Source organism: Dermacentor andersoni, chromosome 5 (assembly GCF_023375885.2).
Source record: "Dermacentor andersoni chromosome 5, qqDerAnde1_hic_scaffold, whole genome shotgun sequence".
In the NCBI taxonomy this organism is placed as follows: Eukaryota; Metazoa; Arthropoda; class Arachnida; order Ixodida; family Ixodidae; genus Dermacentor; species Dermacentor andersoni.
This window is the reverse complement of record NC_092818.1, coordinates 69,381,001-69,525,179: the sequence shown is the minus strand read 5'-3', so window position 1 is coordinate 69,525,179 and position 144,179 is coordinate 69,381,001. Positions and strand designations below refer to the sequence as shown.

At 46.9% G+C, this 144,179-nt stretch overlaps 1 long non-coding RNA gene across 1 annotated transcript; it reads right to left on the bottom strand.

The window, feature by feature from the left end:
• Nucleotides 1-32,376: 32,376 nt before the first annotated feature.
• Nucleotides 32,377-139,568, bottom strand: LOC129384994 (uncharacterized). The gene is made up of 3 exons (XR_008612526.2): nucleotides 139,447-139,568; nucleotides 137,889-138,098; nucleotides 32,377-34,890 (listed from the first exon to the last, which is right to left on the bottom strand). It is a non-coding gene; the product is annotated as an uncharacterized lncRNA (long non-coding RNA).
• Nucleotides 139,569-144,179: the final 4,611 nt, after the last annotated feature.

The following is a 144,179-nucleotide window of genomic DNA, read 5'->3' as shown; positions in this document are numbered from 1 at the left end:
AAACCTACTATGTTGGTACCACGCAGTAAGATTGACAGGCACATGCCTCCTGTATTTCGGGAGCTGTACCCAAGCACAAAGGTGATCATCGACGCCACAGAGGTGAACTGTCAAGTACCTAGCTCCGTCGTTTCGCAGTCTGGTACGTACTCAACTTACAAGTCGACCAACACGTTTAAGGCCCTCATTGGCGTGGCGCCAACTGGCCTTTTTACGTTCGCATCAGAACTTTTCATGGGGTTGCTCTCCGATCGTGAAATACTGATCAGAAGTGGTTTTCTGAACTTAAGTTTGCTCCAGGCGACACCATCATGGCCGACAAGGGCTTTAAAATCAAGGCTCTACTTCACGAAAAGGGGGTCGGCCTGAATCTGCCACCTTTCTTGACACAAAAGCAATTTGAGCAGGACGATGTGCAGCGGGCACAAGAAATTGCTTCACTCCGCATTCACGTCGAAAGACGAATGCAAAGAATCAAGTGCTACCACATATTTGATAGGGCAATACCACTTTCCCTGGGTCCACTTATTAACCAGGTATGGTCAGTGTGTGCCGTGCTCAACAGTATGCAAAGCCTTTTGATCACCGAAAGTGACTCACTAGGGGGAAAGATTGCTTTATTGCTGCTAACCTTTACAAAAGGATTTGTTTATTGCAAAAGTTTACTTGTCTTTATTGCATAAATGTTTAGCTCTTGATGCGACATTCATGTCCTCACCTGCTGTACGAGGAATGGGAGCGAAATGTCATAATAAAAGTTGTCTAGGACATGAACCATGTCGTTCCACTCTTTTTCGGCAAAACGAACGCGCTGCACTATAATAAAGTTCGGTCCAAAGACAACGAAGTCTGCCCACTGTGTGCGAGTTATCCCCATCTGTCCAATCACCTGCTTGTAGTGTTCATGGCAAACTTTCAGTTCAGGTCAGCAATCTTCATCAAATGCAACGAAGAAGTCTTCGGAAAGGAGAACCTCTTTGGTGGCATGTGTGAGGGAGTAAGGGTATTTCACCTCTACTATCCCCCATGGAAACGGTTCACAAGGGTCAAAGGTTAGAGCGTCAGGCGATGATCCAAGCCATGGCCTTAACGGGTCGAGAAAAAGGCCGCAGTTGAACACTTCGACAGGATGTTCCGCAGTTGTCACGGTATCCTTGTACCTCACGAGGACGTCTTTCGCGTTAGCTATGCCGTACCTGGAAAAGATATTTAGTGAAGCTTCAGGAATCCAAGTGTAGGCCCCAAAAAAAGTGCATTTTCAAAATGTTTTAAGTAAAACCATGCCTAAGCGTACCTGACGGGCTGAACGCGCAACAGGTCATTCGCAGTCGTCAGACTAATCAATCCTTTTTTTGTCCACTTCTTCCGTTGCAGGACCAAACCAAAGCTGGACGCAGTAAGGTGGTGAAGAAGTCCTTGATGCCATGTTAGGCTATTTCATTGCCTCCTAGACGCCCTTTCTAAGCCCTGCGTCTCCACAGGGGTGATGCATAGACCCTGAAATGAATTTCAATTGCACATATTTTATGCGTTAATATGCAGGGACTGAAACAACTGACTGTTCGAGCCTAAATTCATGCAATGTTGCATGAATATAGAATATAATACTAAGTGTACTACCTTAAGAAATGCCGCAGAGGCTCCATCTAAAGTGTCAGGTATTTTGCATTGGGGAACAGTGAAAGCGCCTGTAAGCCGCTCCGACCTTACCCATATTTGTGGCCGAGAGACTTCTAGCTCTTTGGATATGAAAACTGTAAATCCATGAAAAACCATACACTGTTGGTAGTCGAGAAGGCAGCCCTTCAAACGTGTCCCAAATTTTGTTTCAGTGACTACTGAGCTGTCTGCAGCCTCTAGAAAGCTCGCAAACTCCTGCATGCCATTAATTTCTTTCAGTGTACCGGCAAATGCCTTTATGTCTTCCTCCTGTTTCTTCGGGTCTTCGTTAGCAGCAATGCCTTTATACAGGCGAGAGATGCGGGGCAAATCTTGCCCGCCCTCCCCTACTCTCCGCCAGTTTACATGCTGCAGACAAGTTCCGCGAAGCGGATTGGGCCTTGACATTCTCCACTGCTGCGGTAAATCTGTCGAAAAGATATGCTCTGGCGCTTTATTGTATCCTTTGATTTGAAGTAATGCCATTAACTTCAGTACAGCTTGCAAATGGTTACATGCGTGCTTGCCTGCAGCACACTCACAAAGGCCACCAAGTATGTCTCCCTGAAGTGACAACGCTGCCTTGACTGTATATGGTGAGAGGGCTTTTTGTTGGCTTCTGTAGCAGCTGGCCTTCACAATGATGTTATTAGCCCTAAAACGAAGTGAGTACAAATATGCAATAGTCCGGTTAATGCTTGATTGCCTCGAAAAATTCTTTATGAGCTTGGTATCTTTCAGCTGCGATAAGAAGCACACGACCTTTTGTTACCAATCGGGGGGGGGGGATACCCCTTATATACGCAACGGACCGCGGCTCGTTGCGAATACGCAATTTTTTCAGTGTAGGCCTGTGATGTAGCATGGATTTTCAACTGCGCGCTTATGCAATCATATGGACAATCAGATTTACGTCCAACAGGAAGCCGATAGGTCTGCTTCGCTGCAGGGCAGATAAATGACACATCAATGCTCTTGAGGGGGCAAAGTTGATTACCGTAGTCGGACACACGCTGTGACATTTAGAAATGCAAAACATGATACCTGAATTCCATAATGGCACCGCGCCCACCAAACTTTTCGAATCAAATCTGACGCTGGGTTCCTTACCCTTCTTTAGACACTTCATCATTGAACTGCGTTGTGGCGAATGAGAAACAAGCATTTTTAGTGCGGATTTACGAAGCGAAAGCCCGAAATTTTTGAACAGGTGGCAGCGGGACAATCGCCTGTTTTTTTCGGGAGATAAAGTATTTTGCGGTTTTGTAATCAGCAAGCGGCTTTACAGTTCCACGAGCGTAAAACCCTAGTCAGCGATTCTCCTCAACAAAGTGGTTTTTTTTTTCGCTCGAACCTGCGTTCGCACATCGTGTATAAAGCTACAACTACTACAACAACTAACGTTTGCCACAAAAATTCAAGTGATTGCACAAATTGAATGAACAAATTCGGTTAAATTAATCGCCTTTCATTCAGATAGCATACTACATGGGTCCGAACAAGCGCACGGAGTGCAGCAGTTCTTAAGCGCTTCCCAACATGACGAATCCTTGCGCGCACCAATCTATTGGCCTTGCAAGCTTTCTCAGTGCTGTTACAGGCGAGAGGTGAAATGGGTATCATTCTATGAAATTTGTATCATTCAGCCGCAAAAACCTACGTTTTGCAGCAGTAGTTCACAGAGACTGTAGAGGCAACAACGGAGCTCTCTGTCACCAACTTGTACGGCTTTCTTGGGCCCTTCGTAGTCTTCGTCGAAACAAAACTGCTGATTGCCGTCTCCCGGAGTGGCGGGAGGCGCGACAAGTCACTCTCTCAACCGTGTACGGGGTAAACGACATCGCTCATGTCGAAATCATCGTCCAAGTGACACCTGACAACTCCAACTGACAACAGCACCTCGTCATAGAATACAGAACCAACTTTACCTCGTTACGACGGCTATGACGCTCGCCCGCAACATGATGAATTCATTCCGAGGATGCATTTCGCAACCGAAACCAAAACTCGATTTACTCGGCAGGTGGCGTACTTTTGCAAAGGGTCTACTGGCGCGCGCCGGCACGTGAAAACGCCGGAGTCCACGTTGTGGCGCGCCCGCTTCCTTGAAACACTTCGAGATGGCGCTCGCCTCCGCCGCATCGTAGCCCATGCAAGAGGTTGTGTTTTCTACCAGAAAGCCCACCTTCGTGCATAGCATTCGCTGGGAGCGTTTCCTAGTAAATATTAGCGTTACATACGCTGCAGTTCCGGGAAGCGTGGAAAGCAATCAGGGAACTTTGAATGATATCGCGTTACACTCGCGTTCCAAAGAATGGCATGTCGTGTTCGCCGTCGTCAAACGCGGCTCTAGCTAGCCTGCAGACGAAAAAGTGACGTAGCTGTTCCACGCCTGAAGAGGACCTGTGTATCCTGCCAGATATTTCAGAAACGAGGCATATGGCGACAAGTTGAATCGAGTACCGCTATCGAGATCTTGGAGCGGGCGCTTGGCTGCGACATGACACTTCGTAACAGCAGCTCGAGCGAGCGGAGGATCGCTGAGCTATCATCACTCTTGCTATCGTGAGGGGCTTTGCTGCCGTCGCCGCTCACCCGCTCGCTCCAATGGCCGGTAAAACAACTCAGCTGTAATTCTATATGCACCTTTCTGTGTCAACATGTGGCCCAATATTCTAAAGAATGGTGCGCTAGCATAGATATCGTATAAAGGCGACTGATACTCACAGTGTTCATAATCCAACGGCGATACTGCTGCGACAATTCCCAGTGCTTTCACTCGGAATGGTCACATTAGCCTCCATTGGGTAGCGTTCTGAGCGTTTGGGAAATGTTTCCTTCTTTAAGGCAATTTTATCTCAAGAACTTTATTAGACAATATCGTGGTCTAGTTCTTTCATTTCTTCACTAACCGTTTTCTGTGCATTCTATTCAGTACAAAATGAGTTTTCTTTTAAGTTCCATCCAATCCATGGCCTGGTTAGCAAGGTAGATATGCACTGACGGAAGAACCAAACTAAACCAGACGAAAGCGCGACATGAATGCAAAGTAGCTGATGTAACCGTAATAGAACACCACATAACTGTGGTTCACACAGAGAAGTAAAAAACGAAACCTTATAAAATATTTCTTGTAACTTTGTCGAAGGCACAAGGACATGAAAAGAGATGTTCGCACAACCACATAGAATAAAAGATTGCGACGACATGCATCTGGTTGTGGTTGACATTTCATGGCATTGTTATTTAGTTTGGAGTTAGCTAAACCCCAGGGAAGACGTGGAAAAAAATCATACGTTTTGAACATTTTGAATCTTTTTTCCTCCGACCGAGTGGACTGTATGCATTAATTTCCGTGTTCCCAGCTGTGTTTGTCTGCACCGCGCCTCTGCCGTTTATGAAGTCATTGATTGAAGGATGAAATGCTAACTCTGGAACACATCAGCGATAAGGTGGCCTGGACCACTAGTAATTCGAGGACGTTTCAGAAAAAATTGCATTTATAAAGAGGAATGCACAGTCCACGTGACAGCCCAAATGAAGTGTCTTTAGAGCTTGTGGGAGTTTGTCAGGGCTGTAAGGAAGAACGATCACATTTTCTCGCGCTCTGACCACGTCAAGTCAATATCCTGTCGAGTTTTTTGAAAAGGTAATGCGGGAGCAAGCATTTGAGTACGTGGTCAGATTGCAAAATAATGCTTTCTTCCATGTGACAACAGAAAAGCTCAACTTATTGGGATGTCGCGTTGAGGGTAATAGTTATGTATGTTAAAGATGTTAATATCATTACAGTCTGAATAACAACGATCATTCGTTTCTTTGTCACCTTTGATGTCAGAGAGTGCAAAAATTGTAAGCGAAATTTTAAAGTACGGCCCAGAATTTCGACGGTTTTTTATTGATCGCGGCCTCACTGTTTCGTACATGTAAACGCTTGATACAGAAACAACGGCCCTAAGAACATTCTTCAGAACTTTCTAAAAATTAGCTTTGCTGCCCTAGTGTCCAGTTAGATTAGATTACGGGGTTTTACGTGCCAAAACCACTTTCTTATTGTGAGGCACGCCGTAGTGGAGGACTCAGGAAATTTCGGCCACCCGGGGTTCGTTAACGTGCAGCTAAATCTAAGAACACGGTTGTTTTCGCATTTCGCCCCCATCGAAATGCGGCCGCCGTGGCCGGGATTCGATCCCGCGACCTCGAGCTCAGCAGCACAACCCCATAGCCACTGAGCAACCACTGCGGGTAGCTCTAGTGTTCGTTTCTATCGTCAGCTATAACCAGCTAACAGGCATCTATGAAAAAATGCCAAGTTATGCCGGGGCAAAAAAAAGGAAACATTTTTCTCGAGAACACCGAATAATTCCATTGGGTATGCACGCCTGAATTTGAAAGGATCAAAGCAAACTACCGTTTCGTTCACGCCCGCAGGTACTCTGTACTCTTTCTATATTGCGTATTCTTATTTATTTATTTAGGTATTCATTTAATTATTTTTAGTGGAACTGCATGCGCTCGAGGATATAATCGTAGGGGGGGAGGGGGGTACATGCCATGATAACAAAAAAGGTATAAAGCAACACAAAAGAATTCAACGTCAGTGTCAGTAACACTCACATAACACGTGTCAGGCGACGAGAAAGATACCAGATAAGAAGTAGTTGGCGTCGGTCAACACTTTTGCATCATGACTGCGTTTCATGCAATTTTCGCCACACTAAACTGGACGCGGTAACAATTGGATTATATGTTTCTCTATTAAGATATTGAGTGTGGAAAAGATGATGACATATGCACTGGGGTGCGGCACCCGGTTTCTCTAATTTTCGTAGATATTCTTGGATTTGGATCATGTGGGGCCTTTATGTACTGCTAGCGATGAATTTGGAGGTTCTCATGTCCCAACTGGTTCATAAGGGAAAGCGTGAAATGGTCCAAAAAGTCTAGGGTCAATTTCGAAAAGCCTGGTAGGTGAGGTTGAACTTAGAAGAATCGAAAATGTTTGTCAAAAGATCTACTAGGCGCTCTTACTGCTTACACGCATCCTCCTTGATATAGGAATTTGACGTATTTTGTCCTAACATGTAAAAAATATATCATTGGCTGATACGCTCAGCTGCTTCCACATGCATTCACTGTCGAGGAAAATTCTTGGTATGAAAAAAAAAGACCAGTGATATTTGCGAAATACGACTACAAGCGTAAAAAATACTGCTACGGAACAGCCGCCACAGTGTGGCTGTTCAGTAGCATACTAACGAATGATTAGTGCAGGCGACTGGATTCCCGTATATTAGCAGCATATGAAGCCTCCGTTGTTCCTATTTTTTCAGTCATCTATGCAGTTGTGGAGCTACTGTTGTTGCAAGATCGCGAATGTCAGACAAAATTCCCTGTAATTGGCATCGTATGCGCTCGGTTATCCTTACTTGTTATAATTTATTTAGTAGCATAACTGCGAGTCGGCCTAGTTGGAACAGATTCATCTAAAAACTTTTTGTGCGCAAACAAACAGGGACGAAGAATAGGGGCAACACAAGGACGAGCGCTCGTCCTTGTGTTGCCCCTATTCTTCGTCCCTGTTTGTTTGCGCACAAAAAGTTTTATTTAGTAGTGCATAGAAGGGGCTAACGTTCCCTCAGTGGAATGGCTTTCCGGTCATGCTAGGTACCAGACACAACAGCATTTACTGTGACAAACAATTATAGCGTTACCAAGACATAGGATAATGTAATTACACTTTATACTCGTAGTGCTAGCTACTAATACCGCACAAGGTACTACTACAGTGCTAGTAATTACTACACTACAAATGAAAGGCAGTCTTTCATAAAGAAAGCCACCTGTAGTTCCTCGCAGTGTTCCTCAATACCTTTTTTCTAGAAATGCAGCAATGAGACTGTTTGCTGGAAAACTGTTTACTTATTTATCTGATTATTTCGTCAAGAGGCGTTGTAGTTTAATTGGTAGAACCCTCAGGTAGTAAAGCACGGCAGCGAAAGGTCACATAGCTTAGGCAAAACAGGCACAATGCTTCCAACCACTTGTTGTCATCGTCTTTTTCGAAGCAGTGCCTGCTGCTCATTCTTCTCCAGTATAACTGCCTCCCCGGAGAAGAGGAGCCTTCTCGGCGACCAACGCGCAATATAGCATAGGTGTGTCAAAGTGGCTTGAGCCCCTGAACGTGCACGATTTCGCGCCCTCGGCGGCGTTTATCGGAAGGCTGCTGAAGGGGTTCTACCGAATAGTTCACAGGAGACGTTTGACTGACGATGCGGTAGGGACTCTGGTACTTGGAAGCAAGCTTGGGTGAAAGTCTAGGGCCGGTAGCGCGAACACAAAGCCAGACTAGTCAGTCAGGCGCATATGGGGCAGGGGAGGAGCGAATATTCCGAAGGTGCTTCTGTCGCTGCTGATCTTCTGAAGTAAATGTGCGGCTGAGTTTTCGGCAGTCTTCCGCATGTACAGCAGCTTCGGGTAGTAGCCTCCGTTGTGTCAGGGCTATACGGAAGGATGGTGTCCATTGTGCAGAAATGATCACGTCCGGAAAGAAGAAAGAACGGGGAAAATCCCGTAGTTGTCTGTGTGGTGGCACTGTAAGCGTACGTAACGAAGGGTAGAATGCGGTCCCTATTAGTTTGGTCAGATGCGACCTACATGGCTAACATCTTGCCAAGAGTGCGGTGGAAGCACTCAATTGTTTCTGTATGCATCGCCCACGTGATCTTTAATGATGTAACTATTTCACCACAGATCACAGTAATGTTTGTCGGTATATCTTTGTTTTAGTGTAAGTGTTGCAAAAAAAATGTTGCAATAAGTGGCAACTAGAAAATGTAGTGCTGTGGCAAATTGCACTCTTTTGTCAACTATAAAGTCAGTAGCACCATATATCACAGAAAGCACACAGCCTGTATTCGATGCAGCAAGCAATGCGCTGAATATTGTCGAACCGGAAAGCAGCTGTTTGTGAAAACTGTTTCTCTAATTTTGTCCTTATACATTCCCTTACACTGTGTTGCCAAATTGTGACGCTAGCTAACACTTCAATTGCTAGGGGGCCTTGTTCGTCTTTACAATTGAGTCATGCCAGTTACAATACCAATTATATCACAAAAGAAAGACCAGCCAGAAATGAAACATGTCAAACTACAGACGACTACTCTACTGAACAACAGTTGCCTGGCTACCCTTGTATCAAATTACCCACCGAATATCTAACATGATGACAAAAGCTGTAGAGAAAGAAATGAGAACTTCTTTGGAACGCCTTTTCGCACTTTTCTTCATCATAGTTGTATCAATAGAAGCCCGCGTGAGCAAATAAAGAGATCACGTACAAGCACAATTGGATACTCTTGCATGCAATCTGGGCATGGAACATAAACCGCAAATAACTACTGCCATTCCCCAGAATGAGTATCTGCTAACGCAGTAACATCTTTCCAGCGTCACAATCACATTAAAAATGCTTTCACCTAAAACTTTATTGTTCGACATGCCACACAGACAACTGCATTGATTGTGATTCATAGACTGTCATTTGAGTCGAGGTTTCATCACAAACTGCTCTAGCCGCTGCACGACATAGCTATCTACGCACTAAAGTGTGTGGATGGCCACGTAATGCTTACGTTTTATGTGTTACAGAAGGCTACCATGTTTGCATTTTCTAGATCATTGTAGAGAGGGGTCCACTGTTAAAGGGAACATATGAGTAAAGAGCATGTCCGGATTCTCCTCTCTCACTAGAGTACAATCGCCTACGTTTAAAGCAGGTAACTTCTAAATAGTAGCGCTCACTTCTTTCGACAAATCTATGTAGAGCACTGACATTGCTTTCACATTCACTTGCAGCTAGCACACTAGCCAAGTGAGGGTGGCACTGTATATCAGTACAAACTCCAACACTGCAAATGTCTACAAATTTTCTCGGAGCACATTCTCTGATAGCACATGCAACTTTTCTTGTGGTTTATGTATCGAGTTAACTGTGGCAGTGGCAGTCCGTTGCAGAACATCAGCCGGCAGGTTGATTACTCGGCTGCATTCTTACTGAGAGAGGGAAAAGGTAGTGCTTATATGCGCTGTTCCGGTTAATTAGACCAAGACTAAAAAAAATTCAAGAGCTTGTACCGACTGCTTAGTTGATGTAGTCGTGTATACTTACAGCCACAATTTTTTTTTATTTTCAGCTAATCTTGACTCCACGTCAAATGTTTTTCTTTATGGCATGGAGAAATCCAGTGGAATAGGCTCGTTTACCTTCCACCCTAATTATTTGAACATAATAAACATTCGCAACATCGCAATTGCAAAACAATATTATAAGGAACCGTTTAATCCAGCGGAGCTAGAGATATGACGAAGAACAAGCTGTGCGGCTGATGATCATAATTACAGATGAGAAATTTGCACAAGTGATTATAATGTGTAAAAATGGAGAAGAGCAGGTCGTTCATGGCGCTCACACCAATGCCCTCTTGCGATCGCGCGGCATTATTGAGAAACACAGCGTGTGTACGGTTTTAAGCGCGACACATGCACAATTTCTGCGCTATGGCAACGTTTGTCGGAAGAAATTCCAAACAGTGAGACACGGTTATTAACCGGAGATATATCCTCAATGACCATGTTGGGTCCAATAAAACGACTGGCGAATTTTTCGCATAAACAGGGAACGCGCACAGGAGTCGATAGAACTTCGTCATCAAGGCAAAAAGTGACAACACGGTTAGCCGAGTCGTAGCGATGCTTCCGCACATCCTGCGGGATGTCGGTGTTTATACGGGCTCGATGACGGCAGTCTTCGAGGCGAGACAAAAATTGTTCTGTGAAGGGCGACGCTGAGGACACGGAAGCCGTAAGGAACGGGACGTCCAGGACGAAACTAGGTGAGCGGCCATAGACGAGGATAACTGGAGAAAAGCCGGTGGTGTGTTGTACAGCCGTATTGTATGCAAATGTAACAAACGGCACCATTGCATCCCAGTTGGTGTGGTCGGGGCTGATGTACATACCTATCGTATCCGATGAAAGCACGATGGAAACGCTGCGTCAAGCCTCTGGGCGGCTGGTGGTGGCTCGAAGTGGTCTTGTGAACGGTGTTGGAGGTGCGCAGAACTTCGGTAAAAAGAGGCGAGCGGAAGGCGTGGCCGCCGTCACTAAGGAGAACGCACAGAGCTCCGTGACGTAAAAGGATGTTGCATAGAATCACTCCCAGATTGCTTACAGGCAGTCTCCGCATAGCGTGTCAAATGGTCGACAGCCTTAACAATCCAGCCGTTGCCGTTGGAGGTATTGGGTAGAGTGCCGTACAATTCCTTTCCGACGACCTCGAAAGGCGAAGCAGAAGAAGGAAGAGGATGCAAAATACCAGAGGGAGGAGTCGTAGGTCATTTGCGGCGTAGAAAAAGAGCACATGATGCGACGTACCTGGCTACGGCAGGAGAGAGGCTACCCAAGAGCTTCGATTTCGTATTCTTTTGTATAGGTCTTGTCGCCTCCGAGATCACCTGCCGTCGCATCATCGTGAAAAGCGTCAAGCACCTCAAGTTGTAGAGACCGTGGTATGATGGGTACCCATTTGTGTCCATCGACGTTATAATTACAGTGATGCAAAGCGCCGCTGTAATGCTTGAATGGTTTAAGTTGTAGACGGAGTCAGGCGTTCGGAGAAGCAGAGCCTTGCATGCGGTCGAGAATAGTTCGGCAGTATGGCTCGGTACGTTGGTGAGAAATAAGGACACATTTGTGATTAGGTTGCAGCCAGTCGATCGTTAAGACGCACAAGGATGGTGACGTGGGCTCGGGCTGTACAGCAGAGGGATTAGGCGATGCTGAGTCATAACTGCTCCGCATAAGGCAACGAGATAGAACCTCTGCGTCTTAGTGACTCTTGCCAGACCTGTAGATAACATTGAAATCATACTCCTGTGAACGGATCACCCAGAGACCAAGGCGATCTGACACGTTCTTGAGAGACCATAGCCAGCACAGCGCGTTATTGTCGGCAACGACTATGAAGCGACGGCCGTGGAAGTATGGCCGAAATATTTCCACTGCCTAAACAACAGCAAGGCACTCTTGTTCAGTGATGGTGTAATTTTTATCAGCAGCAGTCAGCGTCGGACTGGCGTAAGCAACGACTCGTTTACGCAAAGTGATGTTACATTGCAAGAAAACAGCACCGAGACATGACTGCTAGCGTCAGTGTGATTAATAGTAGCTGCGCTTTGGTCAAAGGGGCACAGTACCGGGCCAGACGTCAAGGCCTGCTTGAGCGTGAAAAAAGCACTTTCACAATTGGCGGACTAAACGAATGGCGTTATATTTCAGTGGAGTTGATGGAGTGGAGACGCAAGCGCAGCGAAGTTGCTTATGTGGTGCTGGAAGTACGAAGACCGTCCGAGAAAACTTCGCAGGTCTTTTGGGCGCAGAGGACAAGGAAACTCAAGCACGGCGGAAAGATTCTCAGGGTCCGGTCGAATGCCATCTTTGCTGACTAAGTGCCCCAGATCTATGATAGTCTATCCTACGAAAAGATATTTTTTTCTTGTTGAGCTGCAGGCCAGTGTTTGCGAGGGCAGGTTAGCACTTTTTCAAGACGCTGCAGATGTTCTGGCACGTGGTTGAAAACACCATTTTGCCGTGGAGATAGCAAAGACAAACATTCCATTTTATTCCGCGCAGGACATTATCTATCAAGCGTTCGAAGGTGGCAGGTGCATTGCAGAATTCAAAGGGCATCACACTAAACAAGTATAGCCCATATGGGGTGGCAAAAGCGGTTTGCCCTTGTCGGACAATGGCAGCAGTATTTACCAGTAGCCGGATCTAAGGTCATTACTAGATAAATAATCGGCTCCTTGTAAAGTATCTAGTGAGTCGTCGATCAGTGGCAAAGGGTTAACATCCTTGCGCGTGATTTTGTTCAGGGCACGGTGATCGACACAAAAATTTTCTCCACCTTCTTCTGCACTAGAACAACTGGAAAGGACTAGGAGCTCAAGGATGGTCATATTATATTGCGTCAAAGCATGTCCGATATATCTTCCTCGATGATTTCGCGCTGCTTATGAGAGACGCTATATGGCCGCCAGTGAACAATGTTGGGGCCGTCGGTGTGCATGCGATTAGTCGCAGCAGCCGTCATAACGAGGGCTGGCGAATTGATGTCGAATAAAGAATGTGGTTTCTCTAATAGTGCGAGCAGTTCGCGAATCTCAACAGGGGTGAGGTAAGGGCTTATGGCTGCCGACAGCTGTGTGGAAGAGGCCGTGAGTGCCAACGGCGTTGACTCAGGTAGCACAGTCGAAATGGCAACAACTGCATCAGGTTGTGTATCAGCAGTGTGAGTAAAACATGATCCACGGGGTTACAGTCGAGGTCCGGTAGTTTGGTTTACCGCGGCGAGGAATGCAGAGCCATGAGAGAAGCGAACAAGGCAAGGATTAATAAGAATTCTTCTAGATAGCGTGGCATTAAGATGCATTAAGACGTGCAAGTCGCTCACGACAAGAGACAGCAGCGGACGCCGCCGACAAGAAATGCCATCCTAAAATACGTTGATGGGAGCACTCGGGAAACACATCAACAACAATGGAATGACGTATTCTGTCAATAAATACTCGAACGTTAGATTGTGCGATGGGACGAAGAACGGCGTTGGTCGCTGCACGAAGCGACGGGCCGCAATAAGGTGCCATCACTTTACGGAGGCGGGAACAAAAGTATGCCCGAATATTCGCAATGGCGGCACTTGTGTCAGTGAGAGCTTCGACGGGCACACCTTCTGCAACCCCGGACAAGTTCGACGGTCGCTCTGGAAGAATTGTAGGCTGTTCGGTGGATGCAGTTTCCCCTCCTAAAACTGAAATCGGAGTTTTTGGAGTGAGCGTTGGAGACGTGACAGGCAGGTTGGAGAGGCGATACGGAACGACGATGTGAAGGCCACCGGCGGCGAGATTCTCGAGAATTCGGAGGCGTGTTGGAAGGGTATGGAGGAGAGGGTGATCGGTGAGATCAAGAGCGCTGGGGAAGTTCTGTGGTAGCCCGTTGCTGGACAGACGCCTGTAGGCTCTTTGGATCTATAACCACGTTGCTCCTCCTGTTGACGCCGTCGACAGAACCGGGAGATATGCCCGCGGTAGACACAGTAGTAGCAAATGCGTCAAGCAGGAATCGGGGTGGAGCGGTAAGGCTGTACACGCACAGGAGACGACAATGCAGTCCCACGGACATAGTAGTCCATTTGTGACATAGTAGCCGCGGTGACCGGACGTAGCGGCGCGACGTCGGAATTAGTTGGCACCTGTCGAGCGCAGGAGCACGTTAGACGCGATGCAGAGGCGATCACTTGATTGATTATTTCGCGTAAGGCAGTCGGAGAAGCGCGACGCCAGGTTCCGGCGCACAGTAAGAGCACCGCCTGTGAAATTCCTCCCGAACATTATCACGTATGATGTGCGCAATTCTAGTGCTGAAGGCAAACGAAGCTCTGTGTTGTCCATGCATAGCCGCAGAGATTGAGTTCCTCGAGGCGTTGGCAAGTGGCTATGACATCTTGGTTGGTGGCACAATTTTGAGTGGCGAGCGCGCAAAAGGCGATGGTGTTTGCGCCTTTAATATTATGCCGTATGTTGCCGGTCTGGGAGATGGGGGCGTTGAAGCGTTTGCACAAAGCTAGCTCATGCTTATTGTAGGATGTGTGCGATTCCCAGGGCAACTGGATGCGCACACCAAGATTATTCTTCGCGACCGCAGTCCGGACAGCAGAAGCGCCGAATATCTGATGAAGCTTCCGCGTGAAAGTGTTCCCGGTGGGAAGATCAGGCTGATGATTCCAAACAATGTTATCGCGACATCGGTGAGATATAAAGGGACATTGCACAACTTCTGTGAGTTATCCCACTTATTGAAGTCGCTTGCCGGGTTGTAGTTTTCGAGCCATTCCTCGAAGTATCCCCCCTCAGACTAACCATGACTGGCGGGTCACAGTGGCGGTTGTGGATGGCCACCACGGCTTCCGAAGACGGTGCTGGGGTGGTAGTAGCGGACGTGCTCGGATTGCCTTCACTAAAGATGGCAATAGGTGGCATGCGACAACCCGAGCGAAGCTCCAGTGAGAAGGGTGAGAGGTCGCGGGGAACGAACACCACCTTCCACCACTTATATGGAACCGTTTAATGCAGCCGAACTCGAGCTTCGACGAAGAACAAGCTTTGCGGCTGATGATGATAATTAGAGATGAGGGACTTCTACAAGTGGTGATGATGTGTAGAGATGAAGAAGAGTGAGCCAATTGTCACGCTCACAATGTCGTTGCTAATCTGCAAAATGTAAGGGTAAACGTAACCTGAGATTCCCGTGAAGTTAGGTAATTGAAAACTCGGTGGAAGCTACCTCACGATCACTGCTGATGGTAACGCGTTTAGCTATAAATCAATATAGCAACATAGCGTAATGCCACTGTCGAAACGAGTTGCATATAAGGTATACACTGCAGCAGAACTCCTATAACAAAAACATTACGCAGCGCCATCTAGCACTGACAACGCGAAATACATGCGTGGACTCCGAAATGCAGGGCATGCCCGGAAGTGCGAACGCTGAGAAATCTGTTATGTAGCAACCAGGCTGCCTTCTCACGCTTCTTGGGTCACGCTGTACCATTTCATGACGGTGCCGACAATTCCGCCCGAGGCCTCTTAGGCGAAAAGCGTGGCACTACGATGCCTGCGAACACTGATAATTGTTTGTTTGCGTCATTTGCCGCAAGCCTATGTGCACATACTGAGCGACATAAGCAAGCTACATCTTCATTGAAGAATAGCACATACCCAGTGATTTCATGGCATAGCTCGCAAAGTGCGTTCAGTGCCCTAAGAATGGTGGTGCATTACATGTGCTTGGATAATATATAATTTATCCATTGAGCCACGAAGGCGTATGCGATTTTACTGGCTCGCCTTATTCTGGAATCGATCAAGCCACATGCATGTTGTGCCGTTTTTGTTATCTTGTGACCTCCGTTCTCTTGATTCTGATGTAGTTTTTCCATTCAATTAAAGGCAGGTTGGGCCCAACTATCCCCACTTGGGAGCGGCCCTCGGGGTCGACCTAAGGGCCGGCGCTTTTCATGACCCTTTTAATAAAGCTCTTCCTACCCGTATCCTTACGCGAGTTCAACAAGGAGACATCATGCGATGGTATTTTGACCATGTTCGATCTAAATAGGTCGCGAAGCTAAGAAGAAAAAGCGCGCCAAAACCTATTGTCAGAGACATATTTTAAGAGCGGACGATTAAAACACGACTGTAGGGGCTCTATTCTAGACAATCCGCCAGTTTCTTCGAGTTGTGGCGTAGGCGCGACTCCTACAAAGTGGCGCTAACCGCCCCGATTTGCTTTCTTAACGAGACCAAAATTTGACGTTTAGCTTAAGAAACTAATATGCACTCTGAATATAAGGTACTTCATTAAACAAAGCAGTTTTTCTCTACAGTACAAGGCAAGTATCTCAAAGCGTACGATCATGCCGTCTAAAATGCTTCTCGCTTCCGTCATATGGTGCGCATAAGCCATCGTCTGAATCATTACCTAGGATGCGTGTCCTACGGGAAACAGAATGAGTCTTGGCGCCAACGCGCTCGAGACAACAGGCGCTACTTCGCAGTGGTGATGAGCGCGTGTTCTAGGCCGCGTTATCACTTTCTCAGGAAACGCAAGTGACTCAGCCTGACTTGCCTGGCTGAGAAGCGGCCGAATATCACCGATAGCCTACTACACGCCGCAGATATCCGCTTCTGCTACGCAAGAGCTGTCGTCTCTTGTTCACTTCGCTGCTTACTCGCTCCGCTTGAGGAAACCTTAAGCGTTGCGTGCGTTTCTTTTTATCAGTTAAAAAGCCGCCGTTGTCATACCTTGTGATTATGAGAAAAGTCAAGATAATTGGGCATAACGCAAATGCAGCAGCGAAAGATAGAAAAGCCACCGAACGTTTGCAATGTTATCCTAATAACATTTCAAAATAATCGTGTTTTTTTAAACAATTATGACCCAAAACACAAATTCCAACACCACCCGAGGGCGATAGAAATGCTATAAGTGCGCGTTATAAACAGAATATTTCCGTGGCCCCAATTGACGGGGAAAATGCAGCGATGCGCATGCGTGTCTACCACCATTGCATATGGACGTTCATTAGAAAAACTCGCGGGACTCGTCGAACCACACTTTACGGAGGAAAATCTCTGCAATGGCGGCCAAGCGCAACGTCACGCAACTTCAAGTGGGTCTTCACGAAAGGGCCTTTCTTGTGACGCTTCTCACGGGATATTGTTTCAGCCGCATCAGCAGGCTAACATTGTTGCTTTCTTGAACCGCGTTCGCGAAATTGTAGATGCACTGCGCGGGTTTCTGCACGCCACCACATACTTTATTATTGGAGCGCTAGCATCGCGGTATGAGAACCAAGGACCAATGAGAAGTTCTAATACGGAAAATTGAATTTTGCAACACTTTCACTTAACCGCACACATTTAAGAACACCTGAGCTCTCGGCAGCGAATCAGAGAGCAGAAAATGGCGGACAATAGCAACCGTGCTACCGTCACCCGTATTGAGAATGGAGCCCTAGCTGAGGAGGGCCAAATACTGCAAAAATAAAACCTATGTGAAAAAAAAATTCAGAGTTGCTTCATCAGAATAGTATCAGACCTCTAAACATCTCGTTTTAAGCATTTTTAGTGAACTAAAACCACAAATTTTAACCTTTTTCTATTTTACCATGTATCAGTTCGTTCATTGTGACCACTGTCGGTGAGTTATTTTTGCTGAAGAGATGGCTGGCCTGCGCAAGGCAACTATTATGTCCTGCGAGATAGCATTGGGATCCTGAAGGCAGCAGTTTCACCCAGGTTCTTTTTTACAGGTCCTAGCATTTTGAAAGTGTGACGTGCACTTTGCTTCAAAGTTGCCTGTGCAGGCACACAGCATTTATTGTCTAAAGAATTGAGTGGAGAGATTTTGTTATCATGCAAGCACACGGTGCTGCATACAATGGGCTGTGCCTGTTCGTGACGATAAGCGCGGACCGCCGCGAAAGGAAACGTCACGCTATGTTCGTTCACTCTCCGTAACACAGGCTGCTCGGCGCACATAGATCGATTGAACAGGCTCTCGGTGACTGCGATGGACGTTAGGTCACAAAAGGGGCGTACCGCTGTAAGAAACAACTTCTTTAACGAAAAAGCGGGCGCTAAGTGTGAATGCTTTAGGGCCCATTTAAGCTCGAGCCGCCCATCGCCGCACCGCATGCAGGCGGTTCGTGAAAAGCAGGCGGTTGTCGCGATCGGTCACAAAATTGCATTTACGCTGAAACTGCATGATGCTGTGAGGTTCGCATGCGCTCTCTGGTTGTCCAAATAGGTAACCAGCAACTGGCAACATGCATCAGCGAGTTGACAGCCTCGTGTGCAGGCTACCAGCAATATTTCGCACCGTGCCAGGATTTTGTTATCACGTTTGCTCTCTTATTAGTTATCTTTTTATTAGTTAGCTCGAGCGGTTCGCATGCGCCGGCATCGGCACTTCGGTTAGGAGACGCGACGTCTATTGAAAGCTGGCAAACATTTGACAGTGCGCAGAGCAACGCAGTTCGAAGTCGGCAGCTATCGCAAACAGCAGACGACACTGTATATTTTTGTCGATGTAGGTTGAAGCTTCCGCGTCATGGTGGAAACGCGACTCTTGCACTGTCACATTCTGTGTTGCATGTGTGGTGTTGACGTGGCGACCAATCTTTGGAACCACTGTGCAGTCATCTTACCTGTGCCACTTTTTATTTGTTTATTGCTACCGCATAGTGGTGCGGCAACATATATGTCACTATGTGCTCGGTTGTGTACGGCGCGATGGCGCACTTTTTGTTGCTGTGCTAGCGAAAGATTGTGTTGTGGACAAGCGACGCGTCACCGCTCCTCGGCTGGACAAAGCACCAGCGCGGAAAAAACGGGAAGCGACCCCATTCCGAGTCGAGTTCTGAGAATCCTGCGTCGCCCTCAGCGTCCCGGCTACCGGACAGGGACCGAGAGTTTGCTCCCACGAACACATATGCAGCTCTCGCCTGCGTCCTTTCTAGAAAATAAACGCAGGCTGTTTTATGTCACCAACCGATGCGCACTCCTTTCACGGATGGGGCCAGACCAGTACGTAACACTGGCGATGAGGCAGGAGCTGCGAAGCGGATAAGTTTTAAAAGGCCATGGCTACAGGACGAATGCACGGCGCTGTCGAGCCTTTCTCGGGCGAATCATGGGAGTCGTGGATCCAGCGTCTCGAATTTTACTTCGTGACGAGCGACGTCAGCGACGAAGCGAAGAAGCGGGCACTTCTAATCACGCTTTGGGGAGCTGACACTTTCGAACACTGTGTGCGCGCTGATAGCGCCGAAGATCCCGGAGCAGTCAGCTTCAATGATTTAGTGACACTTCTCAGGTGGCACCTTAACACCAGGTCATCCGAGCTTTACAGCCGGTACGTGTTTAAAAGACCCAACGAACGGCCAGACGAGCCGATCAGCAGCTATGCGGCGGTCCTCGGCACCTTGACAGCTGACTGCAACTTCGGAGCACTGCCTTCGGCTACAATACCGACGACGTCACTTGACACCCAAGCGACCGCTTCAGCAGCGAACACAACTATGCCGCCCGAAGATGTGATGCTCCGGGAGAGGTTCGTCCACGGCGTCTGGGATGAACATCTTCCGAAGAGACTGTTAGTAGAAGAAGTCTGACATTTCAACGTGCTGGGGACTTAGCCCTGTCAGCGGAAAGTGCGTCAAGGCATCAGCGAGATATCAAGGGAGGAGCAAACTGGGGTGAAATTAACAGGACGTCGCAAATCAAGCGAGGAGGCAAGCATACGTCAGCACGACATTGCTATCCATGCGACGGCTTGCACAACCCTGAAACATGCAATTTCAAGACAGTCGAGTGCCGTTTCTGCTCAAGGCCACGTCGAGCGTGCCTGCACAGCAAAGAAAAAGAAAAACACGGAACCACGCTCCGAGCACTAGCAGCTACGGGTACACAGTGTCTACCAACCACCTGTCAGTAAATCCTGCTGCTAGCTGCACACAGTGAGTGCACGTACACACTGCCCCAAGTGCCTCGTGGACTTGAGAGTGGAGGGAAAGCCAGTCCAGTTTGATGTGCACACAGGTACGGCATGCTCCCTGGTAAGCGAGGACACCGACTACAGAATGTGGAAGAAAAAGACTCCGTGGCTTTCATGCGAGCCCCTCGATTTGCGCACTCCGGGCGCTATAACGTAAAACTATTCCAAACTTTTCTATTCCAATTCTGCAAACAGCCCTCCGCGATTGATGAAAAACATTTTTGGAACACCCACACTTCACCTTTCTGTCACGCGACGTCACGAAAACCGTGATAGCTCCCCATCTGATATGACGTGTACACACTGATTATGCATGATTTGCCTGAACAAAAGAAAAATAGTTATTTCTGATTCGACTGTCTTTTTGCCATTAGCCCTGGGCTATTGGTCAAAAGTTCTGGGGCTGCAACCTACTTCACTTGCCTGTCATGCGACGTCACAAAACCACAAGAACTCACCGCGTCTAAGTGACGTGTGCGCGTTAAAAATGCATTAATATGCCGAACAAAACTGAATTTTCTTCTAAATAGCCGCAGGCTGCCCCGTTCCAACAGGAATAAAAGATGGCTGGCGCCGATCGCTTATGCACTGGCTACTCGCACCTGCCGGAGAGCATGGGTTTATTTGCATGTAATAAACTTTTTGCGTGGCCGTGTAACATTTTCGAACACTATCGGCATGTTTACGACCTCGTTCTGCCAACTCTTCTTTGCTGAGGATCCCTTATAGTCTCATTTTTAAGCATTCGTTGCATGCCGCCGCGATTGTCACCGAGCCACCGTAAGCTAAGTAAGGGAAAGCGGACCAATCGCAGACGCCGGCAGCGCCCTCTTCATCCGGTTATCGATTTTCGGTGCAGTGGTTTGGCCCCATGGAATCCCTCTCCACTTGACCGTGCTCCTCGCCTCTTGTGAGCCAATTATATAAGACAAGCTGCTCAGTGTAGGCAATGTTATTTGTTTTTCAAGTAAAGTGACCTCCTATGAACGATGAGAGCGTTTGATTGGTCTGTTGCGACAACCTTGTGGGTGACTACCTTATGCTTGCGTCGGCGGTTACGCAAATTTGACTTCAGGAGATTGGAATAAAAACATATTGGAATAGTTTTATGTTATAGGGGTCATGGTCAGTAAAGAATAACACGTCCTGGGCTCCGCACAAGTTCGTGTGAGGTTGAAATCAAAAGAACATCTGCTGCCGTTGCTGGTTATGAAGGGCACCGGGTGCAACCTTCTTGGAAGAGATTGGTTTTTAACACTTCACATTCAGGTAAAGGGGATCAACCACGTTGGACAGCCAGCAATAGAAATTACAGAGCTCCTGGGATGACACCCAGATGTCTTCAAGGAATACATTAGAAGCTATACAGGTCCTTTAGTTCACCTGGAACTCGAAGACGGTGTGACCGCAAAGTTTTGCAAGGCTTGTCCGATTTGCGTGGCCCTGCAGGCTCTTAGGGAACGTAAGCTTGATCTTCTACAGCGCCAAGGCATCTACAACCAATGCAGCATACCAAATGGGCAACCGCATTGGTACTTGTACGCAAGACCAACAGTACACTCAGTGAGTTGACTACAGGAGTACTGTTAATGCAGCAGTGAAGAAGGCATCATACCCGCTACCAACTGCAGATGAAGTGTTCGCAAACATACATGGTGGAACCCTCTTCTATATGTTGGATCTTTATCAAGCATATCAAAAACTGAAAGTTGATGAAGAAATAGCAGCACAGCTCACAGTGAACACCACGAATCGAATATTCATGGTGGAATACCTCCCATTCTGAATTTCCGTTGCACCAGCTATCTTCCAGTGCAGGAGGGCGACAAAGATACCTGGAATTCCACGGGTAAGTGTTCACCTTGATGACATCACTGTCAACGGGAATAGTGCAAATGAGCACGCACAGCATCTAAATCAGGTTCTATCGAGGCCAACGGAGAAAGGCTTACGCCTCAAGAAAGAAAAGTGCAGGTTCGTAATTACGTCAGTTGAGTTTCTGGGACATCGAATGGATGGCAATGGTGTTCACAACACCCAGAAAAAGGTTGAGGCTGTACTTCAAGCACCCGAACCATCTGACAAGATATCCCTAAGGGCTTTTCTGGGCCTTATTTCATTCGACGACTTCACTTTGGAGAACAGAGCGATGGTCGTGGCGGAATTGTATCGACTCGTTGAGAAAAACACGCCCTGGAAGTGGAAGAGCAAGCATCAAGCCAATTTCGAGGCGCATAAGGAGATGATCCATACATCTACAGTGCTCGCTCACGACGACGAGACGAAGCCCCTTCTTTTGTCCGTACACGCATCGCCGTACGGCGCTGATGCCGTCCTCGCTCGGGAAGATGCTATTTGCCGAGAGGCGCCCATTGCATTCGGTTCATCAACACTGGGAAGTGCCGAAACGAACTACTTCCAGCTCAACAAAGAAACTGTAGCAGTAATTTACGGCATCAGTGATTTTCATAGGTACATAGCTGGCCGGCATGTGACCATAACAGATCGCCAGGCATTGATTGGAATCGTGAGTGAAACAAAGCGAGTACCCCGGGTCTTTTCATCAAGGATCACGCGATGGTGCCTTAAACTAGCAACGTACGATTACAAGTTGCTGTACAGGCCTGGCCTACTGCACCAAAATGCGGACACCTTAAGCTGACTTCAACTACCGGCACAAGTTGATGAACCAAATCCCACAAGAGACGTGCTCATGTTGGCTACCATGCCCAGCTTCGAGATTTGACTACGTCAACTAGCACGAATGACTCGAGAGGACTCAGTTCTGTCCCGAGTGCTGGAGGCTGTCTCAAATGGTGAAGTTCATAAACTGCCAAAACAACCGTTTTCATCGTGCCGGAAACTGGAGACTCAGCTTTCAGCGCAGGAAGGTTGCCTTGTTAGAGGCTCCCGGATGGTAACTCCAACAAAGGCAATTAATTACCTTCTTCAACTCGTCCCTACAAACCGCCGCATAATTGTGTCCATGAAGGCATGTGCACGAAGGTACTTTCGTTGGCCAGGCATTGACGCAGATATCGAACGGCTCGCTAGAAACAGCGCAACTTGTTGTCAACACCAAAGGGCACAAGCCAGGGTACCAGTGCCCAAATGGGAACGCACAAGAACGCCTTGGGACACAATTCACGCAGACTTCGAGTGTCATGTAGAAGGTAGAATGCTGGCTAATTGTTGTGGACACAAACAGCAACTGGTTGGAAGTGTGCTCCATGCATAATACGCAGTTTGCCACATTGATTAAGGAACTCCGGAACATTTTCGCAGTTTTGGGCTCCCCAAAAAGCTTCTGACTGATAATGGAGCATCCTTCGTTTCGGTAGAAGTTGAGAGCTTCCTAACGAAGAATGGCGTATCGCATGTAACAAGCGCACCGTATCATCCTACAACAAAAAGCCAAGCTTAAAGGATGGCTTTTGAAACAAAACGAGCATTAGCCGAAAACAAGGACGGACCATTTGTGGTTAGGCGGGCCCACTTTTTGCTTAAGCAACACACCACTATCTGCACATTAACGGGTGAAATGTCAGCTGCACTTGTGTTCGGGCGTGAGCTGGATACAGCTCTCACGTGCATTATGACAGACATAAAAGTGATATGTACATATCACAGTTACTTCTTCAGTCAGAGATGCTTGTCAGATATGTTTTCAAGAGAAGAATATTTGCATGAAAACAAATATTATTTCATGTTGCTGAAAAGACACCCCATATAGGCTTGAATTCACGTAATGTTTCCATTTCTTGTTGGTGCTACAAAGAAGCAAATAGAAATCCCTGAAAAAAGAAGCAGTGTTATGCCATTCATGCCTTAAGAAATGGCAGAGGTTTATGGGGCACACAAGGCAGCAATGCCCATGCATAAAGGCCTGGGCGGCCAATCTGCTGCCCCTTCACTATTTACCCGTACCTCTATCAGCATTTACTTATTTATTTATTGAGTACAAGGTGTGAAGCGTGAGCAAAATGAAATATCACTGAATTTGAAAATATGAGCAGCGTGTCATTTGCGAAAACGCAGCATTTAGCGCTAACAATGTGAAAATATTGCAGAAGAAGAAAATGTAAACTGCTCTTAGCGCCAAGTTGACGAACACTTAAGAGCCAGAAAAGCTAAACTAGAAGAATATATGTATACAACGCGTGGCAAACGATATCAGAACATACATCCTAAAAGACAAACATAATGTAGTTGTGTGCAAAAATGTGTAGCAGTGGCAGAAGCATCAGAAAGCAGGTGGGTTCAAATATGTGGAAGGACAAGCCGAAAAGAAAAGAAAAAAGGAAAGGAGTGCAGGGATGTACCCCGATCATTTATACAATTTCTTTAGGCAGCTTTAGGAATGATTCAATGGTGTCGCAAGCAACCACCACAGCAGGAAGTACATTCCATTTCCTAATGGTTCGGGGAAAATATGAATTTCAGTTTTGCAGTAGTAATCTTTAAGCCGCTTAGCACGGCTAGACCGAGTTGATCGACGAGCGATAGGCTCGCTATACGTGTCCTTGTCGATGCCTAATTTTACCATGACAGAGCAGATACATGTACTTTCATCGTTCTTTATATCGCTGTTTTTGCAGGGTAACTAGTTCTGCCGTTTCGAGCAGAGCAGTTGGTGATGCATACCGGCTGAAGGAATCCAATACAGATCTTATCGCCTTTCTCTGAATTTTTTCCACCTTTTTTATGTTAATATTGCTATGTGGATCCCAGGCGATGGACCCATGCGCAAGAATCTGGCGGACGAAAGTTTTGTAAGCTAGTAGCTTTATCTCATTGGGGGTGAATTTTTTTAGCAACGCCTCAAGTAACCAAGCTTCTGCATGGCTTTCTTCTCTATGTATGACACGTGCTCACTCCACTTTAAATCCGAGCTGATAACTACAACCAAATATTTATAGCTTGTCACGCGGTCTAAAATTTGCCCATCGATCGAATACCGATTGTTTAAAGGGTGTCGTTTCCGCGTCACGATCATCGCTACAGTTTGTTTCGCATTGATTTTCATTTGCCATGTGCTGCACTATAATTGCACTGTAGACATCGAGGTATTTAGCAGCGATTGGTCAGCGGGACTACGGATTTCTTTATATAAAACGCAATCGTCAGCAAAGAATTTTATTTTAACTGGCAATTCGTGTGCAATATCATTGACGAAAATAAAGAAAGATAAGGGCCCAAGCACTGATCCCTGTGGGATTCCGGATAGTACAGTTCTTGAACGTGAATGTGTTCCATCTATGTTTACAGTTTGCCGTCTCGAAATAAGGTATGCTTGAATCCAAGAAAGAAGGGACTCATTTTTGAGTATAGGGTTCAATTTTATCATGTGTTTGGTATGTGATACCCGGTCAAATGCTTTCTCGAAATCTAAAAAAAATAATATTAATTTGCCCTTGCTCATCCAGAATAGCTGCGAAATCATGAATTGTTTCCAAGAGGTGAGTAGTGGTTGGAAAGCCTTTTACGAACTCCATGCTGCCTGGGGTCGAGAAAACCATGAAGCGTAAGAAAAAGCTGTTAGAAGTTTAAAGATACAGTGCTCAAAAGTTTGGAACATGTGCAAAGTATATAAATGGGTCGATAGGAAGAAAGCAGCGATGGGTCTCCTCCTTTTGGCACGGGAACAATCTTTCCAAACTTCCACTCATGAGGCAACTCGGATAGATGTAATGACTTAGTGAAAATTACACATAAGAATTTAGAGCACCACTCGGCATACCGGAACAGGAATGTGTTGGGTATCGTATTGAAGCCAGATTTTTTTTTGTATCAATGTTAAGTAAAAGCTTTAGAACACCTTCTTCCGTTATTATAATTTCACTAATAGGTGGAACGCTTTGCAATGTCGAAAATATGGGCTTTTCATCGTTATCAACCGTAAACGCGGAACAGAAAAGTTGTTGAAGGAATCTGCAACTTGTAATTTCTCCGACACTGTTTCACCATTAATGCAAAGGGTTGGCGCGGTTTTTGATTTTGAAGAAAAATGCCGCCAGTATTTTGCAGGGGACGAAAGGAGAAATTGCTTCATAGTGACATTGTGGTAGTAGTCTTTTGCTTTTTTAATGCTTTGGCTTAAATGAGTGCGCAGCGCTGAAAGTTTACGCATGTTACTTTCAGAGGGGTGCTTCCGAAGTTGTTTTCTTGTCTTCTTCGCCTTTCGTTCCAAGCGTACAATTTCTTTTGTTATCCATGGGCGGGTTTTGCGGAGAGTGATTACCTTGGTCGGTACAAAGTTATTCACGCATTCCAACACAAGATTTTTAAAGTATTGCCAAAGATCCTCTACTGAGCATAAAGCAGACGGGAAGAGCGAAACAAAGTTGGAAAAAGATAAGCCCAGGCATATAATATGTGTACATCATCTGCTCGTGAGAAAGCAAGCACTGAGCGCTTTTCATGCTCAACCCTAGCGACATGGCCCAAACACATCGTAACACATACCGTTCTGTGATTTGATATGCCGTTGACGACGCTAAGTCCCGTAACTGAGGAGGCATACTTCTGCTAACTAAAAAAAAAAGATCCAAGATAGATTCTGAGTCATTATGTATGCTTGTAGGTTGTTTTACTAATTGCGTTACTGTCATGATACATTATAAGATCAACAAATGGTTCAGCGATTTGTGCACCTGGCTGGGGACATTCACCGTCCCGTACCACTGATGTAAAATTAAAATCACCGCCCAGTAGTATATTGCAGCCAAGAGCTCTGCATGAGCAGAGAAATTCATTAAGTTGGTCGCTAAAACTGCTGTCTGTGTTAGGAGGGCGGTAAAATCACCGATAATGAAAGTTTTCTTAACTGTATGCACCTTTGCGAGGACGCATTTACCTCCAGGAATGTCTGCCAATCTTTCCATTCGCAAAGATTCTTGGAAAATGATGTTGACCCCACCCCCTCTCGAAATTATATCAATGTACATACAGGCTGTGGTCAAAGTGAATACAGCCATGCTTGCTTTCTCAGAAATGGCGACAATCAAGGATGATTGCCTTGAGACCGTTTGTTGCGGTCAACATCATTTACGCATGCATTCTATTTTCATTCTTTTCCCTAGAAAAAAAGAATCTTGCACAGTCAGTGAGCTATAGCAAAGTAATGTTATTTGATTGCATTGGGCATGGCCCAAATGTCATTCATGTAGTGACAACCTAGCGAGCTAACGCACAGCCACATTAAAAAGAACAAATGCATAGGCAGGTGCACAGTACCTGTACTGATTATCGAGCAACTATAGAGATCTCGATTAAGGGGGAGCAAGCGTTGAGGCCCCCTAGTACTTGGAGCCTAAACGATTGCATCCCCCTGGTTTAAAACTCTCGAATAAGCTTTGTAATGAGTGCTGTGATCTTGCATGCGAAATGGTTGACGTAGTAAGTGGTTTAATATTTGCCTTCCTGAATCAGTAACAGCTTAAACAGGTACACGACAATGAAGTGAAATGCTGGCTCATATGGTGCACAAGACACAAGTAAGGAAGAACATTTGCATGCCTGCTGTAACACCAATTCAAACATGCACTAGCTTGTAGGCAATGAATGCATGTTCATTGTGTCTGTGCAACTTGCACCTACCTCTAATGAAAGCACAGAATGTCTGCATTGTAGACATTTGTTCATTTGCACCATGTGTGGGGCAGCACAAGAAAGTAAGGGAATGTTTGTTGCCATCTTTTATTTTCATGCCAACAGACAGTTTTTTGGGTGGAGCTTTGTAATGAATTCAAGTCAAGTCAAGTCAAGTTTATTTACAACATGTACAAAATACAGTGTTGAAGGCCACCCTGGCAAGAAAGCTGTAAACATACAGCTTGACGAGGCCAGGGGGCCACCACCAGGCAACATCAGCATCGTACACATCTGAAGTACAAACAATAAGCTTTCGTAAGTAGCTTCATTATTACAACACGTGGTATATATCCACTTCATTCCCTGGGCATGAATATATCTTCATACATGCATAATCATTGCGAGCGCATTGAAATTCGGGTGAATAACATTAGCGCCAGGGGAATATGTACTGTTACACTTTAAAAAAGGAACATTAATAAAAGCAATAATAAAAAGGAAGTTAAGCAACATTGAAGAATGTGCACGTGCAACTTACAAGGAATGAAATGAATATACATGTGATGAGCACATTCTGAATAGTTTTACAAAGCAGCTGAACGAAGAAATATGGACACCGGGCGGAACATTACCCGAGGAATGGACTACAGCTCACATAGTCCTTATACCCAAACCAGGAAAACCACGCAGGCTCGATCAATTACGACCGATCTCGCTCGCGTCATGTCTAGGCAAGCTTCTTGAACGAATTGTACTCACTCGAATAGAACAACACATGGAAGAACATGGACTACACCCCAATTGCATGTACTGATTTCGGAAAGGCATGTCAGCACAGGATGTCTTCCTCGTCCTCAAGGAAGAGGTCCTCAACCCACAACCGGGCAGCAACAACAACATACTCCTAGCCCTCGACGTAGAAAAAGCATTTGATAATATAGCACACGAAACCATCCTAGATGGCCTCGCCACCATAGGATGCCGAGAGCGAGTATACCATTATGTCGTGGCTTTTCTCAGCCACCGCAAAGCCCGCATCGGCATAGCAGGTCTACAATCGGACATATATGATCTACCGCAGAAGGGTACTCGGCAAGGATCAATAATATCGCCTTTCCTCTTCAACATCGGACTTAGAACACTTGCTTTACAACTGGAAAACATCCCAAAACTCGGATGTGCCTTCTATGCCGACGATATCACTCTATGGGCAACCAAGGGTTCATACGGCGAAAGAGAAAACACATTACTCACAGCTATCGGATACATCGAGTCATACCTAACCACAGCAGGAATGAGGTGTGCCCCACACAATACGGAGTACCTTCAAGTCCAGCCTAAGCAAACTAAGGAACATCGAGCCCCGCCAATACATCTCGAGATTGCCGGGCAACCTTAAAGCGCGTCCCGACCGCACGCATACAAGGTATGCACGTCCAGGAAAACAACGGCATAAAGCTAGCCTCAGAGAAATTAAATCACGTTATAAGAAGCACCGCATCACTCATCGCCAGAGTAGCGCGCAGCAAAGATGGTTTCACAGAGGACGAAACCTTAAGACTGGTACAAGCCCTCGTCATCAGCCGTGTCACGTACGCACTACCGTATCAAGTGAAGCGCAAAAGCGAGACAGAGCGCATGGACACTCTTATAAGAACGGCGTACAAAACGGCCATACAGCTACCGTCAAGCAGAAGCACAAAGAAATTACTAGCGCTAGGCGTATACAACACCTTTGAGGAGCTAGCAAGTGCCACGCTCATAGCGCAGAGGGAGCGCCTCAACAAGACTTGACAGGGAAGACACCTTCTTTAACGGCTAGGGTACCCGCTGACACCTCAGTACTGCAAAGAAGAAACACAACTCTTGCCTAACCACGTTAGAGAGAACATTGTAGTAGACTCTATCCCCAAGAACATGCACCCCACCCACAATCAAGAAAGAAGAGCAGCGCGTGCCCGCATGTTGCACAAACGCTGTTTCAGAGACCCGGATACGTACTACACGGACGCTAGCCCGTATCCATCGTCGCCACGTTGCGGGCCCAAATACACACTCGCCATTGTCAATCAGGGGGACCTGGTAGCCTCAGCCTCCATCCGCGCCACATGCAGCGCAGCAGCAGAAGCAGCAGCAATCGCTCTCGCACTTCGCGACGCCAAGAGCAAGGGAAGGTCCGCCCGCGTCCTTACGGACTCACAAGCGGCGTGTCGCTTATACATGAATGGAACACTCCCTATACAAGCCATTCGAATCCTGGGTCGCAAACTATAATGGACCCACGGTATCGTCTGGTGTCCCGGGCACGAAGGCCTGCGGGGCAACGAATAGGCAGACTGCGCAGCTCGAGGTCTCACTAGCCGAGCGGCAGACCACACCGTTCTTCAGCCCCCGACAGACCGACGAGCGACCCACGAGTTATTAACGACAGGTCAACAAATACTACAGGACCAACGGCTCGGAAGAACGCAATACGCTCCCCCACACAAAGCTTTCAATAAACTCCAGGCAAGGGACTGGCGCCGCCTGCAAACTAACACATACCCACACTTGTCTCGTCTACACGCAATCTCCCCAGACAGTTATACGTCCCGAACATGTCCCTGGTGTAGCAACCACATAGCGACACTCGCGCACATAACACACGAATGCACCGACCGTCCGGGCGACGCAATTTCGCCACGAGTCACAACACACACACTCACTACGCGGTCTTGGGAGGCGAGACTCTCCGAACTGGACCTGGGAAGCCAACTGGCGACCCTCGACCAGGCCCGGCGAGCCGCGATCGCCAGTGGAGCCCTGTCAGAGGGAACCACCCAAGAATAAACCGTGCAACGGTTTCTGCAATAATAAAGTTCCTCCTCCTCCTCCTCCTCCTCCTCCTATGGAAACCAACTGATTTACAAATTTCAAACAGTCAAACAATTTCAAACAAGAATGTGCACGTGCAACTTACAAGAAATGAAATGAATATACATGTGATCAGTACATTCTGAATAGGTATGAAATCCAACTAATTTACAAATTTCAAGCAGTTAGGTGAAATTTATCAAAGACAAATATATCGCGCAATAGCATGCGTAATAGAACCGTATCTCCACTTACGCACTTCTGCAGCTGATTTATTTGCGCGGGTACATTGTATGTCAGAGTTTGCATAAAGTAATTTGTTCGTTGGTGCCTTATCATCCATTTTTCCGATCCTCGTGTTACACGGGTGCTGGGTCGTTTTACGAGGGCTGACACATTTTTTAGGAATTGTATGGTTTTTTTATCTGCAAATTGTAATTGGTGTAGAAGACGATATGCGTAAAGATCTTTGACGTTAATTATTCTGCTTTCTTGAAATAACGGTTTTGTAGGATGTAAATAGTGAACATTGTGAATCCAGCGAATAGCTTTCTTTTCGAGCAGCAACAGCCTGTTAATGTTACGTTGTGTAGTCGTAGCCCATAATAAGGTGCAATAGTTTATATGCGACCGAAAAAGGGGATGATAAAGCTGGAACATTACACGAGGAGGGAACATATGACGGCATCTAAATAACACAGATAAAGCAGCACCCAATTTCTTCACAATATTCACAATATGATCTGTGTAAATCGGCAATGTGGGCATGTTCTATTAACCAATCACTTCATAAGTAGTCAAATGAATGCAGATAGCGCCAGAAACGCTGTGAAACGGAACGCAGAAATTTGCACTTAAGAAGCCGTAGTGACTCACTCTGTGCTGAACATAAAATAGAAATAATGCGTAGTGGCAAATTAGGTGCACATTCTAATCTTACAAATCCATATATTACAAGTAATCTTTCACTCGTTCTCGTATTGCTCACAGTTGCACGAACCTTACTGCAGCATCCTCTGTGGAATAAAATAATCTTGCAACTCACAGCTACCTTTCCACTCTATTAACATATATAAGCCCTCAGGCTCTCCTGTATTCCTTCACGCATGCTACAACAGCATGGTTGTGCTCAATTACGTCTTTCCATTCCACTGAAATGAAGATGTCATTTATTTGTTACCAAAATATGCTCTAAAGCATAACTGTTTATCACTCTTTGAGCCTCTGAGAAGTAAGGATGGATGTTCAGCCTTGCTGTTGTGGCCTTTGATAGGTTCTAACCCACCGTCATAATTCTAAACAAGCAATGATGAAACTATATAATCAAGCCATACCATTAGTACAATTGAAGTGTTGCTTCCCCAGGGAGTCTCACGGCCACGTCCCCAATTTCGTAAATACTCAGACATGTTGACAACCTAGACATGTTGAAGTTAACTTCACAGCCTGTGTTTTAACACGACAAATAAACCAGATTAACCCAACAGCCCTTATATCATTCTCTTAATCACTTGAAATACTAACTAGCACATGGCATTATAGTCATATTATATTCTGTTTGTATGTTTGGTGAATTGCACAAATCATTTTTGTCGCCCTTATAGGCCAGCTGATGCTGTCCTTCTTTATAACAATGAAGCAACAACCTTACTTGGTGCATTGCTATGAGAACCATAACTAGTTTCACAGTAGCGCTACGCATGTACTTTCAGACCACATCGTAGACATGCTTCTGTACATACTAGAGGATGGCCACAATCAGCATATTTTGAAATCTAGATGAACAGGGTGCGAATTCATGCATATCAAATAAATGTCTGTTCCAGTGAGAGGCTATTTGTGCGTGATATAGTTATGAATTCACTATACTTTGGCAGAAGAACAGAATACACATAACAAAATCAAGTTCTGTCTGAAAAGCTGCTTTTCGCCACTATTATATGCAGCAAAGTAAGACTTCAGAAAGCACAAATATAGCTTGGGCGCATCTTCGTGCGCTGTATAAAAAGTAGAGGTGGGCGAATGGTTCTTTTTTTTTTCAAACAGAAATTGAGCAAGAAGAGTAAGCGTCAAATATTGAATAGTGACACGACGACGTGAGTACTTGTAGTAGCAATATTTATTTCCATATATTTAGGTACTACATCTTAACCAACTAGTGCAAAAGAGAGCTAACCATTGGGGACAAAAGATAAGTTTTAAATGCAAGGCTACTAATTGTTATACTAAAAAACTACTTGAATAGTCTATCAAGAACTTTAGAGCCTCGTTGCAAAGAAGCTTTCCAAGAAATGATGGCTGCTGTATGAAGAGCTTCCAAAAATGCACAATAAATTGCTTCCAAAAACATGAAAGTTGTAGGAAAAATAAACATAATGAAGGCCCAATGTTTTACGGACACATGTAAAAGGACTTGTTGCAAGGAAAACAGCAGAATTGTCACATAAAAGATAAATCTGCTAGATCGAGATGCGTGGTTGGCTTTAGGCAAAAGAAATGCCTATGGGAAAGTTTTGTGCCAATATAGCTAAAAGATACATTCGTTACCGTGCTAGCCTTTGGGAGGCTGCATACGCTTGTTCACATGCAAGTACTTGTCACATATTCGTTGTTAAAAAACTTCCAATTTAAATATTGACACAAAGGTCTCTTCTTATCACAGAAAAAGAATAGAATTGCCATATAGTATCCATAACGTTTAGAACATCAGGGTACTATTTATCACATTACGCAAATACTCATGAAAGACGAAACTGCAAGAAATCGCATAACACTTTGACATAATCCGTAACTGATTATATCAATGAGTTTCATACTTCATGTGGCAAAGTTGCATAGGGCAGATGGGATGGGATATCATTGATTCAGAGATGCGTTATTGTATCTGGGCACAAGGATTATACAACTGATCATTGTGGGAATAAAGAACTAACAGACATTGATTACCAGTATGTCATCATGTCACTTCTATCTGAAAAGTGACTATCATTTCAAGCCAACCTTGCAACTGGCAAACTTGCATTGAGCGTCATGTTCATGTGCCCATATATGTGTACCCTATGGGGAACCAGCGCTGGATAGGCAGCGCGCCGAAAAGAGTGCGTTGCACGCTGCCCTGGCGACGAAGCGCGGCATACTCCAGCCACTCGACCAGGCGACACACGCGTGCGTGGCCGTATTATAGTTCGTATGTTTCCGTTTTTGCGCCGCTTCAAGTGGACAGTTTTCGTAAAGAAGCTAGCGCCATCTAGTGAATAAATGACGAAAGAAGCTGTTTAAGCTTTATATATTTTTCACAGTATGTCGCGGCGAGCACGTGTGTTTCTTTAACGCTTGCGCCGTGTGCCGTTGCCTTGCTTGCGTGGCAGCCTGCCTCGCAAATCTAGCAGCTATGGCTCCGGTCGTGCTGTGCTATGGTTTGCGAAGTATTAGTTGTCCTGAAGACATTCCATATTTCTCTGGCTAGACATAAAAAATTTTGATGTTACTTCGACACCGCAGTCACTGGAGAAGAAAGCTTTATCGTATCAGCTGACTCGTACAAGCAAGGGTTTGAGTGGTCCGCTGCTGGATCCGTAACAACGCTGGCTACATTTAGGACTAATTACATAAATTTACCGGATGCATCTCAGCGTCGAGTCCTCATCCGCATGCACATTTTAAAAAACACATAGGTGACTTAGTCGCGCGTGCGCTGGCAGTATGCGCACAGAACTAGTATTACAAGGCAGCCTCCCTCCCACATAATTCTCTGCAATGAATGGATAAAATTTACTTTTCGTATTGTTCGCTTGGTGCGGTGGCATTGGAATGGGCTCGGTGGTGGTATTGCGAACGAAAAATGGTTGGTACATATGCCGGATGGTACATGCATTGCTCATTTTGTTTCCGACGAAATGCCGACTGCACATTCTGCTGTTTGGTACTGGCTGCCACGGCTGACCGTCTTCACTATCGAATAAACGAAGCACAAATGCGAAATTCGATTTAGAAACCAGCCCGACAGCGCTTGGCAGGGCGACAAGACGGGAACTTACTCCGCTCGCCTGACTGCTTGGATCGAACGCCGCCTCCGTTCTTGTTCGTAGGGTTTAGATGGAAAGAAGAAAAGGATACATCCTCCGTCATCCCCACGTAGTTGCGGCATTTGTATACGCAACAGTATCGTTTTCGCAACAGTTTTCCTTCGACTTTCAGCGCACGCAACGCCACTACCACTAGCAATTTTCGTCCGCCGAAGCGGTTGCGTTGTGCACGTTCTGACCGCCAGGGCGGCGCTGTAGGTGTCGTGAAAACTCCCGCGTTGGTTCCCCATAAACCGTTGCTTTAAGTTATGACCAGTGTCATGTCATTCCTGTAATTGTGATTTTGCACAATACAACTATAAAAGTTTTTATCAGCATCCTTGCACATTTCCTTGTATTTTCACTACAGGCTTTCTTTCACAACACCCTCTTCGCACGCATGATAAATGCTGCAGTCAGTAAAATAGAGCTTTAGATTATTTCCTTAACTGCTTTCATTCAAGCAAGTAGATGCCGAGCAGACGCTGTGCCGCACGTGAACATTCATGGGGGCGTTCATCCTTGCTGCTTATTAAGGTACCTGCAAGGTAAATGGAGGGAAAGTGTAAAGGTGAAGCGAAGCTCCGCTGTCGCATGCACATAAACAAAGCTTATGGTTATGGCGTCAAAACACTTTTTTTCGTCAATCCTCCAACCATGGAGCATGTAGTGACAGGATGAAAAGCAGACACCAAGCAGACGGTGCGGCGCGATGAGCACATCTTGAGGGACACTCAGCCTTCCTATTAGTTAATGTGAGTGCAGCCCAGCAGCTTCCCCGGTGCTGCAAGGAACTACTCAGATGGAGTACAGCTCACAGAACAGATTGTTAGCGTGAACGGTTGGTGTCGTGTTCCAGGGCTTCCGTGAACGAGGAGGCAGACTGAACTTGAAACATGTATTGCATGGCAGCAACTTAACGTGGAAGAATGACAGCGAAGGAATATAAGGAGAAAAAGCACACCACAGCTTGGCAGCCAGCGATCATATGCACATAGTGGGTGAGGGTGAGGTGATCACGATATGAGCCGCGTGACGGAAAAGGAAAGGCTATTACACATGTACACGTGTACAGATATGCGACAGTTGGACAGTGGCAGAGAAGGTACTTTGCTGTGTGGTCACATGACACCTAGCACAACATGAATAATTGCAATACATCGAGCAGTGATACAACTTCTAAGCTGTTCCCTGGCCTCCCCTCTTCATGAAGTGTAAAATGTGCAGAGACAGCTCTGGAAACAAACATGTACAAAGCAAGGGATCTGCTTTGATAAAATACCTATATCGAGATGCATAAGAACATTAGCGACCAGCGATGCTTCTGCAATATTTATTACTTCAGAGCACATGCAATTGACAGAAAAAATCGCAGAAGATTACGACACTCCCTAATGCGAAACTTGAGTGCAGCTCTACACGTGTTGTCATTTCGCTGGCATGGACAATCGGTCTCGTTTGGCATGTTGCAAAAACACTGCCTTGCTAATGTGGAGATCGCGTGAACCAGCGCATGCGTAACGCGTGGACATGATTCACAGAAGCTACCGCCAACAAACCTCAAAGACATTGCATGCTACTCTGGCCCCATCTCGTAGCTACCGTCACCGTACTTCGCTTTTATTCTCACACTTTTGCCATACACTCCTCTGCTTTCTGCCTCATGGTTCTGCTGCACCTTTTTCTCCGCTTTCTTCCTCGTGCCTCTTCGCACATGTCACTTTTTTTTCATCTCCCACTGCATGCTGCGTTCATTCTCATCTTTTGCTGAACTCGTTCGCTTGGTTAAACTGAGCGAAAAAGTGGTCCTCACAGCACGACAAAACCTAAAGGGAATGTGCTCAAAAGTAAACAGAATGACCAGCGAAAGGAATTCCCTGAATGCATGCCCTATACACCACGTTAAAGTATTGATTGAATGCACAATAGGCGTGGTCTACAAGATAACTTTGAGACATGGGGCTGATTACGTTGGCCAAGCAGTCAGGTGCGTAAATGATCGACTGTGCTAATATCGATACAACTGCAGTCTGATAGAAGCACCCGGAGACCTTGCCATACACGGCGCTTCATGCAAGTGCAAGCGTATCTTCCACAGGACGGTGATCTTTCTGAAATGTAGTAACTAAAGAAAAAGAAAAGTCGTGGAACCCTACATCAAGATGACGGAAAAGTCATCTGATGTAGGGTTCCACGACTTTTCTTACTTTTCGACTTTTTGTAGGGTTTGCTGAGTGATGTGTCATCTACATCACTCAGCAAAGAGATTAGCTTAATGACTGACAATAGATGGCGTGGGTAGACTGGGAAGAGCATCCCTGCACATACGAGTAGACTATATGAAGGTCTCATTTTCTGAAAAATAAAACAGTCGTTAATTTGCACTCAGGTGCTCTGCATTGTTTTAACTCAAGTGCTGTCGCTTCGTCACTTTGCACAACAGTGTTATGACGAACCAATTAGCTCACTGGGAAATTTTCTTTAATTGTATGTAATATGCTCTGAGTGCACGTTTACGTGACAGCCTTGTTTGCAATGCACATGTGAAAGAGCACAAAAAAGATAGAATATTAGAGATGATCAAATAGGGATTTTTGGGCCCGACTAGAATAGTGCCAGAAGCAACTTGAATCTAATAATTTTCTAAAAATGAATAGCCATTCTCGCAATAATATAAACTGATGTTTACATCCCAATATTTTTGAAGTTAGCAAGTTTCTGTCATCATGTAGTACCTACAGGATATACATCTAAAGCACAAACTGAGCATTACGAGCAAACAAATACTTTATTCGCATACACAAGGCTCTTCAGAGCATGCAAATGATCACTGTAGAGCCTGTAAAGTGTGGCTACCTGAGTGACCTAGCCTGCTCCTCTATGCAAGTTCTCATGATTTATGGCTATGCCTGTCGTAGTGAAAATTTACTGTACATTTCTGCAATTTAATGTTTATGTGGGCGTGGCTGGCATTTTGAAATACCCCAAAGGTACGAAAGAAAAAATTCACATTTACAAAAAGTGACTACCGAATCGAATAGGGCACTATTCGATGTATAACTACAATGTTGCAAATATTTACACATCCCCATGCAATGTCAACAGCTTCAAATAATGATTTCGACGCCTAAATACACGCTAACGACTACAGCAGCCAACAAAATATGTTATATTGGCAAAAGGGTGTTTAACTGGGCTAGTTGCTTCATTCTTCGAAGATTGTAGCAGCAGAACTTAAGGAACACGGACACAGAAGGAACGACTAGACGAGGACGCAGCTGCACTGTCAACTGATTTCTTTATGGAATTTCCAACTCTTATTTATTTCGTCGCCATATCTCCTCTCTTATCTGTGTGAGGTTGTCTCAAAAAGGTGACTTCCCTTCTTGGCAAGGCAACTGACGGTGTGCTTACTCAATGAACTCCTGTTTAACTTACCTCAAATGCCTTAACAATCTCCCTAGTTAGCATATCGTTGTGGCTTTCCAGGACTTAGACATCATGAAGTGGGGGCGTGCACGTGCTTACTTAGCTATCTTGTCCCTTCTTGTTCATTTCGAACCGTTTGCAGTGTGAGGCAAGATTGCGGTCAGGAGTCCCTGAAAGTGATGATGCATGCTCTCTTGTTCGATCATTAATGCATCTTCCTGTTTGCCCTATGTATTGTTTTCCACAGGACATGGGGATGGTGTACACTACTCCTTCGACGCAATCGCAGTCAAATCGGAATCAACAAGAAAGGACTAGATAGCCAAGTAAACTTGTGCACCCCCGATTTCATGAAATGCATGTCCTGAAAAGGAAGGACGATAGGCTAACTCGGGAGATTCTTGGGGCATTTGAGATAAGCAAAACAATGTGTAAGCACACCGTCAGTGGCCTTGACAAGAAAGGAAGTCACCTTTTTGAGACAGCCTCAGATATATAAGAGAACAGATATCGTGATGAAAAGAATAAGAGAGGGGATTTCAATAAAGAAATCAGTTGACAGGGCAGCTGCGTCCTTATCTAGTCATTCCTTCTGTGTTCGTGTTCCTTAAGCTCTAGTGCTACAATCCTCGAAGAATGAAACAACTAGTCTAGTTAAACGCCCTTTGGACATTCATTTTCAGCACTCTGAGCGTTTCTACGTGTTTCCTACATCTGCTTGACTCATGACAAATATGCCTTCACATTGCCTTTTTTCACTTGCCGGGCCCGCTTATTCTCATGTTGCATCAAAGAGAATGTTTTGGTGGAAGATGTTAGATCGCTGCTCGGGATGTTGTCGCCTTCCCAAGGACATGCAAGAAGAATTAGGAAGATACTGCGAGCTGAAATGTGGAAACCAATTCGCCTACTCACCGACTTCCTCAAGGTGAGATCCTCTTGGAAAAAATCCTACCGTCTTCACTTGGCCAGTGGCAGTTTTAGAACTGAACCTATGTGGAATAAGTGGTTCTTCCCAATGTTGAAGCCAACAATACAAGCCCAAGAAGAGTACGAGAAGTTAAGCAAGAACCTAGTGGTCATAGTAGGACAGGTGCAGCTCTCCCAACCTTCTAAGAAAGTATTGGAACTCCATGCAAAATTTGCATTTCCCCCGAGACTAGACACAGCAGGGAGGCTTGCCATTATCAGACAAGTCGCAGCAAAAGCGAATGAAGCGGACGCTAGCAGAGTTGTGGCTGAAGGAGTAAATACACTGGCTCGTTCAAAAGAATGCCAACACTATGTGGAAAGTTTCGTTAAAGCTGTGAAGGAATTGAAAAAAGAAAACTTCATATTGTGCCTTTCAGACAAACAAGGGGGATTTGTAGTATTCGATGCCAGCAGCTACAATACAAGAGCATTAGAAACCATCAACAAGGACTTTCACAAGGTAGAAAATAAAGACCTAAAGGAAGCAAAAAGAAAGGTCAAGATGCTACTAGGAGAAACAAGTAATGGTAGCCCGCTGTGCAACAAGGTTAAAGCAGCAAAAATCACCACGCTGTCGGTGTTCTTCAGTGGAAAAATCCATAAAAATGATACCCCCTTCCACGTCATTTTATCGGTAGCAAACAGGTGGCAATCGCTGCTTTCGGCACACCTTTTCAGGCAACTTTCCTAAGTTAGGGAATATGATCCGTTCATTATTAGGAACTCTGAAGAACTAACGTCCGAGATAAGAATGTGCGAAATGAATGACTGGTATGGGTTCTCGATTGACATCGAAGACCTGTATTATTCAATACCGCACGTGGATTTGATGAATGTACTGAGATCATCGAGGAGCAAGAAGCCATTCAATTTGAAAACTCGGTAGGAATGTCTGTGGGAACCTTCTTGGAGCTGTTGAGCGCCAATCTCGCTGCCACAATCGCTGTACATGATGGCACCTTGTTTGTCCAAAAAAAGACGGATCTGCATTGGATCAAAAATAGCACCAATCCTGCGACAACAAAACAAGCATGCGACAACAATATTCAAGGATCCATCAAGGAAAGGCACGTCACGCGGATCTATCGATATGTGGACGACTTCTTGATACTGGGCCAAACAGACAATGCAACCGATTACCAACAACTTAAGGGCAGCGTACTGGAGTCCTCTCGATCAACGTGGCCAGAGCTGAACTTCACTTATGAGCGCCAGAACCACAGTTCCCTGCAGTTCCTCGACATTTTACTAGCATTCCAACCGGGACATCTACGCGGGGGGTACAAGCCCAGAGGACAGATAAAATTTCTTCCCTTCATGTCAAGCCATTCCAAGGCTGTAAAAAGGGCAATAGCGAGTGCAGCGTTTAGTTCAGCACTAAATAAATCATGCCAGCATCAAACTGAACAAAGTTTTCAGCAGCAGTTAAGTAGGCTGATAAATGCAGGGTACCCCGTGTAAATGTTATGCAGCATAGCTGAAGGCTTCGTAGAGAAGCTTAAAAGCAAACAAGAAAGCAAAAGCTGGCCTGAAGTTGCGGATGCCAAAAATAATTCTGAAAAAATTCGATATGTGCATGGACTGACCCACAATCTCATCAAGATTGGCAAAAGACACGGCGTCCGAGTAGCGTGCTCAGCACCAAACAAGGGAAAAAGTATGTGCACATGAGTGAACCAGGAAAAAAAAGGAACCACAATGTCAGATCACGCACCAGAACAGATACTGCGATTGCGTCAAAGGAGTAGTGTACACCATCCCCCTGTCCTGTGGAAAACAATACATATGGCGAACAGCAAGGTGCCTTAATGATTGAACAAGAGAGCACGCAGCATCACTTTCAGGGACCCCTGGCAGCAATCTGGCCTTGCATTGCAAACATTGCGAAATGAACAAGAAGGTACACGATATCCAAGTAAGCACGTGCACCCCCAAATTTCATGAACTACAAGTCCTGAAAAAGAACAACAATAGGCTAACTCGGGAGATTCTTGAGGCATTTGAGGGAAGCAACACAGGAGCGTAATGTGTAAGCACACCGTTAGTCGCCTTGACAAGAAAGGAATTCACGCTTTTGAGGCAGCCTTAGACAGATAACAGATATGGTGATGAAGTAAATAAGAGTGGGAATTTCAATTAATAAATCAGTTGACAGTGCAGCTGCGTCCTCGTCTAGTCGTCCATTCTTTGTCCGTGTTCCTTAAGTTCTGCTGCTACAATCCTCAAATCATTTATTGACCATACCAGTTGTTTTGTCATCCTCATCTTTTGTTACGTGCATATGGCCTTTTATCAAAAAATGCAAATTTGTCAAGAATCAGAAGGAAGTATTCAGTTTTTACACATTATATGCTCATCATGCCGTGCCACTGGTGTTTACACAAACAGTGTGTACTCGGACACTAACAACAAGTAGCTGAATTTCTTGCACATGCAAGGCGCTTACATCCCTCAGTATAAGACTGTAAAACTTTGCTTGATATAGAAATACGCCTCAGGATTTCTGCTGTTCACACCAATGTGCACATTACAAAAATGACGAGTGCCCGAAATTTGCGTTCATAAGAACAATGCATAAGCGCGTCCAGATTTTACGAAAGCGCGCATGTACTCATGTAACTTTTAGGCTGTTCCTTATATTGCCCTCACCGATTATAAACACCTTCATAGCACAGAAATAACTTTTCAAAAACACATAATATACGTGAACGAGGCAGAAAGGGCCAGAACCAAAACTCGCCTGCAACGCATGTACACGGTTCACTTCAGGGCATCTGCATAAAACGAACACTTATACGACTAGCACCACTGTGACACATTGCACGTACACATCACAGTACACTTACCTTTCGTAATAGTAAGAACCCTAGCGCTCGAACATTCTGTACGTGTTCGCGGTGACCAATGCGCATCGCAGCCCGCAAAACAGCTCACACGAAGCAAGACACAAACAGTACATTACGAATGACAGTGATAACACGACAATGAAGATCATTGCTACACATCGTGTCATCACTTTGAACAGTGCACAAACTTCAATCTTCGTATCGATAAAGGGCGCACACACCACACCTACGAACACCATATGCTGAGGTGGGCGATCGCAATCTTTTCATTTTGGCGCGCACGGAACTAATGCCAGGCTTAGAACGCAGGTGTGTGCGATGGCCTTCGCGTTTGTAATGCACATGCAAAAGACGTCCTAAAACACACGAAATCGTCGGCTTCATTTCTTCCGACCCTCGCGTAAACACAATACACATCTGCCTGTTTCTTTTGGTGATCGCACGTACTGAAGAGGTAAGGAAGAGTACAGCGGCTTGCTCCGTTCGAGATATAGCTTTGCAGCTGCTGAATAACTCTTGCAATATTCACCATAAAGCACACAAACAACAAACTGCTGCTGCAGCCTAGGGGCCTAGGCCTCGCGCTCCGCGTCGCTATGAACCAGCATCATGTTTGTGCGGTCGCCGCATGGAGGCAAAAGTTCACGACCGCCTCTCGTGACGTCACGTCGGCCATTACTGGCGGACCGCTCGCTTGCAGTGCGACATGCGGCCATGGGCGCCTCGAGCGTAAATCGGCCCTGATGGAACAACAGGCAGCATTTGACGCCACGCAGAATTTTTTTTTTTATTTTCGCACCAATGAAGAGACACGACGGAAGGGGTGAGGCTGACAGTGTGATAAAGGCGGCGATGAAGATCATTCTGCCTCCGCTCAATCGCGGTCATCTACAGCTTCCTCAATTGAACTCTGTGCGCTGAGCAGCCTTTGCTAATTCTTTGAACCTATATTTCAGGGCGCTAGAAGCGGGGCTCGTTAGCCGGCAGTCACGTGGTATTTTCTTTAAATCTCGTGCGCTTTAAAAATGCTGTAAAAATTATTACAGGGCAGTTACTTTAGCATAGATGTAATAATTAGATGTTTCAGAACAAGCGCTACAACTTTTGTATTGGAGATCTTTTGCAATAGTTACATTTAAAAAGTTAACTAAGCAAGCTTTGTTAATTACCGCCTTAGTGGTTTGACAATGTGATTATGAGGCACAGAATAATACTGCGGCAATTTCCTGGACACGTGCAGCGTCTATGTTTCTTTGGTTAATACTTGGCCGAAATTAGCTGAAACACCGACTGTGCGATACATGACTGTGTATTACGACTGTGCGCTGACCATGGTACTTTTCATCAATTGAAACACAAGTTTTGTTGGTGGGCCATTCCACGACAACTGTCCCAACGATGGCATTCGACCAACATGCATTTTTCTCAAAAAAAAACCAAAATAATTGCACGTATTACTTTCATAGCGCTTTCATAGTATACTTTGAGCGGAAAATATTGTTGAACGCTTTCAGTTTTGCGAAACGCTGGAAAATCAGGTGGGAAATATATATTTGGGAACATCCAACCATTTCTCGCAATTTCAGATTACTGCCCCTTCCCTCCCAAGCTAGATAGGGGCTCGTTCAGTGCCTGCGTGCCTATGTAGGCACGTAGGGCGCGATTATGAGGCACGTTGTAGTCGTGCACTCCAGATTAATTTTTACACCGTGGCGTTCTTTACAGCGTCACTAAATCTATATGCAGGAGCGTTATTTATTCGGCCTCCGTCGAAATGTCGCTTCGGCGGACGTCATCGAACCCCGAACGTCGAGCAATGCACGGCCACAAAGCTACTGCGGCGTGCGCAGAAGTGTCGATTTGATGTGTGACCGCTTTTGTAGTGTCACCTAGACGCTACTACGGTGCGCTTTAACGCGGTTCTTTGTCTGCACGCCCTGCATACGCTGTATACTTGAAAATTTGCATGGTGTTAATTTTTCAGACCAGGGGCCCTCACGACGATAACGGAAGAGATAATAGTCTAGAGGAATTTGATATCCCACAAGTAACGCCGAAAGAAGTAAAGAAAGCCTTGGGAGCTATGCAAACTGGAAGGCATCTGGGCAGGATCAGGTAACAGCAGATTTGTTGAAGGATGGTGGGCAGATTGTTCTAGAAAAACTGGCCAACCTGTATACGCAATGCCTCGTGACCTGGACCGTACCGGAATCTTGGAAGAGAGCTAACATAATCCTAATCTATAAGAAAGGGGATGCTAAAGACTTGAAAACTTATAGACCGATCAGCTTACTGTCAGTTGCCTACAAATTATTTACAAAAGTAATCGCAAATAGAATAAGGAACACCTTAGACTTCTGTCAAGCAAAGGGACCAGGCAGGATTCCGTAAAGGTTACTCAAGAATAGACAATATTCCCACTATCAATGAGGTGACAGAGAAGAAATGTGCGGAATATAACCAACCCTTATATATAGCTTTCATTGATTACGACAAAGCGTTTGATTCTGTCGAAACCTCAGCAGTCATGAAGGCATTACGGAATCAGGGTGTAGATGAGCACTGTGTAAAAATACTGAAAGATATCTATAGCGGCTCCACAGCCACCGTAGTCCTTCATAAAGAAAGCAACAAAATCCCGATAAAGAAAGGCGTCAGGCAGTGAGATACGATCTCCCCAATGCTATTCACAGCGTGTTTTCAAGAGGTATTCAGAGACCTGGATTGGGAAGAATTGGGGATAAGAGTTAATGGAGAATACCTTAGTAACTTGCGATTCGCTGATGGTATTGCCTTGCTTAGTAACTCAGGGGATCAATTGCAATGCATTCTCACTGGCCTGGAGAGGCAAAGCAGAAGGGTGGGCATAAAAATTAATCTGCAGAAAACTAAAGTATTGTTTGGCAGTCTCGGAAGAGAACAGCAGTTTAGAATAGGTAGCGAGGCACTGGAAATGGTAAGGGAATACATTTACTTACGGCACGTAGTGACCGCAGATCCGGATCATGAGAATGAAATAATCAGAAGAATAAGAATGAGCTGGGGTGCATTTGGCAGGCATTCGCAGATTATGAACAGCAGCTTGCCATTATCCCTCAAGAGAAAACTGTATAAGAGCTGTCTTAACAGTACTCACGTACGGGGCAGAAACCTAGAGGCTTACGAAAGGGGTTCTCCTTAAATTGAAGCCAACGCAACGAGCTATGGAAAGAAGAATGATGGGTGTAAGGTTAAGAGATCAGAAAAGAGCAGATTGGGTGTGGGAACAAACGCGAGGTAATGACATCTTTGTTGAAATCAAGAAATAGAAATGGCCATGGGCAGGACATGTAATAAGGAGGGAAGATAACCGATGCTCAATAAGGGTTACGTATTGGGTTCCAAGGGAAGGGAAGCGTACCATGGGGCGGCAGAAAGTTAGGTGGGCGGATGAGATGAGGATGTTTGTAGGGACAACATGGCCACAATTAGTACTTGACCGGGGTAGTTGGAGAAGTATGGGAGAGGTCTTTGCCTTGCAGTGGGCGTAACCAGGCTGATGATGATGATGATGAAGTTGATGCATATTTTAGAAATAGCAGGAACGTACCGTACCGCACCTTGAACCTAAATTTAGCCTATTTGCCCGCAACCGCTGTCATGTCTTTTCTAGCACCGTTTCCTTGCCTTCTTCAACCGCCATCAAGCACGCTGACAGAGGTCGCCTGGACTGAGGCCACCTGCTCGCTGATCCTCTGAGCGACAGTAAAGTTTACTCTCTCTCTCTCTCTCTCCTTGCCGTCTCACGTGGACTTTTGCCTATCGAGCTGTAAACTAAGCAGGATGTTAATCAGTTAAATTTGTGATTAGCTGAATTTGTGTTTACATATCTCGTGCTTGTAATGTCTGCCTCCTGAAATAACCCAGCAATTGCCGCCGGTGATCTTTAAACGTAAAGTAATAATTAAAAAATATCACCCCGTATACTATAGTAAGAATACACTTCGAAAAAAAGAACCCAAATTCATATGCTGCTGCCGATACGCACGTCATTTCGTTACGCGGCAAATTTTGTTGGTTCTTTTCAGTCCGGCTAATATGATGTGAGGTTAAGTCGAAGTGGAAACCTAAATATTGCAATGGTGGGACTCTAATTAAAAATTGTTTTCTCGGTGAAAACTCAAAATACTTCTGTTGAAGTGTCCTTGGTGAAAGTTAAGTTTCACTCCACGGACAACCTTTTTGGGTTACTAACGTCTAAACATAGGCTAAAGTAGAATTTTTACCAAATCGAGGCTTTTATTAATAATATCTGGGGTTTTACGTGCCAAAACCACTTTCTGATTATGAGGCACGCCGTAGTGGAGGACTCCGGAAATTTTGACCACCTGGGGTTCTTTAACGTGCACCTAAATCTAAGCACACGGGTGTTTTTCGCATTTCGCCCCCATCGAAATGCGGCCGCCGTGGCCGGGATTCGATCCCGCGACCTCGTGCTCAGCAGCCCAACACCATAGCCACTGAGCAACCACGGCGGGTGAGGCTTTTATTTTAGAGCCTCTGCACAGTACTTCGGCAAAAATAAAATTCTAGGGGTGGCGCTGCGAGCAGCCGTCCCAATCAGACGCAAATTCGCATCGCTCCGACGTATTTGAAGCTTCGGGCCCGAAAGTTTTTGGGCTAGGCACCCAAAGATGGATGGGCCGCCACCTTCATGTTCCTTGGCAGCCCAGGTTAACGCTTTGAACGCTTCCACGTCGACCACTGGTCGAGCAAACCAGTTGGAATCATCGGACACGCCTGCCGCCGGTGCCAACATGGCTTCCGTGTAGCTGCAGCATGACGCCACGGCAACATCGCTTCAGAGCGGCGGCCAGATAACGCGACGGAATCTTCCGAAGTGCTTGACGCGGATGCGAGCATGACGGACGCGGATGACAAATCCAGCCAAGTGGTTGCGGTGATACCTATCTCCAATGCCAAAGGGAAACGCGCCTGGAAAGAGCCGTTCTCACGTAGGATCTTGCAATTTTCTATCTGCGAAATTTGCCGAGAAATCAAGGGCGCCGTTCAGCGCTCACCAGATAGCTCAACACAACAAACGCCTGGCGAGTAAACAGCGCGGTGGACAACTTAGCAGCTCCAGCGCAGCTAAAACGCCTGTAACGAGACTGCTGTTTTCCGAGTGCAGAGCTGTGCGTCAGCTTCCACGGCCACTTTGTCAGCCAGACTAGGTCACTTTGCTGATAATGAGCATACTGAAGAGGCAACATGATTGGCAACATGTCCGGCTAAAGAGCAAAACTACATCCGCAGATCCAGTCAGTGTTAAACACACTGTGATATTTCAGCTCACCTCGCCTGGACTACTAGGCAGTTTGCTAGCACACTCGCGGCACAGAGCCGTTGCCGATGAGCTACAGAACATTCATTTTCACTCATACTTTCAAGTACGCCCTTTTGAACGAAGCATTCAGTTCGCAGTTGACATTTCGCACACTCATGCTAGGGACCGTTTTCTAGGACTTCAGTCTCTCATAATTGCTAGAAGGGAAGTACCAATACAGGCTTATGAAACCATTCGCCCGGGCCAGATCCGTGGCGTCATCTATTGTGCCAATGGGCTTACAAGCGAACAGCTTATGGCCAACCTCAAGTGCTACTCATGCGTGATAGTGAGTGCCAGGCCCATGGGTAAGAGCGCAGCAGCTCTTATCACGCTTGAGAGCTCTAAACTACCAAGCAAAATCCACGTATATAGCACTATCCTACCGGTAACACCTTACCATCCTAAAGCTGCCATATGTGAGACCTGTCACAAAATTGGGCACCAAGAAATTCGTGTCCGGTAGTCGACCAACGTCGATGCTCGGTGTGCGGTCGCCCTGCACATGGCAACCTCCAGATCTGTCCGGCAGACCCCCTATGTCACAACTGTGGAAGTCAACATGTAGCCACAGACCCGAAGTGGCCTGCTCGGCAACTTGCTACGAAAGCCCTGAAGAACGGCATTCTGCGCCGTATCCGACTGTCCCGAAGAAAGGAGCGTCAGCTGCAAGCCGTTCTTCGTCGAGGCAACCAAGCGTTTACGCAGACGGCGCAAAAGAGCCCTGTCAGTAGACAGCCGTCATCCTCCGGGAAATATGTGTTTGCTCCCAAGGACTTCCATCCGATACAAAACCAGCCACTGTCCAAGACAACAGATAGTAGCCGTAAACCTAAGTAGCAAGACCTTCGCAAACAATCCACCAAACCTGACGGCTTCCGTCAAATTAATGCCACTCTATCTTCACAAACAACACCCTTTGAACAACATGTGGCGGTACCCAAGTACGCACGCGTACATAGGGCGTATGCTGAAGCCCTCTGCAATACACGACAAGGTGCAGAAATGCATCCTGATACTGACCGTTCATGCATCGTACGCTAACACAATGACCAGCTTAGGTAAATAGTCGAGCTAGTTACCACCGAGGTTATCAAGCGCATGCTTCAACTCTCGGGTACGCCGCAGATTTCTCCAAGGCACGAGATCGGACTTGGGCACTCATCAGCTTCAGTTTTGCAGTCCTCCGAGTTTAACAATGGCGGGTACTAGTGCGAAACCTCATGAAATTTTTGCTCTGGATTCTACTGTTTGGTTCGTACAATGCAACTGCGGGGGAATCCCGCATAAACGAGCAGAGCTCAAGAGGAGACTGTCCATCACGCCCACGCTTCCGATAACTATCTTACTTCAGGAGACTAGCACTAATAGCCGAAATTGAATAGGGTACAAACCCTATTGCACCCCTTCCACCGAACACCGAAATCCTGGGCCACGATCGCAAAGGGCGCCTGCAGTAGCCAATGGGCAGTATGCGCTCTTGTGCTCTCATGCGTGGCCCACACAGAGCTTGATACTTCCGCGTGGTGCACGCAGACGCACGAGGTAGTAGGAGTGCGCCTAACTCTAGACGGTGACCAAAAAGCCTTGGTGTTTTCGATTTATGACAGGTCGGTCGGCACTATCACATATCGAGTGAATACGTCTTTTGTGGCACATTACTTAAGAATATATCCACAGACTCGCGTTATAGTTGCGGGCGATTTCAACGCCATACACGCATGCTGGGGCTATCACCGGTCAGATTCTCGTGGAAGACACCTATGGTAGCACTTTGCCGAAGCCAAACTAACCATCGCCAACGAACTAACGTTACCCACTCGACTTGGCCGGCACCGAGGCCAGAAAGATACTTCCCCAGACCTGACACTTGTTTATCATCCCCGAGAAATTTTATGGTCGCGGGCTCAAGATGGCATGGGCAGCGATCACTACATAGTGGTGGTGTTATGGACCCCTAGAGGGCGGCAATCTCGGAAACTTAAACAACGCCATCACATAGAGGAGCACGTCTCGTGGGATGATTTCCGGCAAGCGTTCGGTGAGGATCACGTTCCCACCCATTTAGATCATATCATCAGTCAAATTAATGATGGTAAGAAAGCTACAACAAAGCTTTCAGGTAAATTTTATGCCCCGAAGCCGGACTCCCAGCTTTTGAGCCTGTTAAATCGTAGGCTCCGTGCTCTCAAGGCGTGTCGCTGATCTGGACGCACAGCTCGTTGTAGGCGCGCGCTTTCTCGCATACCCCAGGAGGTTGAGCGGTACACTATGCGACTCGCTCTCAGAGATTGGCGGCTGCTGTGCCACTCGCTTAATAGCACGGGTATCTTATCGAAGCCCTGGCGCATATTTCGCGCCATCCTCGGACGCAAGCGACCAAATTCACCCTCCCGAAGCATAGCTCTAAAACTGAACGTCTCCGCGGCTGAGCTAGCTATTCAAGCAGGTAAGGCCGTTTTTCCACAATCCGAAAATGTGCGGGCCTTGCCTGCGGACCCCTCATGTTGGACCCCTCACTCAATACGACGTCTCCTTCACGTTGGATAAACTAGAGGCACCACTGTATGACTCCAACCACAATAACGCCCGGGCACCGGATGGACTATGGTATTCCACGCTTCTAAAACTCCCCAAATCGTATAAACTGGCCATGTTGAAAGTGGGCAACGAACGTTGGATCAACGGTGATCTTTCCCCTTCCTACAAGAAATCACTGGTGACAATGATTCCAAAATCTCGCAAGCCAAGTCGGTCATTACAAGACCTCAGGCCAATTTCTTTAACGTCTAACGTTTGTAAGCTGATGGAACGCATGGCTTTGCGTAGTTTGAAGTTTGAAGTTTATTTCCTTTCTTCATTACAGAAAGAGGAAACAAGAGCTAAAGGCCATTTGGCTCCTAAGTGCGTTCGGCTTACATGATGATCCCATGTACTAAAAAAGCAAATATAACAAGAAACAAGCAAGTACGATGTAGAAAATACAAATAAACAAGATAGTGTGTACATTATACAATGACTATGTGAAAAAGACATTTATGCTTCAATTTTTGGTTGTGCAATCACATTACCGCGCAGATTAAGGAATACATATGTAGTGCATAAAAATCAATTTAGTGCGAGAGCAATTTATGAGTAAATAATTTGATAGTGTATGAGTAGGTTTTTTATACATTGCTTAAAATTAGGCGCACGGAAATCAATTTTTTGCTCAACAATGTTTAGTAGCCTTGGTATTTGATAGTTTATATCCTGACGTCCGTAGTTAGTACGTGTGAATGGTATTTTCTTGATTTGATAACGTAATGGGTATCGAAGAGAAGTGGGTATGCTGGCAACATGGAGCCTGTGTTTTTTTATATGTAAGAGTAATCTATATTAAAATACTTGATTTGCTCGGATCAATAAATGTTTGACGAAGAGATTGTGTGTGGGTAAGTCACGCGGCCTACCACGGTAGTTTTCAAAAATTCAGACTACTCGTTTTTGCAAGCTTAATTACTTATCATAGTTTTTTGTTTTAGTTGTTCCCCAGATCAAGACACAATAAGTTAGCTTCGAGTAAAAAAGGGTGTAGTATATTGCTTTCTTTAGCCATAAAGGTATTAGATCACCTATTATATATACAGCCTACTACTTTGCTAAGATCATTGCAAAGCTTATTGACATGATTGTCCCAGGAGAGGTTTTCTTGGAACCATACTCCCAAAAATTTTTGCGTTTTACTTGTTCTAGCCTCTTTGCTTGAAACAGAACAGTTATATAAACAGGCAATGGCTTGTTTATTGGTCTAAATATTATATATTTGGTTTTGTTGACATTCAATTGTAGTTTGTTGATGTACAGCCATTCAGATAATAAATTTAAATAATCATTTATTTCTTTTTGTATGCATTGCAAGGAAGAATTTGCAAAGAAAGGATTAGTATCGTCTGCGTACATAATGATATTAGGTGAGGAAGAAATGTTAGGAAGGTCATTGATATATAGATTAAATAATATAAGACCAAGTATGGATCCCTGTGGCACGCTAGTCTGTATTTTGAGAAGTGAGGAAGTGGCCTGATTATATGAAACAAACTGGTAACGATCCGTAGACTTGAATGGTACTTAGACAAACATAACACGCTGTCCTCTACGCAAGTAGGATTTCGCCGAGGGCTCGGTGCGTAAGATATTCTCAGAAGGCTTCATAGGGACGTGCTCGCATGCCCTAGCAGCGCCCAGCTCCGGATAAAGGTTGGAGTCGACGTCAAAAAGGCGTTTGACCACGTGCCCCACACTACCGTACCTCACCGGCTTCAGGCAGTCGGGTTGGTGGGAACCTGCACAGTTTCGTGAAAGCATTTCTTGCGGACAGAACATTCGCGGTGATGGTTGGAGATACGCGTGGGGAATGACAACATAATGAAATCGGAGTCCCTCAAGGTGCTGTTATGTCTCCCGTTCTTTTTAACATTGCGATGTCGGGCCTCCCACCAATGGTGACATCGACACCCGGTCCTAATTATGCCGTGTATGCGGACGATATAACCCTGCGGACCAACTCAGGGTCCCCTGGGGTGCAAGACCTAGCCCTGCAGAGAGGTCTCAACGCCGTCCACAACTGCATTAAGGAATGTGGTATGCAAACCTCACCGCAGAAAACCGAGTACGTGCCTGCCCTTAATTGGACCCCGGCTGCGAGCAGAGGCCGAACACAACCTTATCTGCCTTCCTTTAGGGGACTCTGTCATTTGCCGGAAACAAACAATCAGTATACTCGGCATGGTAATTGACGAGGCTGGAGGAGCCAAAAGCTGGCTTCGTGGCACAGTTTTCAGTTGCGATTAGGCCTTACACCTTATGCGCCGCATGCTACCGCCGCAACGTCCTCCAGCACTGGACCCACCCTGAGAAACCACCGCTGCCCACCCAGCACATTTTGCGGAGTAGAGGCGGTTCTTCGCCGAGCCCAGACCGGCCAGCTTCTGCCACCAGCAAGCTTAGACCTCATCAACCCGTACTCATACCTCAGCCCTAAGTGCCCGGCATGCCGGGAAAGATGTACGGCTGAGCATCTGTGGAACTGCTCTACCTTTGACACAGTGCGAGAAAGGACACTACACTCTCTGGGAGGGAACCGACGTGGCACCCTGCAGGAGTAGTTCGACCCTCCATCGCACATCGGCCCCAAGGACTCACTCCAGCTCTGGCGTGCTTTTTTCAACTTTTTCAGGGAAAAGGAATGGCCCGGCGGCCTCTCTGCAGAGCCCACCTCGGGACCACTCCACCTCGAGGAAGAAGACAGCACCGATCCACCTCCCCCTCCCCCATAGAGCACCCCTTTTCTGCCGCAGGATTCACCTATTAAATGCAGAAATAAAGACGTTTAAAAAAATTATAGGCCATAGTACGCTACAAAGGGCCCCTCACCAGGTGTGGCGATTTTGAGCTGACAAGCGAGACCATACAATGCGCGATAATGATCGTGCCTGCTAAGTATTACATCGCTACGTGCCGCGGAAAGAACAGAAATTTCAGATCGAATGCCGTTTTCACTTCTCCTCCCGGATGCCGCTATCAAAGCCGAAGGATGACGTACACGTGCTAGTGCGCCTACGTTCATGTACTGTTACGTCGCTCATGGTGACACGTGATATCAAGGATTATTCAAGGCAACATCCGTTATTTGTGTATTATATTGCTTCAATGGACGACTTAAAGCTTGGAGAAATAACAACACACAAAGCGAATATCTGCATGTTTTCGTTTTACGTCGCACCGCCACAAGAGATATGTACTTCGGTTTCGTCTGTTTGTTCCCATGTAGTGCGGTCGCGCGCTCAGACACCGATACTATGTCATTTTATAACGTGTTCCAGCGCGGGTTGACTCTCTGTCATCCACTTGCGTCTGCCTCACTATCCGGATAGCGCTAATTTATACCGCTAGTGAGGTGTCCTCGTACGCTGCGCGAAAAATCTTGTGCCGCGCCAAACAAGACAATCGCAACAGATCGCACGCGACGCCGTCAGCGAAAGTGCGCCACGCCGGAAAAAGGCTAGGAGAAATAAAAATGAAGGCTGGGCCCGTGATGTATGTGACACTCGATCCTCGAGGTCCGGTATGGCAGAATGCAGGGAAGGAATTTCGCTTGCGGAGGCTAGACCGGGCAAGTAAAGAGGGCGTGTATGTTTGAGGTGAAGCTCGCCTCCTAAAATCATGGGTTCGCGAAACTCAAGTATTTATATCTCGGCTATTAATGAGCCGATTTGAAAACCTTTTGCAAGAGAACGCTCTTTAGAGGACACGAAACAACTTACAGCGTATAAACAAAAGTTGATATGGGGCTAGGTAAGGAGACTTTTACTGACAGTTCTATAGAAATCCTTCCAGGTTTCCTTTCCTAACCAAACTTCGCAAAATATTTCTCGCGAACTCTATCATTTGCGATTATTTAGCTCGCGTCGGAGGATTGAAAATCATGAAAACATTTTCTGAAACGGTTTACCAAGGAACGCAGAATGTTCGGACAACGCAAAAACCCAAAGTTTGAAATAAGCCGCGAAACGGTCTAGCTTTCACAAGTTTTTATTTCCCATGGGCATTTTAATCGTTTGTAATATTCAAATGGCTCTGAAAAAGTAACATGAAAAACTGAACGCTAATTATGTCATTATTGCAAGAAGCTTCATTTGGCACTTTCGCACGTTTGCGTGATCGGTGATTCATGGTTAGCAGTCAAACTTTCACCGCGGAGACAAACGGTGCGATCTCTCTCACGCACACGCGTTGCGCTGCGTGTTTGCCGCCGAACGGCCACATTATGGACGTTATGCGGTTCATTTTGCAGGTAGCTAGACAACCCAGCATTGTTGGGGGTTCTGGAAAGCGTTAACACCATGTTTGTGTAAATCGTGTAGTTGTGTGCGTAACACGAGCGTACAGTCAACCCCAAAAGGTTACGTACCAGGCGATCTCGCAAAACGTTGAATTTACGAGCAGCTCTTGGGAAGTACGTGTGAAATCACTGTTGGGAGTGAAAAGGGGTCGGTTCATTTCGCAAAGACTTGTTGCTTCGGAAATCTACACTTCTGCTCCCACCAGACTCCGCGGTCCTCTGCGTAAGATAGCGAGTAGTCTGCTGGAAGAAGACAACAAAGGAGCAATGTCATGCACTGGACCTGCGCTAGCTTTGAACACAAATGTTACGTCACATGCCAGAGGGCTGGCTGCACAAGAAACAGTAGCAGCAGAGGGAAAAGCCTTTTCCTTCCTAACGTTATAAAGGTTGGAGCCTCTAGTGAACAGGCACGCGCGTAAGTTGAAGGTTGAGCATTAGCATTTTCATTTCAATCATTCAAGTGCTATTCTGCTTCTCTTTCGTTTCACATGGCACTTGACATTTATATCTGTAAAATGCACGCAATTTATACAGTTTCTCATGGATGAGCCGTCCTTCGGCACGCATGAGAGGCTCTTCTTGAAGGGAGAATGTTAGAAATTTTCAGACACCATCCTGGAAGCACGCTGAACTGGACGTCGCTGAGGAACCTTCAAACCTCAGGTTCCCCAACAAGGTAGAGACGATTGCAGAACGTCTTGATGGTGTGTGCATAACAGAACCCGAGGTTTCGATAAAGCACATGTGGATAAATACATTCAACCACCATGGTATAACGATTAAGGCGCCAGAAAAAGAACATGTGCGAGAAAGCTGTCATAGCGCACCCCGACATGCCTTGGCAAAATATATATTTTTTCGCCAGCTTGCTAGGTTCAAATCTTCACTGCTTTTTTATGCTATTATAACCTTCTGTGCTGCTGCTTTCTACAAAGGCAAGTCTCACATGATTGACAGCGCCTGTTTGCACATGTACATATTTACACAGCAATACAAAAAGTTATGGGGTGTTGCGTGCCAGAAGCCTTATCTTATGATGCACGGTCAATTTGGGCGGTTCACCGTCTATTTGCCTAAAAATTCATCAGCCTTATTGCATTTCGCGCTCATCGAAATGCAGCTACCGTGGCCGCGATCAATTCTCTTTAGCCTCACACAAATCAATACCTCCGAGTCCGCGTGGGTGCTTACATCCGCAAGGCTTCCTATATATTTGTGGACTCTTGACGTACCGTGCGGTTCATGGCACTATACCGTATTTCTGATTTTCTTCGCGGCTTCAGCACAGCTCAGAAAGAAGAGAAACTGTTTTTCATAGGTCCTAGAGGCGCTCATAGTGATGACACGCCTACTGCTTCTGAGGTGAATACCCGACATTTTATAATCTAATGAACAAAATGTAACCTAGGTTGATACGCTGGACTTCTTTTCCTTTGAGTGTAGAGGAGCGAAATAATTTGCCACGCCTTACACTATTTCGATGTATTATTGAAATGAAAGTTCTATCGCCTATTTGGTGAAATTTGCTGTGTTATACGTAACCTAAGTATTCTAGGCGTCACCAATTCTTTGTTAGTTATGTGCATATTCCCAAACTCTCCAAGTGACAATTACGCATCAACAATGAAGAAAATCGTCTTCTTGCGCAAACATATCATCCGGCGATCTTTCATGTAGAAGACACTTGGTGAACAGTCACTGTAGGTGCTATTTTGCGCGTGAACCACTCATCAATATTACATTAGGAAGATATTTCTAACGCTACCGCAAATGTTCGAGAATCCTTAAAGTTGTGACTGAAGGTTGAGATTTGGACATTACTTTAGCTAAGCGTGACGGCTGCTGGAAATTTGTTTGTAGTCCAGACTTCAGTCGCTATTCGTTGGCACAGGAACACTGATAGTAACCACAAATAGCAGCGTATAAAAAAATAAGACTTTTTGGCGCAGCTATTCAAAGCACATCTTCGTTTTTCCCAAGAGAGCCTAGTTTAGTGTCCTTCGGTATGTACAGGAAAGATTAGGAAACATGTAAAATATATGAGAAAATTTATCTGTGCAACGCCTTATTTATCTAATTCTGCTATAGGTACTTTTTAACACTTTTCCAACTAGTCGAAGCGCCACATCTCTTTCAAATGGCTTTTAACAGTGGGACGTACTTCTACTTGCTCTTGCTTGCTTCACATATTTCTTGCTCGGTGCGCATTGTCAAACCGGAAAAAAGGTATGAACAGTTGTTTGCTACTCTGCGCTCGCACATTTCGCTGCAGGATGAGGTAGCACTGGTTACGTCGAAAGACTACTGGAGTTCATGCCGTCCTTGTTTGGTGCGCGAGTTGCCTTTGGCTACAACTTTGTGGACGAGTCTAAGCAGAACTTTTTTTATGTATATTATTGAAAATTACGCTTCGGTTGTCAAGACAAACGTGCTTGGACTAAACATTTATCCAAACGCAACGGAATACATAAAGGTGTGTCCCACATATCCTACGAGTTTCTCATTGGTGGATTGCTTTTTGATTGAAGAGAGTGCTAGAGGAAGAAAAACGTTGAATAATTACGTGAATGTGATTGTCACGAGAACATTGCCATGTGAAATTAGTAGATTGTGCAACGCAAACAGAAGCACAGCAGGATGTTCACATCTGCTTGGAAGACGCACTCTTCAATTTGCAGCTAGAGAATGTCCCATTTTCGCTCGTAAAAATCATTCAAAGCATTTACAGCAAAGCAGGCTCAGAAATCAAGTAGTACATGTTGGCTGCGTAATTCAGGGTAATCCAGACTTCGCTTGCGGCTCAGGATCCGCTAAAGTTATCGTAGACGCACTCAATTTTTACAATGTCACTTTGAAGCACTTCTTCAGCTCCCGTAAATCTACTGTGTTTCATGCACTCATGAACGGAGCTGTCGACATCTTGGGAACGGAGGTAATGTTTTTATCTGAGAGTGCTAAATATCATGGCACTGATCTATTTATTTCTCAGACCGATGAAGTGTTCTACGTTAAAAGGGCGAGCTTTGTATCGACTTCTTTTGCGAACATTGTCGTTGAGTCAAAACTTGGAATGTGTCTCCTTCTGGCCGCACTGATATGCGTTGCACTTCTGCTAACAGTCGCTGACTTCGGAGAAAGAAAGTTCTGGCGGCTCAGCTCAGCAATGGACTCCTTTCTGTTTCCTCTCGCTTCATTTTACGCAACGTCGGCCGCTATTCCACGCAGAAGGAGATTTTCATTAGCACGCGTGGTTCTGCGCAGCGTCTGGCTTATCGCCATCCTTCCGCTCTCAAACTATTTCCGCAGTGAACTTGTGTCACGTCTCAGCGTAGAATCCTCCGCGAATGTTATGGATACATTGGAGGAACTTGACCATGCGCTTAGCCACAATTATATCACTCCTTGCCTCCGCATGGGAACATTCACGCATCACAGCGTTGTAGAGAACAAGAGTTTCACAACCCTGCACACCAAGCTCAGCCAAGCCTTCTATGCGGCCAAAAATAGAAAGTCGCTTGTGACAATACACAGTCTTGGCTGCCTGTCATGTGCTAAACAGAAGGGTCGTGTTTGCTTTGTAGACAGGTTTGAAAAGTGTTGGCAACACAAGCTTCACGGATTCGTTGAATCTAAAGGTACGTTAAGTGTAGCGCTGAGCGGCATTCTGGTTCGGAAGAATTTCGCACTTAAAAAAGATTTGCGAAATCTGGTACGCAGATTGAGTGAAACAGGAATTTTTGAGAGCAAGGACTCCTGCATTGTCAAGTCTGCCAATTTGAACAGCCTAGATACAGCATACAAATCAGTCCAGATGGCTGAGCTCCGTAGCTTTTTCCTTGTTTTTGTTCTGCTTATAGCAGCATCAAGCGCAGCTCTTATGCTTGAGTTGATCATTCATAAGATGTAGTTATCTTTCCTGGTATTCATTTTTTGTTTGATATGCAAGTATAGTTGTGCCATGAACCAACCCTACCTTTTGTTCAAAGTCACAAAAACAGTTCAAGTTTTGACAAAAAGAGAGGAAATAAACGTCTGCTCAGGTCTGGTGCTCTTTCTTGTTATTATTAGCATTTAGGTTTTTTTAAATATTGTGGAAAAGCATCACCGGCCTATTGAACCTTATAGAATCACTGGCGCGTTTCAGGTAGAGCGGCTTCTTTTGAACCGTTCGGTTGTGAATTTGAATTGTCACTTATTAGCCACGTACTTAATACCTTGCTCGCATAAGGCTGACGACATGTATTTATTTTCTGCTAATTTTTACACCCCATCAAATGTTGTTCTTTATGACATGGAGAAAACACGCGCAATATCCTTGTGCGCCGTCCATATTAAAAACTTTGTAGATAATAAACATTCGCACCATCCCATTTGCAAGACAATATCGCTGTTATATTTAAAAATGTAAGGTTAAACATAGTTTGTGCATCGCGTGAATTTAGGCAATTGAAAATTTGATGGAAGCTGTCTGACGAAGGGACTGTCCACCGTAATGCTTTCAGCTATAAATCAATATAGCCACATAACGCATTGCCACTGTGGAAACAAGTTGCATATAAGCTAAGTACTGCAACAGAATTCCTATTTCATGATTCAACAATATTACTCGGCGCCATCTAGCACCGACGCCGCGAAGCCTATGCGTGGACTCCGACATGCAGGGCGCGCCGGTTAATGTGAACGCTGAAAAATGTCTCATGTAGCAACCAGGCTCCCCTCTCACGCTCTCAGGGCAGGCTGCGCCATTTTTTGACGCTGTCGAGAATTCCGCCCGTGGCCTACGAGGCGAAAAGGATGGCGTTCAGGTGCCTGCGAACTCTGATAATTGTTTGTCCGCGTCGATTGCCGAAAACTCAGGTGCACCTACTGAGTGAGCTAAGCAATCGAGATCTTCATTGAAGAGTGGCACATACCCAGTGCATTCATGGCATAGGTCGCAAAGTGCGTTAAGTGTCCTAGGAATAGTAGCGCATTAGCTGTGCTTGTGGGAGTCCGCAATGATTTTCAGCAGTGACCAACCAGCAACCCGACGCTTCTCAAGGTGGAAACATCGACCAGCACACACAAGTTAAGCCTACGTGCTCAAACCTCGTGTGAGAACGTTCCGGTGGACTCTCTTTTTCTTATTGCGTTTATTTCTCCGTTGAACGAGTGTCGTGTGTCAATTTCATCATGTTCTTGCACTGTACGAATTGTCGCGTGTAGTGTCGCTTCTATGTCTTTTATTCCATCAGAGGACAGGCATATATATATATATATAATCTATTGACGGACGAGGGCGTATGCTCTCTTACTGACTCACCTTGTTGCATCGAGCAAGCCGGATGGATTTATCAGTCTCTTTTTTTTGTCATGTATTGTCTTGTTTCCAATGTAGATGTAGTTTTGCACTCAATTAAGAGCAGTTGGAGCAAGGATGTGGTTGTTTTTGGCGTTTGGGTGACTCAGTGGAGTACCTGTTGCGTAGGTGTCTTTACTTTATCTGAACATTCCCATTCATGCGAAGTTTGAAACCCATTGAAACCCATTGTTGCAGCAATGTTGATGGTGGAACTCGATGCACTTGAAAGGTTATGTATATGTTTACCTTACTTTGCTTATCTTTTAAAAGCTCAGTCCCCTGTAACTCTGTGCACTCTTCAATGGAGACTGCAGCTGCTGCGCTTACGTGCAGCTGGTGTTGTGCACTACAATAAGTCTGCCAGAGTGCAGCCCCCTTGAGCATGTATTTTGGGGGAATGTGCATGCGACCCTTAGATGGATGAGGACGAAAAATGGCGGATTGTTATAAAGAAGTTGTTCTGTCGAATTAGTGGCGTGAGTTGCAATATTGGGGTTCACTCACAGTGGCGGAGTTCCGAGGAGGAAGACATACCGCCACCTGCTTATTTTCGTCACAACCATACGGTGTCCCGTGTTTGTGTATGTTGGTGTTCCTTAGGTAACAATATGTACCCTCCTAACGGTGTAACAACGTGTGTACGCGTGGATCCCTCCCCACATGGCCGCCATTACCCAACAACGACGACTTCACTACACGGCTGTGGGCAAGCTAATTTCCTATTCTCCTGCGTCGCCTGAGCGGTCCCACATGTGACATCCTGCGCGCGGCAAGACTAAACTTGGCAGTAAAGCTACAAGGAAGGGTCAGACGGGTTTGAAAACGGGGTGGCATGTTCGTGGACCGGGAGAACGCTGAAGTATCAAGTCGGCAGACTAAGCCCTATCAGACCGGAGGCTTCGTCAGTAGACCGACAGCTGGTGACGAACTAGCAACCCGACGGTTCTCCGGTTTGAAACATCGATGAGCCCACATAAGATTAGCCTACGCGCTCAAACCTGGTGTGAGAACGTTCCGGTGGACTGTCTTTTTTCTTATTGCGCATATTGCTCCTTTGAACGACAGTCGTGTGTCACTTTCTTTGTATTTTGCACTGTAGAGTTGCCACGTGTAGTGTCGTGTCTATTTTTTTTATTCCATCAGAGGAGCTGTTTCTGTATATAGATCTCCTGTGATTCTTACCTTGTTAATGGCACGAATAAAAAGATTTTACTTCCAATTTTTTATTCTATCGCAAATCCTCACGTGGGAGACTTGTGCTAGTCTCAAGACACGCTTTTCATTTGCTTGTTACCTGCACACATTCCACTAGGCTTTCAACGCTTCTGTTCAGTTTGTCTGGGAGGTTTTTCATGCTCCTTCGCCTGATTTTTGTTGATAAACTCCTAAGTCTCTGGTCCGTGGTTCCTCAGGCATGGGCCTCATTGTCAGTCAGCGGATTAAACATCGTTAATGGGCCACTCGACAAGTTTCACCATTTTAAAGAAACAAGAGCAGCGTTTACGTGACGCTCTGCCGAAAAGTGCCTACTGAGTATTAAGGCTCGTCGCGCCTCCTTCGACTACAGCTGAAATTTGAGAGCAAACGCCAGGCGCACTCCTTTTAGCGAGCACCGCCCGGCCCGAAAGGCAAAGTGCACGAGTGCATCTTTATGGTGCGTGCTTCCGCAGTAACTATCCCTAATCATGCATTGCGGAAGGGAAAGTACCGCAAACGAAGGAAAGAAGAAAGAGCCTCGGTTTTGGTATGCCAGAAAGGTAGTTTTCTACCTTTCTGGCACCGCTTGGGAATGTATTCTAAAGGCCGAGGAAGAGTGTCTCCGCTGGCAGGGACGCACGCTTCCTAGCGGCCTAATAAGAAGAGTTTTCTTGTGTCTTCCAATAATGAACCTCGAAAAAAACTTATTTTGAAACGCACTTAGGCCGAATTTTGGATCTTCCAATTAATAGCCAGAATTTGCCGTGGGACCTAGTGAGAGACCCTCTAAGCGGATGCGTGGCGTGTCTGTTTCTGACCCCATCTCCTCCATTCCGGAGGGCGTCCATAACGTAACCACATAATTTTGATAAACGATGAGTCAGGGCATTCGTCAGCATGACACTTGGTTCAGGGTCCAGGTTACAATCAAGGGTGACGCAACACCGTCAAGTCCATTATAAGAACTGACGCTTTATTAGTACGAATACATTTTTTTGCCGACTTCAACCGCTTTCCGTCCGTCCTTCCGTCCGTCCGTCCGTCCGTCAGTCAGTCAGTCAGTCAGTCAGTCAGTCAGTCAGTCAGTCAGTCAGTCAGTCGGTCAGTCGGTCAGTCGGTCAGTCGGTCGGTCGGTCGGTCGGTCGGTCGGTCGGTCGGTCGGTCGGTCGGTCGGTCGGTCGGTCGGTCGGTCGGTCGGTCGGTCGGTCGGTCCGTCCGTCCGTCCGTCCGTCCGTCGGTCAGTCGGTCAGTCGGTCAGTCAATCAGTCAGTCAGTCAGTCAGTCAGTCAGTCAGTCAGTCAGTCAGTCAGTCAGTCAGTCAGTCAGTCAGTCCGCCCGCCCGTCTGTCCGTCTGTCTGTCTGTCTGTCTGTCTGTCCGTGCGTCTGTCTGTCTGTCTGTCTGTCTGTCTGTCTGTCTGCCTGTCTCTGTCTGTCTGTCTGTCTGTCTGTCTGTCTGTCCGTCTGTCCGTCCGTCCGTCCGTCCGTCTGTCTGTCTGTCTGTCTGCCTGTCTCTGTCTGTCTGTCTGTCTGTCTGTCTGTCTGTCTGTCTGTCTGTCTGTCTGTCTGTCTGTCTGTCTGTCTGTCTGTCTGTCTGTCTGTCTGTCTGTCTAGCCTCTTTCGCCGATCCAATTAGCCAAGTTATCTACCTGCTCGAGCAACAAGGTATGTGCTCCTAGTCGTGATGCCGTGGTTGTCATTCCATTGAAGTTATTCCGTCTTCGTGATATAATACTCTCGTCAAGCCGTTGTCGCCGTGCCTTCTTGCCTAGCCCAGTTGCCCAAGTTATTATCAGCTAGGGCAACAAGGCACGGGCTCACGGTTATGAAGTAATTGTGGCCGTTGCATCATCGTTACTGCAGGTTCACCATCTGACTCTCCACGTGCCGTCGTCAATATGCCATCTTGGTGCTACCATCTTCGTCATTTTCGCTTTATCCGGTTTCACTTTAACATCGTGGTCGTGCCATTACCGTCAATGAAGCTACATCATGCGACTCTCGCTATGCTGTCGTCGTTATACTAGTTTTGTGACAGAGTATATTCACGCCATTGTGATCATACACTCGTCGTCATCAAATTTTCTTCATGCCATGTCACGCCGCCGTCATAACTGCCTTCTCCTCATACATTCATCGATATGTGTTCGTTGTCATACGATCGTCGGGATCGCGTCACGGTCGATCAATCGTCATATTGAAAGTTTGACATCCGACTCTCGTCATGCCGACATTGTCATATAATTGTCATTATGCCATCATCGTCACGCTGTTGTTCCATTATCGTCATCACTACCGTATTGTGATCGCATTGTCATCGTGTCGTCGTCGTCATACTACTTTCGTTGATTCATCGACGTCATTGCTTGCCCATAATCCTATATTAATCAAGTTATCGTCATTAAATAGCGATAATGCTGGCGTTCTTATGCCATCGTTGTCATTGCACATATGCCATATAGGTAGTGTCGTGCTTTGTTTGCCACATCGTCGTTGTCATGCCGTTTCGGTCATGCCTTGGTCGTCATTCCCGCTTTTTCATCCAGTTTCGTCATACCATCGCGTTCATGCCATCATCGTCACTCCGGCTTCATCGTCCGACTCTCGTCATCCCGTCGTCGTCTAACATATTTCCTGGTACAGTCGTCGTTCAACCACTGTGATCCCACATTCGTCCCCATCCCATTGTCCTCATGTCTTTATCATGCCATATGATGATGCATTTGCTCATTTACCGTTGTCAAGATGCCGTCGAGATCCGTCGTCATCACTGTAATTCCCACATCCGCCTCGCGTCGTAATGTTGTCGTCATACGGTTGTCATGCCATCGTCGTCACGGTGCCTTTTCATAATCATCATCACTTCAGTATCGTCCTGCCATGGTCGTCATACCGTCGTCGTCGTATTGCCGTCGTCATGCAACCTTCATCAATCTATGTACGCAATCCACAGTTCGTCATTCTATCGTCATTGTGCGGTCGTCATTCAATCATTGTAACTGCTCCATTTTTATGCCATCGTTGTCATTTCGTCTTCTTCACATATATACGCTATTATGCATCATTTGTAATACCCTTGATGTCATGGCGTCTTGGTCGAGTCATCGCCGTCATTCGCGCTCTTTCATCCTGTTGTCATTATTCCGCCGTCATCACGCTATCGTCGCCATGCAGTCGCCATAATCTCATTGTCCTCGTGTCACCGACGTCACGTTGTCGTCCTAATTCAATCGCTATAATTTAGCCTTCTACATCTCACTGTCGTCATGCTGCAGTCGTTATACGCGTTTGTCAGTCGGTGAGTATGACGCCTTTGTCATTTCAGCGTCATTGCGTCGTAGTCATACAGTCGTGTTCATACCTCCATGCTGATGGGCTACCTCGGAAAGCGAGTGCCAAAGCATTGGGGGACTATAGCGGATTACGCGACATATTGTCGATGCAATAAAACTTCAAAAAATGCCATTACACGTGTTAAATAAACGTGACTACACAAATCTGGTCTTTCGCAACATTCTTTGATTGCTATTTGCTTTACCCTCGACAGTGATTCTGAGATGAGTTCTACCGTAATTTTTGAAGCATCCGCTTTGCGGACGCGTGATAGAGCGCGGCATGAGTCACTGCGCATGTCAGATGCTCAGTCATGCGAAGGTAGCCGTGCCGGACGCAGGCCATTTCTCAAAACCAAGATAGGCCAAAAGGAAATCACAACAAAAGGCAAGAAGACGAATAATTATTGTTTACGTTAGTTTTATATTGAAATAAAATGTTGTGAATGGCTGAGTGAAGAAAGCGGAAGCTCTCCCTCATGGCTATGCCACTTTGCTGCTGAGGGCGACGGGCGGGTTCATTTCTCTGCCACAGCAGCCTCATTTCTACGGCGCCAAAATGCAGAAACCTTCATGCACCATATGTTGGGTCATATGGACCATATGCACCATATCGAGCATACGTTGGCTGCATCCTAAGGAACCCCAAGTGGCGGAAACTATTACAAGGCCCTCACTACTGATTGCCTCAAAGCCCACTTTACGGTTTCGGAACGTTAAAGCCGCAATAGACTGAATATTACGGTGAGCTCTGATACTAGCTGTAGCCAAGAGGCTAGGTCAGATTAGTAAAACTATATCCGCAATAATTGCCCTGCTCGCAGGGCGATCTTATATAGCAGTTCTATCATCGATATATCAGTTTCTAAAATAGGTGATATTTAATTATTATCATCATCAGCCTATTTCATGTTCACTGCAGGACAAAGGCCTGTCCCTGCGATCTTGAATTACCCCTGTACTGCGCAAAAGTGATTGAAACTTCCACCACAAATTTGTTAATTTTACCACGCCACTTAGTTTTCCGCCATTCTCGACTGCGCTTCCTTTGGCACCCATTCTGTAATCCTATGGTCCACTGGCTATCTAACCTAAGCACTGGCGTCACTGCCGCTTCACTGCGTGTAGGTCGGACAGCCACCGGGGCCCATTGTGGCGCTGGCCCCCGACACTCAACATCTGAAAAGCTGTTTTTGAGCAGCTATGAAACTCACCTGCGTGCCTCCTTGAAAGATATATTCTCTTTTACTTTGATTGTTACTATTTCTTTTACATTCTTCCATGATGGACAGGACCGCGAATAGGCGACGTGCTGCGGATCACATTTCACACCATGTAGACAGTTTTGGCATGGTTCAGAGAGCTGTTATTTAGAGCTGCATTTCGCACAAATCTGACGGCCTCGGCAGTTTTGTGAGCTGTGGCCGAATGGCTGGCACCTAAAGCATAGTGGAGGATTGGGGATGCATGGTCTGACTCCGTCTTTCACATATCCTGTCTCGATAGTTTCGGACAGGTTGCTTGAACAAAATGTAAGCATTAGGTGCTGGGTATTTATCCTTTTTCTATCACGCCTGATTTTAATCGTTTTGATATTGATCTTACAACCCTCCAGATGTTCGGCTTCAGAGAATTATAACAGATCGGCATCGGAGACAATTCCTCATGTAGTATTCATGATTCGGTTTGGGGTCCTTGTTACTAGAACACCCCAAAAAGATAGAAGACTGGATAGGTTTTTTTCCATGTCGTTTCGCATTGCAGAACTCTAGAAGGAGATCACCGTTTGCCATTTTCGATGCCTGTAACCGGGACTGAAAACTTCCGTCAGAGATTTCGAGACGACGAAGGGGCAAGTCATTCTAACCGTCTTTTCAGGTTATCGGAGTGGATTACATGAAAGCGGGGAATGTTCTGTATTCGCTTGCCAAAAAAAAACTTAGATATGTTCAGTGCATCGTCGTTTCTGAGGGCGATCATGCAGTGGGGGGAAAAGTTTCCATGAATACGCATAAAAAATTCGGCAACAGCGACGACCGCCCACCACGGAGCCCAACGAGGGGACGTGGCAGAGCTTGCATACATGTCGGCACGACGCCAGTCGTACACCGTCACTATAACCCAATATGGTGTACCCTAGGTAGGATAATTGCACAGGGTTATCCCTTGCCGCAAATGAGAACTGAAGTAAATAGAAAAAAGAAGAAGACAGGAAAGACCAAACAGTGGGAGAAAGAGACGATGATTTCAGGAGAGAGATGGACAGGAAAAGGCGACTGCCAGTTTCCTCCAGGTGAGTCGGTCTAGAGGCAGAGGCCAGGGAGGTGTGTTGCCACCACCAAGAGGCCTTAAAGGTCTGAGCACCCGGCTTTGGCTCAAGCCCCAGGATCCCCCTTTCCCTTGACATGACTAAGACGCACACAGCTACACGCAGAGCGTCCGACTATCATGTGCTCGGGTACGTGGTTTCGCAACACACCAAACGCCTGCTCACGTAGAAGCCCCTACGGAGAAACTAAGTTGTTAATCGATTAATTGATTAGTAAAAATTAAAGGCCCGAGTTTTGCTGATCACAGCCATGTGAAGTAAACACACAATGAAGTGAAAATGGCATAGGGGAAGGTATTCGCATCTTTTATTTGATGTGTAGCAATGACAAATTAAAGGGAGAAGACGGTGGCCAAAAACAACTCGCGGTTTGAAGCCGAACCCATCCCCTTCCCATTGTACTCTCGGTGTGCCATAAGTTTTGCGAAGGGGACAATTGTTCCAATAAGGAACTTTTCAGGCATAACTTGGAATCAGCTAGCTCTGATCAGGGCTATTAAGAAATAGTTGGGAGAAGCCTTCGTTCTGCAGTGAACATAAGAGTACGCTGATGATGTTTCATAGCATCCAAAATTCGTGCGGAATTTTAAGGCACCGTTGCTGATGAGCCGGAGTTCGCTTAGTTCTGTGAAGCTGCATTCGCCCGTTAACAGAGCACCAACAGCCACCGCTTTTATCTCACCTTGGCATCATGCTCTGTGTGCAATTACTGCTAGGAACAAATTGCGTCAGCGTCGCAAGTTCGACGACTCGAACCGGTTTGATCCGGAACGAGCGACAATGTTGAACCGCTATGCGCATTGTGCACTGTGCTTTGCAGTGTTCGGACGTCCACTTGAGCGTGTGTTTATGTGAGGCTGGTAAGTTTCCGGCAACGTTGGCGCGGAACATTTTGATGTTGACTGATTAGCCTTGACCTCTATGAGGTTCCACTTGAGGTATAACAGGCAGCCTCATTCGAGGCTCCAAGCCCTGCCATCACTAACCTATGAGTCATTTGCGGTCTCCAAAATTTATGTGTACGCGCCGTTGCGCATATCGCCCTTGTCGGAATGCGGCCTCCTGAACTTGCCAAACAAACACTAGACCTGGTGCGAAACACCATAACGTTTATCAGCAGCCGAGGAGAACTGAAGAAGAAGCGATGGACACTGATAATATTGTGACGGTTAATGTTAAACCGGCTTTATTCAAGGGACGAGATTGATGGTAAAGTCAAGATGGCGTCCTGAGGCTGCACCAGCAAACGTCTTCTTCCTCTTCTCCTCGCCCGGCTCATGCCGTAGCAATCCCCGGTTGCCAGACGAAGCCCGCTGGGCAAGTCCAAATCACTCGGAAAGGGTAGGGTGAAGCCGCATAAGGCGGGCAACATGTACTAACTGGGTCCGGCTAGACCGACGACCAGCCGACGTCAAGCGTGCCACCACGTACGTCAAGTCGCTCAAGCGATCTACAATGACGAATGGGCCCGTGTACTGGCGTAAAAACTTTTCGCATAAGCCACGTTTACGTTTCGGAGTCCACAACCACACAAAGTCTCCTTTGGCGTACGAGACAGACTGGTGTCGGCTGTTATAGCGGTCTTTCGATCGGTGTTGCGATGCCACAGTACGATGATGAGCGATACGCCTGGCTTCTTCTGCAAGACAAAGCGTCTTGGCAACAGAGTACTCGCTGTGAAAGTCAAACGGTAGAATAGTGTCAACGCAGCTTAGCGGTGAACGTGCGTAAAGGAGATAAAGAGGACTATAATCGGTTGTCTCATGCTTTCCAGTATTATAAGCATAGGTGGTGAAGGGCAGTACGTCATCCCAGTCCTTGTGATCGGAAGATACGTACATGGCCATCATGTTAGTTAGAGTTCTGTTCGTACGTTCTACAAGCCCACTTGTCTGACGGTGATAAGGCGTTGAATGACGGAACTGCGAACTGCAGAGACGAAGCAGTTCTTCTACGGCGCCCGCAAAGAACTGACGATCGCGATCGCTAATGATCACACGGGGGGGACCATGTCGAAGAATAATGAACCGAAGCAAAAACGTTGCAACGGACGCAGCTGCTGAAGATGGTAGGGCCGCCGTTTCCGCGTAACGGGTCAGATGGTCGACACATACGATCACCCATCGGTTGTCGTTAGATGATCGGGGAAATGGGCCCAGAAGATCGATACCCACTTGTTCAAATGGCAGGCGAGGCGGCGGCAGAGGTTGGAGAAGACCTGGCGGAGCGGTCGTAGGGCGCTTGTAGCGTTGACATTGTTCGCAACTGGCGACGTAGTGCTTGACTGTGTCCCGCATTCTGGGCCAGTAAAAACGCTCCTGTGTCCGGTTCAAAGTTCTTATGAATCCTAGATGGCCAGACGTCACATCGTTGTGCATAGCTCTCGTATGTCCGTTCGCAGAGTCTGCGGCACCACCAGAAGGAAGCGTGCGCCTTTAGCCGAATAATTGGTCTTGTAAAGCAGGCCATCACGGACACAAAATCAACCGGTGGCTCCAGGACGCGATGCGGCTACAAATAGAGGTTCCAAACTAATATCATTTTCCTGCTCTGCTTTGAAAGCCATCGAGTCTAGGAATGTAGAAGAAATGGGAGGAAAACAGTCATCAAAATTGTCTTCGTCACACTCCGTCGTCGTCAGAGGAAGACGGGAGAGACAGTCCGCATATGCGTGGCGACGCCCGGACTTGTAGGAAATAACGAATTCGTACTCCTGCAGTCGAATAGTCCAACGTGCCTGTCGTCCACTCGGGTCACGGAGATTCACCAACCAGCACAACGCGTGGTGGTCAGTAATGATAGTGAACGGGCGTCCGTAGATATAGGGTCGAAATTTGTGGACAGCGAAAACAGTTGCCAAGCATTCTTGCTCGGTCACAGTGTAATTGCGTTCCTCCTTAGTCAAAGAGCGACTAGCATAAGCCACATGTTCAGCTCCTTGATGACGTTGCACAAGTACGGCACCGATGCCGATGCCACTGGCATCAGCGTGCACTTCCGTAGGTGCGGATGCGTCGAAGTGACGCAATATGGGCACTGACGTGAGTAGAAATTTTAGCTGACGGAACGCGTCGTCGCAAGCCGATGTCCAGTTGAAAGGGACGGCTTTTTGGAGAAGACATGTTAGGGGGTACACCACGTCGGCGAATCTTGGAACGAAGCGACGAAAATACGAGCACAGGCCCAAGAAACTCCTCAACTCCCGCACTGACTTCGGTGCTTCGAAGGAGCTGACTGCCTCAATCTTCCGTGGATCTGGCCTAACACCGTTTTTGTCGACCAGATGCCCAAGTACTAACGTCTCGGTTTCTCCGAAACGGCATTTCTTGGAATTTAGGATCAAGCCGGCTCGTTTGACACAATCCAGAACAAGATTGAGACGGCTGTTATGTTCACTCAATGTGCTGCCAAAAATCACCACATCATCGAGGTAGCACAAACAAATTTCCCATTTAAGTCCTCGGAGGATAGTATCCATGAATCGTTCGAATCTGGCGCGTTACAAAGGCCGAACGGCATAACGTTAAATTCATAAAGACCGTCTGGTGTCACGAAGGCCGTTTTCTCCTTATCGTCTGGGTGCATGGGTATCTGCCAATACCCTGATCGCAAATCCAGTGATGAAAAGTAGGCAGCGGAATGTAGACAATCGATGACATCATCAATTCTAGGAAGCGGATACGCATCCTTTTTGGTGACCGCATTCAGTTTCCTGTAATCAACGGAAAACCGCCACGATCCACCCTTCTTCTTTACTAAGATGACTGGTGCTGCCCACGGACTAGAAGACTCTTGAACAACACTTTTCCGCAACATGTCTTTCACCTGTTCAGCAATAACTGTCCTCTCTGTTGAAGAAACGCGGTAAGGCTTTTGCTGAATGGGGTGCGCAGATCCGGTGTCAATTCTGTGGCGAGCACGAGAACGCGGGATTTAAGCCTGCGTGTCGCCTTGTGTGAAATCGAACACAGAAAGATGTGCCCATAAAACTTGTGCGAGAGCGCGGCGCTCATGTGAGGGCAGTGCCTTGTTGATCATTCGTAGGATCTGCTCTTCAGAAATGCTTCGTTGGGGATCGCTAGTATGAGACTGCTCCTCCTCGCATAGAACTGTAATGGAGATGTAGGTAATCTCGTCACATTCAGAGAGCTTCATATCACGCGGGAGAACGGCAGGGACGCAAGGACAATTGAAAGCCACAAATTTGAGGCGCCATTCACTACTCTCACGACAGAGCGTGGTACAAGTACATCTTTCTTTGCGCAGCTCGACGTAAGTGGCTGGACTTGCGCGTCAAACGATGAAAGGTCGGCAGCAGCGAAATTGACAGGGATACATGACAGCGACCAAGGCGGTAGCAGCGAATCGTTCGAAACAACACAATAGTTTTTCACTGGTAAGGATGTGTCGGCAAGGGTGGCGAGAAGCGCGCTATTCAAAGTAATTATGCCTGTGCCACAGTTAACGGATGCACCACAATCCTGAAGAAAGTCAATCCCGAGAATCACATCATGAGTGCATCGCGGTAGTACGAGAAATTTCGTTTTAAGATCTTCTCCTCCAAATAAAACACTTGCAACACAAATACCAAGGGGAACTCGGCACTCTCCACTAACACCACGAAACGTCACACCATCATTCCACGGGAACGTAACTTTCCGACCCAGCCTCTCTTTTAAGGTCACACTCATGACGGAAGCGGTAGCACCAGTATCTACTAATGCTGTTGCAGGTATACTATCAATTAACAGACGCACTTTGTTCTTCACCATCATAATAGGCAGAGGAGTATTTCGCAGAGACGCAGACTGTCCGGCGACCTTACCTCCATCGGCCGCGCCGGCTAGTTTCGCGACGGCGGTGGAGACGTAGCACGTCACCGTGGTGACGGTGAGCGGCGTTGGCGACTGGTTGGGGGCGTCAGGCTGCGGTCTGAAGCTGGCGAGCCACTCCTTCTACTATACTGACGGAAGGTATTCCGAGGTGGCGCGCCTGTGGTGTTTGCAGGGTCTATCGGCCAACGGTCGTCATAACTATCACATCCAAAATTAGGCCAAGTTGGTGGTGGGCCTTATGTTGTTGTCTGTCGGCGCCGGCGAGAAAAACGAGCAATGTGTCCTGAGGCGCCACAGCTGTAACATACAGGCGATGCGGGACCGACGTTGCATGCCTCGGAGTCAACCCTGGGACGCTGCGAATAATAAACGCGATCTTCCGAATTCCGATTCGTGGTGGTAGCTCGACGAGTTCGTTGATCGTGCGTCATGTCGTCGGGAATGGTACGTCCGTGCTGTCGCAGCTGATCGACTCGACAGTCTGCAACGGCTGGCATGGCAGACAATGCTGACACAGCAGATGCATGTTCTTGAGGTTGGTTGGAAGCGCAACCAAGCTGTTCGACATCCGCCCCTTTGGTGTGTCGTTCAAGTTCTTTGCGGACAATTTTACTTATAGTTGCTGCAAGGTCAAATTGAAAGCTGTAGTTGTCGTTTTCGTCAACGCTTGCCACCGTTGTGACATCTGCTAGTCTGCCAAACTTTGGCGTGATACGGCGCAGCTTCAAGGCCTCAAATGTGCGGCAATGCTTGGTGATGTCGGCGACCGAGGCGAGACTCTCCTTTCCGATTAAATAATTGTAAACATCCTCGGCTATGCCTTTGAGAAGGTGTCCAACCTTGTCCTCTTCGGACATTCGAGGATTGACAGTCTTGCAAAGCTTCAGGATCGCCTCTATGTACGTAGTACAGGTCTCACCCGGGACTTGAGCGCGCTGAAGCAATGTCTGCTCCGCCCGCTTCCTTTTCGTGGTGGAATCGCCAAAGCACTCTGTGAGGTGAGTAACTAAGCTGTCCCACGTTGTGAACGTATCTTCATGGTTCTCGAACCACACTAGCGCCGTGTCTGTGAGGAACAGAACCACATTGTCGAGCTGAGTCGTGGAGTTCCAGCCGTTGTACTTGCTCACACGCTTGTAGTGGGTGAGCCATTCCTCCACGTCCTCGCCGAATTTACCAGAGATAGGGCGGGGCTCCATCTGATGCATCCAGGCGCCGGTTGTTCGCACTGGAGCAGCCAGAGAAGGCTGTTGGTCGCTGCTGTGGGACATCGGGATCTCAAGTGGTGTTGGAGGCAGTCGAGCGAGGCGTCGGCTCCGGCGTGGCACTTGCTGCAGCAGCTCCGTCTTCTTGGTCGAAGTACCCCGCACCTCCACCACAAAACTGTTACGGTTAGTTAATCTTAAACCGGCTTTATTCAAGGGACGAGATTGATGGTAAAGTCAAGATGGCGTCCTGAGGCTGCACCAGCTCACGTCTTCTTCCTCTGCTCCTCGCCCGGCTCATGCCCTAGCAGTAGGTCAAAGTGTGATAGGCTACAAAATTGCAGGTGTGGTTGCTTTGTAGTGAATTTTTCTATCATAATTTGGGAGTGTCGGTAGGTAGCCACGGCTTCCTTCTGCATTTCTTTGTTAGGGCTGCTTTAGTAGCTCTCCTTGCCCTCGACAGTAATCCTGTACGAAGGGAGCCTGCGTTTCGTCGTCGGCTGGCGTTCGACGACATAGTCAACCACGACGGTGCCGGCTGCCCAGGGGGCGGATATTGACTCTAGGCCCGGCATTAGAGCCGCACCTCCAACCGAGTGCCTTGCGATATGATACCATACCGATGAACATACGGGTGCTGGGTTCCTTGTCCTACGAAATATATATTGTGGAGCTTTTTTTTCATCTGAGTAATTAGTATCCAAATAGAGGCATTTGGTCGTTTTGCTTTAAAGTGGTGGTGGTGGTTATGATGGTGATGTGTACAGGCGTGGTTAGCGTGGCAGTCCTGGCCGGCAACTGCTCCGACTGAGCATCTCTCTCTGCTCAAAGTATGTCACCATGGGTAGATAAGGCATGTCTCTGGCAGATATGCAAGAATGCATATCTGCATTCTTGCATATCTTGCAGTGATTTTTACGGTGGTGCGATGAACTGATGAGTTCAGTGGCTCTTGTCAGCGTTACAGAAGACACCAGGAAAAGGAAGGTGTAGAATCGTGGTGTGCAGTGATTTGTTTCAAGAAAATAGCATCAACTACATGTGCATGATGTGTCATCATGCTATCAGTCGACCGTACTTCTTTCATTTCTTGTCCGTTAAAAGGAAGTTTGCTTCCTGCTCGATCTCATACGACGTCGTTAGTTAAATGTGTTGCCACTTTGTTTGCACCCTTATCTCAGCAGAAGAAATTTTTTGCTAAATGATTCCGTACGAACAGCGCAGCTTAGCGAATGCCACCCTATATGCTATAAGCAGGTGCTAAAAAATTCAATATTTTATCTACCTAAGTCCTACAGGTTTCAAAACATATCAGCAACGGGGCATTCAAACGTCGCTAGTCCATACGTAATCTCGTGGATCTTTTTTAATGTAACGAGATTGTCCCATGCACGCTAATTGACGGTCATAGAAACGTACCACGAACGTCATGATGGGGTATTCGGACGTGAAAAATATGTTTAAATATGGGTTATTGTTACTGCATAATCACGAGTACATCCTAGAGACATTTTTCTTGTAATGTAGAACGCTTCTGGGACATTTTGTGTTGCCAATCGTTCAAAAGACGTTTGTGGTACATTTGGTTGTAGATTTACGATATCCACAGGGCGTCCAGTTGATTACAAATTAACATAATAGCGACGTACCTCAGACTGTGCCATAGGAGTGCACCAGGCGTTCTGCATTTTACATGCTGTTAACAAAGTAAGCTTGGTCTGGGTTTGTGTTGGCTACTGGGACAATTATGAAAAGGAACTGCGTGACTCTTGAAGATCCATCCCAGTGGTCCATAAGGCGACAGAGTATTTTTGTCATGGAAAAGTTGAATTACCAGGAGACAGGCCAGAAATACATGCCACCGCAATTTAACCGCTGTGCACCTATTTCCTAGCTATGATAAGCTAATACACTAGATATCACTTGATAAGGATGCATTAAATCAAAACATATAGCATAAACTACAATCAGTCATGACATGCAAGCTATACTTCGGTATTTAATTTGCGAAGTCAACATATCCCTTCTCAGTGGTGGGCCTTTCTTTTACCGACCCAGTCTTATTTACCAATAGATCCGCAGCACGATGCCGTTGTCAGTTGTTGAAGATGGTGGTTGTGCTTCACACGTTTACTGCAAACGAACCACGAAGTGTGGTGATTTGTTTTCTAAGGAGCAAGGGAAGAACGCCCATCGAAATCTACAAGGAACTGAAGCCCATATTTGAAGTTAGGTGTCTCGGTTTAAGTGTGAGGTGGTCGTGTGGCGAGTTCGCACCAGAAACAGCAGTTAGACGGTGCTTCCACAGTGAGCCGAGTAAATCCCACAACATGGGCGTCTCAAGTTTAACCTTTTAAGTTTAAATGTTTGATCTGCTGTTGGGCCTATCTGGAAAAATAGTGTAAGGTACGTAGAATAGTATGTATATTTGTAATTCCTGGTGTGTACATTATTTCGGCTAATAAAGAATAGGGACAAAGACTTTCTGCTTCGCCCTTGTGCATAGCAAGAGGAGATAAAATGTGGAACTACATTACAGGATCCCATACACGGTTAAATATTTGTCTGATTTGGTGGTGTGTTTCGCAGTGTATCGCCCCAATGCAGCCCATCACCAATAACGTGAATTTATTTGTGGATTTACTATGTATCATGTCTTCTTTATTCCTTACAATAGATTTTGACCTATTGAGGAAACGTAAAATCCTCGATTTGCCTCGTCTGTACTGTATATTTTACCCACCCCTGCCATGGCTAATGCGACATTGGAAGTACCAGCTAGGGACCTAGAGGATAATGACACGACCAGTTTTGCACATGGGTTGGGCATTGTTCTCTTACAGGCTTGGATGGAGCTGGCATATTCTCGAAAACCTTGTCCGCGCATACCGTCAGATTACACTGATATCCAAATACGTTGCGAGAACTCTCATCTTCCCGGCTATCACCTTTCTCGGACAAGCACGGACGCCTTTCGACTCTGGAGCTCAAGCAGCCCTTACATACCTCATGACCCTAGTACTGCACACTCTCGACTTCAGCTTTGTCACAAAACCGCGAGAAGATTCTTGTTTCTTTGTTGCTACTTTCATAGAAGTCAATGAAAAACAAGAATGAGTGGCAAGGCCGATGTACATGAACAGGCACACGTGTTCCTAGAAAACTTCAATTAACTTCACCTTATTACTTTCAAGAGCCATTGATAAGGGTATTAAATAAGAGGGAGGGATACAAAAGTACATACCTTGCATAACTCAGAATTGAAAACGCAAGCAAACACGGAAAGAACTGAAAATAGCTACACTAGGTGAAGTGGTAGATACCTAAGCACAAATACACAGACCAAATATTACAAACTAATAATGCTAGGGCACCTAAGCACTTATGAGTTTTGAGTGCGAAAGCATTAACGTTCAAGTTAACAGCGCTGACTGGTCCCTCGCGTTGCCCACTTCGAGTACTGTACCATAGCGGTACGTGCTGCCGGAGCCAGCAAACTGCTACAGCCGGTGATACCAACACAGAGTGCCAAGGTGCGGTGGTGTCCAGAGGGTAATGCATCGCGGCAGTGCTCTCTCTCTTTGCGCAAGACCTGGCGCGTTAAAACAGCAGCAGGTGTTCGCTTTTGCTCGCTCTGCCAACGCCTTCATTATTGTACGTGACCAGTGCTTCTCGATTAACGACGTCATGCTACTTTGCCCGTCTACTATGGCGGGCAAAGATCAAGAAAATTATGACGCCTGCGATGGCTGAAGTCGTCCGTGTCGCCGATGGCGCAGTAGCTGCCGTACGCCACATTAAGATACATCTAAGGGGGCGATTCCAGGTAAGCCGCTGTGATTATGACGTCACCTAATCCGTAATGCCGGGCTTGACCGTGAAAATCAGGTCCAAGTAGCCTAACGCCGTAAAACAGAATGCAGAGGCCTGTTGTCTAGGAGGCGTTGGCTCCACTCCATCGAAAAGCGCTCATGCCGAGAGCGGGAGTTGGGGTGACCTGGTGTCGCGGCGAGGCCATTTCCCCTCACCCAACCTCTAGCGCGTTAATTCGGCAGCAGGTGTATCCTTTCGCCCACTCTGCTACTCGGAGGAGCAGCTCGTGACGTGACGTCGAAGCCAGTCGTGATAACTGTATACTAGCACTCTCCCTAAACATACAAGGGCAAATGATGGCGGCTATTTTGTGGGGCAGGTTCTTCCACTTTTTAGCGGCATGGCAATATAGCGAGGCTGGAAACATAACATTCCGAATGCGATGGCAGCCCACCTGAAACGTGTGCTCTGTACGATGCTGTGTGCTCTGTTCGGGCAGCAGGGAGGGTAGGCGGTGGTTGATTGAGCGAGGTGTGTTAAAGCTTGTGGAAATTGTGGTGTATTAAAGCTTGTGGAAATTGTGGTGTATTAAAGCTTGTGGGTTGCGATGCGCCGGCACGTACAAAGCGGAATGAAGTTCATTTTTTTTTAGCTAAGGTACGTTGGGTGAAATAAATACTTAGAATGAATGAACCTTGCCCGAGTGCATTAGTGAAATACTGCTACGGCACCGTTATGACATTTACCAAGGGCAGGCCTATCATGATTGAAGCGACGATGAGGATGACGACATTATGACCTGGCCCGGACGGCTCGCCGCGACACCAGGTCACCCTATCTCCCGCTCTTGGCATGCATATGCGCTTGTAAATGTGCTTCCATGTAATCATTCCCGTGTATTTTTATACGTAACATATTTCGTGGAGGTTTGCCATGGAGCTCTGCAGCGGGCGCTAGCTCGAGGTTTTCACCATAGTATCCGGTAAATCAAACTCGATCGCACTGGCCACCGTGCCCGCCGCAAAGACTTTGGTCACGCTTTCGGTCTCCTAGGATATTGGAATCTTTACGCGCCAGGAGAGTGCTGATGTCGATGAATAGGTGAATGTTTACGAACGCATCAATACTAACAACAACAGCACTAAGAACAGGTAGAGGACGCCAGGTGGCGCCGAGGAGTGCAGACGTGTTTGCATCGGCTCTGTCAATAATCTTGCCTAGTAGCGGTCAAAATCATGTGACCACCACGGAATTCGCAGGATTTGTGTAGGAAGACACCAGGAACACGCTGATACCCCCTTTTTTGACAAGTGGACCCGATTTCTTCCAAGGAGATAAGACCACCGCCCGAGCATGCCGGCCCGCCACGCTAAGCCTAACGGCGTAGCGGAGCGCGGACCCCCGGCAGTCAGCTCCCGGCCCAAGCGTAGCGCCGCCACGGCCCAACTTCCAACGGACAACGACCCGGAAATAGCCCAGGACACCATGGACACGGATGACCAAGCCATCGAAACCCAAGCGGGATCTGCGGCCGACGCTGAAGAGGACTTCCTCTCGCCTGACGAGGTGACACAGGGGGAATCAACCAGCGACGCCGACGAAAACGAGGAGAATGACACAGCAAGGGAAGACGACGAAGCCAAGAACGGTCAGTGGCAACTTGCACTATCTTTGCGAGAACGAAAAGGTTCAAGAAAACAATTGCGAGCAGCCACTGATGACAGCGGAGCTCGAGGCGGCGGTGAGGGCAACAGCAGCTGCATTGCCAGGGCGCCTGCAGGAGAGCGAGCTAAACGCGGCGTAGCGTCTATAAGAGCCCGACGGCGAACGCGCGCGGCGCCGCTGCCCAGAAATGACATGAAAATTATCATGCGTCCCAAGCCAGGGCTGGTTGTAAAAGAACTTAAAATCTACGAAGTTGCGCGAGCGATAGAACGTGCAAGCGGCGACCCGGAGACCTGCAGGAGCGATAAATTTCTGCTTCGCCTCCGCAACGGGTCAAACATAATCATTGTAAGTACCCCATACGAACAAGTGGCGGAGAAGATCGTGAAGATCAAAACGCTGGAGCTCAATGGCACTAAACATCCGATGAACACCTACATAACCACCCCTGAAGGGTACCTTAAAGGAGTGGTACACGGACTGGAACGCGAAACTCCAGAAGCGGAACTTTTAAGCCATCTCCGAGTGCGCACTCAAGGAGTGACAATCGTCCAAGCCCGGATGCTCGGCAAGTCTGAAACCGCAGTGATAACGTTTGATGGACCGATAGTGCCACGCTTCGTCTACTATTACGGTGGCGAAATGCCATGTGTGCCTTATCAGCCCACGAGACAATACTGCAAACTGTGCAAAAGCAAGGGACATAGAACGGACGTTTGTCCAACGCCCACGGCAAAGGCGTGCAGCAATTGTTGGCTAAGGGACCCTCCTGAGGACCACACCTGTGATCCAGAGTGTGCCCTGTGCGGGGGGGCTCATCCCACGGCGTCATCGGAGTGCACCAAGAAACTCAAACGGCTCCCCCAAAGGGGCAGGCCACCACTGTCGCAACAGCTACGCCGACCACAAGCCAACGGAATCCTCAAGAGACGCTGGTTCAGCATGGACCGTGAGGACTCTGCATCACCAGATGGGGCCCGTTCCAGGTCCCGATCCAGTTCGCGATCCAGGTCCAGCTCCCGAGACCGCTCCAACTCCAGGGACAGTGGCCAAGAGAGGGGCCAAACAACAAAACAACAGCAGAAGAGCAAGAAGACGCTGAACAAGGAAGGCAAAAACAAGGTGAGCTGGGCAGCAATCGCCTCCCAACCCCCACACCAAACAACACAACTCACACGCCTAGAACACGAACTAGAGCTAATGCGAGTGCGAATAGGAGACCTAGAAAGAGAAAATAGGCAATTGAAAAAGCAACAAATGCAGCAACCACAACGAGAGCCTAAACCAGTCCAGACAGGACAGAAAGGACAGAAACTACCGAATTTAGAAGGCGACACCGTAATTAGCTTGTCGATATTGAAAGAAACCATAAAAGAAGTTATACCCACAATCATAGAGCAGGTGATGGTTCAGGTAGATCGAAAACTAGAAGCTCTGGACAAGAAAATCCAGGCACAACAAATAGAATTTACGAAAGCATTGAGAAAACATGCCACAGGCAGCAGCATAAGAGAAAAAGCAGAGAAAGTATACAACAGGCCAGGCTTGTCGGCCATGACCCAGGCGACACACAATGCCTAAACATCAAAAGCACGCTTCCGAAGAGTGCGAAATATGGCAGTGGAACTGCCGCGGGTTCCGGCGTAAAATGGGACAACTGTCGCAGCTGGTGACGACACAAAAAAGATCACCAGCTATCATTGCATTGCAAGAAGCCGGAACAAACCCAAAATTACAGGGATACGAAACCTTCAATACCGAAGGTGAAAACTGGAAGGTCGCAACATTGGTGGACAAGAAAGTAACGGCGATATGTCACAAATCCATAGAAGGAACGGACATTCCGCATATAATAACAGAAATCACATATAAAGGCACCAGAGGAAAGAGCGCCTTCATAATTAATGTCTACAGCCCGCCGAGTCAGAAAAGAGCAACGTTCGACAAACTATTTCAAGAGGCAGCAACAATGGCGAAGGGGAGACCTCTCGTGATAGTTGGGGATTTTAATGCCAGGCACTCAAGCTGGGGGTATCCAACCCAGAACAATAAAGGCAAAAATATCATGGGACAAATAGAAGCACTCGGCATGACACTTCTAACAGACCCTGCAATGCCAACAAGAACAGGGAATAGTATCTCCGCAGACACAAGTCCGGAGCTAACAATAACCAAAAATTGTCCAAATGCGGAGTGGTGCAACACCCTCGAAAATCTAGGAAGTGACCATTGCATTATAAGCACCACAATCCGCACAGCTCAAATCCGCAAACAAATAGGTACAGCTAAAATAACAGACTGGCGGGCGTACAGAGAATCGCTTAAAGAACATACCACGGACATAAATGATTTAGATAATTGGTGCGAACGCATACGAAATATAAAGCAGAAACATACCAAAACCATCACCAGGACAGACAAAACACCTGAAGTGGACCCTCACCTATTGCATCTGTGGGATGCAAGACGAAGCCTGACCAAAAGATGGAAGCGACAGAAATGCAACCGCAAACTCAAAATGAAAATCAAAGAAATAACCCAGAAGGCCGAGGAATATGCTAATCAACTTACAACAGCCAACTGGGAACGCTTCTGCGGATCACTTAATGGAACCCTAGGGACGGCAAAAACGTGGAACATCCTCAGAGGAATGATTGACCCGCTCAAAACCAGACGCGAGGGACAAAAGAACTTGGAGAGATTGCTGCACTCTTACCCAGGCACAAAAGAAGAACTCCTACAGGCAGTCCATAGAAAATGCTTCGGTAACAAAGCCCCGATACCCCCATACCAAGCTGATTACATCGGACACCCAAACCCAGAAATGGATGAACTCTTCACGGTGGCAGAAGTTAAAGCAGCAATCGCCAGTACAAAACGGAACACAGCGGCAGGGGCGGACCAAATATCAAATGCCATGATTAGAAACATGAATGATGAAGCCATAACAGCCCTTACGAACTTTGTAAATGACCATTGGGTCAAAGGAACGATACCACAGCAATGGAAGCACGCTGTGATAATCATGATTCCAAAACCAGGGAAGAAATTTACTTTAGACAACCTTAGACCCATCTCTCTTACATCATGTCTAGGAAAGGTGTTCGAAAGATTAGTAAACACTAGACTCCAACGTCATCTTGAAGAAAACAACCTAATGCCTGATACCATGTTTGGCTTCAGACCACATCTGCCAACACAGGACATACTCCTGCTTTTAAAGGAGGAAGTATTAACGAACGTCCCCAAGGCCGGAGAACACATTGTCATGGCTGTCGACATAAAAGGGGCCTTCGACAACGTAAGTCACAAAGGGATACTGGATGGACTTGCAGAGACCAGCTGCGGTCAAAGGACGTACCAGTACATCCGAAGCTTCCTCAACCAGAGAACAGCAGTTATAAAAGTAGGAAACGATGAATCTGAAGTCATCCATCCTCCCAACAAAGGAACGCCACAGGGTGCGATGATTTCGCCTACACTCTTCAACATAGCCATGATTGGACTAGCTAAAAAACTCAAAGAAATCCCCGACGTCCACCATTCCCTATACGCGGATGATATAACGATATGGATAACCAAGGGCAACTTGGGAGAGAAGGAGGAAAAGCTCCAGCGGGCAGCCAATATAATAGAAAACTATACGCAACAAAGAGGACTCCAGTGCTCTGCGGAGAAGTCAGAACTCATTCGCCTCACAAAAACCAAAAAACAAAGAACTGACCCGAGACTCAAACTCGAGATCAGGCTGGACGGGAAAATTATTCCTGAGAGGTCGACAGTAAGAGTGTTGGGGATGTGGCTGCAATCTAATGTCAGATGTTTACACACTTTAAACACGATCAGAAAAACAACGCAACAAATTAACCGGATGATAGCCCGTGTGGCTCATAATCGGACAGGAATGGGGGAACAAGACACCCTCAGACTGGTGAAAAGCCTGGTCATTAGCAGACTAATGTACTCCCTACCTTACCATACCATGAACAGGGAGGAAGAAGAAAAGGCTGATACAATAATAAGGATGGCATATAAGACAGCCCTGAGGTTGCCACGCAACACTTCAAATGAGAAGCTTCTAGCCCTCGGCCTCCACAATACATTTCATGAGCTGGCTGAGGCCCAACTCATAGCGCAGAGGAGTCGATTGGCGCAAACGACAGTCGGCAGAGCTCTTCTTCTAAGAGTCGGCCTTGGAGAATGCATACAAATATACCAAAACGCCAAAGGTCTACCCTGCCAGATTAGAGCTTTGTATGGGGTATCACCAATACCACAAAACATGGATCCGACATTACACGCAGGAAGGAGAAAAGCTAGAGCAGAATACATAGACAAAACAACAAAATACTTGGACACTGCACGATTCACGGATGCTTCACCATATCGGGCCAACGCAAAGAACATGGTGGCAGTTGTCGTAAACCGTAAAGGGAAAATCACGGCCTGTGCTTCGGTTTCCCGAGCAACCATTTTAGAAGCCGAAGAGATAGCCATTGCCTTAGCTATACGAGAAGGCATAGAGCGCAATGCTCCACTAACAATAGTCACAGATTCTCAGGCCGCATGTAGGAACTATCAGAGGGGACAGATCGGCGCGAGGGCACGCCGGATACTTACCGAAATCAACAGAGACCTTGACGTCAGGTATACCCAAACGATAACATGGGCCCCGGGACACGAGGGTGTTACTGGGAACCTCCATGCAGATGAGGCGGCTCGAGGTTTTACTAATTGCCGAGCTGCCCATGGCAACATGGTGGAGGACCCGACACCCATCGATCCAAGTTATAGAGCGATCTTGCAACACTACAGGGAAATCAGAAGGCTCTACCCAGCCCCGCATAGGAACCTTTCAGCCGTGGACTCAGCGACGTTACGCAGGCTCCAAACAGACACATACATAAACCTACATAAATTGCACATATACTACCCAACAGCATACAAGGACATATGCCCGTGGTGTGGGAGCACACCAACGCTCTACCACATCACATGGGAGTGCACAGCTCACACAGAAGAACAAGAAGATAATAACACGAGAGCGAGGTGGGAGGCATTGCTATCCAGCTCCGCCCTCGGGGATCAGCTCAGGCTCGTCCGCAGGGCAGAAAGGATGGCGAGGGCCAGCGGTGCCTTGGAATAGGGGCCCGACCACACGGCGTTACCCCATTTTAGGGGCAACGAAGTTCTTTCTACGAATAAAGTTTTGTTCTTCTTCTTCTTCTAAGAACAGGTAAAACCCTACTGCCATGCTCGAGAACGTTATCTTCTACCACGGCTGAGTGCCTTGAGCATTGCTTCAAACCCATAAAGGCGAGCTCACAATCTGGGACAACTTTAAGCAGTCGATTCACGGCTTATTTGGGAACCTCTTGGGTGGAGAGCTGGATGACCAGAAATGCTTGCGTGCGGAAGTCAATGCAGCTATATGTAACCTATATTACAGACGTCTGAGCTCTCTGCGCAAAGCTGAGGAAAACATGGCCGAGGCTGACAAACTTGAGCACGTCCTTGCTATGTTACAACCTTACATGTTAACCTTACAACTGTTGACGCCATCATTAAAGAATGCCGCCTCCTGTAACAAGCCAAAAGGTGACACATCTCACATCAGTTCCAGCGCCTGCTGAATACCGGAGTGATATCTTTTTGGGATGATCTTTTTGGCGCAGCCAGCAGCCGCGATAATGTTACACGTATCGTTAGGCGTGAACTCGAGACGAACATTCCAACTGCCCTGGAACCCAACTCCCTAAGCCCGCCTTCGATTCCCATACCCTTATTGAAGCCATCTTCTTTGAGGAAATCGCCAATATGGGTACCCACTCTACAGCCACTACCAGAGTTGCTGAAAGTCTGCATTACAGATGAATTTTCACGGATACTTTAATGCACCTGGACTATACTGCCCGTATGTGCCTTGCTCCCACCTAGTTGTCCCCCAAGAACATGTGGCTGAGCACCACTACTCCGGCTCGACTTCACCCTAAAGCCGTCAAGCTCGCTCACCCCAGCCGTGCCAGCTATCCTTACCGAACTTTCTACGACACTCCCAGACGGGAATCTAAGCAATGTACTTCCAAGAGATGGCACTGCAGTGCTTGAACCGACCGAGAATCTTCTGTTGATAATCGCTTCCAAACAAAACCTCTTGGATGTAAAGATCGACAGTGTGCAAGTCACTGAACGTATCGACACTGGGGCACACCTTTCAATCTTGAGTTCTTATTTTCATCGAAAGCTCAAGAAAATTCTGACGCCTGCGATGGCTCAAGTCGTCCGTGTCGCCGATGGCAAAACAGCTGCCATTGTTGGAATGGGCATCTCTCGTGCTTGCCTCGCTGATGGTCAGACAGTTGTTCTATTCGCCGTCTTTGCCAGATACCCGCATGACGTGATGCTAGGCCTCAACTTCGTTGCCGCGCACTCCGCCCTTATCGACTATCCCGCCATTACCCTCCATTTTGATCGTCCCCTTCTAGACCAGGCTGACCAAACTCCGAGTGGCCCACCTCCGAGTCACCTCTGCTCCATAGAGTAGGTTCCCTTGCCACCGTAGACATTGACTTACGTCGCCTTCATGTCGTCGCTGGCAGTTCCTGACCGTGGCTATGTTTTGACGCCCATCACTCATATCTTGCTCCCCCGTCGTATCACCAGTACCCCATACCTTTCTTACTATACTAGCGAACTGCGTCGGCCTTGCTGCTGCTGCTGTGAATATAAGCTTGATACCACAAGTACGGCCACAAGGGATCTTACTCGCCATCATTCCCGTCTTGGTAGGACACGAAGTGCAAGCTTTCACTGTGGCCACGTCTGCTGGTTCCCGAGCTCATCAGCAGTCCGAATTTTTCCCCGACAGTGTCATTAAGTCGATGATCCCTTCAGGTTTAACACCTCAGCAGACTGAAGGACTCCACCACGTGCTGTTCTCGCACCTTGACATTTTTGACATCAGTAGCCGTCCCATGGACATACCAGAGCTGTAACTTATCGCATAAATATCCGTGATGTATTTGCTATCCGTCGGCGCCCGTATCAAGTGTCCGCGCGAGAGCATGAAATAAATCAAAGTGAAGTAGACAAGCTGCTCGCCAAGATCGTCATCGAGCCATCATGCAGTCCCTGGGCCCCTCCTGCCACGTTGGTCAACATGAAAAGCGGTACATAGCGATCCTGTATGAATCATCGACACCTTAAAAGAAATATGAGAAAGGACGTGCACCCTCTGCCGCGCATTGATGATGCTCTTGATTCCCTGCACGGCGCCCGCTATTACTCTTCCATCTTTGCGCCCAGGTTACTGGCAGATTGCTGTGGACAATATGGTCCGTGAAAAGACTCCATTTCGAATGCCTGATGACCTTTGACAAATCAAGGTAATGCCGTTCTGACTTTGTAAGCTGGGACCCCTCTGAACGCGTGAGGACACTCTGCTCATAGGTTTAAAATTGTGTACATGTTTATATTAGTAAAGCAATGAAGGGGGCTAGTTGGTGAACTTTCATGGTTATATTGCGCTTAGTGTTAGACTGAAGATATTAAGTAAAGGACAGGACGCGGACTATCTCCTCCCCCCCGCGCCATATCTCCTTGTATATAAGCGCGTTCTTTAACAGTATTGAACAGTTGGTAGTTTGCGCTACGTCCGTCCACGTCCTGTCCTTCACTTAATATCGTCAGCGTAAAACTAAGCGCAATATAACCATGAATGTTTATATTACTTGGACGATCTCATCGTTTTTTTTAATCAGCTTTGAAGACTCATATAGAGCGCCTCTCAATCATCCTCGTCGCTTCCCGTCGGGCCGCTCTGCAGCTCAAGTCGTCCAACTGTCACTTTGGTCGCCGCAAAATGCCTGTGCTTAAGCATCTCGTAGACGCAAATAGTGTACTACCAGACCCTGGAAATAATCTACGCAGTCAGAAACTTTCCTCCTATGCGATTTGCACAGGTTGTCCGCAGATTTATAGGGCTATGCTCATGCTTCCAGCGCTTCGTGAACAATTTTGCGGATGTAGCGGGGCCACTTACTGAGCTTTTAAGGCAAGACGTGCCTTTTTATGGGGCGTAGGAGAGATCTACGCCCCATGATGCCAACTGACGCACTTGTCTCCTGCCCGTGTTATCTCAGTGGCCTTCACATTGGCTTCACTTAGGTTTGCTACAATCAAAATTTCATACATTTACCGAACTAACAAATATGCAAGGTACTGGACGCATTTTACAAACATTGGTAAATATGGCGAAGGAACCTTCATTCCGAATAAAAAGAAGCACATTAACCGCAAATACCAACGCGTAATATGTGAAATATTCCACCCACAACTTATCCCTCTTGCCGAGAAGAATAATTTCTCGACTAAATTTTATTGATCAATCAAAGCATTGTCATTTCGAGATAACACGTTCTCATTGCCTGCATGGCCTTCCTAAATGCCCAACAAGACTAAATCATTCTAGAACAATCCATCTACATCCAAGTCATGCAAAAATTCGCATACACTGCACTTTTCCGTCAGCCATTTCCCAGTGGAACAATGCAACTAATGGTATCGTATGTAGCATAACATCTACACTTTCATGAGCCTCACTTACTGTTTTAACTTTTCCCCCGTGAATATTTTTTACTATGTACTACCATTTACCATTACATTTCTGTAGCACTCCAGCATGGGCCGTGCAGGGCCAGCAATATATTCCAATAAAATAATCAGGAGACCTTGCACCACGCTCTTCAGCATGCCTGCTGGATAGCCCTCAATCTTTAGGCTAGTAACTTGTGTCCAAAAACTGGATTCAGATCAATGGGCACATGATCTGTTCAGTGCTGCGCCTAGGCATGATTTCGCTATGCCTGTTCACTAACTTCAAAGCTGCTAAATTGAATTTTAGTACCGCAGAGTGTATTGAAAGGTTTCTTTATCGAACCTAATGTTCGGCAAAGAAAAAGAAACTAAGATATTTTAGTTACGACAATGGCTAAACACAATTTACTTTACCTTACTGGCATAGTTTTATGTTATGACAATAATTCCGGCTAATCACTGATGCGTTCAAAAAGCATATGCCAAGCGCAAATGCACTGAGCCTGTTAGTGGGATTAGCATTCTGTGCCTAATTCAGTCATGATGAACCTATCTATCTGCTTACTGCTTATATATATATTGAGGATGTTAGGCTGACCTAGTGGCTGAAGTTCACTGCTAGCTTGCCCACCTAGGTCTGTGCTCTTGATCGGGATGCCAGCGCAGTCTTTCCATCATCGTCAGTATAGCTTCATCATTTTATTCTCATCATGCCATCGTCTTTATGCCTCTTGACACAGTGGACCAAATGGTCTACTAGCATTAGTGGGGGATTAGGCGCGTTGGAAATTAATAAAGATGTTTTAAAATCGTGAACTAGACACAGACGAATAAGCCACATATAAAATAGGCGCTGTGTGTATATATCCGCTTTTTCCGTGCGTGTGCAAGTCATGCTATTTAAACGGTCTTGTGGGCTACAATACCTTGCGCCACTATGTATGTGCTCTTATTTGTGACGTTGACCTGGCCGTTGGATCATTGACATTCTATGGCCATCATGCCATTATCATAAATGGCCATCATGCCATTATCATAAAGTAATACTTTTATTGTCACGCCGTCGTCATGATCCTGTCCTCATTGTTCCATTGGCACCATTTGCGCTTCGTCGAAAAGTTATCACCGTGCTGTCATTGAATTATCTTTTCTTCAAAGCTGCCGCATTTTTGCAGTCGCTCCATTGCCTTCATACCGTTGTTCTCTGTTGTTGTCATGCTTATATTGTGATGCTGTCTTTGTGGTGCTATTGTGGTCGTTCAATTGTCAGTGTTCTAACTTCAACTTTCGACTCTTGTGCTGCTGTTAAGCCTTCGTCATCGTACACCCTTCGTGATACTGTTGTGATGACGCCATCGTCATCATGCCATTATCCTCATGCCATGTTCATGATAGCGTCTCTAAACAGCCGTCACAATTTCCTAATAGTCTCTTTTTTATCATATTGGCATTATGATTCTGTCTTCCTCGTTCTATCGACGCCATTCCTTCTTTGCCATTTTATTTTTGGCACAGCGTTCGACTCGTCATATATTTGTCACCTTGGCAAGTGAGTGCAATATCAAAGTAAGCTAATATCATGGAACAGCGCTGAAAGGCTTCTCAGGCTATAGGTAGTGGTGTCTTCGGCAATGTGATGCTCGTTATATGCTTGAGTTCTAAGTGCTTTACTATTGACAGTAATCATGTTTCGTTTAAAACGTAAGTTTTGCTGATGGTAGATATTTGATGTGACTGGTGCCAATAATTTATGGTAGAGCTTTATTTGTATGCATGGCAGTCAAATAAATCAGAAATGTGCTCCTTTTTTACCTTTCATTTGCCATTATTTCAAAGCACCTTTGTATCCCGACTTACGGATGCAAGGCGGCATAGGTGGCTACGACTGGCAGGTGAAAGGCTGCAAAGAACGCTTTCATTTATTTGCTCGTTGCGCAACATGTTAATCCTGAACCGGCTTTACAAGGGTTGGCATTAGCTTATGTAGCAATATTTCATCTGGCTTGCGTAGCTACTTCTAGGAAGACTGGGCAACACGAATAGCAGGGAAAGGCCGGGATTATCCACGCTGTTGTCACGCAGTTTGCTTGTCACGCGGTCGGCGTGACAAGCAAAATTCTCATTGACAAATGTTAGCCTGCATCAGGATGGATGTGATGTTGTGGATGCGGTGTTGTTTCCTCTAATGTGAATGCACACAATCACCACGATAACGCGAGCAACGTCCCTCGCAGAGGTCGAGCAATGGAGAGAAAAACTTTTATTTCTCGCCAAAATTTGCAAAAAAGGCTGCATCTATTTGAACCGCACGATCTTGAGCCGCTTAGTAAGCCGGATGCATTCGACCTAAATTCCTGCCAAGCGAAACTATCGATATGCAGTCCATTAGTAAACGGTCTTACAAGGGAATGAAGAGGGCCTATTGACAAGCCGTATATCGAGGAGCCTTATACGTACGCACCGCGCACACATGGGCTCCATAAGTACAGGCCGCATACGCATGGGCGCATACACAGGAGCCGCATAAAAAGGGTCGCCTAATAATGGACCGCATGCTTAGCAGGTCACTTCCAGTGATACATTTATCAGCGTCCAAAGTTTATTCTACTTTCCGCGCTATATGCGTTCTTTTCAGCCGGTATTGACTGGCACAACTCTTACGCCATATGGTAATTAGTTGTTTACACGCCAGCTAAAATTCGTTTGTGTGTCTTTGATTGTGTCTTACACACTAACGTTATCAGGACTCATGATCAATGTACATCGCAAAATGTGTTTTGTCTTTTCTTTGAGTGGAGTGACTGACCACATATGCAAAATAATAATAAAAAACAATATGGATGACGTTTACACCGAAAAGAAATTTGCCCTTCGAATTAGCAACCCAACGACACAATCTATCTCATGTGAATGAGTTCAACTACTTCGGAATAAGTTTTACATATAAACGTGAATATCATGACCACGTAGATCAAATATGTGTGCGCGCACACGCAAGAAAAGCTTCGTTACATAAATATTACAATGAACAGTATCACTATCGAGTGAAAGCCGTGGACATGTAAATATCTGGTGCACTCAGTTGTTTAATATGCATGCATTGTGTGGCCACCCAATTTTTCACAGGAGATTGATAAAGTTGAACCAGTGCAAAAAATCATTAGATTCATTTGCGAGAAAAATGACCGTTACGTTTCTCCAACACTGCAAGGTGCCTGCTCAGAGCTTTCTTCGTTAATCTAGTGGCGGGATTTTGAGAGAATTTCTTTGCTACATAATATAGTGCGCTCAACGTTAGTCATTTCACAATGCAGCAAGTTTTGCACCCCTTCTGTCCTGCGAACTGCGCGTAGGCGCCCGGTAAGTACTGCACCATTTATGTCCTACTTTGGCTGTTACAATTTTTTTTTCTTTTACCCATTAAGCTATAGAATGAAATACATGGTCCTTTGGGTAATTTACTATTTGGCATTTTTTTACATCTATAACATAGCCATCTTACCAGTTAAAACATTATATATCCACTTTGTTGTACCCTGTATCACAGCTTTATTCATTTTCTGTACCTTTTTCTGTCTTACATAATAACAGGAGTATTTGTATATGCAATAAAAAGTTAGTAAATATGTCGCAAAATATGTTTCGCGCCTCCACACCATTGTCAGACAGTTTCACGTGAAGTGCATATCCCCTCGGCCACCGCCCCTCACTCATAACCAGTCCATATGGCGAGATGAATCTCATTAGCCTCTTCAACTGCCATACAACGGACCATACAGACTGGCGCACCGGAGCGAGAAACACGCCGCAGTGTAAATACTCAGGTGGCTTTCATGAAGTATAGTGGATTTACCATGCCGAACCGGTGCACGTCGTGGCCAGGGACGATGCTCTACGCAGCCCATATACCGCGGAGACATCTGTGAGAATTACGCAACATTCGGCAGATGTTAAAGCGAAACTTTCTTAGCCGACCTTACTAGGTTCACGTGACTGCCTGGCCGCTAGATGCTGGGTCGAGCGTTCCGTTGGGTCAATCGCTATCTCAGCGGATATATGCGCGGATACGTATACGTATTTATATATATACACAAAAAAATTTAATTATGGGGTTTTACGTGCCAAAACCACTTTCTGATTATGAGGCACGCCGTAGTGGAGGACTCCGGAAATTTCGACCACCTGGGGTTCTTTAACGTGCTCCTAAATCTAACTACACGGGTGTTTTCGCATTTCGCCCCCATTTATATATATACACATACGGATACATGTACGTGCGTATCAGAAACTACCAGCCTTGTAAGGCGACCGTGTAGGTTAATAAGTATATTAGTTTTATATTACATTTCTACATAGAACATGCACATATAAAATCGGCTCACGGGGATCTTTAATGTGCACCAATCTGTTATTGAAATGGTGAAATATATTTAGAGGCTTTTTCAAATAGCGTTATTTGCTTTGATTGAACCATTCAGCATGTGTGACTGGGCGTATGTCAGTTCTTGGTCTATCGCCGGAGGGCGGGGGGGGGGGGTGCACGTCTCGCTGCTGTTCCTACACAAAACTTACGCATTTCATGGCCGCTCAGGGATATCCCTAAAGCACACCGATCTCTTAATAAACTGTAGCATTATAATTCATGCATTCTTCGATTTAGTTTTCTTCTGTATTTATCCTTTCAGTATACTGCAATGGAAGTGTGCACGTCCTTGGGCAAGATGAATATCTACCACTTGGGCACAATAGTTACGGAATCCCTAAATGTTGCTTGATACGGGTCGTCATTGTCTGCGCTTACGCTCGCCATTCCCATTATTCCCTTAATGCGCATCATACATGCATTCGTCCTTGCGACATGGCTGCGCATATGCCTCACACTGTGCATCCACCTTATTTTGATAGTGCATTTGGGCATAGCTTGTTAAAGTTGCCGTGCGAAAATAGCATGTGATAATACAGTTGTTTATGTTTATTCAGCACAAGGATCACATTTCATGAAGTTATTCGTTAAATAGGTTGAAAGTAAACAAAACTGTGCTTATTGCCCTTAGTTTCAAATCAATCGCCTCAGATATATTGCAGTACGCGCACTGGCTCTGCATATATTTTTCAGAGCGATTTACTACAACTCTGACCGCTCGGAAGATAGCTCACCTTAAGCATGTGAGAGCAGCCAAGATCCGGTCAAATGCCGCTCAGGTGGTGGATGAAACTTTAGTTTTGGAGTGGTGGATGTGCTTCCAGACATGTTTGTTCAAATAAAAGAAGCACCAACTCCTTTTCCGTTACAGTTTCCAATCACTCTTGCAAGGGACCTAATATTTGGCCCGGGCAGCTTTATTGCAGCTCTGATCTAGGTCTTCGAAACAAGAGGCAGCAGAGAACGACCTAGTGTAGCGCCTTTACTTATGTTTCCTTTATACACAGAGACACAGTCGAAAGTTCATTACTTCAAAGTTAAGCTGCCATTCACCACCCTATTTGGCGGAATGCGATATTTATTCTAATTCCAGCTAGAAGACGCTTCGCGATGCTACCTGACTTCTAATGCGCTGACATGTGTCGATAATGCCATCCAATCATTGAATCTTGTTTATGAAGTTCTATTGCAGTGCAAATAGAAAAGCTGCATATGTATTCAATGTTAATAATATTATAAGCTAGTACTCACAAAAACAACGACCTGATTATGAGGCAGGCCGAAGTAAAGGACTCCGGAATATTGTGGCCCCCTAGGGTTGTTAAACGCGCGACTAATTCTATGTGCTCGCGCGTTTTCTTTTGCTTTCTTTTCTAATTTGGCCCCACCCCCGCCCTCCGGTACTCCGCCCTCCAAATACGGCCGCGGATTGACAGGTACGAGCACGCGTTCAATAAACATGGTATGCCGTTTAATTTTAGCCCTAATTTAAAAAATATACAGCAAGGCTGCCCATTGTGCTGTACAATGTTGCACGGCACAGATGAGAGTGCGGCAATCGATATGCTCAAGCAGGCATGTGGAGTGTTCTGGTTTTATATATTTCTCAGGCTGTCGTTGGAACGCAGAAAAAATTGTAACTTAACAAATGGAACTATAGAAGATCAACATTAAGTTTTCTCTAGAACGCTCTACCCCTTTCTTATTGCAAGTGACACCCTTGAACTTATGCTTGCAAAGATGGCTAATTATTTTAGACTATTCATAATATCTTCCCGAATTCCGAACAGTGTCATTCGCTCCATGTAATAGCAAGCAACATAAATTTGGTTCCATTCTTCTGTAGTGGCGGGGAAAACTTTTAAACTTTGCCAAAAGTGAGCAGGGCCACCATGTATATGCTGCTGTTTTCTGTTATTCGATCACATGAAATTTGCCTTAAAGGTGGCATGTTGCAGAAATACTGAAACCTACTAATACAATGGCACAGCGCCATGAGATTGGTGGCCCCACGTCCTATCAAAAAATGCGAAGTCAATAAACCCTGCTCTAGATTTCGTGCTTGCACGCAAAATAAATGGGTTTTATGAGGCATTCGCTAGCAAAATGTTCATTATTCATTGTTTAACCATACGATATATATTTCAAATGTAGTGCTTACTGATAACTTATTGGTGGAGGATGCAAATCTCATTGAAGTAATGCTATTACTTGCACGGTGTCAATGATAGCTGGCACCATGGGCAACCTGGTGGCTCTTGGCGGACCGCCATTACACTAAATTGTAAAGTAACTACATTTAGCCAAAGCTATGGCCGACCATTAAGCGGGTGGTGGCATGCCCACTTTAAATATCGGACACCATCATAAAGCAGTGTGCACGCGCGCGTATGAAGCTGCCTAGCATGGATATATGTATGTGTGGGTGGGTGCACGCCATGAGCTTCCCCTTTGAAAGGGATGGTGGTTTGCGCCACCAAGCTCTTTTTCTTATCTTGCCTAATGTATCACCTCTCGCATTATTTTTATTTACGAAAATAATAACAAGTATAACAACAATTTACACATGTAACGATAAAACAGGCTGACTACACATCATGAGCTTTGTCAGCCGTGGGTGAGATCCTTTTGGATCTAATGGATGGAGTGAATGCCATGAGCGTCCCCCTTGAAACAGTGTGGTGGGCTGAACCACTAAGCTCTTTTTCTTCGTTTGCCTAATGTCATACCTATCGATTTCCTAAACATACCTGAAAGTTCCCATCATCATACTTTTGTACCATTATTTGGAACTTCGTTTTGTATGCCACCGATGTTTGTCGTCTCCGTGCTTTGCTGCTACCCAACCTCCAATCGTCTTTTAGTATTTTCTGTGGCGGACGTGTTTACTTTCCCTCGGTTATCCCTAAATCCAACGGTTTCAGCTGCGCCGATGGAGCCTATACAAGCAGCCGGGTACATATCTTCAGAATCTAATAAAACAAGTTACATCGTTTGCCTAGCTTTAACGCAGCAAACACGTTTCTTCTCCCATGATGTAACTCTCTACATCAGTGCGCATTCTAAGGTACCCTGATCTCACTTTGAAAGGAAATTAGCTTCCTTTTGAGCCACCATAAACTGCTTCTTTCCCTATTTTTATTTTTAGGTAGTTACAACCTGTTGGTTTTCTATTGCCGCAACCCACGTTTGAGCATTTATTACTTTTCCTTTGAAGTTCTTTGTTGTCATATAGAGTATGTTGAGAGGCTAGACGGTAAGACATAATTTGGGAACTTAAACTGCGCTACGGACGAGGCACCGAAGTAGAAGAAGACAGGACGAACGTTCGCCCTGTCTTATTCTACTTCTTTGTCGCGTTCTTAGCGCAGTATAAGTTCCCAAACATTGTTGCCCTGCTGCTTAATATGCTGGCCGCATATTTGGTGGCAAGCGTCCTTCTTCGTTTCCACCACTGTGAGGTAATATTTTTCTTGTACAGATATTTGAACACATTCGCAACACATCTATTTTCTATCATATTCCTCAGCCGTTCTTCGAAATAACTCCTGCTCTGAGCTTCACTGCAAAACATTTCGAACCCATGCCACCACGTACGACTTCATTTGTAGCCTTGCCGTGAGCGCGCGATGCGAGGCATCCCACTGACCATTGGTTGCCAACGGGTCATCATTCCACCTACGACTTGATACAAAGAACCGCATTCCAAATGTAAGTCCTTGAACCATTACACCTTTCCATATACCCTAGAGGACCCCATACATACTGTATCCGTATAGCACTCTATGCTGCATTACGGTCACATTTCTGTTCTCCTTTGTTATCATTTTTCGATATATCTATCGGTATTTCCATATATCTATTCCATATATCTATTGGTATCTGTATTGTATTACACGAAGTACTTCCTCACCCTCTATTGACACATTCTGTTCGCTATTTGCACTGAATACCTGAAGACCAGATTTTCTGAGGCTAAATTTCTATCATAAATTCTAGCTTTCGTCTCCGCATACATGATCCAGACATCGCGCATCACTTCGTTTATTAGTAAGCAACACAACGTGGTCATCATAATACAAACTTGGGAGCTCTACTACGATGCCTTCTATTTGCATGAGCGATTAAAACCGACATTGATTGCTTAATTCGAGCATCCTTTCTATCCTTACCATGTACATCGTAAACAACACCGCGCACAAAGTGCGCTCTTGACTTAGTCCACCGGAGATACGAACTTTCGCATGGCTCGTCATTCCATGTCATTAAACGCAAACGTTACTCTCGAGGTAAATCTCTCAAAAGCTGTGTACAGTTGTTGCCCAAACCTTCCGCCACCAGAATTGTCAATAAAATGCTGCTGTTAACGATGTCGTGCGCTTCCGTAATTTCTAAGAAAGCAGCACATAACGGCTTCTTTACTTGTCTGGATCTTTCGTTACACAGAGTAATAAGAAATGAGTTATAATCCAGTCGCATACCGATTCGAGCACCTGTAGGAGACCAGCGCGCTCTGCCGGCACATGGCGGCACTACCGAGTGCCCAGTTATACGGACATGCGACAGATGGCGCGAGCGCCCTTGCCTGCGGATGACCAGACTTCACTGAACGTGATTCCTGTGACTCCACGGCAGTGTTGCCATTTTCGGGATTTTTTTCACCAGAGTTAGCTACCCTTCGGACTTTTTTGGCCAGACTAGCTACCGGCAACTACGTGATAATCTTCTACGATAATCGGCTTCTACGTGATAATCAGGTCAAAACTTACTTTCAAGAACGCCCTTTATTATTGTAAAGTGAAATAAATGAGGCCGAAATTCGCTCTACGGCGCGTAGGTTCTGTTGCCTTGATAAAACAACGGTGACCTACATTTACAGAGGTCGAACGAGGCCGTGGATTGCGCAGAGGTAAATAGTATTCGTATGTGCTCAATAAACGCGTGCTTCTTCATTCTCTAATAAACAAAATAGAATTGGTATTAACGCTCATAGGGCTAGTGTTCCGGCCTTACTAAGTGGTCGTTGGTAGAGTGCAGAATTAATTTTAAATACAAGAACTTAATGCAATAAGATTGATGCTTAGATTTAAAACGCTGCAGGGGAATATTAGGACATATCAAAAGCAAAAAGGTGTACATGCGGGCTAATTATTTTTATGTTTTACGGCATTTTTGAAGTACCCTTCTGGCAGACAGCATAATTCTTGTCTTACAGCTGGATTATTTGAAGAGGCAGATATTACTAGCACGTGAAAACAAAACACATACTCTGAGGAACTTCTTTACACATACGATGATGACTTGAAGACGATATGTACATATGGGGAAGATGAGAGGCGAATACTTTGCTCGCACTAATTTCCCCCTCTAGCGGAAGCGGCCAGCTTGACCGCTTAAGTGTGCTATAAAACGCGCCGTACATAAGGTTTTATATGCGACACATACACAATCTCCGTCCCACGACAATGACGGTCAGATTGAGTACGAAGAGGCGAAATGCGGTAAATAACAGGCGAAGTCCGTTCATGAATGTGCTAGGATCCAAGAAAACGGCTGTGAAACTTGTCACATAAACCGGGGACACGTACAGGTGTCCAGTCTAATACTTAGTCGCCAAGGCAGAAATTAACACTGCGGTGAGTGGAGTCGCCGCGGAGCTTACGAGCATCTTGGGAGATGTCGGTGTTATTGCGGGCGAGGTAGCGGCAGTTGGCCAGGCGGGAAAAAATTGTTGGGGAAAAGGTATTGCTGATGAGACAGGAGCCGAGAAGAAAGATGCGTCAAGGGCGAAGGTTGGTGAGCGGCCGAAGACAAGGAAGAATGGGGAAAAGCTGGTAGTACGTAGAGGTGCAGTGTTATAGGTAGAAGTCACAAACGGTATATAAAATTGCATCCCAGTTTGTGTGGTCCGGGCTTATGTAGATTTAGATAATGTCGGAGATTGTGCGATGGAAACGCTCGGTGAAGCCACTCGTCTGTGGATGGTGGCTAGAAGTTGCCTTATGAACAGTGCTGGTAGCTCGTAGAACTTCGGAAAGAATGGAAGAGAGGAAGGCCTTGCCGCGGTCGCGGACGAGAACGTGTGGTGCTCCATGGCGAGAAAAGTTGATTCGCAGGAAAAATTCCGCAAATTACAAAGCTTTCTCAGCATAACGAGTGAGATGATCAACAGTTGTCATGATCCAGCGATTACCGTTGGCGGTCAGGGAAAGAGGCCAGTACAAGGCTATTCCGATGTCCTCAAAGGGAGAGGCAGGCCATGGGGGGGGGGGGGGGGTTTACAGAGGACCAGTGGGTGGAGATGTAAGGCGCTTGCGGCGTTCACAAGACACGCAAGAGGCGATATACTTGGCCAGGGCGGAGGAAAGGTGAGGCCAATAGAACCGTCTTCGGATCCAGTCATACGTCTTGTGATATGCAAGGTTGCCTGCTGTTGGATCATCGTCAAAAGCTTGCAGAGCATCGCTTTGCAGAGAACGTGGAATGACGGGGACCGATTTGTTGCCATCGAGGTGGTAAATGTAGTCAAGAGTTCGACGAAAATTCGTCTGGTCAGGTAACATGATGATGAAAAAATTGCGTTCACTGACCAAGTCAAGGTTAAAATAACACAGAGACATTTCGGGAACCGTACGGGTTCCTTCATCACATTAAAAACAAAGTGTGATCATGGAACCCGTACGGATCCCGAAACATCTCTGTGTTATTTTCACCTTGACTTGGTCAGGGACCACAATTTCTTCATCACGAGGTGGTAAATGTAACGGCATAGGGCGCCGTCGTGCAACTGGAATTCGTGAAGTTGTCGATGCTGACGAATTTGGGGGTGAGGAGAAACCTCTGAGGCTGTCAAGAATTGTCCAACAGTATGGGTCTGCATGTTGGTGCGCAATAAGGACGTGATGAGAGTCAGCGCCTGGCCATTCCAATGTTGCTTTTTCTAAAGTGAATGAAGATGGCTTGCGAGACGGGCTATTTTGGGGAACCGTAGGTGGACGATGTAGGTCGGAAGCGGGCTACAGGACAGAGCGTCGGCTTTTCGGTGATTCTTTCGAGACCTGTACATAATGTCAAAGTCCTACTCGTGTGAGCGAATGACCAGCGCCCAAGACGACCCGATACGTTCTTCAGCGAGAAGAGCCAGCACGACGCGTGATGGTCTGTAACGACCATGGAGCAGCGGCCGTGTATATACGGGCGGAACTTGTGCACAGCCCAAACAACAGCGAGGCATTCCTGCTCAGTAATTGTATCCATTTTGTCTGCTGTGGACAGGCAACGACTGGCATATGCAAAGACTCCTTCGCGAGAGGTATGGTGACGTTTTAGTAGGACAGCGCCTATGCCATGACTGCTAGGGTCGCTGCAGACGATGGTAGGTGCCGCCTTGTCAAAAACGCACTATACAGGCTCGGACGCGAGGGCTCCCTTTCGAGCCTGGAAAGCTGCTTTGCAGGGCGTTGTCCAAACGAAGGGTACGGCAGCTCCAAGAAGTTGGTGGAGCCGAATGCAAGAGTTGCGAACTTGCGTATAAAACGGCGGAAGCATGAGGTGAGGCCGAGGAAACTGACCAGCTTGTTTGACGTTTTGGCCGGGGAGTGATCTTTTCGGAGTGTTGTCGAATCCCTTCTTTACTAACTCAGTGTACCAAAACCTTGACACTCTTCCTCGCGAAGTGTCATTTTTTTGTCTTCAGCTGCAGTGCAGTGCAAAGCGGGATTTAGACTCATGTCTTTTACCTCTTTCTTTCCCTTCCCCTCCCCACGCGTAAGGTAGCAAATTGGACTTAGTCTGGTTAGCCTACCTCCTTAATTCCTTCTCTCTCTCTTCTCGAACCGTTTCGTCTTTCTGCGGCGTTTCCGCCATATCTGCGCGTGCCACTTGCGTAAGTGTAATATACATACAAGATTGTCTATTTAATGACACAGGCTTGTTACCGCGCTGCAGGGGAAAATGTCTAAATTATATTTTTGCCATTTAAAAGTTCTACATACTAAGTGGCACACAGCTACCCAAGGCACCAAGTATGCATCCAAGAGTTTCATTGAGGAGCGGTGCATACCTAGTGGCCTATACACAGTGGCTCAATTTGGCGTGAAAGATGTCGCTTGAAGAGTGAAAAAGGTCCCTTGATGTATGCACCAAGTGGTGCATGCCCAGCGGGACTAACCCAATGACTCAAGTTGACGCCAAGGCGGTTCAATGAAGAGTGGCACGTACCTTGTGCCTTACAACTAGTGACCCAAGTTAGCCTAAAAGAGAATAATGGTAAAGGGTCACACACCTTGCGGCACAATTTGGCGTCAGGTTCTTTGAAAGGCGACACAGACAAAGTGGCATATACCCGGTGGCCCAAGTTGGAATCAAAGAGGTTTCTCGAACGGTGGAACATACCCAGCGCTACGTGCACATTGAAGCAAGTCGTTCTGATGGTTCGATTCGAACCCTTTTGCTTACGCACACAACCCGATGTGCTACCAATCAGACCGTGAATTATGCATTGCCAGTGACACGTGTTGTAAAATGGTTAACTGATGAGCGACACATGCACTGTCCCATACCTGTGACCTGAGTTGGCCCGACGACAGGTTTCGAAGCCTGTTCCCCTCATCATAGCCACAGGATGCTCTAACCACTACACAATGGACCACCCAGTGATCCTAGTAGCTCACAGACATCACCAGAGTGGCCCCAGAATGTGCGGGAAGTACTCTTATAAACCTCAACGCGCTAAAACAAAGCTTTCTCCACAACCACTTCGAGAACTTGCACTAATGGCCTGGCGGCAATGTGGTTGACAAACGCGCTGATCATGAACCTTCGAGGAAATTAACGCACGTGGCAAATTGCTTTAAAGTCCGTTAGCATTTTTAGCAAAGTTCGCCCCCTTTTAGGGATCTGTATAGTAATATATTACTGCCTTAAACCGTGTTATAGCGAAGTTGTGTTACTAGATTGGTGGCACTGACTGTGCGCCTCTTTTCTATGAACATCTTTGATGCCAATTCAATCTATTCATTCTATCAACTTCATTCAATCTATTCATTCTATTCTATTATTCATTCTATCTATTCAACGACCAGTGATGAAACCTCGGATGACAGTGACTTCGTGCCCGTAGCAAAGCGCAAAGCAAAGAGAAGACTCGTCGGGACATCTCCTTCCACAAGTAAGACAACTGTGGTCCCGAGGCGAAAGTCATCGGACCACACAATTTTATTCGTGGCTGTGGCTCCTAGCGACAATCTAAACCGGCTCAACCGCCAAGCTACATCTCTATCGCTCGAGGCGCTTGTTCCGGGTCAGATCAAAGATGTAAGGATCAACGCCCGAAAGAACATTCTCGCTATAGATGTCACAAACCGCAGCGCACTAGACGTTCTGAGTAACGTTAAGGTGCTGGATAGGGTCAACGTACGCTGCTACAAACAAGACGATCGTGATTCTACGGCCGGTGTGGTGTATGACGTCGACAATTCCATCAGCGATGCTGACCTGCATATACTCATTAAGCCAGCGACAGAGGGAATTGCCATATTGCAAGCCCGTCGCCTGGGGAGTTCGCACTGTGTGAAGCTAACATTTAAAGGAGACAGCCTACCGTCACATGTCAAGGTCGGGCACTTCAGACACGTAGTACGGCCTTTTGTTCCAAGGCCGCTTCAGTGCCGGAAGTGTCAAAAGATAGGGCACGTTAGTGCTGTTTGCACAAATGGTGCCGTGTGCTCACGATGCTCTGGGTCGCACAGCTCTGATGCATGTCGTGCAGAAAACCAAAAGTGCGCCAATTGTCAAGGCTCTCATGATGCATCTTCAAAGATTTGCCCACGTGTGAAAAATAAGCTTAAAGTCTTGAGGCAAATGGTCAGAGATGGTTCGTCACACAGGGAGGCTGCCGCTAAAGTGCGACGTCGGCGTTCACATGGCCAGAGGTCTAGGAAACCCACTGCTATTGCTAAGGATGCACCGCGTCCACTGACAGTCCACAAACTTCCACAGAAAACTAGCAATACTAGCAAGGAGGTTCCTAAACAGAAAGTCCCGAATAACATTGCCTCATACGAGGAGTGGCCGCCGTTGCCAAGGCTAGACGAACCAGCGGAGCAGCAAGATGTAGCACGCTCGCCGAATTATCCTTCAGCTTCTGGCAGCAGCGCAGAAGACGACAAACAAGTCGTCACCATGATACGGGTCCTCGTGAACACGCTACGAGTACTACTGACTGCCATACACACTCCGGCGGCTCGAGGTGCACTTGAAATACTGAATGCTCTGAATCCGGTACTGTCCGGTCTTGAGAAGCACCATGGCTGCTCCTCAGCACTACTTCCTTAAAGAAGTCAAGGAAGCGTTCCTCTTCGAGTGGAATGCCAGAGGCCTTAAATCCCGCATTTCGGACTTTCGTCCGTTTGTTTTCAAGCACAAATTTCCAATCATTGTAATTTGTGAGCCAAACATTGAGAGCGCCTTCCGCCTATCAGGATATGAAGCTTTCATGTCTGCCACCTATACCGACCGCAGCAAAGTCATCGTCTACGTCAGATGCGATTTCACTTATCTTTTACACCCAGTGGCACCTGATGACGACAATCAGTACGTATGTTTGACTATAAAATGCAAGAACGTTTCACTCACGCTGGTAGGTGCCTACATTTCACCTTCGAGTCGATTTGACAACGCAAGACTAAGTACAATTATAGCAGCGACACCTGGACCATGGATTCTTACCGGCGATTTCAATGCGCATCACCCGCTATGGGGAAGCTAAAAGATGGATTGTCGAGGAAGACGTGTACTATCCTTCGCGTCGGACCATGAACTCTGCTGCCTAAATGATGGCAGTCCCACTTTTCTGCGGGGATTGACATACAGTAGCTGCCTGGACTTAACTTTTGTTTCAAGATGCCTCAGTGCCAGTGTGAAATGGTTTCCGGACAACGAAACACATGGTAGTGACCACGTTCCAACGTACGTTAAAATCGATGGCATACGCAAGTCACACTCTACCACAGTTCTTCAACGCATCGACTGGCCTAAATACAAGTTACTCATGGAGAAGAATTGCCAAAATATCCAACAATGTCCGCCTGGCAACATCGAGGAGCTCATTAACGACGCTGCTTGAGAAGCCACAAGAGTTTTTAGGCCTAATCCTAAATTTTCTGAATTCGAAGCAGAATTGGAGCGGCTTCGAGCAATTCGCCGTCGCGCGGAACGAAGGTACAGGCGCACCAAGTCCATCTACGACCTAAGGGAGGCAAGACGCATAGAGAAGAAGATTCAACGTCGGATCAACTCCCTGCAGTCTTTAAGATGGAAGACTTTTTGTGATTCCCTTGATCCACATAAACCCCTATCACATATATGGAGAATGGTGCGCGGTCTTCGAACATCACCACAACAACGCTACCCTTTCAAATGCCTGGCTCTCAGTCAAGGTCGCCGAGAGATCGACGTAGCGGAGGATTTCTGTTTAAGGGTAGCGGGTCTACCATCCTCGTTTCCCGTACATGACCCACTTGACGTTCCGATCTCGCGGGATTCTCGTATGGACAATCTGTTTTCCATCGAAGAGTTACAAGCGGCGTTGGCAGCGTGTAGACGTTCCTCATCACCTGGGCCTGACGGGGTGACCTACGCAGCTCTTGGCAACCTCGGTCAAACAGCCCGGCATGCTCTTCTAGAGGTGTACAACAATTCATGGCGGGAAGGAGTGGTTCCAGCTGCATAGAAGTCCAGCCGCCTCGTGCCTCTGCTAAAACCAGGTAAATCACCCCTAGATGTGGCGTCTTACCGTCCCATTGCTCTGGCCAGTTGTCTAGGAAAAGTGATGGAGAGGATGGTGCTGACACGTCTAGAGTGGTATCTAGAACACTAGAAGATATACCCTGACGCTATGGCAGGCTTCCGACGCGGACGCTCTTCAGTAGACAACGTCATAGATCTTGTCTCGTCTGTTCAACACGAAAAAAGCCTAAGGAGACTGTCAGCGGCGATGTTCCTGGACGTTAAAGGCGCTTATGACAACGTAAAACATCGAGCCATCCTGGACGCCTTGGGCCATGTCGGCCTAGGGGGACTTGTGTTTCGATGGATATTCAGCTACTTGACAGACAGGTCATTCTTTGTGCAAACAGAGGATGGTGCATCATCACAACACAACACCTACCGCGGAGTACCACAAGGCGGAGGCTTGAGTCCCACTCTATTTAACCTCGTGCTCATCGACCTGGTTCACACCGTTCCACAATCCGTCCATGTGTCGATCTATGCAGACGATATATGCATTTGGTCATCAGGAGTGACGCGTCCGCAGGTGCGCGCCAGACTGCAAAAAGCGGCCACACTAACATCCAGCTATCTTCGAGCACGAGGTTTGGAGGTGTCCTCCCAGAAGTGCTCTATGGTCGCTTTCACGCGCAAAGCAATGAGACAATACGTTGTTAGAATTAATGGACAGCCAATTGCCTACGAGAAGACGCACCGTTTTCTAGGAGGAATAATAGATCGAAACCTCTCCTGGAGTCCTCACGTCTCTTACCTAAAAAGGAAACTAGTGATGATAACAGACGTGCTCAGATTTCTTGCAGGAAAGTCATGGGGTGCGTCTGTGAGTGCAATGCTCCAACTCTATAATGCACTGTTCTTGGGTCTCCTACCCTACAGCTTACCTGTACTAGGTGGGACCGGTAAGACCAACCTCCGAGCCCTCCAATCTGTACAAGCTCAAGCTCTGAGAATTTGTCTTGGCCTTCCGAGGTGTGCATCAACGGCAGCAACAATAGCCATCGCGCATGACCACCCTATCAATACGTATATTCATATCGACTCCTTACGGGTGCACATCAGGCACTTTGCCCGACTTCCATCGCATCATCTCGCCTCCCTTCCTGCCGCTCGACCTCGTTCAGCGTTTAGCAGAATTATTGCCGCCAACCACGGAAGTTTACCGTCAAACTTCACACATGCAGCACAGCCATCTCTACCGCTGTGGTGCCTGCATCCACTCCAGGCCCTTCTTGTTATTCCCGGCATCAAAAAGAAAACGGAAATGTCATCTATCGCCCTCAAACAAAGCGTCCTTTCATTCTTACATGAAAAACACAACGAACGCACCCACGTTTACACGGACGGTTCTGTCTTCTGTAATAGTTCAGCTGGAACAGTGGTACTTCCCGCTCAATCTGTCACTATCAAATTCAAGACGTCTCACGTTACATCATCGACGGCTGCAGAACTCGCAGCTATCCGTGCTGCTCTGGAGTTTATTGGTCCCAATTCACCACATTCATGGTCCATCTTTTGTGATTCAAAGGCAGCTCTCCAGTGTCTGCTGTCCCCTTTCAACCACGGACCAAATGTACAATTAGTCGCAGACATCCGACTTCTCCACCATTACGCAATCGACAAAGGACACAACATCATCTACCAGTGGATACCGGGTCACTGCGGAATTCAGGGGAATGACAGTGCGGATGACGCTGCCCGGTCGGCCCATGATGGTGCCCAGATTGTACCCATACCGCTGTCAAGAACAGATGCAGCCACAAGTCTTCGCTCCCTCGCACGCGAGCTTACGCTAACTCTGTGGAACACCAGCGAATTCACGAACACACGTCTTCACAGATTGGATCCAAGTTTGCAACTCCGTCTTCCACCAGGGTTGCCACGAGTGGAAGCAACACTTCTGTGCCGCCTATGGCTCGGCGTGGCATTCACGAACTCATATTCCTTCCGTATTGGAATGGCTGACAGCCCTGCTTGCGACACCTGCGGCTGCGAAGAGACGATCGCGCACCTCCTCTGTGACTGTCCACGTTACAATGTGCAAAGAAAAGTGCTCGTGACCGTGCTCGAAAAACTGGACAATCGCCTATTCACAGAAGAGAAAGTTCTAGGACACTGGTCCAGACGGGTTTCGGCACTCAAGGCCTTAAGGGCCTTGCTCAAGTTCTTAAGGACATGTGAATTGTGCGAACGACTTTGACTATTGTTGCGCGTAACATCGCGTTACTGTGTGCATTTTTCTTGTTTTTTTTTTCTTCTCTCTTCCTTCTCCTTTTATTCCCTGTACCCCTTTCCCCAGCACAGGGTAGCCAGCCGGTATTTACACTGGCTAACCTCCCTGTCTTTCCTTCCCTTTTTTCTCTCTCTCTCTCTCTCTTGATGCCAACTTGGAGCATCGGGTATTTGCAACTCTGTCCGTGCCAGCTGATACCGAAACCAGCACGCCACCAGCCATTGAGAACCTACGACGGATCTCCTTCACTTCGTGTGTAGGAAAGCTCCTAGAGCACATCGTTCTCAACTGGCTACAGCCTTTCCTGGAGGACTCGGGGAAACTTCCAACAACGATGATAGGATTCCGCGCACAGCTCTCAAATAAAGACATTCTACTTCAGCCGAAAGAGGAGGTGATTGTACCAGCAACACGCAACTCCCCCACGGCTATCCTCGCCTTAGATCTTAAAGGGGCGTTCGATAACGCCAAGCATACAGCAATCTCACAGAGGCTAAACATGCTGGGCTATGGGGCCAGGACGTATTCCTAAACCAGAGATTTCCTCTCAGATAGAACAGCCATCCTAAAGGTCGGGGACCAAGCCACAAAACCCTTCCTGTTGGGCGGGCGCGGCACACCACAGGGCGCAATGTTATGCCCTCTCTTTTTCAATATCGCCCTAATAGGCCTTCCGCCGGTCCTCGATAACATACCGGGGATCCGGCATGGCCTATATGCCGACGACATTACCATCTGGTAGTACACAGGGTCCGTCGTGCCTATGGAGAGCCGCGTGCAGCAAGCGGCAGACGTGGGGAGCGGCAATGCTAAGTTATGCCGTTCAGTGGTGCCCCCCAAAAGTCGGAGCTACTCCTGCTCTCACCGCGAAGGAAGCACGCATCCGAATCGCCCACTATCAACATACAACTGGAGGGACACACCATCGTTCCGTCTCAGAGCGTAAAGATATTGGGAATGCTTTTCCAGTTGGATCGCACCAACACAATAATAATTCACAAGCTTGTGAACACAGCAGCCTAAGTTACCCACATGATCCGGCGAATAACAACCAAGGCAAGAGGAATGGGGGAGGCGCACACGCTTCGGCTTGTCCAAGCCTTCGTGTCTCGAATAACGCTATTCCATACGCGCTACTCAACGTGACGGAATTCAAGAAAATCAACACAGTTATCAGAAAGGCATATAAGCAGGCAATGGGCCTGCCGATCAGCACGTACACAGAACGCCTACTCCGACTAGGAGTGCCCAACACGGCCGAGAAGCTGATCGAGGCACATTTATCCAGTCAGCGAACAAGGCTGCTGGTTACGGAAGCGAGGAGCTCCACCCTCTTACGCCTGGCGCTCTCTGCGCTCTCAGCCATCCGCCACCTTAGACTGTGAGCCTACCCCACGCAATCCGGAGCAACATCACCGTACGTCCTCTACCTCGCAACATGAACCCAGTGCACCACACACAGCGAAGGGTGCCCCGGGCCCTGGCCATACACATGCAATACGCCACTTTACCCTCTACAGCCTACACGGAAGCGGGGTCTTACCCCAGGCGCGCAGCCACAAGAGCAACCGTAGTCGTCAACAAAGAACATCGGAACAGCATTTCACTCACCCGCGACAATCCCCTCAAAGCCGAGGAAGCGGCCATAGCATAGCCCTCGCGCTCTCCTAAACAGGGGTTGAAGTCATATTTAGCGACTACCAACAGGCGTGCCGCCACTTTGCTAGCGGTAGAATTCATACCACTACCCTCATGATCATCAATTAACAACCACCAACGTGATCAGTCGTGATCATCTGCGCGCCAGCTCATCACGGCATTCCTGGCAACGAGGTCGCCAACCACGTGGCTCGAGATTTGACGCAGCGATCCGACATCGAGGAATGTGAAGTCGAGCGCATGCACCTTTTTGTCTCGTACCAAGATATCACACAACACTACAAGCTAACCCGCCGAACAAATGCACTCCTACACAAGTCACTACCTAGAGAGCAGGAGCGATTCCTCCGAGCTCTAAAGGGTTATACATTCCCCCGCAGAACCAGAAATCACCTCATAGCTGCCGCACAGTTCTCTCGGGAATCCTGCTTCTGCGCCGAGCCCGGGTCCCTAAGACACATAGTAGGCGGCTGCAGAGAGGCAGCATTAAATCATCCGAACCCTTACCACACCAACGAGCTTTGGGAAAGAGTCTTAGCCAGTTACGACCTCGAGGATCAGCAACGGCTGATTGCGAAGGTCCAGGACGCGGCCCGAGCTCAAGGCATTTTGGAATGAGGACGCCACTCCAAAGCTGCATTTACATATTAAAAATATTTATTCTCTCTCTCTCCCTCCGCACTGCTATTCACTGGACCAGACGCAAATTTTGGTTACTGGGTACGTGACAACTTTCAATAAATCTCTTCGAGGGTAATGTTCGTAAGTGCGCAGTTGCCGCAGCGCATGTGGTGCTCTGCAGTGACAACAGCTAACGAATTTCACGGCAACATGTGTTACGGGGTATTTGTACCAGTGCTACTGTGTCATTATTTTAAAAACCTCTATACAGCATCTTAGGTCAGTGGGTATGTGCCGCTGTGTAGTTCCCGCAATGAGCGTGCCACAAGGTATCTGCAGCTCTTTTACAAAGACATTTTACGCCCACCTGTGTCACTAGCTGTGTTTAACTGGATATGTGCATCTTTTCAACTAACCTCTCACGAGGCTTTGTATCATTGTGAACGAGCAACTGGGCATAACCATCATCATCATTTATTATTCTCTTGAGGGCCACACGTCAGGTATTACATAAGGGGGGGGGCGAAACAATAATACAAACATCGAAGGAATGATCATGTACAAAGCAACAAAAAGCAACAACTGAAAAGGCACTAAAAACGTTTCAAGAAACACACAGGTTTTTGCATAATTAGTTGAAAATATGGGCGGTTAGTAAGCATCAAAATTTCGAAGGTTGTCGCTCTACAACAACGCATTCCGGACGCGATTGCCATTTCCATTTCGAAGGAAGGATTTGTGGAAAGCGTTTATAGAACCATGAAGACGTTGCATACTTAAAGAATTGAACAGGCGATATGATGAGCGCACGGGTGGAAATAAAAGCGAGGAACGAAGGTCAGAAAAGTTATAGTACAATTTATGGAATTGGCAGAGTTGCCAAATTGTACGTTTTGGTGCTGAAAGGGGCAAATCAATAGATAATTTCATGTTAGTAACGCTGATAGTGTTGTCAGAATTCGATAAGATAAAACGGGAAGCAAGATTTTGAGAAGTTTCTATATGTCAACCAAGTAATTTTCATGTGTACTACAAATTGTAGACGCATGTTCTAATTTGGTACGGAATAAAATTTCTTTTGCTAGTTTACGAATCGATGGAGGTGAAAAGCCTAGGGACCTTTTAATATACTTAAGGGACCTTGAGGCATCAATGTTATTTGTAGAACGTGATTCGACCAATTTAGTTAGTGATGATAACGTCAAGGTAGCGCTAACTGTCGACTTCAGATAAATTCACAGAGCCTTAGAATATGGAACTTTGGACAGAGCGTTTACGTGATATATGCATTAACTTGCATTTGGAGACATTTAGTTCCATCGTCCCGCGTGAGCCGCACTTGTCAATAGAATTTAGGTCATTTTGCAGAATGGATTGGTCAGTGTTAGTGGTGACGCAACGGTAAATAATAGTCATCGACGAATAGACGTATTGCAGATGATATGTCTGTTCTGAGTTCGTTAATGTATATTAGGAAAAGGAGTGGGCCGAGGACGGATGCCTGTGGTACACCCGATATTACTTTGGTAGTATCTGAACAGCGACCGCCAACACAGGTGAACTGGAGGCGATCTGTCAGGAAGCAGATGATCCATGATAGGATCAGTGGGTCGAGGTGAAGCCATGAAAGTTTGGAGACTAGCTGATGAGAAGGGACGCGATCGAAAGACTTTGAAAAATCTATGTAAATTACGTCAATCTGAAATGAAGAACCTAATTAAACTGGCACATACCCAGCATACGCAGCATGCCGATCTTAAATAGCAAAAAAAAAAGTTATGCTTTAGGGCTGGGAGTAGTCGGACCCACGCAGTATATATTAAAGCAATCTTGTTTGGATATATATTCACGCACAATCCACGCAGGGATTTCGCTGCGGCTTCGTTAGATGGCACAGGGTGTCCCGTTTCCAGTGTAAGGGAGCAGCTTGGTGTCATACACGCCTCATACATGACGCCTTTTGGCGGTTGCCATATGGTATGTCCATGTATTGCTTGAATGGTAATTCCAATAACGCCTAGATTTATCGATTTATCGTTAAATGGATTCTGGTGGATCTTTTTGTGGCTGGCATACTATAATTTCATAATGGCGCGTCTTTCCGACTTCAGGAGGCAACCTGCGATAATTGTGTGTTAAAATTAAATTATGGGGTTTTACGTGCCAAAACCACTTTCTGATTATGAGGCACGCCGTAGTGGAGGACTCCGGAAATTTCGGCCATCTGGGGCTCTTTAACGTGCACCTAAATCTAAGTACACGGGTGTTTTCGCATTTCGCCCCCATCGAAATGCGGCCGCCGTGGCCGGGATTCGATCCCGCGACCTCGTGCTCAGCAGACAATTGTGTGTCAGAACAATACTATTGACACGTGTACTTATATTTATCGGGCGACCACGTTTCGCCGCCTAACAAATCTTATCGCACAGCGCGGGACGCGCTTGCATGTATCCGAAGATTCTGGAAAGTTATCGATGCTTCTATCCGCAGTCTGTTGTCGCCGAACCTTGTGTTATCTGATTTATTCGCCTGACGCGAATGGTGTAGAACTTTGTGGAAGGCACGCGGGTCCCAACGATTAGTCTGGAACATTCGACGATTCTGTATAAAAGCCGACGCGCTTGACCCGCTGATCAGATTTTCGACGATCGCCGACTGCGTTCGCCGCTTTCGTTGTGCTATAAGTGTAGCCTGTTTTGTGGGCACAGGTTCGCCCAATAAAAATCTAGTTTTGCCTTTCACAGTATTGCTACTGTGTTCTTAACGTCACCACCACGTGACATCTGGTGGAGGTGCTATTAGTTCATGTACCGGACGCCCCCGACAAGCTGTGGTCCAAGCCCGGACCGCAAAGAGAACACCAACGTAGTCCCGGACCACCGAGCAAGCGGCCGTCTTCAACAGCTGCCCTCGGAGCACGGACTTCTACCGGAGAACACCAAGAAGATTGTGACCAAGGCAACCCCAATGGCAGCCCCAGCGTCTCCCATTGTGCTGCAGCAGCCCAGGGAACCACCGACGTTCCGTGGTTCCACATTTGAGGACCCGGAAAGCTGGCTGGAAACGTATGAGAGGGTCGCTACGTTTAACAACTGGGCAAGCGACGACAAGCTACGACATGTCTATTTCGCATTGGAGGACGCCGCCAGGACGTGGTTCGAGAATCGAGAAGCCACCTTGACGACGTGGGACCTCTTCCGAAGCGGCTTCCTGCAAACATTTACAAGCGTCGTGCGAAAAGAGTGAGCCCAAGCTCTACTGGAGACCAGAACGCAGCTGCCGAATGAGACGATCGCGATCTTCACTGAGGAAATGAGCCGTCTGTTCCGCCATGCCGACCCAGAAATGTCCAAGGAGAAGAAAGTGCGCCTACTGATGCGTGGTGCAAAGGAGGAACTTTTCGCCGGAATGGTAAGAAGCCCACCGAAGACCGTCAACGAGTTTCTTCGTGAGGCGACGACCATCAAGAAGACACTGGAATTGCGGAATCGGCAAATCGACCGACGCACCAAGCCGACAAGCTACGCCGGAATTCAATCACTGGCAACGGACGATCTGTGCGAGACCATCAGGGCCATTGTGCGCGAAGAACTGCGCAACGTCTTGCCATCGTCGCAGCCTCAAGTGGCCTCGATCACCGACATCGTGAAAGAAGAGGTGCACCGATCGCTTGGTGTTCCTGAAGAGCAACCATAAGTACCGCAACCCCAGCCAGAAGCGATGACTTACGCCGCCGTCGCACGCCGTCAAGGTCCCCCTCCGCGACCGCGCCAGGGCCCTGCAACGCCGCAATTCCGTCGTCCACCGCCGCCGCCGCCAGCACGCCCACCCGTCGCCCAGCGCAGCTACCCGAGGAAGACAGACATTTGGCGAGCACCCGACCACCGCCCGCTCTGCTACCGCTGCGGCGAAGCCGGCCATGTGTACCGCCGATGACCATACCGCGACCTGGGATTGCGAGGGTTCGCCGTCGATGCATCGCGCCCTCTGGAAGGTGAACGCCCTCGTAACATCGCCGACTACCTCGCGGCTACTCAGTGGAGCCCTCGACGACCGTCCCGTTCGCCGTCACCAGGCCGCTACCTGTCGCCACATTCCGACCATACACTGGCCCAGCCCGGGATCGGTCCGTCAGCCCACATCCGGAAAACTAAAAGCAGCAACCGATGGAGGTGCGGTTGCTCTTTGTCGAACTGACGAAGATCCTCCGCCGCCGACGAAGATGCCGAAAAGACTACATCGACGACATAACAACGACGTCACACCACCATCCCGACGAAGTCTGGCAGGAAAGAACACGCCGAAGAAAGACCACCTGACGCCGCCACGTACCACCCACAGGTCAACTCGACGCAGCCGTGATCCGACGCCGAGGCCTAACTGTAACGCAAGACAAAGAACCACCGACCTCGACGTGCTTCTCGACGGCCACGCAGTTACCGCCTTAGTAGACACAGGAGCCGATTACTCAGTCATGAGTGGACCCATCGCAGCCCAACTGAAGAAAGCTAAGACTGCATGGGAAGGCCCATTAATTCGGACCGCTGGAGGACACCTCATCACGCCGAGTGGAATCTGCACGCCAAGAATTACCATTCATGACCGGACTTACCCTGCCACTTTCGTTATCCTCCAACAATGTTCACGCGACGTCATTCTCGGCATGGACTTCCTAAACCAACACTGCGCAGTCATCTACCTGAAGCCGAAGTCGATAACTCTGTCTGAAGATCAAGCGATACCGCCGGAGAGCTCTCGTAGTCATCATCATCATCATCATCAGCCTGATTACGCCCACTGCAGGGCAAAGGCCTCTCCCATACTTCTCCAACTACCCCGGTCATGTACTAATTGTGGCCATGTTGACCCTCCAAACTTCCTAATCTCATCTGCCCACCTAACTTTCTTTCGCCCCCTGCTACGCTTCCCTTCCCTCGGAATCCAGTCCGTAACCCTTAATGACCATCGGTTATCTTCCCTCCTCATTACATGTCCTGCCCATGCCCATTTCTTTTTCTTGATTTCAACTAAGATGTCATTAACGCGCGTTTGTTCCCTCACCCAATCTGCTCTTTTCTTATCCCTTAACGTTACACCTATCATTTTTCTTTCCATAGCTCGTTGCGTCGTCCTCAATTTAAGTAGAACCCTTTTCGTAAGCCTCCAGGTTTCTGCCCCGTACGTGAGTACTGGTAAGACACAGCTGTTATACACTTTTCTCTTGAGGGATAATGGCAACCTGCAGTTCATGATCTGCGAATGCCTGCCAAACGCACCCCAGCCCATTCTTATTCTTCTGATTATTTCACTCTCATGATCTGGATCAGCAGTCACTACCTGTCCTAAGTAGATGTATTCTCTTACCACTTCCAGTGCCTCGCTACCTATCGTAAACTGCTGTTCCCTTCCGAGACTGTTAAACATTAGTTTTCTGCAGATTCATTTTTAGTCCCACCCTTCTGCTCTGCCTCTCCAGATCAGTGAGCATGCATTGCAGTTGGTCCCCTGAGTTACTAAGCAAGGCAATATCATCAGCGAAGCGCAAGTTACTAAGGTATTCTCCATTTACTCTTATCCCCAATTCTTCCCAATCCAGGTCTCTGAATACCTCCTGTAAACACGCTGTGAATAGCATTGGAGAGATCGTATCTCCCTGCCTGACGCCTTTCTTTATTGGGATTTTGTTGCTTTCTTTATGGAGGAGTACAGTGGCTGTGGAGCCGCTATAGATATCTTTCAGTATTTTTACATACGGCTCGTCTACACCCTGATTCCGCAATGCCTCCATGACTGCTGAGGTTTCGACTGAATCAAACGCTTTCTCGTAATCAATGAAAGCTATATATAATGGTTGGTTATATTCCGCACATTTCTCTATCACCTGATTGATAGTGTGAATATGATCTATTGTTGAGTAGCCTTTACGGAATCCTGCCTGGTCCTTTGGTTGACGGAAGTCTAAGGTGTTCCGGATTCTATTTGCAATTACCTTAGTAAATACTTTGTAGGCAACGGACAGTAAGCTGATCGGTCTATAATTTTTCAAGTCTTTGGCGTCGCCTTTCTTATGGATTAGGATTATGTTAGCGTTCTTCCAAGATTCCGGTACGCTCGAGGTCTTGAGGCATTGCGTATAGAGGCTGGCCAGTTTTTCTAGAACAATCTGCCCACCATCCTTCAGCAAATCTGCTGTTACCTGATCCTCCCCAGCTGCCTTCCCCCTTTGCATAGCTCCCAAGGCTTTCTTTACTTCTTCCGGCGTTACTTCTGGGATATCGAATTCCTCTAGATTATTCTCTCTTCCATTATCATCGTGGGTGCCACTCGTACTGTATAAATCTCTATAGAACTCCTCAGCCACTTGAACTATCTCATCCATATTAGTAATGATATTGCCGGCTTTGTCTCTTAGCGCATACATCTGATTCTTGCCAATTCCTAGTTTCTTCTTCACTGCTTTTAGGCTTCCTCCGTTCCTGAGAGCTTGTTCAATTCTATCCATGTTATACTTCCTTATGTCAGCTGTCTTACGCTTGTTGATTAACTTCGAAAGTTCTGCCAGTTCTATTCTAGCTGTAGGGTTAGAGGCTTTCATACATTGGCGTTTCTTGATCAGATCTTTCGTCTCCTGCGATAGCTTACTGGTATCCTGTCTAACGGAGTTACCACCGACTTCTATTGCACACTCCTTAATGATGCCCACAAGATTGTCGTTCATTGCTTCAACACTAAGATCCTCTTCGTGGCTTAAAGCCGAATACCTGTTCTGTAGCTTGATCTGGAATTCCTCTATTTTCCCTCTTAGCGCTAACTCATTGATCGGCTTCTTACGTACCAGTTTCCTCCGTTCCCTCCTCAGGTCTAGGCTAATTCGAGTTCTTACCATCCTGTGGTCACTGCAGCCCACCTTACCGAGCACGTCCACATCTTGTATGATGCCAGGGTTAGCGCAGAGTATGAAATCTATTTCATTTCTAGTCTCGCCGTTCGGGCTCCTCCATGTCCACTTTCGGTTATTCCGCTTGCGGAAGAAGGTATTCATTATCCTCATATTATTCTGTTCTGCAAACTCTACTAATGCCTCCCCCCTGCTATTCCTAGTGCCTATGCCATATTCCCCCACTGCCTTGTCTCCAGCATGCTTCTTGCCTACCTTGGCATTGAAATCGCCCATCAGTATAGTGTATTTTGTTTTCACTCTACCCATCGCCGATTCCACGTCTTCGTAGAAGCTTTCGACTTCCTGGTCATCATGACTGGATGTAGGGGCGTAGACCTGTACAACCTTCATTTTGTACCTCTTATTAAGTTTCACAACAAGACATGCCACCCTCTTGTTAATGCTATAGAATTCCTGTATGTTACCAGCTATATTCTTATTAATCAGGAATCCGACTCCTAGTTCTCGTCTCTCCGCTAAGCCCCGGTAGCACAGGACGTGCCCGCTCCTTAACACTGTATATGCTTCTTTTGGCCTCCTAACTTCACTGAGCCCTATTATATCCCATTTACTGCCCTCTAATTCTTCCAATAGCACTGCTAGACTCGCCTCACTAGATAATGTTCTTGCGTTAAACGTTGCCAGGTTCATATTCCAATGGCGGCCTGTCTCGTAGTCACCATGCCTTAAGTGTGCTCGAAGATCAAGTGAGCATCCCGCCTCGCTCCAGCATTGTTATTTCGGTCGGCACCGAAACACCCGCTGACGTAGAAGGCGTCATCGAAGGCGACCAATGTTTACTGCTCGACCGTGAAATTTGTGTCGCATGAGGGATAGCTCGACTGCACGGAGGAAACAAACTTCAGCCTTCAGCTGACAAACTTCAGCCAGGAGTTCAAGCACATCAACAAGGGCACGACGATCGCATACATCGAGGAAATTCAGGAAACCAGCGATGCCTTTGTCCTCTCGGATTCTGTTGCATCTACCCCGACGACCGTAGTTCCCGAGCCAGACTTCGACATAAATCCAAGTCTCCCCGTGATTAAGCAGCAACAGCTCAGAAGTCTGCTTCGACGATACAAAGACTGCTTTTCGACGTCATCGAGGATTCGACAAACACCAGTCGCAAATCATCGCATAATAACCGAAGACTGCGCTCGACCACTACGCCAGAGCCCTTACCGAGTTTCGACGCGAGAACGCGAAGCTATAAGACAACAAGTCGACGAAATGCTGCGCGACGACATCATCCAGCCGTCGAAAAGCCCGTGGGCGTCTCCAGTTGTTTTAGTGAAGAAAAAGGACGGAACCCTACGTTTCTGCGTCGATTATCGTCGACTGAACAAAATCACGAAGAAAGACGTATACCCCCTCCCACTGATAGACGACGCATTGGATCGGCTCTGCAATGCTAAATACTTCTCATCGATGGACCTCAATTCTGGCTACTGGCAAATAGAAGTCGACGAAAGGGATCGCGAAAAGACCGCCTTCATCACGCCGGACGGCCTCTATGAATTCAAGGTTATGCCATTTGGACTGTGCTCGGCGCCTGCAACGTTCCAGCGTGTGATGGACACGGTTTTAGCAGGATTGAAGTGGCAGACCTGTCTTGTTTACTTGGATGACGTCGTCGTCTTCGCCGGAAATTTCGACGATCACCTTAAGCGGCTTGCGACAGTATTAGAGGCCATCAAGTCATCAGGGCTTACTCTGAAGCTGGAAAAGTGTCGCTTCGCTTACGATGAGCTTCTATTCCTAGGCCACGTCATCAGCAAATCTGGAGTACGCCCCGACCCGCAGAAGACAGCTGCCATCGCAAAGTTCCCGCAGCCAATCGACAAGAAGGCAGTGCGCAGATTCCTTGGCATGTGTGCCTACCATAGGCGCTTTGTCAAGGACTTTTCACGCATCGCGGAGCCGCTAACACATCTAACGAAATGTGGTGTCGAGTTCAAGTGGGAAACGCCGCAGGCCGACGCATTTCAAGAACTCAAACGACGCATGCAGTCGCCGCCGGTACTTGCACACTTCGACGAGGACGCCGATACTGAAATCCACACTGACGCCAGTAGCCTAGGCCTCCATGCCGTCCTAGTCCAGAGGAAAGACAGACTTGAACGGGTGATATCTTATGCTAGTCGGTCGCTGTCAAAAGCGGAAGGCAATTATTTTACGACTGAAAAGGAATGCCTCGCCATCGTTTGGGCTACAGCAAAATTCCGCCCTTACCTCTATGGCAGGCCATTCAAAGTCGTCAGCGAGCATCACGCGTTTTGTTGGCTAGCTAACTTAAAGGACCCTTCAGGACGGCTGGCCCGGTGAAGCCTCAGACTACAAGAATATGACGTCACGGTAATATACAAGTCCGGAAGAAAACACTCCGACGCCGACTGCTTATCACGTGCCCCCATCGATCCCCCGCCGCAAGACGACGAGGACGACGACGCCTTCCTTGGAATAATAAGCGCGGAAGACTTCACTAAACAGCAGCGAGCAGACCCGGAGTTAAAAGGCCTCGTCGAGTACTTGGAAGGGAACACCGACGTTGTCCCTAGGGCATTTAAGCGCGGGTTGTCTTCGTTCACGCTACAAAACAACCTGCTCATGAAGAAGAACTTCTCACCAGTCCGCGCGAGCTACCTTCTTGTTGTACCGTCAGCGCTGCGTCCAGAAGTACTGCATGCCCTACACGAAGACCCAACCGCTGGGCACCTCGGATTCTCCCGGACGCTGTTGAGGATACAGGAAAGGTATTACTGGCCGCGTCTCACCGCCGACGTCGCCCGTTATGTCAAGACATGCCGAGACTGTCAGCGGCGCAAGACACCACCGACAAGGCCAGCAGGATTACTACAGCCGATGGAACCTCCTCGTCGACCATTCCAGCAGATTGGGATGAATTTGTTGGGGCTGTTTCCGACGTCAACATCCGGGAATAAGTGGAGCGTCGTGGCGACGGACTACCTCACCCGCTTCGCTGAAACTAAAGCTCTACCAAAAGGCAGAGCGGCCGAAGTGGCGAAATTTTTCGTCGAGCACATCCTGCTGCGACATGGTGCCCCAGAAGTCCTCATCACCGACAGAGGAACGGCTTTTACAGCAGAGCTCACCCAAGCCATTCAACAATACAGCCAGACAAGTCACAGGAGGACAACTGCCTACCATCCGCAGACGAATGGTCTCAGGGAGCGCCTGAACAAAACCCTCGCCGACATGCTACCAATGTACGTCGACGTCGAACACAAGACCTGGGATGCCGTCCTGCCGTACGTAACATTCGCTTACAACACTGCGGTGCAAGAAACAACAGAGATCACGCCGTTTAAGCTGGTTCACGGCAGGAATCCGACGACGACGCTCGACGCCACGCTGCCGCACGTCACTGACGAGGAAAATCTTGATGTCGCTAGCTATCTCCAGCGCGCCGAAGAAGCCCGACAGCTCGCCCGCCTGCGGATCAAGAACCAGCAGAGGACCGACAGCCGGCACTACAACCTCCGACGACGCTTTGTCGAGTACCAGCCCGGTGACCGTGTTTGGGTTTGGACCCCTATACGCCGACGAGGCTTGAGTGAGAAGCTCTTGCATCGCTACTTCGGACCGTACAAGATCATCCGACGTATTGGCGCACTGGACTATGAGGTCGTGCCAGACGGCATTTCGCTGTCACAGCGGCGGCGCTCACGACCTGAAATTGTCCACGTTGTGCGACTCAAGCCGTACCACCAGCGTTGACGAACTTTGGGACTTCGCGTAACTGACCTTTGGACTTGATTTCTTTTCGTTGTTTTGTTAATTATGTTTAATAAGTGTCCTTTTGTGTTTCGCTCTCTTATATTTGTAGCATCGGGACGATGGCTTTTAAGAGGGGGGTATTGACACGTGTACTTATATTTATCGGGCGACCACGTTTCGCCGCCTAACAAATCTTATCGCACAGCGCGGGACGCGCTTGCATGTATCCGAAGTTTCTGGAAAGTTATCGATGCTTCTATCCGCAGTCTGTTGTCGCCGAACCTTGTGTTATCTGATTTATTCGCCTGACGCGAATGGTGTAGAACTTTGTGGAAGGCACGCGGGTCCAAACGATTAGTCTGGAACATTCGACGATTCTGTATAAAAGCCGACGCGCTTGACCCGCTGATCTGACTTTCGACGATCGCCGACTGTGTTCGCCGCTTTCGTTGTGCTATAAGTGTAGCCTGTTTTGTGGGCACAGGTTCGCCCAATAAAAATCTAGTTTTGCCTTTCACAGTATTGCTACTGTGTTCTTAACGTCGCCACCACGTGACACTATGGTTTACGCATCGCCCATAGACATGGTTCTTCAGGATACGGTTGTGTCTTTTGTTACAGCCTAAGGCATGTCACATTAATTCTGAGCTGGTGGGATCCATGAAGACTGCAAGCTTCGTTATCTTAAAACGCTGTGTGTTCAAAGAAACACACCTGCGCAGAAAAGTGTGTGTCCCGTTCGCAAAGGCAAGTTTGGGCTCTTAATTTTTTTTTTTTGTTCAATCCATACCATTCCTTTTTGATCGCGCTATGCTTTGACAACTCCAGAAAACAAGCCAGCCATACCGAACTAAAGCATCTAACAAACGAAGGTTGCTTCTGTATAAAGTGCAATAGATAGATTCCCCATATTCTATACCCTTTATGTTTTACTGCAGCTGATTCTTTCTGCAATGAGATATAGGTATACCTGTTTTAATTAGATGAGGGAGAAATGGAAAAAGGCTCTTGTACCATGCATTGAGCGCATGGTAAAGAACCCCAGATGGTCAAAGTTATCGTGCAGTCTGCCACTATGGCGTGCGTTAAATAATAACGGGGTTTTGAGACATAAAACCACAGAATTGAACTTTATTTATGTATTTCAGTTGTATGCTATGCTCACCGCTCAAAAACGATAGCCTTCTTGATGTTCCAAGTGTGCAAAAAAATTTCTTTCGTTTATTTGCTAGTATGTATAACTGGAAATGGGTGAAGGAAATGTGTACCTTTTTTCCGTGGCTTAGAACCACGCAAAATTACTTGCGGATGACTTAAATTACGTTGTTTGTAGTAGGAAGAAACTTTCTCTAGTTGAACCCTAAGTTCACGTTCTTCATTCATTTTTTCGCTGCTTAGACGCTGTGCTACCACATTGTACAGCTATGGGAAAATGAATGCAGCGGACGTTTGGTTCTCATTGTGGGTTTTTTGTTCACCCGCAATTTTTGCAGATGCCTTTACTTTCATAGCCAAGCAGGGCAAACAAAAAAAGACGGTGGCGGGGGCGGGGAGGGGTCGCAGTCTATGACTGGGAAAGCTTCGTCATGAAGAGCAAAAGTTGGCATGAATTTTTCAGATGCCGGTGATGGTCTGATACCCCTTGATATCCCTGATATCCGGTGATGCTCTGATACCCCCGATTTTTTTTCCTATACAATGTATATGCAGAGTGTTAGCGGCCGAAATATGTTTGCGCGCTTTTTTCGCACCTCGTTTGCCTCTCAGTGCATTCGAAGGCATGATGTTACTAGCACAAACGATATATGACGTCATAAAGCAAAAGTTAAGCCAGAAAACTCTTTCGAAGGTAGCGAAGCTATGATTGTTATGCAGTAAATAAAAGAGAAATGCACGAAAAGCAAGCACAATATAAGAGGGGGGAGGGGGGGGGGCATCGAGGAACTAAGATCGCGCACGTTTTCCCGAAGCTCATAACAGAAAATATAATAAAATAAATAAAATAACAGAAATAAAATAAACAAAATATTTCCAACGGCCACAGCTCTCACGGCAGTTCTACAGGCTTGTTGTAGCACGCCTATGTACTTGTTGGAAAGTCAACGTATTGCATGTAACACGTCCGGCCATGCCTGCCGTTGTACGCGTACCCACTCTTGTAGGCTGTTGCAACTGGCCAAAGGTAGACCTATGGCATTGATTTGTCGGTTTTTTTATTGATTGATGTGTGATCCAATGCGGAGCCAGAAGCACATGTAGGGGTTGCTGCGATGCTTGCCGTCTATGCTGTTAAGTTCTGTTTTACGCGGAGCGAACTAACTATCATTTATTTGTCAGTATAGTCTGCTGCTTCTGCCCATATAATAATGTCACCGGCGTAGATGGCAAATCTTTGTGGCCCGTTCTAGGTTTTCTACCACCCTGCACATGGTCAGAGTAAACGGTGTCGGTTGTATAATTGATCTCTGTGTAACACATCTATCCAAGTAATACCTCCTTCGGCTCCATCCAGGTGATGCTCCACTTAAGCGAATGAGTCGGGCTGCAAGAAAATTTCTTATTCATGCCTGGGTACGCTGACTGAGGTAGCAGTTAGCTAGCTCTTCAAGAATAACGTCATGGCGAACATTGTCAAACGCTTTCTACGTGTCAATGGCAGGGAAGTTGTCAGGCAGCATTTTCCGCGAGGTGCGAATAATAACGCACGTAGCAGCCGAAGGAAATTATGAGTGCATAGGCTAGGGCGAAAATCCACCTGGGCTGGGCGGTAGCCTGGCCAGATTATCTCGAGGTAATGGGACATACGCGTGTGAATTATTCATTTGATGAGTTTACAGAGATTTGAAGTCGGGGAGATTTGTCTCAGGTTCTTATAGAGGCTCAGCTGCTTTTCGTATTTTAGTATGGGATAAACAAGACAGAGCTTAAGTTCGTCCGGTACGCTTCCTGAAGCTCAGATCACGTTAATTACCGCTAGGGTGGGGGGGGGGGAAGCGCCCTGAGCTTCTTCTTCAAGGTTGCGGAGTTCTTGCCACATTATTTGGCCGTGGCCTGGCCCCGATCGAGGGCGGCCTTGAATGATCCCTTCTAGCATTTCTCTCATGTTAAATGGGCGATCAAGATATGGATCAGGTACCAGTATGGCCCAGACATTCAGAGCTGGGGACGGAGTGAGTGAAGCGTGAGGAAACTCGTGTTATTCTTCTACTACATCGTTGCGGCATTTGTTTTAATGGAGAGCTCGGTCAGAAGAGAGTTACCTTTTCCTTTCTCACTGAGGCTGCAAAAAATGCGCAAAAGGCTGTGGAGTCACGGGACGCGGGACTCCAGATCAGATCTCATACCGTCAGCATGTCGTTCGTCGCGCGAACAGTATCTCTGTAATAAAAAATCTACTCTCGTCCAGAGGTTGGCTAAATCAGTATCCATTGGGTGAGTATGGTCATAGCACGGCACAATTTCTCGTGCCAGTAAAGGGACCTGATGGAAGATGTCTAATAGACTCTCAACCGTCATGAATAAACGGGTAACACGAGCCCGAAAATCGTTTCAGGTAGTCATTATTGTCGTCATTTTGATGCGGAGGCATTTGCGATCAATTGTGAAAGATATCGGGAGACCGTCGCTGCCCCATGACTGGCTGAAGGTGGTCCAGTGCCGTAAAAAGTTGGGGCGGGTGAAGCTAAGGTCTGAGGTTGTGTCTTTCTGCACTTTATGTAGTCCGATTGTTGTAAGGGTGTCGGGCGAGTTACAAATTTCTACGGAAGAAAACGCAATAGCTTCATAAAGATATTTGCCGCGTTTGTTACGCTTTGAGACACTCCAGGAGAAGTAGTGTGTATGAAAGTCGCCTCCAATAAGCAGAGGTAGTTAATTAAGCGTTTTTAGCCACGTGTAGGCTTCAGCTGACATAATGCCAGGACGAAAATACGCGGGCACGCGTACAGAAGGCTTTTTTGTGCAGGAGGACAAAATTTAACACCTACTATTTCCCGAGCTTTAGAAGTAAGACCTGGAACGTCCAGTTGGGTGGCTTGGCTCTCATTGCGGACAAAAAGCGCTGCCTGGCCTTTGGGGATCTGCCGTTTGTGTTTGCTGGCAGGAGTTTGGAAAGAGCGGTATCCAGGGAGCGTGCATGTGCCGCGCGTTTCATGGAGAAGACGGAATAATGGGCGAAGTCTTGAACATAATTACGGATTGTGGAGCACGTTTGAATAAAACTAAGACATTTAGACTGCACTTCCTGAGTTGACGAGGTCATGAATGGGACATTGGTTTGCGGTACTTATTGTGATCAGTGAGGACATTGCGCTGTAGTTCGTCCTGCGTGTTTTGGAACCGAGGTTGCATGGCTTCTAGCGCTTGTGTGAGAGTGTTCATCATATCTGACCAAATTGTTTGCTACAGTTTATTGTATTCTTCTAACTTTTTTTTTTTTTTTGACGAGCCCAGTAATGTCAGCTTAAGCGGAGTTCTTGTCCGTGAGTGGTTTGGCACGACGTGTCGGAGAGCCACTCTGTCAGTGATTTCGTGACTGTGTTTAGAGGTTGGGGACCGATTCCCTTTCTTCGCATTCAGCACGAGATAGCGGACTGTAAGATATTTTATTTCCATAATTTCTCGATTTCCTGGCGAAGGCTAGTGACAAGCTGAGTCAAATCGGGAGAAGGAGCCTTTTGCGCCCAGGCCACTTATTTCCTTTTCGGGGGTGTAGACTCTGCGGACGGTGTTACATGTGCTTAATTAATAGGTCAGCGAGTGGAGGTTGATATAGAAATATCGCGTTGAGATCATTGACGGCTGAGTGCAATATGTGTGGTCGAGCCACAGGACACGCAATCGTCCAGTCCAATCGTCCAATCCGGTGGATCGCCGGAAAAGAGCAGTATATTGCAGCGTGGCCCAAACGGTGAAAATTGTAGCATACTACACGGCGAAGTAGATATTCGTGGACAGGGATGATTTCATATTCAAACGCCAAGCGCTGTGGCATGCGTTCCATGTCAGATGCCATGAGCAGCAGCTGTGTTTTACCGAGAATGCGCGCATCGGTGATTGTCGCCTGTTCACAGCGCAGATGCGCTTCGATGTAGCCAGTTGCTAGGTCGGTTCATATCGAGATCACGCTACGAGAGCTACCTGCAGCGTGTGGCTGAAGGGGCGATGTGTCGACGTCAAGAACGCACATGTTGCCGTCAACTGTCACGACTAAGCTCGATAATGTGAAAATTTTGCGAGAATGGCGCTCGTCGCGAACAGCGATCCGTATGCCTTTACTGGGTGTGTCAAATCGAAGAATAGCCATTCCTGCAAAAAAAAAAAAAGAATTGGCGGATCACTTTGTTCTATAGCATCTGTGACTGCCTGCTGCGTAATATCTGTCACATGCACTTTGCTGAGCGGCCTCATAAAAACAATGTCGCCAAGCCGACTCACCCGTCCGGCGTGAAATCCGCTTGATGACACTTGGCGACGGTAGCAGACGACGTTTCTCTGCCCCCCGCGCTCACGAAGTTTGGTGGTTCTGATGGAAGGGGGGGCCCGCTGACATGTCGGAATCAGCTGGCCCGTTGGACAGTTTTGATGACGGTGTAGACTGGGTCGCATTGATTGTCTTGTTTTCGTGATATAAAGTTGAAAAATCACTGCGTTTCGTTGGAAGGCATGTGCATTCCTCGGTTGTTGCCATAGTAGACGTACTGATGAGAGACGGAGTGAAACGCGCTGGCTGTAGCAGGTTCACCAGGCATTTTGCGGCCGCATTGACGCGCTGCAGCCGCGGGCGTCGGTAGCGCCCGAAGCATCATACTAGGCTTGGGCGGTCAGTTCACAAAACAGAAAGAAAAAGAAACCCTGTACAAAAAAAAATGCCGGCTTTGCGACGTAGGCTCACGGTGTAGTCGAGACTCACATCCTTAGCAAAAAAACAGCAACAGATACACGGGATGAACTGGTCAAACCGAACAGAAAAACAGGCGCCGAGATGAGGCACGTACGCCTTCGCTAGTGGCGCCATCGTGCCCCTACTACGCAATTTTCGACAGCTACGAGATGGCGCCAGAGTCGCGCGCGTTGTCCGTTTAAAAAAAAGAAAGCACTGCATGAGCGGAGGTCTGTCTGCGGCAGCCGCTGTAAATCGCGCCCAAGCATCAGCCACGCGCTTCCTTTCGCGATCTCCGGATAAGCGAGGCAGTCCCGCCCACACTTCGCCACCTTCGCAACGTGCCGCACGAGACAGGTTGTCTGCAAAATATATCGCGAGAACACGTATATATTAAAACACCTTGGCAGGCTAGATGGTAAGAATCCATGGTAGAGTATAAGCGCGACTGAACGAGGACGTAGAAAGAAAGAGATACACAGACACCAGCACTTCACTTTCACTATATATTTTATTTTCGCACGCATCGATAAATATATACTGTACGGTCGAAAATAAACGTGACATCAAAAAAGAACATTCAGTGGTGCATTTCGATGAGCCGTACACGTGTGCAACGCACGCGGAAAACATGTACTGCAATGGTCACAAAGATAAACCGAGGAATCGTATCTCCTTTTCAGATAGCGACACCGAAGGCTTGCTTGCGCACTTTTCCTCTAATTTTTTCAATCTCCTAGGCCTCCACAATCTCCCTCGTCATCCTGCTACGACCCCTATACAGAATGGAAGTACTTTCAAACATGGGCTTGTAGGAACAATGTCTGCAGTGAAAGCCAAATGACCCGAGATTACCCTAGTGACCTTATATCGATGCTCTTTTAATCTCTCATTCATCTATCTGCCAGTTTGACCAACAAACGTTCTTCCGCATGAAAGTGTATTGGCATAGACAACGTTATGAGTGCAGGTTACAAATTGTTTGGGATGTTGAGTAGAACATGCGTGCCTTTTGTTATTCTCTGTGTTAACATGTTTGCATAGCTTCTGTAGACGCTCAGGGGCAGAGAAAACCACGTCCAATAGCGGCGAAGTCGGGGTTGGACATATTAGCAACTTCAGGTGCAAATAATAACAACTTCTGGAATGGGAACGGTTCAACTTTCGCCACTTCGCTAGTTAAAAGCAGTGAAAGTACGGGAACCTCAACTATCTCCAATGAAGCGGGAATGAAATGGAGGTGTTCACTCCACAACTCAAGAGGGTTTTGGCATCATGTATTGGTGCAGAAAACAGCTGACTCCTGAGCACGATTAGCCTGCCCGGAGTCGGTAGGCGTGACAGAAACTGGTGGGAGTTTCTAATCGCAAGTGTTATGTCAGTACTGGAGCTTTGGCAGTGCGTGCGTAATAAATCTCAAGTTTACGCGCCAAAACCACGATCTGATTGTCAAGCACCAGATTGGGGGGCTCCGGAATAATTGTCATTGCCTGGAATTTCTTAACGTGCACCCAATGCATGCCACTCGGGCATTTTTGCATTTAGGCCTCAACCAAATGCCGCTGCCATGGACGGGATTTTATCCCGTGACCTCGTAGTAAGTAGCCTAATGCCTTAGCCGCTAAGCCACTGTGGTGGACGTGTGTGTGTGTGTGTGTGTGTGTGTGTGTGTGTGTGTGTGTGTGTGTGTTTGTGTGTTTGTGTGTTGGTGTGTCAGTGCGTATGTGTTTTCCAACAACTGCAAATTTATTTTTATTGATGGTGTAGGTGTAGAACCCTTTTCGTCGCTGAAGATTACAGGCAGATATTTTGTCATAGCAAATAGAGCAACTTGCCAGTACCGGAAAACTTGTCAGTTGTGTGCTCATCTTTTTCTGTGCCTTGTTCTTTTCTGTCGACGGACACGAAGAAACATCGGTATCCAAGTCACATACAGCTTCAGTGAAAAAGCAGTTACTGTACGTGATCTTTTCATGAAGAAAGAGTTTTATAGCATATGACAGAGAACCTGCAAGAATTCGCTGTCAGTAGAGACAAGTAATTAGGTCCGACAGGTCGCCGCAGCGGCTTCTAAAAATATCTGGCAGAGGGAATAATGAGCCCGTCAGAACGGCTGTCGGCCAGTGTAGCTAGCGAGCTCGTGAACAGCATTGAATATGAAATGAGCTGAGACACGTCCGTGGAAATACATTGCGCATTACTTATAGACACTTCAATGACACCGGTGTAGAGAAAAAAGGTGAATGTTCAGGTGCCATGATCACACCTCGAGGCTTTGATACTTGTGTCCTAAGGATAAGAGAGATCCTCTATTGTTTCTTGCTACCTTGATCTTCCGCTTACGTTCGCCTAAAGCTTTCCCGCTCCTCCTCCTTTATTGATGTGGGCTTATCGTTGAAAAGTTACGATACAACCAAGTCACTCACTCGTGTATACCTTCGCGCTTCTTTTCTCTTTTGTGCGTGTCAAGCGTGAAAGCATGGCGCCTGCAAGTACGGGCTGCACAATACGACGTTGATCACACGAAGAGCGCGGGTAGGTAACATATTGTGGTGCGACAAGTGACCGATGTCACGTATGAATTCATCCCCGCCGACCTGTCAGCTTCCCTGTAAATATATTGCATATAGTATTGGGCTCCAGCTAAACGTAACAATATTTTCCCCCTAAACCAGTGTCTCCGTGTACTTCTTTGGAGAATCACCTTCTCTCGCAATTTCCGTGAGGCGCGCAGCTCACCGGTACGCAAAATGTTCTTCCTGCACTTTCCCTAAGGGCATTACGCACTGCTATCAGTTCATTGCTGATCAGCCCCGCTGGAGCGGTACTCTTCACTCTGGAGCCGCAACCATGCTCCAAGTATAGCGTTTTAGTCTTTTCATAGCACTGGATGCACGAATAGGAACGTCAGCAAGCACGAATACATGTAAACGTACACACACAAACACCTAAACACATCGAGTCCCTATCACTCTCGTCCAGCTCCTCTTTTTGTTTGTTTAGCTTCGTTGCACATTCACTACATCTAGAATTTTTGTCAGATTTTCCATCCTTGATTTGTCAAGAGTTATTCGTTTGAATATCCTTTTCTTAGCGGCTTTCTGTTTCGTCCTGCATTCATTGCTATGCTGTAACTTCATGTCTTTGTTTAGTGCAGTCTTCTTACTGTACAAATGGACGCGACTTATGTCTGAGTGTTAAACGAACGGGTTTCTTAACAGGCACTACTCTAAGAAAGAACAGCCCTGAATAAAAATAGAAACAAAGATTACTCTGCTCGTAAGGCCAATCACATCTTCGACATAAATAATAACGTGTTCACCGTTTTGCTGAACCTGGCCACGCAACTCTTGTTCCACGTAATGCTTGTGCACATTTTATTTCTTTATGTAGGAATACTTGTAAACATTCTCGGATCTTCGACGTGACCTTTTCCTTACATTCGCCATCGTGTTCTGGGTTGGTTACGTATCCTGTGCGTCGGAGGACTGTTCGGCCTGTGGTTGTTAGCTTGAGTCTCTCGATCTAGTTGATGAGGTGCGCTTCCGCGAGTTCTTCCCAAGAGTTGTGAACTCCCACGCGAAGCAATCGGTCAGTGGAGACGGTTGTCGGCAGTCCTAGGTTCTTCAGATACCTTGAAACATGCATCCAGAACACCATCGAGGCAGACGGCTCGCCATGGTAAACGCCATCAGACGCCAGCACCATAACGACCCGCAGGCTCGCTACGTGGACGCAGCCAAGTATCCGGGCCGAAATGCCTTCGCCATCAGCGTCACAGACCACGAGGGTACGACACTGGCGTTGGCGACCATTCTCGCCAAACGAGCCGACACAGCTGAGGAGGCCGCTATAGCACTCGCCACCCATACAAGCGAGCATGCCATAGTGGTCTTCACCGACTCTCAAACAGCGGCACGTAACTACATGAAGGTCAGGATCTCTACATAAGCGATCAAGATGTTGAAACGTGGCGACACTCCTCCCCCCTACACCTGCATAATGTGGGTTCCGGGACGCGAGGGACTCGAGGGGAATGAAGCGGCACACACCGCGGCCCGCGCAAGCTTCCACCAGGCCTCCCCGCACGAGATTCTAGGCCTGTCCCACCCACCCAAATCAGCGGAGGAAACGGAAACAATACCGCTAACTTATCAAGCACTACTGCAGCACTATCGCCTTGGAAGCAGGGTATACCCTCCACCACATCCAGGACTAACGAGAAACGAAGGCACTGACTACAGGCGACTCCAGAGCAATACCTTTACCCATGGAAGCTTACTGCTTCATTTCCACCCGACGCTATGCAGCTACACCGGTCCACACTGCAACGTGCCATACAGCCTGGCGCACCTCCTACTGCAATGCAAGAAAACCCGAGAAACCATCACAGCGGCACAACTAGTAGCCCCAGCAGACGCAGACCCAAACCTCCTCGCTGAAACGTGGGAGGCTGCGATCTCCAAGCCTGACCTGGTCGACCAGCGCGAACTCGTCGACCGGGCCCGGAGGGCGATCCAAGCCAGAGGGTTCCTGGAATAAGGGACCCTCCCACCTCGACTGACAAGTCACTGATTCAAATAAAGGTTTCGTTCTCTCTCTCTATGTAGGAATACCTTACATACTTTAGGAAGGCATCGCGCAAGTGGGGATTACGCTTATATAAACGCAATACGAGAGTTGTTTACTGCCAGAAAGATGGCATCAGCGTAATAAAAGCTCTATTGGCACGGCCATGGGGGAACGATTAGGATAGGAGGGAGCATAACGCCAGTGGGGTGTCACTTCACACGCCCTTGAATACCACTTCACCTTCCCGTGTATATGCATTATTGAAAATGCATGTGGTTAGAAATTATGGGGTTTTACGTGCCGAAACCACTTTCTGAGTGGAGGACTCCAGAAATTTCGACCAAGTGGGGTTCTATAACGTGCACCTAAATCTAAGTACACGGGTGTTTTCGCATTTCGCCCCCACCGAAATGCGGCAGCCGTGGCCGGGATTCGATCCCGCGACGTCGTACTCAGCAGCCCAACACTATAACCCCTGAGCAACCACGGTGGGTAAAATGAATATGGTTAAAATATTTTGCACACTTAGCTAAACTCAGTGCACTGCCTCAAGGTTCACAGAAAGCCAGCTGGAGCATGTTAACACTGGTTGATTTTTATCATGTTTATAGATAACATCATTCTGTGCATTATTACTGTGTTGAAACGACAGCAATAAAACATATGCCACGGCCTGTCTAGGGAACCTGTTAGACTTCAACTCACTAGGCGCGTTATCAAATACATAGAAGATACTCAAGTTTATAAATGAGACGTGAAATTGATTTTGATTTAGAAATTGATTTAGAGCTGCATACCTCTGCCCTCAATGAATCTGTCATGTCCGTGGGCAAAAATGTGGGCCGATCTAAGAGGCTGTGCAACGCCGGGCTGACCCTCGGGAGAGGTAAAGCAGGCTTCAAGCACTCTGCCCCTATTATTGTTAATAAAAATAAATATAAACGAAATACATAAATCAATATTTCCAATTATTTTTCGTGTTTGTGCGTCAACAATAAAAATATGGTTAGCGTGGGCCGATCCCGGGAATATTACAATACCGCGCCAACACGTGGCTTAGGTGCGGCAGACTTCAAGCACTGCACCTCTGATACTAATAAAAATATCTAATAATATATTAAGTAAATAAATAAAGGTGCATTCTTTCAAGTCGATGGGTATCCTGGAATCTATCTGTGAACAGTACATGGACTGACGAGCAGGAGTAAAATCATACTGTTGAGGGCTGCCGCATCCTCCAGTGTGACCTCTTTTATTTTCTTATAGGTACATACATATTAACCAAACCTTTAATTTTGTTAAGATGAAAGTGATTTTTTAACAAGAAAAAAGCAATTTTTTGTTATTCTCTAGATTCTGCACTATTTTGGAAGGTTTGTGAGGTCTATTGATCTCAGTGTACTTTCTGATACAGCCTTGCACGTTTTTGCTCACTATACATTTGTTCTAATGCGGAGCATGCGCGCTCTTGGCTCCGCAGCAGACTATTTAGAGGATTCAGTTCTCCTACACTGTTCCGGAACTTCTGCACAACAATTTGTCTTCCTTATCTCGCATGCGCGTAAGTGGTCTGGAATGGCATTTCTATATCCAACAGTGACATTAAAGATCGTGTCCAGAAAAACCTTTCTAAGCAAGTACCATCACGCTTTGGTTACACAAAGCAGGGTAATGAAAACTGCTGGAGTGGAAGTCGCCCATGCCCGCCTCTGAGCTCGAGTGAATCCGATGGAGGCCATGTTGCGGGGGGCAAGAAGCGGCCTGCTAAGAGTGATTTTAATTGTTTAGCACACTTTCGAGTTCTTTGACTGTGGGCTATGGGCTATGAGGCCAGCCGTATTGGAGATCTCCGGATCGCAGATGCCCGAGTATTGAGGCATATTTGCATTTTATTGGAATCAATACGCAGCTGCCTCGAAGCAGAAAAATATTCGCACTGTAATAAGCGTTTATTTACCTTCTTGAATGCAGTGTAGAAGTTGATCAATCATCAAAGCTGTCCAAACAAGAAGCATTTAAATTCTGAAAACGTAGCACGAGAAATGGCAGTATATCCAAGAAACGTAAGTATTCATTGTTATCTTCATTATCTTCGGGTCTGGCCAGTCTTTTAGCATCCTTATTGGATGGAGGGCATCGGAATATTGATGGCGAGCGTTTGTTTTAGCGTGAAATATAAAATTTTCCTTTATGCTGTAGCAAGGCGGCGCAAACCTGCAACCTTATTTAAATGACAGTAATAACGCTAACATGCCAACTGTTTGCACGTCAACTATCCTAAAAGCACCCGAGCGTGCTACCAGATTTTGAGAGTGGTGGTGTATTCTTTTCTGAGTCTTGAACTTTTACATACTGTTTACTACAGCAGAGAATGCGTTGTTCCATAGATAATGAGCTTTATTTGTCAAATTGCGGTAAAAAAAATCTATGGGCACTTCGCTGAGCGAAATTGCTTGAGGCGAAAGCCTGTCTATGCCTTTGTTACTGTTGTCTGAACTGTTCTGCGAACGGACGCCGCCGTGGCCGCGAGCATGTGATGCAATCATGGCCATGTGGCTGCAAGGTTTACACCGATGTGCGCGCTTCCCCACGCGCATGTTCGCGCTCTCCCGCGTGCCCACTCGCACAGCGCTACTGGCGTGGCTCCTCCTCTCCTTGCTACCCTCGCGGGTGATCACCGTTTTCCTGCGTCCACTACGGACTGCGTCCGGACGCTCGTGAGCCACTTAAGGCTTACGCCTTAATCTTCTGAAACACACTGCCCCCGCATTTGCGTCGTACAAAGGCGACTGGGATTCACAATATGCATGATCCAACGGCGACACAGCTGCGGCCTTTCACTGTGCTGTAGAATATATAAGCTATATAAACCACAGGTTAGCGTTCTAAGCTTTCAAAGAAAGTACTTGTAGGAAAAATTTCCTCCTTACTGCCTGCAATGCGCAGAAAATAAAAATCATGTTTTTCCCATAGGTACCCAAAATGTCTACTGAAAACATTTCAGGTACATGCCACGCCAAGCCTACTCATGGTGTGTTGCTTCACAGATGGGCGCTTCTGAAAAAAAAAAAGTAGGATAAACTTACGCCGAACTTCTCCCGATAGGAAATAGATGATAAGACGAGTTTCGGTCACATCAATAAACATTTAGTTTTTATTTTCCTAGAACGCCCTAGCAACAGTTATACAAGCGTTCATTCCTCAAACATTGCAGTCCCACTTACATGCACAAAATGTTTTGGTTGATGTGATAACCGGGAACTCACACTTCAAGGTTTTTTTGTAAGGACAGCCAAGCTTTTCTCCGAGAAGCAAGAAAAGAAATTGCCAGAGGCGTTCTGCTTTTTAGACGCTCGCCTAACGTTTCTGGCTCAGCGTTTGGCAAATCTTTCCTTGTTTGAAAGCATTCGTTTCTCAGAATTTCTATCCATAATATGTTTTACCACACGGTAGACTTATTTTTGTGCCAAACATTTTTCCTTGCCTGTGAGTCAGTACCGAATATCTTTTTTTTTCATCCTATTGGCCCATCTTGCAAATGGACAGACGCCAACAGAAGCAAGAAAAAAAAATGCGACGTCATGGCAAAGCGCAATGCTATATTCGGAACAAAACACCACATAAAATGTGTCGTTACCACCCAGGCGCAATAAAACCAAACATTAAAATATTTTTTTCGTAAATTGTGCGAATGCAGGGAGGCCATGGGAAAACATGTTTACAAAACCATGTCGAATAAACGACAACGAAAACATGCGTTTGGGTGCGTTTGTCGTTTCACGGCACGGCTATTTACTCGGCACGTTGCTAAATGCAAAGGGAGCCACAGGAAAAATCACTACTTTTGGTGATTTTTACTTCATATTCTGCGAACATCACTTATCAGTAGGGAATAAAGGGAACGTGTTCATCGAGTTCTGCGTTAAATTAGTTCAAACACGTTGACGGGCTAGTTGGTTTCAATCCATGATAGAATGTATAAGCGCGACTAAACAAGGACGTAGAACGAAGCAGACACACCAAGACAACGCTATCTCGGTGCGTCTATTTCTTTCTACGTACTCGTTGAATCACGGGTACACATTATATCATTGATAATTTAATTAGTAAGCGAATGTTCATACGTTTATACGGCCAATAAAATTACTACCCTTATTTCGTACTGATATCTACTAATTTCCTATCGAAATTAATGCTTCGCCTTTGGGGTGGAACTGCGGTTTTTATTTTAAGGCCAACGCATAAGCACAAATTTAAGTACCAGCTCGGCATGCACAATGACGTTTTTGTCGAATGAACTACAAAAAAGTTCATTTTATAGCGAATATAGCGTTGAGCATGAAAAAAAAAATTGGGGTTTCACGTGCCAAAACCACTTTCTGATTATGAGGCACGCCGTAGTGAAGGACTCCAGAAATTTCGACATCGTGGGTTTCTTTAACGAGCCCCAAAATCTAAGTACACATGTGTTTTCGCATTTGGCCGCCATGGAAATGCGACCGCCAAGGCCGGAATTCGATTCCGTGACCTCGTGCTCAGCAGACCAACACCATAGCCTCCGAGCAATCGCGGCTGGCCTTGAGCGTCAGACCTCGTGCCGCAATATATATATATATATATATATATATATATTAGGAGTTTTAATAGCCTGAATACCCAGATCATTAGATTCTTTAACCCGACGTGATGTTAAGATGTGTAAAAGTTTGAAGTAATATTGTACGTTACTGGACAAAATTGCAACTGTTCTATACTGATTTCGGGCCTACCGCGGTTCTTATATATAAGCGTTTGATGAAGAAACATCGGCTTAGGAGCCTGTTTTTGGCAGTTTTTAAAATTACATTGATTGCTGTAGTGGTCTTTTTCGAAGTCAGCAAGAAGAAACTCAGAGACGTGTCTGCAAAAATGCTAGGCTCTGCCTGTGTTTCCTTGGAAACGCCGATCAATTCTGCTGCGCATGCACGCCTGAATTTGGAAAGATCGAAAACAAATTACCACTTTGTTCGGGCGTGAAGGCTTTGGATTTTTTGTTGATATTATGTTTATCTTAGTTTGTTTATTTCGTATGATCACTGCATGTGTCTAGAGTGCATTATAATAACGCCCGTACCTTACGGAATCAACGAAAAAAAGACACAGTAAAAGCTGTAAAAACAAAACGAAAATTCGCTATCAGTGTCAGTGCCAGTCACACGACGCGTGTCAGCCCAAGTGAAAAGACACAAGACGAGAAATGGAGTGGACGTATATATATATATATATATATATATATATATATATATATATATATATATGTGTGTGTGTACTCCTGGGCATAGAAAGCCATCAACGTATGCAGTAGAGTATATTTGGAGCTTTGTGGTCACATTGACTGTTTTATCATGAGACGTGGAAGTAATATGGCAGTAAACATCATACGTGCGGTAGTCTAAAATTGCCGCCTCTGCGTTTGTACATTCCCTTGCTTCCCGCGATCGCTCGTTTCACAAACAATTGTGAGAGAATTATTATTTTGAACAGCACGAGCTGCACAATATTATGTGCTTGGTCACAGAATTGTTAAGTGCTATTTCAGACTGTGTACTTGAAAAGATTCAATGCAATGGCATGGAAATTCTGCATTAAAGTCGAGACTTCTGCGCCGCCGCAGTGAAGTTATGACCTTGTGTCGTAAATGCGTGTGTTATTAAAACCGCGTGCCCTTGTTGCGTTGCTTACAAAAAGTATCTGAATTTCGACGAATCTTCGGAAAATTTTTCTTTCTTTTTTAAATAATCCTCATTTAGTAACATTTGAGGATATTGGGAAAGTTCGATAAATGGCACAGAGGACAGCGTCGAAAAAGCTTCCATATCTGGCCGGTCCCTAACAATAATAACAGACTCTCAAGCAGCATGCCGTAATTATACAAACGGCAGAATTGGGCGCAGAGCACGCCACATACTCTGCTCATGCGACCCGGGAAACAAAGTTCAGCATACCATAATCTGGGTACCAGGGCACACTGGCATAACAGGGAACCAAGAGGCGGATAGGAGAGCTCGAGGGCATACCAACCGGGCGTCCGACACATCCAGCCTTGAGGAACCCGAGTCAGTACCCATGGGCTACTCAGATATCCTAAATTATTATAAAGGGGTCAGATTGAAGTACCCACCCCCGGATAAGGATCTAAGCAGAGAGGATGCTGTTGCATGGCGACAACTGCAGTCGGGTACTTTCCCGAATCTAAACCTTCTGAATAAAATTTTCCCGACGCAATATGAGGCTAAGTGCCCATGGTGCGGAGAGAAACCAGATCTGTACCACATATCATGGGCCTGTCAAAATATTGAGTCCCCAACTATCTATAAAATTAAAAACCCGAGTGCGGAACAGTGGGAGAGTATGCTTTCCAGCGTAAGCTTGAACGGCCAAAAGCGCCTAGTAGAGCGAGCTCGCGGGTTGGCCATACTCAGTGGAGCCTTGGACTAGGGCACCAACCCTGTGATTGCAGACTGAAGAATCCATCAGAAGATGGAAGAGGCCGTCTGAAGCCGCGAAGATCTCTTTTCTAGAGCCCAATAAATGTTTTCCGATCCGATCCGATCCATATGATGTAGCAATAAATTATAGCGTGCAATGTAGCTATCAGTGAATACATAGTGCGTGCTATGTAACGTCAGTGCTTTATAGTTTTAACTAATCTAGTTATTCAGGTTAGGTCTCGGTGAAAGGAAACGTGAGTACTTCTAGCACGGCGTCAAATTAGATTTTATTTTGCTTGACTAAGTTGATGACAGGGCGGTCATAGGCTTTCCAGGTACAGCATTCGTCACTGTCTTTCCTTACACAGTTATGTATTAAGTTCCTCTTAACCCCGTTAACAATTCTGCGGGCAAGTATGTATCTACATTGGTTTCAAAACATCTTAGTACATTTGTTTGTGCGTCTCGGTTTGTTAGTGTGTGGTTTCGTGAAAATACACCCAACAGCATCGACACATTCAAAGAGAATCTGACTGATGTTTTATAGGCTACAGCAATCGAAGGTGCTAGTCGGATACGTCTTTGTATAGAGAGAACCGCTTTAAAGGTTTGGCCAATACTCATGGTGCGCTCTTGTGGCTACGGAGGCCATCTATATGATGGGCGCTTCCTATGCTATGTAAGCCAGGAGACGACAAGACCTACCGAGCCAAACGGCTGGTGTCCTGCTACGATAAAAGCTCGGTGTAGCGTCTGAGGTCGACTCGGCGCAGTACGACCACACATGTGAAGTGAGCTGCGTCTCTTTCGCGTAGCCTCCAGAACAGAAGCAGCGAAAGCGCAAGTCGCGGCAGGCTCAGCGACAACATTCAAGGGGAAAGAAACAGTGTTTTCCAGAGTCTCCCAACACAAGAAGGTTGAAAGCCAATGAACGAATGAGACTGAAGTGACTCAACCGGTCTCTTGGGACGAAGGCTGAAGAGGCAGAACGCAAGCAACAACAACGCCTTCGGAACAAGCTCCAGCGACAGCAGTAACAACAAGACACAACAGCAACAGTGGCAGTCACAGAAAGGCTTTCGCCTACCACAATTTACCTCGGCAAAGCACTCATAGATTTTTCGTCTATCTGCATGCGGCTGTTCCACGTTTCAGTAAAGCAGACTAGAGTGGACTTCCGCAGCAATTCGTGTTGGTCACATCCACCACATGGCTCTGCATCAACCTAATGTTCGGAGAAGCGATTGCACACTCATCGCTGACCTGGTCATAGGCAGCTTGGCCAGCTTGGCTAATCATCTGAAACGGGTGCTTCTTGAGTCGCTCCAATTCGTCGGAGAGGCTGGAATCGGCATTGGCGGAACAGTGGTGAAACTTGAAGTCCCCCTCTGCGGTGGTGAGGTACAACTTACCCAGGTCAGCGTAAGGACTTTGCCCAACCTACACGAGCTTCTGCGGATGCCTCTTATAGTCCTACACAATGCTGTCAGAAGTTCCACCCTGGGAACCCCATCTTCGGCACGATGGGTAGGATCGGCTCTCCTTCGTCAAACATAGCCCCGCTGAGCCGGGCGCCGAGCTTCCTTGTAGGCAGCGTCTTCTTCGGGAGTCTTGCCTTCGGTCGCCCCATGGAAGCTGTACACGCGTGTTCACTAGATGAGAAAGGCGACACGTCTGTCAGCACACCGGCTGCTCGGAGCTTTCTAGCATACCAGTGACGTCACGGCTAAGCGAACGCTTGCTTCTCATCGGATGGGGAGAGGGAAGGTGAAACGCACGCATGCCGTGGGTGTACTGCACCTTACGCACATGTGTGATTCGAGGAGGTTGCAAGGCTCGGCGACGTATAGCTGGGCCAACTTGTCTGTCGGCACGAAACAGACTTTCGGAAAGCTTAACGGCTCTCAGCTGTAAAAGTCACCGCCCAAGTACTTCATACATAAATTAACCAGCGAAGCTGAAACATGCGGCCCGTTTAATCACTAGGTAAATTTTGACGGTTCATTAATGTTACGGCTAATTAAAGTTCATTGCCGCTTGCGTTCTGCTTCGCAATTTAGTGCAGCTTGGTAGGCTGCCAAAACCTTGGTTTGCAGTTGCTGCTTGGCCTCGGCCACTCAGGCTTGTTTTGGGCCCGGACTGCAGCATCACCACAGTGAATATGAGCTCCCTCACGATGATGCTGTCGGTGCTGTACTTTATAAGCTGCCTGCTGTTCGGGAGTTTGTAATGATGCGTGGCCTGCCGATGTTGAAGTCGGAGAGAAACTGCGCCATGCGTGCTCGACTCCAACAGACAGAAGAATGTCACTGACGGCGGCGCAGCTCTTGCCGCTTGCTCCCTCCAATGTGCAGTTACCACTCTGTCAATGTGAGAGCGTGCCTACTTCATCATGGTGTGTAAACGCGGCCATATTCTCCCTCTTTTTGTTTATAATTCTCGTACCTGGTTTCCTCGTGCGTGCGCATGGGTTCCAGCGGTGAACTTTCTGCGCACATTAAACAGACGGGTTTGGATTTTGCCTGGCCATATACAGCGTCGCTACAAAAGTGCGACTTTGCCTTCGTATATACTGGGATGCGCATGCTGCTGCCACGAAGCGAAATTTTGTGTACTTGCTGTACCCTGTACTTGATGTAACTAAAAATAATTTCAGGTATTCAGAAAAAGACTTATTTTCTGCCAAATAACATACGGTTGTGTATGTACGGGCCAAATATATAGGCTTAGCCATGAGCTCCAAAAAGCCGATAAGCATACAGGCCGACAAGCCAACAGGATGATAAACCAACATGCCGATAAGACAACAGACGATAAGCCAATATGCCAAAAGGCTGATAAGCCAACAGATCGATAGGCCAACAGAACCATAAGCCAACAGGCCAACAAGACGATATGCCAGATTTCCGCATAGCCAACAGACATGGTGTTGGAATTTTTGACTGGGATATATTCCTACCTCAAATCTTCTTTATCTACTTTGTGCCGTTACCTACGCAACAGCTCCATGGCGTCACACCTGGTGCTATATTATACAACTGCAATGCAGAGTGTGCACGTGTCCATGCTAGCCTGCGCTCATCTCGCATCACATGAGTCGTCGCGCGCTCAGACGCGTGTATAGAGCCTGTTTCCGCAGCAGCTAGCAAGCGCTGCCGTTGCGCAATGCTGGAGTAGTTGACTCAAGCACAGAGGGCCCGGGTCCGATTGCGGCGGGAAGGGGATGTTCCCGCCTTGTCCCATTCCTGACTATAGCTGCGACGAACCCAGGCGGCTGCGGCTCACAACATCGCCATCCGCAACGGCCATTGGAACGAGCCCATAACTGCTTATTCGGCATAAACAAGAAATGAAAATACTCATGAGTTATTTTCTGAAAGCGCAGAGAATAGAGGAGATGCCTACCTAATCGTTTCACGCAGCGAGGCGGCCAGCGTGTCTACGGAGCGGGCCACTCGCTCGCTTCTCCCCTCTCCCCAGCCGAGCACTCGCAGCGGACCAGCGTTCTTGCTAAGCAAACACCGCGATCATCGGCACGTCAGCAGTGCCTCTTCAAACGTGGCGCTGGCTCGCCTGCAGGCACCATCGGAGTTGTTTCGCCACTGAAGAGGACATCTGCATCAAGCCAGAAGTTTCAGCAAGGAGGCATTTGGAGACGAGGGAAGGGTGTGACCGCTGATTGCAATTTCGATAGCACCGACGGAAACGGGTCGGCGTCGGCCCGTAAAGTTGGCTTCGCAGCGACGCATTTGAACGTTTGACGTCATTTTGGACTACGTGAAAGCACTCGTCGAATAGCTATGCAAGTGGCGCCGGAAAAGTTATGCGCAACTCTGCTCCCGGCAGGAGCACATAAAGGAACAATTCTCCGTTCTAAACTGAGGCAGGGATCGCTGAGCTACCACTCTTCCTCTCGTGCGTGGTTTCATCATTTCGCTGCCGTCTCCACTCGCCCGCTTGTGCTGCTGGCTCGTGAAGTCGCTCAGCTATAACTCTCTAAGGAACCCTTTTTTGGTCATAGTGCGGTCAAATATCGTAAAGCCTTATGCCCTAGCACTCGTACCCTATAAAAGCGACTGAGATTCACAACATACATAACACAACTGCGACACCGCTGCAACTTTTCCCAGTGCTGTACAAAACATAAGCGACCGCAGTTTAGAGTTCTAAGCGTGCGAAGAAAGTGTATGGAGGCTACACATCCCCTCTGGCTAGCTGCCTGTCATTGGCACACACAAACAAAAAAAAATCATGATATTTCCCGGAGAAGTTTCGAAAAGGTTTAAAATAAACATTTTCGAAACTTGTTCCCAAAACAACATGATTTGTTTGTTTACTTTAAACATCTCAGGCTTGTTTTGTGATGTCTAGATACAGGTTACGCCAATGAGAAACTAAGTGTGCCTCTTCACAAATGGGTGCCTTTGAAAAAAGGGTCCCGTAATTCTCGCCAAAGATGTAGCCTTGTCATAGGAAACACAGAGGTACGGCTCACGTCTCGCGACACGCAATAGGCGGAACACCAAGTTTGAGTCAAACCGATAAACGTCTTACAATATTGCTAGCACAACCCCAATGACTTGTTTATACAGGAATTTATTCTTCAGATGTTGCTGCCCTACTTAAAGGCCCGGAATGTTTTCCATGTTTGTCCCATATCCCAGAACCCCATATCTGCCCTTTTGAAGCTTTGGTAAAGATCAGCCGAGCTTCTTCTCATATAAAAGAACAAAAAAAATGTCATAGAGGTTTCTTTATTAGAAGCTGTAATAAGGATCCTAGCTCTACTTTTGGGAGATAGTTCCTTCTTTAAAGGCGATTTTTTCTCCAACCTTTACTTACATAATCTGAAGAACAACTTCCGTTATTTCTTCGTCAACTGTCTTCTCTGCTTTCCAGACTGTACAAATTAACGTTTTTGATTGTGATAGCAATTAAAAGGAGAATTCAGGAGAATGTTTACCGTTGGCGTGATGTTCCGTATAAATTCCAATAGCGATAACACCGTTACTGCGCGCCTTGTGCTGTATGTGCGGCTGAAGGCACACGAGGGGAGCCGAAGACCGTGGCACAATCCGGCGTGCGCTGAGCGGAACGCTTAGAGTAAACGCGCAGTCTTTCGCAGTGCGAAAATGCGGCGGGTGGTGTGGGGAGTGGGAGGGGAGGAATGGAGGGAGGGCAGCGTTGTTCTCTGCCAACAGCTGCGTATTTCGTGAACGCATCAAGGGCAACCGATGATCGCGGCTCCATCTCGTGCGTGATGGAGGAAAGACGGGTGGAAGGGGAAACACAACAGCGTTTATAGTGACGTTATAATTAGAACATCACCATGACATACATTATAATGTAACTGGCCTTTACACTTATACTACTAGCTCCTACTACCGTAATGCTACCTTGCCAGGAACTACTACCATGCAAATAGTTTCAACCTTAAAAATGCAACGCAGTTTTTCATAAAGCAAGGCACCTGTCTTTCCTAGTATTGTTCGTGAATAACGCTTTTTAAAAACAAGGAGTGAGACTCTTTGCTGGACAAAGTATTGTCGGGCCCCTGTCAGCAACGCCCCACCACGGTGACGACAAAGACGATCTGCTCGAGAGTGCGGGCAGGCACAATAAAAGAAAACTGCGTTCCCTATTCTCGGGTGTGCCGATAGAGTGCGACACGACGCCCTCTCGCAATTAATGTTCCCGCTCTCAGTGAACTGTGACATTGGAGGAGGTGCTGCGTACTGCACTCATCGCTTTACGATCAGTAGTGGGTTGAGCAGCCCTACATTCAGCACAGTCAGATATGCCTGCATTGAGACGCCTGTACACAGGGCAACCCGCGGCCTGAAGGTCTGAGCTCAGTGTTCGGTATGCTGTAAAGACCAATCCTTTCAGCGTTCACCTCTTCACAAGCACTGAAGTTGGCAAGCCCGACACAGGTGAGTGTTCAATACTTTCGAATCTTCGCGTGCCCTCATAGCGAGGTGCATAAAGATTGCTGAAGACTGGCTGGACCAGTATCAACGTGTGGCCAACTGGAATCACTAGCGTCCTGACCAGAAGCTTTCGAAAGTGTACTTTGCCCTTGAAGGGAGCGCAAGAACATAATTCGTGAACCACGAGGGAAAGTTGCCAAACTAGGACGAGGTTTGTTGTCGCTTACTTCAGGCCTTGAGATATGCAAATCGATATGATAACGCTATACACCTTGCTGAGTCTCGTATCCAAATACCAAACGAGCATGTCGTGATGTTTGGCGAACACATGACGCGTTTGTTTCGCCACGCAGATCCCAACATGACCAAGCCAAAGAAGCTGAGTCTTCTCATGCGTGGCTTCAAGGAAAAGCTCTTCGCTGGCCTTGCACGCAATCAACCGACAACAGTGGACGAATTTATTAGGGACGCCGCAGCAATCGAACGGGTGCTGAAGCAACGTGACACGAAATATCACCGGTACGCAGGTAGAGCGTCTGCAGGAGCCACAGTACTGGCGGCCACTGACGAAAATTCTCTGCGTCGATTGATAAGGGATATAGTGCGCGGGGAGTTTACAGTTGCAAAACAAACAGCGATGCTGAAAGACTTCACAGTCACCTCCGTTGCTGAAGTTGTACGCCAAGAAGTCCAATAAGCGTTTGCACCTCCCAAATAAGGCCCGGACCATGCTTTGAGCCAAGCGCTTAGAGATATGCCGACGCTGTCCGTCGTCCACTGTCTGCAATACCGACACAACAATACCGCGAGCTTCCACTTGTCACATCGCGGGCCCAATGACTGCCTTTTCGGCGACGCCAACAGGTTCGCAGAATCACCATATGGCGCATCACCAATCGCCGACCATTGGGGACAATTGAGGAGAAGCAGAGCACATTTTCCACTTTTGCCCTCATCGTCAGGCTGGCTTCCAGGGAAATGCACCTGCTGCAACGTGCCGCGAGCTTGATGAAACCGTCGTCCTTTTGACGACAGTTACAACACCGAAAGTGAGCTCCGGTAATATTCCGTCACGGTCACCACCTCCAACACATTTTTCATGGCCAAACCACCACCGTTTTGCTGACGTGGCCAGGAGGTTTCCCAGCCCACATTGGGAAAACTGAAAGCAGCAACCTCTGGTGGGCGGTTTGAACTTCATCGAATGGCCAAAAATCCTCCAGTATTGCTAAGAACGCAGCAGTTCTACGAACTATCCCAGCCGAACGCCGACTAAATTGTGAGTGCCGACCAACCTGCAATCGTTGATGGGCACGATTACAGGGAGCACGCCTTGTTTGACACTGGTGCCGACTTTTCTACAACTAGCTATCCCTTGCCAGACGAACTTGATAAGATGAACTCCAATGGCCGGGTCCTTCCATTCTAAATGCCGGAGGTCGGCTGATGACGCCTACAGGCTAATTTACGGCTAGACTCGTGAGCGGGAATATAGATTTGTCTCTGCTTTCGTCATTTTACCACAGTGTTGCAGACAGCTCGCACTAGGCATGAACTTGTGGTGGGGATGTGGCGCTGTGGTCAACATACGTGATGGCGTGGTCAACTTTTCCACTAGTGAACTCACGATGACCCACGGTGCATAACCCCAAAGCAGGTCTTTAAGTGTCGCCGACGACGATGTCTTTATACAGGCGATATCGTGCAGTCTTGTTAAGGTTATTTGCGACGCACAATACGACGAAGACGGAGTAGCCGAACAAATAAAGGAACTTCTGCTGTGTAAAGGTATTGTCATCGCTTGTGGCTTGCCAGCTTAATAGATGGACACACTGACGTGCTGATGACGAATTTCACCAGCGAACACCACCACATCAGAAAAGGCACCGCGGCAGCGTACCTTGACGAAATCGACAATGCTCATCACTGTTTTCCTTCTCAAGAGGAAGCAATGGCTGATATGGTACTACATGTACCCGACGCGTACGTAGGTCCAAATTTAACGCGGAAAGGTAGGCAACGGCTTCTCCAACTGCTTGACCAATTTAAGGATTGTTTCTCCTCCACTTCTCGAATTGGCCAAACACCACTGGCTAAACAACGCATAACCACGGTGGAATCCGCAAGGGTCATTCTCCAGATAGGCTTTTCGAATTCAGGGTTCTCCCCTTCAGCTTGTGCTCTGGCCCGGCCTTGTTTCAGCGACATGAATACCCTCCTGTCCGGTCTCAAATGGAATACTTGCATGATATACTTCGACGATGTAATTGCTTTTTGGGCCACATTCGAACATCTTCAATGACTCCTCCCTGTTCTTCAAGCCATACGTTTCACCTGACTCCCTTGGAAGGCAGAGAAATGCCCCTTTGGCTTTGAAGAACTTTAGTTCTTGGTTCATGTGGTCAATAATGATGGTATTAGACGGGACCTTCATAAAAGTGCTGCCCTAGCGAAGTTTGCAGGGCGCAACCACAAAGAGACAGTGCGACGCTTCCTTGGTCTCGGCGCCTATTCATCATCATCATCATCATCAGCCTGGTTACGCCCACTGCAGGGCAAAGGCCTCTCCCATACTTCTCCAACAACCCCGGTCATGTACTAATTATGGCCATGTCGTCCCTGCAAACGTCTTAATCTCATCCGCCCACCTAACTTTCTGCCGCCCCCTGCTACGCTTCACTTCCCTTGGAATCCAGTCCGTAACCCTTAATGACCATCGGTTATCTTCCCTCCTCATTAGGTGTCCTGCCCATGCCAATTTATTTTTCTTGATTTCAACTAAGATGTCATTAACTCGCTTTTGTTCCCTCACCCAATCTGCTATTTTCTTTTGCCTTAACGTTACACCCATCATTCTTCTTTCCATAGCTAGTTGCGTCATCCTCAATTTAAGTAGAACCCTTTTCGTAAGCCTCCAGGTTTCTGCCCCGTAGGTGAGTACTGGTAAGAGACAGCTATTATACACTTTTCTCTTGAGGGATGATGGCAACCTGCTGTTCATGATCTGAGAATGCCTGCCAAACGCACCGCAGTCCATTCTTATACTCCTGATTCTTTCCTTCTCATGATCCTGATCCGCCGTCACTACCTGCCCTAAGTAGATGTATTCCCTTACCACTTCCAGTGCCTCGCTACCTATCGTAAACTGCTGTTCTCTTCCGAGACTGTTAAGCATTACTTTAGTTTTCTGCGGATTAATTTTACACCCACCCTTCTGCTTTGCCTCTCCAGGTCAGTGAGCATGCATTGCAGTTGGTCCCCTGAGTTACCAAGCAAGGTAATATCATCAGCGAATCGCAAGTTACTAAGGTATTCTCCATTAACTCTTATACCGAATTATTCCCAATCCAGGTCTCTAAATACTTCCTGTAAACACGCTGTGAATAGCGTTGGAGAGATCGTATCTCCCCGCCTGACGCCTTTCTTTATTTTGATTTTGTTGCTTTCTTTGTGGGGGACTACGGTGGCTGTGGAGCCGCTATAGATATCTTTCAGTATTTTTACATGCGGCTCGTCTACACCCTGATTCCGTAATGCCTCCATGACTGCTGAGGTTTCGACAGAATCAAACGCTTTCTCGTAATCAATGAAAGCTATCTAAAAGGGTTGGTTATAGTCCGCACATTTCTCTATCACCTGATTGATAGTATGAATATGGTCTATTGCTGAGTAGCCTTTAGGAATCCTGCCTTGTTCTTTGGTTGACAGAAGTCTAAGGTGTTCCTGATTCTAACTGCGATTACCTTAGTAAATACTTTGCAGGCAA